Source organism: Toxorhynchites rutilus, chromosome 2 (genome assembly GCF_029784135.1).
Source record: "Toxorhynchites rutilus septentrionalis strain SRP chromosome 2, ASM2978413v1, whole genome shotgun sequence".
Taxonomy (NCBI): Eukaryota; Metazoa; Arthropoda; class Insecta; order Diptera; family Culicidae; genus Toxorhynchites; species Toxorhynchites rutilus.
In genome coordinates, this window is record NC_073745.1 from 169476165 (window position 1) to 169620343 (window position 144179).

Genomic DNA, 144179 nt, shown 5'->3' on the forward strand with positions numbered 1-144179 from the left:
TTGTAACTCAGCACAGCGAAAATTGCGTCTTCATAAAACGCCTGACACTAAGCGTGATTTCAAGCGCGCTAGTGCTACTTATTGTAGGCTAAATAGTGCTTTGTATAAATCTCACGTACTCAGAGTTCAGCGGAATTTGCGGAGCCACCCTCGAAGCTTCTGGGGATTTATCAACAGCGAAAGGAAAAACTCGAGCATTCCGTCCAACGTGATTCTTGATGGGAAAGAGTCAGTATCCCCTGACGATGCGTGTGAAATGTTTGCGACACATTTTGCGTCAGTCTTCGAACAAAGAACAACTTGTGATGTTGATGCGACATCTGCTGCAACTGATACTCCGGCTGACTTCTTGGATCTGTCCACATTCACAGTAACTCCAGCTATGGTTCATTCAGCAACGAGAAAACTGAAGAACTCGCTTACTCCTGGTCCGGATGGAATCCCGGCGGTGGTGTTCTGTCGGTGTTCAGCTGCTTTAGCTGAGCCTGTTGCAGCCATTTTCAATGCATCTTTTGAGCAAGGTAAATTCCCAACATTATGGAAGGAGTCATTTATGTTTCCTGTCTTCAAGGCGGGGGACAAGCGGGATGTAAGAAACTATCGTGGTATCACCAGTCTTTCGGCGGCGTCCAAGTTGTTCGAGATTATTTTGAGTGAAGTAGTCTTGAATCGCTCGAAACGGTACATATCAACTGACCAGCATGGATTTATTCCTGGGCGATCGGTAACTACCAACCTTTTATACTTCACTAGTACTTGCATCAACGCTCTGGAGGAAAGAGTGCAAGAGGACGTAATATATACGGATCTGAAAGCTGCATTCGATAAGATCGACCACAAAATCCTGCTCTGCAAACTTTCGCGACTTGGAGTATCCGAGCATCTAATAACGTGGTTGAAATCGTACTTGACGGGAAGAACTCTTCGGGTGCGACTTGGCTCGTGTATCTCTTCCGCGTTCAGTAGCACTTCCGGCGTACCGCAGGGAAGCAACCTGGGACCACTTCTGTTCACATTGTTCTTCAACGATGTGGCAGCTCTGCTGGGAGTCAGATGCAAACTGATTTATGCTGATGACCTTAAACTGTATGCTGTTGTTTACTCGATTGAGGATTGCCATCGTCTTCAGACTTTGCTGAATACTTTCGTTGACTGGTGCCATCGCAATAAACTCAAAATCAGCGTTCCAAAATGTGCGGTGATGACGTTTCACCGCTCTATGAACCCAATCCTCTACGATTCCTCTGTTGAAAATGTTACGCTGCGCAGAGTAGATCGTGTAACAGACCTTGGTGTTCTATTGGACCCGAAGTTGGATTTCAATCTTCACTACTCTTCTATCATCTGTAGAGCAAATCGACAACTGGGATTTATATCCAAAATAGCTCGTGACTTTAAAGACCCGCAATGTCTGAAAGCGCTGTATTGCTCGTTAGTGCGACCTATCCTCGAGAATGCATCTATCGTCTGGTCTCCATATGATTTAATTTGGAAACATCGGATCGAGTGTGTCCAAAAAAGGTTCGTGAGAATCGCATTGCGCAACCTACCGTGGCGTGAACCGTTCAATTTGCCACCCTATTCACATCGATGCATGTTACTAGCCTTGGACACGCTGGAAGACAGAAGGAAACTGCACCGGCAGGTATTCGTAGCGAAACTCCTGAACGGTGAAGTGGACTGCCCTCAGTTACTTGCACAACTTGACTTCCATGTTCCCCGAAGGACTTTGCGGCAATCATCCCTGCTACAGCCAAGTTTCCATCGAACTCTATACGGATATCATGAACCGATGCCAGCGATGATTCGTGAATTTTCTTTGGTGGAATCTGCGTTTGAGTTTGGAGAACCGTCAAACCGATTTAGGAATAGATTGAGGAGAGCATGACTGTTTTTATCTGTGTATTTATATGGATTTTCATGTATGTAAACTAGTCTAAGTTTTTATTCATTAACACAAACAGAATGTCGGATGAATTATACAATATACAATACAATACAATACAAACCGGAGAAATTATACATGCGGATATATTTATATATGATCAAAACAATATGTTCCTCACAACCATTGATAAATTTTCTAAATATTTGAAGTATAGGTCTATCGAATCAAAATCACTATTACACATAGAAGAAGCCCTACTTGACCTTGTTCATGAATGGAATATTCCCAAAATAATTGTTTTGGACAATGAAAGTTCATTTAACTAAGACTAAGAAGTTTAAATATTGAAATTTTCAAAACTCCAATTCATAGATCTGAAACCAACGGACAAATTGAAAGAAGTCATTCCACTTTACGAGAAATTTCAAGATGCATAAAGAAAGAAAATCCAGATGTAAACATTCCCCAGTTAATAAGATCAACTGTTTATAGATATAATAACTCCATACACACCTTTGCCAAAAACACATTGTGTGGGGTGTTTATATTGGAGAAACAAACAAAAATTTAAGTATGGATCAAATAACAGAAAGAAAAAGAAAAAGTCATGAAAAAATTATAACATTATACAACAAAAAGAATGATAGTATTGAAGATAAGCAATATCCAACTTTCGAACCAGGATCTTTTGTCTTTGAAAAAACAAATGAAATCTCTAAACGAAAAAGTAAATATAAAAAAATACAAGGTAAAGAGGATTTCGATACCTATATTATAGATATGAATAATAGAAAAATTCATAAAATGAATTTAAGAAAACAATGATTTCTGTTAAACTTTATTTTTTAAATTTCAGGTTCGCTTTGTGTATCATCCCAACAATTCAAGAAAAAAATCAAATCCACGATTTAAATAAAAACCCCATAGCAATCATATCTTTGGGTAAAGCAAAAATAAAAATGGGATATGTAAGAATTATACAACCAGTGGACATACTCCATATACATAATATAATTGTCAACTTTGATAATATAGTAAAGAACAACAATAACAATCAACTTTATAGATTATTAGCTAACAAAAATAATTTGTTATATCAAACATATTCAAAGCTTATACCACACGAACACCGTACCAAACGATTGCCTGCCCAGATTGCCGTAAACGATACACATGTGATATACATGTTAAAAATACCGCAAATTTCAAAAGAAATTTATGACTACGAATATATAAATCCGTTAATTAAAAACCAAAGGAGGATTTATATTGAATCGAATTATTTCATCGCTAATAAATCTCACATTTTTGAGATTACAAATCAATGCACAGAGGACCTTAATTATTATTTGTGCGACTCAGATTCCATCAAATCAACGAATTCATGCATCAATAAATTGATCCAACTGCAACACGCAAACTGCACTTACGAAAAAGTACATACTTCAGGAATAATAAAAAAAATAAATGACGCCACTATACTTCTGGATCATGTCAATCTCATATTGAAAACCAACTGCAAAATAATACGCAGATTTTGGAAGGTTCATATTTAATACAGTTTGAACAATGTGAACTGGATTTGGGCAACCACCATTTCTCAAATTATATTATGAAACTAAACAACAAATCATATTGCCCAACAACTGGAGTACTAGCGCTCGAAAAGGATATCATCGAAAAACCTACCCAAGAATATCTCAGTAATTTAACATTAAAACCCAGGCAATTGATTCAACATGTTTACCTAGAGAATAATTCTCTAAAATGGAAAATAACAATATTTGGAACCATCAGCATTAGCACAATAATTATTGTAGCAATCATAATTTTGATCTATATCATTTTAGTAAGGAGAAACAACGGAACAACGATTGAAATCAGTCTTCCAACAAACGCATCAGCACCTCAGGAATATCAAATAACAGAAAAAATACCTAAATCATCATACCCAGATATTTCAGATGAAAGATTTCAAGAACTTGTCAACTATCTCAATACACCAACTTCTGCTCGACCAATTTGACTTTGAGGACAAAGTCATTTAAGACGGGAGGAGTTACCACTAAGCCAACCAGTACCAGCTTCCCATCAACGATATCATCAATCCATCCAGCACCTGCTCTCCACCAGAACCAAAAACAAGGGATCACAACATTTCATCGAGGACAGCATTGGCACATTCCATTCCCACGGCCACGGTTGTTCGTATAATGAGCGATTCACATAGCACGTTACGGAGAAGAACGTCTACGTTCCGTCAACGTCTCCACCAATTCACACATGCAGTCAATGCTTCCACCAGCACCGTCACGTCAAATGCCAAACGAATGATTTATTTAATTTTATTCATGGTGTCGCCACCTACAACATTTTTAAATTGCAATGCCCTCTTCCAAATCAGCATGCCTAGAATCAGTTCTAAATTTTTTAAAATTCATTGAATTCAATTATTTAAATGCTTAAACCCCGTAGTCCGACCCTTATGAAACAATAATAATAAATAGAATAATTCTTTCAACTAGTCGCGAATGATTTTCACTCCGAAATTTGGAGCTAAGAGATATGTTGGCATAAAAAGTACAGTAAGTTACTTATAAAGCGATATGCTGAGGCACCACTCAGTGTCGCATTGGAGTCGGTTTTGACCAGTAATTGGACATTTGCGACTGGTGGCGACTTTCAATGTGGCGCCATAATTTGGGCCTCGAACTCAATGTTTACAAAAATGTACAACTAGAGGTAAAAATGTCTAATTAAACGTGTTGCATCACAGATCTGTTCAATTAGCTTAATGTCGATGTAGATGTAAATTACTGTACAACCAAATCAAAACAAAAGCCGAGACACAAAGCCCAGACAAAAACCAAACGAGCCGTCCGTCTCCATCAATTATTCTTTTCTACAAACCCTGCCGGTTGTTTTCGTTGAACGTATGCTGACGGGTCGTTACGTTGCTGGTGTATGTGAATGTTTTCATGAGAATTGCATGGTAGAATCATTGACGTATCGTGACGTGACGGGACGTGAACGTGACGTGTATGTTGTATGTGAATCGCACTTAAATCAGAACCCAAACACCATATGGTCATATGGTAATCAATGTCATAACCCAAACACCATATGGTGATCAATAAATAATTTCTTGCTATAAAAGCTAGAGGGATAAGCTAATTAATAGCAAATTCGTTTTTGTTCAGTTTCAACCCCAGTGCCGCACTAACTGCTGTCAAAACGTTTTTTTATTCACTCAGTTTCGCACTCAGTGTCGCACTAGGTTCGCCCGAAAGCTGTTAGTTTCGCACTGAGATATTTCACGGGTTGGCACTCGGGTTCACCAACACAACTATACTGAACTGTCAAGTTCCGAGTATTGTTTTGGAAAATCTAGAATAAAGACTATGAAAATGGAAAACATGCTGCTTTTGCTTTTGTATTATTGGAATCGTAATCCAAATCGGATTCTGATTTTGAAGAGTATATTCGAGTAGACGGCATTAAGCTACGTGTGCTTTCATTGGGAGGCGAAAATAACGATGGATATTCAGGTGGAATAAACCTGCTCTCAAAATCAAAATTATAAATGAAAATTTACTTTAACGTATTAAATATTTATTTTATGTGATGAAATAAGAGGGTTTTTCCGATATCGCCGAAACATATTGAACGAAAACTGTGTTTAATGATGATTTTATATTATAATAGTAATTATTTGTGGAACAAACAGGAAATGCATCGACAAATGGTTAAGTGAGTGTCAGAACTACATGTGTTAGGCAATCAAACAATATGAAGTAAAAATTTTCATTCAAACTTTTATATTTTTACACTGCACTTGGCCCTTCTGATCTGATAGAGAATAATTTACCTCCCAAGCACTAATATCGCCACCAGACGTCGACACTGTACATTTGTCGTCGCAAATATAAACAAATCAGACTATTAGCGAATTCGTTTTTAAAACTGAGTCAGTGCCACACTGACTCTGTAATAAAAAAACGTTTTCAGTTTCACGAATGCGGTGGTTTGTTGGTGTGCGTAGTATAGTCTGATTTGTTTATATTTGCGACGACAAATGTACAGTGTCGACGTCTGGTGGAGATATTAGTGCTTGGGAGGTAAAGTATTCTCTATAAGATCAGAAGGGCCAAGTGCAGTGTAAAAATATAAAAGTTTGAATGAAAATTTTTACTTCATATTGTTTGATTACCTAACACATGTAGTCCTGACACTCACTTAACCATTTGTCGATGCATTTCCTGTTTGTTCCACAAATAATTACTATTATAATATAAAATCATCATTAGACACAGTTTTCGTTCAATGTTTCTGCGATATCGGAAAAAACCCTCTTATTTCATCACATAAAATAAATATTCGATACGTTAAAGTAAATTTTCATTCCTAATTTTGATTTTGAGAGCATGTTTATTCCTCCTGAATATCCATAATAATTTTCGCCTCCCAATGAAAGCACACGGAGCTTAATGCCGTCTACTCGAATATACTCTTCAAAATCAGAATCCGAATTGGATTACGATTCAAATAATACAAAAGCAAGAGCAGCATGTTTTCCATTTTCATAGTCTTTATTCTTAGATTTTCCAAAACAATACTCGGAACTTGACAGTTCAGTATAGTTGTATTGGTGAACCCGAGTGCCAACCCGTGAAACATCTCAGTGCGAAACTAACAGCTTTCGGGGCGAACTAGTGCGACACTGAGAGAATAAAAAAACGTTTTGACAGCAGTTAGTGCGGCACTGGGGTTGAAACTGAACAAAAACGAATTCGCTATATATATAACGCACACCAACAAACCACCGCATTCGTGAAACTGAAAACGTTTTTTTTTATTACAGAGTAAGTTTGGCACTGACTCAGTTTTAAAAACGAATTCGCTATAAGTTAGTTCTAGTTCAGATTGTATAAGTGACAGTAATGTAAAGTGTAGGATTAGAAGCATAATAAATATTTTTTTATGTGAAAATAGTAATAAAATCGTTAATTGAGGGTCCTGAGTTTTGAATTCACGATCATGATGGCTTAGTAAGCGAACGCGCCATCAAAGTGGCTACGAAAACCCCCCATCGCGCGTCTCTTAAAAAGCTCTATTCTGTCACACTTTCATAGTCCTGTCGTGAAAAGTAGTAGGTTTATGTTCATTAGGGCAAATGTTGTAAAAATAAAATGAAATAAAATAAAAAATGTAAAATATCAATCTCAGAGAACTTCAGGGAGAATAACAAAACAAATTTGCACTTATCAATATTTTATTACTAGAACAATTTCAGTCATTTTTTCTGTATATAAAAAGTAGAACTTACAAAAATTTGTAAACTATTTGACTTAGTTTTTTCATATGTTTTTCTATATCTATGATTCGTATTATTGGATTTTTATACAGTGCAACGTATATACTAAACGTTAAAATTAAGTATGCATCACAATAATTTTTACATTTTAATCAAATTGGATGTTCCATGGATCATTTTTTCAAGAATACGATGCGAATATCACAATGAGCCATGTACAATTTGCTTAAAATCATTACTAGGCTGTCAACGATGTCACTACTAGCCAGAATTCGTTTTCTGATAGATTTAAGTATGAAAAGTGATTAAAATTTGTTTCATGGGTTTGCATAGCACTTAAACGTATAATACATACAATGAATTAGACCAGATTATAATGTGGATATATTCTTTAAACTTGCGAGTGAGCATTATATTGAACTACTTTCCATTGATGAGGATAACACGAAGAGAAAAAAAAACTTTTTGAGTCGAAAGTCTAGCTTAGGAGCTATGGTCTGATTATTTTTTATGTAAAATGCAAATTTTCGTAATTGTAATTGGTAATTTCACTAGATATGTTAGAAAGCTAACATTGTATAATTTTCTTAAGAATTCATCGTTTCTTTTTGATGACTGAATGATTGAAAACAATCATTGAATGATATTCAAAATACGTACATTCCTATGGATTCAAGTGCATCATCTCCATCATAAGCGTCCCTGAAGATACATTTATTTTAGATTCGGGTTCGTATTGTTTTTTCACATGTAATGAGTTTCCAACCTATATCATTTACACAATTTCAGCGAAAATGAAATAAGATTATGTGCGTGATTAATGCTTGCAAAATGTACGTATTGATGACTCATCCGTTCGCATTTCAAACTAGGCGTAATACTGATATTCTGACGTGATCCAATGGAAAGGCAAAAACAAACAATTCAAATGGGAGATAGGAATCAAAAATATCTGATATGTTCAAAATTTATAAAACGTTAAATTTATATAGTAATAACTATTATAGCTGCCTCCTCCTTATCTCTTTTTAGTGTTTACTATGGCAGATTCCAATTTTTTTCATATAATCGCTATCAGTCAAATTAATATGTACAGATTTCCAATAGTTTGATAACGTTAAAAATCCCAAATATAGACAAATATCCAATTTGCACCAACTAGGAGAATATCTGGAATTGGGTTTACCTTCCTCTTATATTTTCATTCCTTCTATACATTAAGAACTGGCCTTCAACGAGCTTCCTAATTGTAAGAATTAAGAATAACTAACATAAAGCGAGAAAACATATCCGAGATCCTTTGCAATGGGGAAATCGAAGCAAGCGAGGCTCGTTTCACAAATACTTTTGTCACATGCATACTTTGATTCGCCGGAAAGCTGGTTCTAAAAATTAATTCTTTTTTATTAATTCAAATTCGTACTTAAATTCATTAGTCGCTTTATACAATGAATACAACAAGCCAAAAAGATGAATAAATTATTAAAACTATAGTCTCTGGCGTACACTTGGAATCTGAATAGATTGAATAATTCATCATTTGCGTTGTTCGAAATTTGCCATCTCATGAAATATGACCTATTGAAAATAATTTAAATTTGGATTATTTCATAAATACGATTTAGACATATTTCATCGGCAGAAAGGAGATCACTTACAAAAATAATATTAAACATTAAAAGAATATCAACCCTAAACGTGCGGTGGACTACATGGCCCGACAATTTGTCGGTTATGAGAAGCAGTACTCCATCGAGTATTGCATATACTAACATCGGAAAGAACAGATATCCGCTTATCTAAAATTTGCTCTTTAGATGTTTGTGCCATAGTTGATGAGGTAGCTGGAGCAGAAGTTACCGCTGACCCCGCTGATGATTGTGATAAAGTTTGACCTCCTCCAGTGATCATCTGTGAAGCTCGATGCATTACCACAGGATCGGTGTTGAGCTGCTTTTGAGATTTGGCACGTTGTAAGGTGGTAGGAATAGCATTTGCCTGATAGCATTGCTCATTACCTGCGGGATTAGTTTCACTGTATCCACCAGGTATCCCACCATATAAACTACTATTCATCAAACATCCTTCGTCCATACTCACTGATGTGGACATGTTGTTCACACTTTTGTCCCACGTATTTTTAATCATATGGTGAGAGGTATCTAAATTTGTTAACGCGCTATTGCTGCTTCTTTTCGAAGAGGACACCGAATTGATATGATGTTGTGTCATGTGTGAAGCATTTTGTTCATTTTGCTTACGCGCCTCTGCATCATCTTTTTCTTGTTCTCTTCGACGTTTACGTTTCATGCAAATCACAACAGCTGTGGCAATAAATGCAGCCAACGGCGTCGCAACCGAAAATATAGCTATCAATACAATTTGACCATTGCTTAGTCCATCGCTTCTTCCACTATGTGCGTCGTGGAATCCTCCTGCTATATGCGCTGAGATGCTTCCTGTAGCGGAATCCCATGTGGTCGACAATGCTTCTTCTTCGCATGTAGATCCTCTGAAACCACCTGCGCAAACGCATTGGAAACTGTTAACGCGATTCACACAGGTGCCACTATTTTTGCAAGGTGATGAACTACATTCATCAACATCAATACTGCAATCTTTCCCCGTGAAACCTGGTTTGCATTCACAGCTGTAGTCGTTGTTGAGATTCGTGCACATACCACCGTTTGCACATGGTTTCGTTAAACATAAGTCAACTTTATTTTCACACAATGATCCAATGAATCCTGGAACGCACTGGCATCTGAATTGATTAACCATGTCGATGCAAGATCCACCATTTTCGCAAGGATTGCCTTTGCAATCATCTATATTGATTTCGCATTTGTTACCGCTGTATCCACTAAGGCACCGACATTGAAATGTATCCGTATTGCTGGAGCATATACCACCATTTTCACATGGATCCGGTTTACATTCGTCAATTTGCGTCTCACATGTTGTGCCACTGTAACGGGTGGGACATTCGCATTTGAATCCTAAGTTGGTATCAATGCAGGTTCCATGCACACACGGCTTCTCGGCACATGTGATTGTCTCTTTTTCACAATGAGTTCCAATCCATCCTTTCTGGCACTCACATCTATACCCGCCATGAACGCCTTTTTCATCGTGACATATACCTCCATTATAACAAGGTGTAGCAGCACAATCGCTGATACGAGTTTCGCAATCTGTACCAGTATAACCAGGAGGACATTCGCACGTGTATGAGCCCTGGCCGGTATTGAAACATATTCCTTCGTTATGACATGGTTTGTGATTAGTGCAGAAGTTTAAGTCTTGGTTGCAAAACAGGCCGCCCCATCCCTCATTACAAAGACATTCCCAGGGCTTCTTGCAGGTTCCATGCATACAACCTGGATATGGCTCGCACTCGTTACATAAAGATCCTTTCCATCCTGATTGACATCTGAAACATAGAGGAAAAAATCAATTAACAAGAGCAGCGATAAAAATAATCAATTTTCGAACTAATTTTTATATATTCTTATTTTAATCTATCATTTGTTTTGTTCTTCCATCATACACTCAGTTGTTATATAGAGAACAAATCCACGCAATTGATTTCTTTTTAAACTTTGTAAATATGGTATACACTCAGCATACAATATTCATTGTTATATGACCAATCTTATCTACGGCCAATCGGGAGTAGATTAATAAAACATACAAGAGTTATACTATACATTCCATTGAATTGTGTGATTAATGGCCATCCTTTACTATTAATCGATTTCACTCTTAATTAGTTGACTTTGAATTTCATGCTTTAATTTTCACTACCACGCGATGATCTTCAATTCACATCGACGGTAATTTCGAAGGCATGAATTAGGCATCTGGATTTCAAATTACGATTATTCTAAAAAAAGGTTCTTCTGTATTCTGGATACATCCTTCTAAGAATCAGTTGACTTTGAATTTCATGCTTTAATTTTCACTACCACGCAATGATCTTCAATTCACATCGACGGCAATTTCGGAGGCATCAATTAGGCATCTGGATTTCAAATTACGATTATTCTAAAAAAAGGTTCTACTGTATTATGGATACATCCTTCTAAGAATAGAATGGCCGATTGGCCAGAAATGGCATACACCCCCAATTATATGGGCAATGGATGACAAGCGGAAAACGAACATAATCTTGTTTCGATTTCTGGTTTTATGATACTGTCTCTAAATGACCAGCAATGATATGAAACCCCTGCGATATGGGTATTGGATGAAAGGGTAGGATGGTGGGTTCAGGTGCATTGAAAATGGCCCTGGAAGACCAAAAATGGAATTAGTGAAGTGGAGTCAGACAAAGAAAGTGTTAGAAACTAAGATCATGTTAGAGCAAAATGGCGGTAGTAAAAGAGTATAGAAAGAGGAAACGGAAACGGACCGTACCTCTCACGCTAAAGGTCACGAGTTCAATTCTCAAACTCGACAGTCTTCCAAGAATGTAATTGACGAACCAACCAAAAAGAGTTGAAAGTCACTATAGTACAGCATAGAAAAAAGAAAAAAGAAACGGAAACGAAACGCTCAACGCCGTTCAACTCTAAACGTCGCTCAATCACTCAACACCCTATAACGATCAACACTCAACGAAAACTAATGTTGCTTTTTCCGTATTCCTGGTCCTTTCTTTTTTCTAAATATGGAAATCAAACACCTTTTCAATAAAAAATCTCTGCAAGTGATGAAGATCAACTTAACGTTCGTGATAATCACCTGAAATTATTGACAGTAATGAAAGAGCCTGAATGCAGGCTTTTCGAAATTCGTTCATGCTGTTTTCGTTCAATATACCAGACAAAGTTCACGCGTCCCAACTCTTGTGTTATACTCATTATGACAGATATGGTGTTGAGTTTCAACAGAAGAGAATTCATCCGATACTGAGAGGAAGTTCATTCCTTCATACGTGAATAAATTTTGATAATTTGTGGCACTGGTTGAAACATGGGTTCAATCTAATGTTCGTACATTTTTCAGTATTAATGCATATCACACGCATAATCGTCTTCGTTTACCTGCCATGTGGTAAGATCCTGGATGTAAGATGCAATCTGCTAGAGGTGTTTGAAAGCTTGAATGATCCTCAAATCGGTCTGGGAGATCAATGAACACCACCACAACTGTGGGATGCAAGCAACGAACGTTAAAAGAACATCATCGCTGATCTTGTCGAATCGTTCGAGCTCTCGGTTCTTAATGACGATACCGACCCTCTTTGTCGAAGTCGTACCAGTTCAGTCATTGACATTTCCGCTGTCAGCCTTCACTTGGTAGGTGAACTGAGAAGGCGATCTACATGGAAGTGACCACCATTCGTTTTCCATCATCCTCAATCCACTAATCTTCCTAATTGTAAGAATTAGGAATAACTAACATAAAGCGAGAAAACATATTCGAGATCCTTTGCAATGGGGAAATCGAAGCAAGCGAGGCTCGTTTCACAAATACTTTTTTCACATGCATACTTTGATTCGCCAAAAAGCTGGTTCTAAAAATGAATTCTTTTTTATTAATTTAAATTCGTACTTAAATACAACAAGCCAAAAAGAAGAATAAATTATTAAAACTATAGTCTCTGGCATACACTTGGAATCTGAATAGATTAAATAATTCATCATTTGCGTTGTCCGAAATTTACCATCTCATGAAATATGTACCTATTGAAAATAATTTAAATTTGGATTATTTAGTTCTTCGACAAAGCTAACGGATTTTTTTACAGGGTTTCATCCAGCCTTCTGATCGCCAGAGACAACCATGCACAACGAACACCATGCAGAAGTTCAACCAAATCATCACCGACTGAATCTGCCATCCTCAAAGCAAAGCCCAACACTGGGAAGAGAGCGCTGAGCTGGTGGTCTAAGGCAACGGTCTTCAGATCCTCTCATCTGCGAATCACTTTTCAAAGCAAAAATGTTTGATGGAGAACGTTATTTTTCTAAACATTGTCGGTATGTTCATATGATGCTGTAGATGAACATCAAAGTGTTTTTCAAATTGGGTTTTCAAGTGGGAACACTCGTGAGAGCTTCGCGGAGTACAATTCGAAAACCTCGGGTCTCGGGCACATAAGGGTGAGGCGTTTAGTGAGACGAGCAAAACTGGATAGTTGGACCGGCTTCCTGAAATCCATCAAAGAAAGCCAGTCCTTTGTGAATCTATGGAGATGTGTCAACGTGCTGAATGGAAAGAGAAGATTTGATAATCCTAGTCTGCAAGCGAATGGCACGGCTTATAGCGGGATTGAGTTCACCCGACGGCAAAAAAACAGACACGAACTCATTCTATTCGTGGTTCCGAACGACCGGGATGAAAAACCGTTCAACAACTACTTCTTCGTCGAAGAACTCACCGTCGCATTGCGCACCACTAATGGTAAGTTCACTGGTCCAGACTGCATCGGTTATCAAATGATAAAGCAGTTGTCCTTGTTAGGCCAAACCTCTCTCCTCGACATCTATAGTGACCTCTGGTTGAAGCATGACCTTCCGGTAGAACGGAAACATAGTATTGTTATTCCCATCCCTATGGCGGTCTGAACAGCTGCTCCGAGAACGGGTATCGGTCAATATACTTGACCTACCCTACGTTCAAGACCCTTGAGAGGACGGCGAACCAGCGGCTCGTCACCTACTTAATCGGAAACAAGAAGTTGAACCACCGGTGATTTGCCTCCCGATTGGGGGGATGGACACGTATTTTTTCATCCCTTGGAAAGGTGGTATTTGAAGCTGAAAAAAAATCAACAAGAGATGGTAGCCTGGACCTGGCTGAGGCGTAAAATCGAACCTGGATTTCACTAGTTATGAAAACATTGGCAGACAGGAGCATAGACGGCAACCTGTAGCACTTTGTAAAAAAACCACGACAAACTGGACCTTCGAGGTAAAAAATGCGAACATCAGTTCAAGCTGATGTACCCCAAGGTTTCGTCTTAGCCGTCACCCTTTTCCTGATAGCAATGAACAGCCTGATCTAGGTACTACCGAAAGAAATGTTCGTATTCTTTTCGGTGGGGCACACGCTTACAATGACCGCATCCCCCGCCATAGAACATTGAAGATCATGGGAATAGTGGCAAAGGCTGTCTCGAATTTGTGTACCTGATTAGAGATAAAATCCTAAAAACTACATCTCCGATTTACAACAACACACTGCGGATTATCTCTGGTCTTCTATCATCCACACCAGCAGCCTCGTTGTGCGCTGATGTAGGGAAACATCCGCTTGACATCCTCGTGGACGTGGCAATAGTCTCCAGAACTGTGAGCTTTCTCGCTAAGATCAGCGGAGGTGAGGATACGCACCTGACTGTATTAACTAAGATTTTTTTGCAACGGGTGACACACTCCAACCTTCCACCGATAGATAGATAGTTTTGGAGGACGCCGACGGTCCGAATAAATACAATCACGAACAATTCCCGAGCCTGCTGGGTCGAGCTCAGCAGACCTGAAGCAAAACCCTGTCGAATTTGTCTCAGGGAAATACCTTAATTACGATATTTGATACAAAGTTTGTTCCAACAACCTTGCCGACATTCGTCAGCCAGGTGTTCTCGATCGACGGTGCCACTATTTCAACAATCAATCCGATCCTGATAACTACCGACATCGATGTTGTCGGCGCGGCTGGATCTAGGCACCAATGAATACAAGCTATCAGAAGGTCTCTGCTACCGGATAAAATTCCCACGTGGATCCCCAGACATAGTGGCATAGCCAGCAATGAAGCGACCAATGATTTTACCGGAATGTACCACTTTGGACAGCTTCTAACGCGTGAAGCTGCCGCTGAACGACTCCAGATTATGGATTAACAACACTTTCCGAATATTTTAGGCGGAAAATGTTCCGTTAAGGCGAAGCTGTTTCTCCGAAAAATCAAAGCCTGTTAAAATGTCCACAATTCGGTCTAACACATCGTTTGTGTTTGCCAGGAATACGAGAACCTCCAGAATTTCCACAGAATTAACCTTCCAATAACTGCTGCATTGCTCTGATTTCTAAATAATGCCAAATTGTATTTTAAAATTTCGTTAAGAAATTGTGATCCCAATAGAAAACCTTGTTTCTTCCCCATCACGATAGAAGAAACATCTTCGAACGACGCTGATTCTCCACCATACGAGGGCGGTCCGATAAGTACTTAGCTTCATCGCCCGATGGTGTCAGTATCGCAAAAGAGATAACTTATCGTGTAGCCTATTGTACCTGTTTGTTAACGAAAAAGTGGAACACAGAAGGCTGATGAACACCATGCAACGCTCAGACGGAGCCAATTGTCTGTACTGTAATGCAGCGGAAAAAACGATTGCTCACAAGTACAGCAAATGCCCGCGTGTTGTAGCGGCGTGGACTTTTGTACAAAACAAATTAAAAACGATACTCGGCGGGTGGCAAAACCCATCTTTTGAGGATGCAAGGCGACCAATACTACTTAATACCGAACATACTACACGGAAAAAGTTCTTGAAAACAGTAGTAACCTACATTGAATTTGTAAATAGTATTAACAGCAATGTTGATGTAAATGCGTTGGAATTTGTGTTAAGTTTAGATGAATAACATTTTGCGATATATGTAAAAAAATACTATGAAATAAACAAAATTTTGACAACCTAAAAAAAATTGAAGGTGCGCGAGATAGCTTATACATCTTAAAAGACCGCGTGGGTCATATCATACATGAAATTTTGGGCATGAGAAAGCTGTCAGCGTGATGGGTGCGGCGTTTGCTCACTCCGGGCAACAAGCGTCACCAGACCCCTTCAGAGCAGTGTTTGACGCTGTTTAAGCGCAATCCGAAGGAGTTTCTGCGTCGTTTCGTGACCGTCGACGAAACATGGATCCACTGGTACACACCAGAGACCAAGGAACAGTCGAAACAGTGGACTTTACCCGGCGAACGTGCTCCGAAGAAGGCGAAGACTGTCCTATCGGCCGGAAAGGTGATGGTCACTGTTTTCTGGGATTCACAAGGTGTGATCTACATTGACTACCTGGAGAAGGACAAAACGGTCACAGGGCTCTACTATGCCGAATTATTGGGTCGATTCGACGCCGAATTGCATTCTTCCACCATGACAACGCATCGGCTCACCTCCGCCGTCGCCACGGCCAAATTGGTCGAATTGTACTACGAACTGCTGCCCCATTCAAGTCACTCGCCGGGTAGAAATTTGAGTCGAATGAGGAGGTCATCGCCGCCACGGAAGCCTACTTTGCAGACATCGAGATGGATTAAAGAAGTTGGAGCATCACTGGGTCAAGTGTATAAGGCTGATAGGAGACTATGTTGAGAAATAAATCGCCACTTTTCCAAAATTTTTATTTTTTTTTGTAGGTTAAGTACTTATCGGACTGCCCTCGTATATGGGTTCTTATATTTTAGTTTAATTATTTTTTTCAGACAATGTCTTATTTCTTGAATCTATTTTCATATTTATTCTATTCTATTTTCTCATCCGTTTACATTGTTCAAATTATTGGATGAGATGGTTCGTTTTTCGCAACATAAATTGATTGTCAAAACCGAATTGTGCAATCCGCGAGTTCAGCATTTTCCCATGACATGAACTCGAAATACTAAAGATTGTTACCACGGTTTGATTCTGACAAAAAATCAATTTTGGGCGTGCTGCCACAATTGAGTGGGTAGTGTACTTACGAGATTATTCGAGAAATAAGATAGCTTCAAATATTGCGGGATGGTACATTCAGAATCCTTTTTTTTTTGTTTTGTTGGTTGTATATGTTTAAAAAAACACTTGAAATGTTTACAGACACATACAGTAGAGCGATACTAAATAGAAGAAAAATGAAATATTACTAAGTGCAACACGTGCTTTCAGGATGACCAAGAGAACGCCAATGACGAATCTCACTTTGAACGTTCTAGCAAGTCACCAATAACTGTAGCTTTCAAGAACAATTTATATAGTTGGAAACATTGGAACAAAACAAAAATATAAGATATGAACTTATAAAAATGACCTTTTTTCGAAGACTAACATTATTTTCACTATAAAAAATGGCTATGGGCCTGATCACGAACGTCACATCACGGTGAAGACGGAGTGAACTGTATACAACGTTATTATGGCTGCCACCGTGTGTGTAGAATCCGGAAGAGTTCATCCGTCGTGACAACTTTGATGAACTCAGTGTTATTATGAATACCACGATATTGTCATGTCACGGAGAAAAGAAAGTATATTTGTCACTTGTGTTTTAGATGGTGTCACTGTGTGAAAGCTAGTCACGCGGAATGGAGTAAAAATTAATTTCGTATTTATTTAGGTTTTTTGCTTACTTTTTGAATCTTGTCTTGTCTTGTTTAAGAAACAAAAGATAAACAAACGGCAATTTACCCTCCTGCTGGCATTTTTAGAATGAATACTGACGTATTCAGAAGACGTACAGTTGTTTATTTAGTATCGGCGAATGCGCTATGGGATGTAATTAAGGATTAAAAATGTAGCTCCCGTAGGCCCATTGAAACATGGCAAAAGGTCCACTTCCGACTGCCCTAAGTGAATAGATTTTTTTATTTCTATTTTTAGGATTAGATTAACAAAAAGTTGCAAAAACGATCAACGATGATTATGTATAATATCGATTTGTTGATATTTCGAATATAAAATAATAACTGTAAAGTTTTTTCATTATTGCAGATCTGGTTTTTGTAATTGAAACATTCGCAATTGGTGAACAAGACCTGAATCAGGACGATAGTTATAACGAATAAGGCTATTATTAATTTTATCTTTTTAGGTAATAGATATTTTCAACGGTATTGTTTTGAAGACATACTTTGAATGAAAGAATATTAAAATAGTGGTAATAAGTTTCAAACAAGAAAAAAATGAGTTTATCATTGCCAATCATTCACAAGATACTGTTTTTAAATTCTTGTCTAGTTCTTTTTTGCATAATTTTGATGTTCGTCTAAAGAAAATCTGAATTACTTTCTGCTTTCGGCAAATACCTTTAAACCCATCGGATGTTTTATATGAAGTTTATGCTTCTGACCGATGCTGTTAACCAGTTTCTGTCAAAATAAATAAATCAAACCTCGTGTCCCGAATATCAAATTACACGAGAATAGGAAGGATAAAAGGATTGGAATTACTACCTATCTAGCTTCTATCAGATGTTCCACATTTCAATAAAATCGAATAGGGTCGCGACAAAATTTGCAGTATTTCGGCTGGTTTGGCGTGGAATTGCTCTAGATTTAAATTCTAAAGCCATTCTTTTGATTTCATTGATTTCATCAACAGAAAGAAAGGTTCTACTTACATGCATTCGTTTGGTTTGTTGCAGTGGCCATGTAATTCATCGCATCCCGGAGTGCATCGAGCTGATAAAATTAAAAAAAAATATTTTCAAGGAATATTCGAAAAAAACATTTGTGTGGTACTTACGAGTCGTACAATAATCCCCCTGCCAGCCGGATAGACAGACACGCTCACCGGTTGGTGAACAGGTATAGTGGCCAAATTGGTCGTCACGTTTCCGACAAAGATTAGCACAGCCCGCTCCGTAGTACGACGCATCACATGTTACTCGAAATGCGTACTGCAACATCGTGTGTGATGAGTTGTAGCTGTCTTCGGCCCATTCTGTAGACACTTCCAAAACTCGTTGAATTGAGAGGCGCGATATTAATACACCTGAAAAAAAGATACAATATAATTGAAACATATTTATTTAGGACAATGTAATTACACCAGATAGACCCATGGGTGTTTTTTCCTTTTTTTATTTCGAGATGAGATGTGTAAAACATTTCTCTTGAAACATTGTTCACCGATGATGAATTTAATCATCATCGCACTTGCAGCTTTATTTGTCTTAAGCCTTGCATTCAATCAATTGGATTCATTGGTTAACATTGTGTTGAAATTTTCTTTCTTCCAGGTCGAACCAAACCAATGTTCCATTAGAGTGGAACAATTTGATAAATGACAAATGCATATCGAGCAGACTCATATACACTTTGCCTTTCTAGAAATCCAGAAGATTAGTTTTTGGCAAGTGATAATCAAAAACATTCGATACAATGTACCTGGTAGACATAAAACTTGTTTGATAGAGCGAAACGTGTTTTGTAGCAACGTGCAAGCGAAGAATCGAGAGGTTAAAGGGATCGTGTGCAGCGAGAAAAAGAAGAGAGTATCTCAAATCCAGAAATAAAACACCTGCCGCTTACTTTGCTGTTATGCTCAGCAAGCACACGTTTCTAGGGTACCAGCATCAGCGAAACTTCAACCATGCCAACCAGTCAACCAGTTGGTGAACACCACTACTCATTACAGTAAGTTATTACTGAGATCAGCGAAGCAGCATTTACAAGTCGAAGTTATGTGAGAAAGACAGTTCTCCTTTGCCAACAAAGTGACACACATACACACATATGTCACATATGCAATAGCGAAGGTGTTTCGAACGTGGCGGGCATGCATATGTTGCACCCTATATCGAAGCCTTCTGTTTATTCTCATTCATAAATTCAAAATTAGTTCAAATAATGTTCAATGTGCACTTCTATATGGTTCATTTTAATTTGATGGTATAGCATAATAGTTGAACATTGATGAAACCAGTTTGGAATAGTACTTGGTGTACGCATTTGGACCTTCATAATGACCTGACAAAATTTAGGAAGCAAGGCAACATCGTTGGGGGAAACTTTTTTTATACGGTCCCTATCTACCGCACAAAAAAAGTTTTTTTCAAAATGTGTACCGAACACGATTTTTTAAAGCTACTAGTGAAGTTTGAAGGTCGAAAAATGATGAATTTTCGTGATTTTTTTCGGATGTTAGGAATAATGAGAAGTGTTCGGGTATTCTGTTTTTTGTTTGAGGTATTTTTGAAGATGTTTTTTTTCATTTTTCGAGAGCACGAATAATGGTAATAATCAGCTGATGACAGTTGGATGCGTAGACGTTGTCTGAAAATCGGTGCCTTACTGATGGTATCGGTTCTGATGCAACGGGGTATCACAGAACGAAAGTTTCCAAACCGGAGTCCCCCCTTAAAAACTATTTGGAATCATACAACGTTGCAAATGAAACTGAAGAGATGCGGTACAATTGTTCTTTTTTTTTCTCATACAACGAACTGAGTGCTTTATTTCTGTTTGCAAAGGAATACGAAGTAAACTTAACCTTCATACGGGCTATCGTTCACTCAGTTTGTATGACAGCGAATCATGTTCAACAATTGAAAAGGATTGAATATTTTTAATGGATATTGTTTTTAATATGCCGTGAGTGATAAATTGTTTTGATATAATTTCTATTTCATAAATACTTTTTCATTCTACCATACTTTTATTCTTTTGTTATAACTTTTTATTCAATTGATTATTATAATTTTGATTAAATTGGATCCTAGATAAAATTAAAATATTTTAAAAAATATAGTTATCGCTTTTCTCACTAAAACGACGATACGCGCAGTTTTGCGAAGCTTTGGACAGAGTTCAATTGAAAGCTTAACCGCTGCAAACTGCGGCAACAAAACTTTTCAACTGATTTTCTACAAAAAAACACAGTTTTTCATGATTTTGTTTGGTCAGTCAGAGATTTGTTTTGCATAGTTTTTCGAACAACTTTTCCTTTGACGCTAAAAAAATCCAAGCTATCAAAGCGTTTCCCCATGAACATTTACTTCATCAGCGAAGCAGTCAAAATCCAAAACTGGATATATCTGCAAAAGTAGTTGGACGTAGAATGTTTAATGAAAAATAATTTTAAGACGTCAAACCCCGTGGCGGTCCCTAGGGGCTAACGTTGAACATTTCGTTGAAAAACGTTGATCACTGAGACAGACAATTACAAAATGAAATACTATAAAAAAAAATTCGGATAGTTCACGACATGTGAAAATCCTCTAGATATGAAAATCATCTAAATGGGAAGCACAATTCGGAGCTCAACGTGTTAATTGTTAATTGTCTGTATTGGTAGGATGCATTGATCTGAGTAGAAAAATTTCAACGCAAACAGAATATATTTTCACACACTCATAGGATAGGGAGCTGAGGATGAGATTTGTTAAATAAAAAAATGCATTAAAATCGCTCCCACTCTGTATGGAAATATCTACCAAATCCAGCTTGACTGAAGTTTTCCATGATTTCTCGTGATAATACTGCAACAAAAATGATCACGAGGGCAGCATTTCGAAGCAGCCACTTCGTTTCACGTTTCCGGTTTATAATAGTTTTATGTCCCGATGCCTTTTTTTCATCCAACGAACAATAGCAATATGTCGATTTGAATGCATCGTACACATTCTAAGTACGAAGAGCGAATGTAAATCAAACAATGCTCTCTATATCAAATTCTTCATGCCCCAATCGTGTGCGGAGGGATAATATGGTCACATTTTGAGCACCGAGAAAAGATGCTATGCGATGAACGGAAGTAAAGCAGGACGAAAATGGAAAGTGGAAGTTATCTAGTTCTGCTTTGTTGCTACGTGCCCGAAAAAAAACCCATGGTACATGATCCGTGGAAAACATACGTGATGTAACAGACATTGATGGAGGATGTTCGTTTTACCTCGTTTGTCTCCGTTGTTTGCGTTTTTAGGGGAATGCTTCCAACAATACCGACATAAGGATGTAGACAAAGTCGTACGGAATTCACCCGGTTTCATTTCACTGTGAGCTTGTAATCTGATATTATTTGATAAAAAAAACAACTAATAATTGCACAGGCTCCTTCACATTTGCTAAGCGTGTTTAACGAATTTTGGAAAATACCAGATTATTCAGCAACATGGTTTCAACAGGTTTGATTATTTTTCATTCTATCTTACAATATCTTTATGTTATAAGTACATATCGGTATTATATTGTGTATTAAAAGAAAAGGTGCATTGCTTAACTAAATTTTGGGTTATTTTTTATAATGTGGTTGTTCGCTAACTAGGCTGACATGTCAAACGGAAAATAAAACTGAGGGGAACCTTCAATGATTGATTGGCACTGACAAAACTTGTTCACTTGTGAACGTTCCAATTTGGCCATAAAGGTAATTGTCTGTACATTGTAACGTTTCTGAATGCATTTTCTCAGCGCTAAATATCTTGAAGTTGGATATACAAAAGGTTTCCACTAAAATTCCATGCAATTTCATCAAGTGTTTTTGTCATGCGAAGATAGTGTTAATGTTTATAGCAACTCACATTATATTCTAATGCCCCTCATATATTTTGACAGTAAAACTACGAATTGAATATGACATCCATTATTGACTGGATTTTACTGGACTGCAGCCCAATTAACGCAACCTTAGTTAAAGATCATTCTAGGTCAGGTACATCCAGTTATCGAAAGACTACTGTACATTGTACATATAAGATTAATAGCTTCCCAAAGAATGATGCAATAGCATTAAATCATATTGGACTACAGGGAAACTTCGATATAATGTATCCTCGTTATAACGTACCCTCGATATAACGTCACTCGATACAACGTACATTTTACCTCGATATAACGTACACATTTCCAAAGTGTAAAGGAAAATTTTTTTCAATATTTTTATTTCTGATAGAACAATGAGTTATCTGTATTGTGATGCTAAAACAAATGTTGTACTTTCAATCAATCCCGAAATACAGCTGTTTTTGTGATTCCGGATTCTAAATGAATCAAGCTTTAATCAACAGTACGAAGGAAAACATCATGAGAAAGGCTGGCTTCGTTTTCTGATTGAAGTTATTCATTAACTTTACTAAAACAGCAACACAATAATGTATTATAGACTACGTCTGAGTACTTTATTATGCTTCGATATAACGTACAATTCGATACAACGTACAATTTTGAAAGTGAAATGTACGTTATATCGAAGTTTACCTGTATATTGTAACAAATTCATATTGAAGCGCCATAATTGTTCTCTAAAATGTGTCGATTCGTCAACATGTTAACAAACGTTCCATGTTCTGAAGCTGTGCGATTGCTGTTTGAAGAACATGGAGCACATAGACTAGTCAGTCAGCATACAAGTCTGTATGCTTATAAAGATAATGGTATGTTTTTTAGCATTTCATAGAATTAAGTTTTTTTTTGCACGACTCATACCGAGGGTAAGACGATTTGCCATAAAAGATATCATTCGAATGCACTCAATTAACCAAATTATTGAGAATATCACATTTCGGAGTCTCCTCAAGACGCACGCATGATAAGTTTGATATTTTTTTAGATGTCACAAACAATAAGTTTTAATTATGATAATTTTACAAAGGTTGCTCACGTTCAGCAAGTTATAAGTAACTCAGGGAAAATAACTCCTCCTAGTTCGATATTTTATGTGACCGTCTTACCCCTTTTTACCCGGCACGATTTTACTAACACCATTTGGATACCTGTATTGATTGATCATGTCGGATCGTGGAATAAAAAGTAAACATTCTGAAAATCAATGCAATTGCGGGAAGTGTCCTCAAGATCGATACATTGTGTTTGATTGTACTCATTGGTCAGCAGCAGGATATTGCAAGCGAGTATATATCTCAATGGTGGGATAAATCACCGCACAATCGACGGAAGCTTTTCGGGTACGACTTTACCATACATGGACCCCGGCGGTAATCACGGAGAACTGATCATGCTACGAATTATTGACAGGGACAACGACGGCAAATATAAGGCGCTCCCTACCTCACCGTTCCTGATTCGTAAGTCAATAGAGGACTGGGCTGGAAAAATTGAAGGTGCATTTCCCGAAGGAGGCAGTGCGGTATACGCGCTGAAGGTACGTGACAAGAAATAGACAGAGAGACTTCTGGAATTGACCAATCTAACGGACGGAACAAAAGTGAGGGTTACGTATCACCAATACTCCAATTTTTCTAAGTGCGTCGTAAGTTGCGGGTAGACAGTCAACATGTTCGAGGAGCAAATTGTGAGCTACCTCCAGGTTCAAAAGCTTACAGCGGCAGGAGAATAAAGCGACGAACCGGCCCGACCACTTCCGAGAATACTCCGACGATAATACTGACTGTAAACGGTACCCAAACTCCCGAATTCAATGATTTTGGATATCTGCGTGTCAAAACGAGACCCTACTATCCGTCGCCCATGCAATGCTTCAAATGCTGGGCGTTCGGTCATACCAAACTCAAATGCAGGCAAGACACGCCAACATGAGAGAATTGTTCAGAAAAACACGCGATTTCGGCGGAGGGTCCCAAATGCGAACGGCTATTATTCTGTATAAAGTGCTGATCTAGTAAATGATCTAGTAAAAATAATAGCGGAGAAGGACCTCGCTAACATCGCTATCATCGCTAACATGGCCGCTTCAATTAAATCGCAGCGCACCGAGGCTGCCCAAAATGCAGCCACCACTAAGTCGTTGGCTGAAAGAGTAGACCAGATGGCCAACATTTTAGCGGCCATGGAATAGCGATCGATCCTGAGAGAGGGAGCAAACGCATCTCAACAAAAAGAGATTATTGTAGCTAGATCATTGTTGACCCGCACCAGTACCACGAATGCATGCGGAGCAACACGGCCCGGCCTTCGATGAATACACCGATCCCCTCTTCACCGACCAAAACACATTCGACTAGTACTCCCCGATTTTTGAAATTAATTGTTCATCAGCTAATCAAATAGTTTTCAGTAGTTTTCATTCGATACGATTAATCGCCCCAAATAATCGATTAATCGATTAATCGTCACACTGAGAGAAATAATTAGTTAGACTAATAGTTCTCATTTTCTAGAAAGCCATATGGAATTAAAAAAGTATTCAATCCGCCTGAAAATCAATTATTATCATTTACGCTCCTCTCAAGTCGTGAAGCATCGTTTACGAACTTAGGGGAGCATCAAAGTTAATGATTGATTTTCAGGATAAAACTGCAGCGGCCGTACGTATTTTTCTCTCTGGGTTTGGATCGATTAATCGACGTAAATTATTCGTTCGCTTCGATTGTTGGTTGTGCAGTATTCGTTCGACAATTAATCGATTTCTGTAGGAGGTATTCGATTAATCGAACGATTATCGGGGATCACTACATTCGACAAATGAAACGGTCTCGGAAGAAGTTCGATAATTAATCGGGGATCACTACATTCGACAAATGAAACGGTCTCGGAAGAAGCAGAAAATGCAACTGCTAATAACGATTTCATCTATTATCGATTCGATTCAGACACCGATTCCGACGATCAAATCGCCCACGCGAGTTTACCGTACTACTCAACCAAAAAATAACGTAGTCGCACCCGCCACGCCTTCAAAAAAAAAGAAAACCGAACTCCCAGCTCACTCAACCGCCAAAGGACATCCACAAAAGACAGTTGGCCACAGACAAGCAGCCTACGTCGCCGCCAGACACCAGTCGGTCGAACCAGCGACCAGCTACCCCCTGGCACCCGACAGAAGCGAATAATTAAAAATGTATCCCACAATGCCTTACCTGAATCAACACACATCCACACAGGTCGCTCCACTTCACACTATCAGTCAGCTCTCCGGAAGGGACAGTCGGGGCCCCACAGATGCGGAATCGTCGGACAACTTCCGGCATCCCTTGACGCGACCTGAGGATGATTCGAGTAGCAGCACTTTGGGCATGCCAGGCCCCCAGTGGTGCGGACGTTACACCCCCACCGGAACTACTGGACCACCTCTGCAGCTCAATGACGAAGAACCAGATAAACGATGCAGATAATCGGAACTCCGCGATAGCGATACTGGCGGATAACCACCGGCGCCGGGGGAAAGTGGCTTCCGTTGTACAAGAAATCGGGAAACACAAGGGCAGAAATGCTCGTTCCTCGATGGGCTACGCGGAAGTAGAACGAGATCTCGGGACGCACAAGAGCGGAAACGCCCTAGAAAAACCGAGCTACTTTTTCCTTTCTTACTTTTTCGGGTCATGCGGGCGGCTTTCGAACAAAACCATTCATCCGGCCGCTGTCTCCCTCTGTCTCGTTCGGTATCACCATCCACAACAGACTCCGCCAAGGGCCAAACCGCCGTCGGGTCTGGGGGGCGGTCACTGGCAGATATCCGTCCTTATCCCTCTTGTTCGGCAACTCGAAGCGCGGGTGTTCCGTCCATGCCCGTCGAAGAACAATCCAACGCTGCCATCTACAACAGACTTGACTTGCGACCATCAGACAAAGACTTGGAGACTTTCTACCAGCTATAGCCGGACCCCTGTCAACCACGTCATCTTCATCCCCGTTGAGTTTCAGGGTATTTCAGACCACTCAGGGTGATCTGCCAACAGTTTGATTTCACCGACCAACCACCACGTCATCAACCGCCTGCATTGGTGGTCTGAGTACATCAAAAAAGAAATCAAGAAACGGAGGAAGTTTCTGCGTGCGGCAAAAAAAAACCGGCACGATGGCCCGGAGAAAGAAACGGCTATGAACAGATACCGAGCGCAGCACATAAGGGTGAGGCGAGACAGGCCAAACTAGACAGTTGGACCGGCTTCCTGGATTCCATCAACGAAAGCCAGTCCTCTGTGGACCTATGGAGACTTGATAACGCGCTGAATGGGAAAGAAGATTCCAAACCCCTATCCTGCAAGCGAATGGACCGGCCTACAGCGATCCAGTCGACCGCGAACATGCTAGGGGAATATTTCGCTGAACTGTCCTCGATTCCGAGTTCATCCGACGACAAAAAGTGGACACGAACTCAGTCGATCGATTCGTGGTTCCGAACGATCGGGTTGGAAAACCGTTTGGTAACTGCACTTCGTTAAAAACTTCGCGACAAACCGGACCTTTGAGGTAAAAGTTGGGAACACCAGCTCCAGGCGCCTTCATGAAGAAACTGTTGTATATCAAGGTTCCGTCTTAGCCGTCACCTGATAGCGATGAACAGCCTGTTCCGGGCTATACCGAATGGAGTATCCGTATTCACGTATGCAGACGACATCCTATGGTAGTGGTGGGGAACACGCACAGGGCACCACGCATCAAGATCCAGGCAGCTACCAATGCTATCGGTAAATGGGCTGTCGAACGAGGCTTTCGACTTTCGGCGTAAAAAAGTGGTCACATGGTAGTATGCAGTCACAAACACCAATGTTGCAATTCGGGAATAACAATCTACAACGACCGCATTCCCCGCCGTAGAACGTTGAGAATCCTGGGAGTGGTGGTCGACTGCAACCTGAACTTCCAGCACCATTTCTACGAGGTGAAGAAAAGCTGTGCCACCCGGTCAAACCTCTTAAAAACCATCTCCAAACCTCACCGAAGTTACAACCGAACGATCCGTTTAGGGATGGCCAAAGCCATCATCAACAGCCGCCTCACCTACGGTCTCGAAGTGACATGTCTGGCCAGATATAAACTCCTAAAACTCTTTCACAACAGTCGGCATCTTCGAGTGGCGCAGATTTCCCATCTGTGGCCTGGGGCCATGGCAAGCATAGTCAAACGACCAGGGGAAATACGTGGAAACTCTCGTGACGAAATTTGTTTTTTGTTTATTGTTTTAGTTTTAATTGCTTGTCCGTATGTGCATGTAAAATGCATTATAGTATGCTGAGACGAATCAGCCCAGGAGGCTGAAAGTCTCAAAAAATAAGGAATGAAAAAAATCGATTGTACTCTATGCTTAGGGTGGCCGTCTTTTCACCTTACCAACGTCGCCTCACCGAAGTCAATCGGACAAATATTATGAATTCCATGTTGTAAAGTTGTTGTTAAGCGAATATTTAAAAAAAAATATATATAGAGGTAAAAAACTTCAAGTTGGCAATATTTTTCTATACATACGTGCATTATTTTGACAGCTGTGATTTGTTTTGTATTTAGTTTAGTTTTATGAATGCCTGCAAATTGGGCACATTTTTTACCGAAAGCCATAGTTCAACCATTAAAATATTGGAAGAAACTTTCGGCGAATAAATAATTTTGCGTAATGGCCTCCAAATCAAGCGATTTTGCACTATTTAGGATTATTTTTGTAGAGCCATGTGAAGTACCTATTTTTCGCCGATAAGTCGCAGATGATTTGAAGGGAACGTTCAAGTAAACTGATAATGAATGATCTCTCAAAGTTATGTTTCTGAAAAAAAACACACACTTAGAATGGCAATTTTCAATTTGCGACAGTTCAAATTAAATTTAAGTAATCAATTTTTGTTCAGTATTCTGTAATCATCACTAATAATATAAAGACAGTGATATAAAATACTCACCGGGTGATCTCGATATCGTTTCATTAGTATCAAGCCATGCTTCGACGATTAGTGTGAATGTACCCTGAAAAAAGCAAATGTTTGAGAATAAGTTTTTCACGGTTTTGAAAATTGCATTTATCTTTTATGCGAACACTACAAAACAACCTATATGTTGAATAACAAGGGAAAACGGTCCTAGATCAACCATCTAAATTGTAGAGTCAATGGAGTTCCTTGAAAATTATTTTTGATGACTTCAGCAATGAATTGTATAGAAAGACTCTTTAAAGTGGGCTACACATACAACGTCATTGTCACCGTCCCATCATCTATTCTCTTGGACTTATTTTGCCGACATCAAAGTTGCCGGTGATGGTGTATGTGAATGCTACCATACGATTTCCATGAGAGAATATTTTGCATTTCATTCCTTTACGTTGACTTCCCGGTGACGGGACGTTTTATGTGTAGCGCGCTTTAACTCTTAATGTCTTCTATCAGTTGGCGAGGTTTATCAATGTAGAAAAATTGAAATGCAAATACCAAATGGCCTACTCTGATTGATGAATAATGAATAAATCAGAAGAAATCGGTTCATAGCAGTGGCGTAGTGTACGGGAGGCGAGGGTGACGGTCCGCCCTGGGTATAACCCCTCTAAGAGCCGCGTTTAAATAGGGAGAGAAAGATGGAGTCCATTAATCGTTCCCATCGGGGATTACAAGAGCGATCCAAATTGTTAAAATATTAGCTTAAATTTTTGGAACAATGTTGTTTGAGGCACATGTTATCATCTGACAGCGAACTGAAAATGTTTCTACGTAGATTTTATTCATAGATACCTAGGACGAGCTTATACTATAGCTTCCAAAATTCGGTAGACATTTGAAGGTTGCTGAAATCAGCCTGGACATTGGACTGCATTGGATATGTGGATTGATTTACAAAAATCGTTGATAAATCTTACACTGAGTTTGAAGCTGTTACTAAACGTTTGCGTTTCTATGGTATTTTGTGAAAGAAGCTTTTCAAAGTTGTAATCAATTTAAAACATATATGCTCTCGTCGATGGGACAGGCACGCTCATTGTAGTGGATTGGATTTGAAGTCAATTGAAAGTGAATGAGCCAATAGAGTTAGGCTTTGACTATGTGACTAGACATTAAATAAATAAGTTACTTGTTTCGGTTAATTCGATTTTTCATGGAATTACGAAAACATAGACTTTATAACAAATAGGGCCTGATCACGAACGTCACCTCATGGTGAAAACGAAATGAAGTGTATATAACCTTGCATACGAATCATTTCGCCCTCACCGCGAAGTGACATTCGTGATCAGGCCCATATTGATTAGTGGGCTGTCAGGCTACGCACTGGTTCATAGCATACGATTCATTTATCTCTGATTGTTCAGCTGCTCTTGGTGGTGATATTGTTAATCAAAAATTCACAAATACTAGTAACATGTACATTCGCACATTTTTGACGTAGAACAACGTCTTTCATTTCTAAACTGGGATGTAAGTTCAATGTTTCGAAAACGAGAACGTTACATTGGAGAAACAAGATTTTGTGCGTTAATACCTCTTTGCCGGCTGAACGAAACGCGTGACCGGAGTAAATCGCTCCAAAAAACAACTGCAACAGAAACGACCGCTCAGAAAACGTGTAGTAGGCTAGAAATATTGTGGCGCGGAAAAACATGATGGGTAGAAATGCCTCACAGAAAAAAAGCGTAATTTCCATTATAAATTAATTTTTCGTTTTTCGGATTTTTTTGAGGTCAATGTAATGAGAGCGCAGTCCCCATTGAACGAGGATGAGGAATCAAGGCGACCCAAGCCGCGAAGATGACGCGATCCGAGTCTACTGCCATCCCGCCGACCCGCCGACCCGTCGACCCGCCGTCGCAAGCAGCGATGTCTCGCGCTCAAACCTTGCCTGATGAGTTCGTCCACATTCTCGCGCACGGTATCACAGGTCGTCTTCTACCCATGATGCTTTTCCCGCGCCATAATATTTCTAGCCTACTATACTTTTTCTTAGCGATTGATAGCGATTGCAGTTGTTTGTTGGTGCGATTTATTCCGGGAACCAACGGGTATGATAACCATTATTATGTATCAACCAACTTCAATTGCTTTTACAACGTTTTCAGGACCACCAATCAGTTCAAAAGAGTCGAATTTTATGTATTTCCCTTTATTTATTATAATTCGATATATACTCAGAACGTTCAACAATTTTTCAAAATATCCATTGTGAATTTTTTACTAAGCCAACGGTAGTCCTACGTACACCTTGCGGTTGTATCACATATTTAACCCATCACTAGTATTTTCTATCCGCAATCATTGCTATAACGTTTCATGAAATTTTCGATGTCAAGAGGCGTTCAATATAATATTCAAATTGGCTCTCGAAGCGCTTTCGAGGAGGCATAACTACAGTTTAAAAAAAATGTTTTGATAAACGGAAATAATTGTGAATCAGAAGTGATTGAGTTTCGATTCGTTCGAGAGCTCGCGAGCTGATCGGACAAGTTTGAGAATCTATCCGATAACGGTGTTTTTTTTCACGCAGATTTATATTGTGCTTTTTTCATCAGCGCTGGCGAGTCAAGCGAGCTCAATAAAAAGTGGTGCACGATCGAGACGCTGAGGATCCAGTTCAGATCAACACACATTCATCACACGCTACACAGCAGCGGCAAGTAGAAGTTTATTATTCTATTGTTCCATTTATCATTCCTTCAACATCCTGTGTACGATTTACACCATTGTCCAACATTGTATTTACCAAATCGGCAAGCTTTGGCATTAGGGGTGTACATTTTTCTTACATTACCGTTGAACTTTTGTTGAAACTTTTTTTCATTTTTGAATTTTATACAATAAAAAATTGAAATAAATATAATATATATATACCTTGAATACAAATATAATTTATTTACTCATTTATTTATTTTTATTTTTTTTATTATTATTATATACTGTTCACATCGAACAGGTGACTAATTTATTATTATGGCTGAGGGCGGGGAGGATCACCCATCCACGTCATTGAATGTTTCTGATGCTGACCCACCTCCTAAAGAGCAGGAGGATGAAGCAGACGTTGAGGAGGAAAATTCTGTGTATGAAGTAGAAAGTTCTGAAGATGAGGAAATTGATGAAAAACATAATTTTCGTCTAATAGAATACCCGGAGGGATTCAAAGGTCCATTCATTGTATACTTTAGACGAAAATCAAAACCTCTTAATGTCATTCGCATCTCAAAAGAACTAACGCAGAAATTTTCCAAAGTTACTGAATTACTCGGATGGGGCCAGACAAATTACGACTTGTCTCTTGCAGGACCCAAGCGAATGCAATAACGCGCTGTGATCTATTTGCGATTGAGTATCGCGTATACATACCCTGTTGCAACGTTGAAATAGACGGTGTAATAAACGAAAAGGGTTTGACTCGAAAAGAGATACTCGATGGTGTCGGTCGCTTCAAGAACTCCTCACATAAAAGTGCGAAGATTCTTGAATGCGATCGACTGAAATCTGTGTCACTTAAAAATGACAAACGAGTTCTCAATCGGACAAACTCTTTTCGTGTGACATTTGAGGGTTCCGCTCTTCCAAACTACGTTGCAATAGGTGCACTTCGTTTACCTGTTCGGTTGTTTGTACCCCGGGTAATGAAATGCAACAAATGTATGCAACTCGGTCACACGGCCGCCTATTGTTGCAATAAACAACTTTGCGCAGACATGCTTTAAATATAAATGACCCTCTTAAAAGCATAGTATTATGTTTGCTTCCGATTGTGAGAACATTTTTGAAAGAAAAATGTGGTTTTTTAGCAGCGTTCATTTCCCTCGATGCTTGATTCAGTGCAAGAGGTCAAGGGTTTGACCACTGTAATACAGTGGAATTGCAGAAGCATCATCCCTAAACTAGATCAATTTAAATTTTTAGTTCATAGTTCTAACTGTGATGTATTTTCCCTCTGTGAAACATGGCTTTCTTCAGCCGACAAACTGAATTTCCACGATTTCAACATTATTCGCCTCGATCGAAATGACTCGTTTGGTGGCGTACTATTGGGGATCAAAAAATGTCACTCCTTCTATAGAGTCACTCTCCCATCGATGACAGGCATTGAAGTTGTCGCTTGCCAGACACAAATCAATGGCAAAGACCTCTGCATTGCCTCGATATATATTCCTCCAAGAACTATGGTTGGCCGCCATCAGTTTTTTTTATATCATCGAGGCACTGCCGGAGCCGTGGCTAATCTTAGGTGACCTCAACTCCCATGGAACAGCATGGGGTTCACTCTACGATGACAACCGTGCCACTTTGATTTATGATCTGTGCGACAACATCAAATTGACAGTTTTGAATACTCGGGAAGCAACTAGAATAGCCAACCCTCCTGCACGGGCAAGCATGCTAGACTTTGCTTTTCTTAATTATCCCTGGATTGCACGTGGAAGGTAATCCAAGATCCCCACGGTAGTGATCACCTTCCAATAATTTTATCGATCGCCAATGAATCAGGTTTTCGTGAGTCAGTCGATATTGCGTATGACCTCACGAAAAATATTGACTGGAAAAAATTTGCAGAAATAATATATGAAGTACCTGTTTCAATGCATGAACTTCCTCCACACGAAGAGTATAATTTATATCGAGTTTGATTTACGAAAGCGCACTTCAAGCTCAAAAAAACCTGTTCCTGCTACCACTTTCCGACGTCGTCCTCCATCACTTTGGTGGGACAAGGAGTGTTCAAAGGTCTACCTTGAAAAATCATCCGCTTTCAAAAACTTCCGGAAAACTGGACTAGTGGAATGGTTTCGAAAGTACCAAGCTCTAGAAGCCAAACTAAAAGGTCTGATTAAAGCAAAAAAGCGTGGATATTGGCGGAAGTTCGTCAATGGTTTGTCAAGGGAGACCGCTATGAGCACTCTTTGAAATACGGCTAGGAGAATGCGTGGCTGGAACCATACAAATGAAAGTAAGGAATTCTGTGACCGTTGGATTTTCAAATTTGCAAGAAAGGTTTGTCCCGATTCCGTTCCTGCACAAAGCGTCGTACGCGACATTCCGCTCCAATGCGACTATGAGAATTTTTCGATGGTAGAATTCTCAATTGCCCTCCTCTCATGTAACAATTCAGCTCCGGGGTCGAACAAGATTAAATTCAACTTGTTGAAGAATCTTCCTGACTTGGCGAAACAGCGTTTGCTGAACTTGTTCAACAAGTTTCTGGAGCTGAATATTGTCCCACATGACTGGAGGCAAGTGAGAGTGATAGCCATACGATAACCCAACAAGCCGGCTTGCAATCACAATTCGTATAGGCCGATTGCAATGTTATCCTGTATTCGTAAATTGTTAGAGAAAATGATTCTACTTCGTTTGGACAAGTGGATTGAAACGAACAATTTGCTGTCAAATACACAGTTTGGCTTCCGCCGAGGTAAAGGGACGAACGATTGTCTCGCGCTGCTATCTTCTGAAATCCATATCGCATTTGCTCGCAAAGAACAAATGGCTTCCGTTTTGCTCGATATCAAAGGGGCATTTGATTCAGTTTCCATGGAAATTCTCTCAGAGAAACTTCATAATCGTGGACTTTCACCAATTCTGAATAATTTCCTGTACAATTTACTGTCAGAAAAGCACATGTTTTTCAATCATGGCAGCTTGAAATCTTCTCGATACAGCTTTATGGGCCTACCACAAGGCTCCTGCCTAAGCCCCCTCTTGTACAGTTCTTACGTTAATGATATACAGTCGAATTTCACTCGTTGCACTAAGCTCTTAGCCCAATTTGTGAAAGACTTTCACTCGTTGGGCTGAACTGTCAAAGTCGAAAATCGATCGAGGGTCACACCGATTGTTTGTTGTTATGGGAAACGCAGAAAAGTTGTCACACCACTGACGTTTATTTCATTCGTGGTTGAGTTTCGTTCTAGGTTGGATTAATTGGTAAGTTCTTAAAGAAAGTTCGATATTAAAATTAGCGTAGATTTAATATACGTTCATTTCGATCGCCAGGCTCAAAATGGATGGTTTGCAAGGATCCAGTACGAACGTTAACCGGAAACGGAGGAGCAATTTCCTGAGAATTTGACAATCGCGACGGTTGTTTAAATTTGTTCGTTAAAGTAGAAGTTGTTGCTGTTGTTATCGATTAATCGTGGGGCCAATATTCGATTCATTCGAACAATTGTCTTTCAGTATTCGATTAATCGAACGAGTATTTATTTCTTGTAGTTAGAATGAACAGACATTTATAATAAAAAATATTATGGTGTCATAATTTAAAAAATCACATTAAATATAATTTTAAAATAAACATGGTGCAGCATAATGGTTTTTGAATGAAATGGTATTTAAGTATATTGATAAAATTATCATTTCATGATTATATGCGGATCATGAAAACTATCCGGTTGAAAACCGACAAGGCGTGTTCTTTTTATTTAGAGTTAATCATTACCAGAACTATTGAAGTTTAGTTAATAAACGTGAGATGAACACACAAATTAAAAATTCAACTCGATGTGGTAATTACTGCTGATGGTCCTGATTTCCACCTTCCGGTTCGCGGGCGTTGTGAAGTTTATTATATCATTGCGTAGCCGTTTCGCGCCCGATTGGTAGTTTCCGCAGCAGACACATGATGCGAGTTTTCTTACTGGCCTGGAAGGACCGTAGAACATGTGGGAAGTCTCCCTGGGAGCAAAGATTAATCAGATGCGTAACTTGCGTTTTGTGGCAGTCCAGTTTGGACAGCTGGCGCGGTCGGTAGCGGTCAACCCAGAGAGACATAGTACACAAAACTATTTGATGTATAATGTATACAAAAATACTTGGTGACTTGTCATTTTCGTGTTGGCCTTTGTCAGAGTAAATGTCATCATCTCCAGAGATGCCAGATGATTTTTTGTGAAAGCCTTCGACAAAAAACTGAAATGTTGATGTGTATAAATGGCAGATATTTTTGTAACCGCGAGAATAGCAAAGTAATGTATGAAAAAAGGGGTTGTTAGCGCAGGGAATCAAGTCATAAAGAGTAGAAATACCATATCCCTGCAGTCTGCAACTGAAAATATAAGTCTGCAACAGAATAGACAGGACACTAAATATCAGTAAAATTGCGAACATGTCTGCTGATTTAGTATCCTTGCAATGATGAGAAACAAATTTGGTAAAAAAATCGAAGTCGAACGGGTTACAAAATGCATCATTTTGCTAATTTCAAACCCGATCGGGAGCCGGAATAGAGGGTATACACAAGGCGTGTTATTCCACAAACTAAGTACTAATACAAATGACACGTGTATTACTACGTATAGTCGGCGAAGTGCCGCTAAAAACGTTAAGGCCGTCTGAAAAGTTGAAAAGAAAATACATGCCTGAAAACACAATATTCTTCAAATTGTATTTAAAATGAAACTGTATATTCACATCTGGCATCCCTAGTCACGAAGAACGAACACAAAGAGGCGAATGTTGTGAATATCGCCAAACACCAAACCATCAGCTAGACTTTTGAGTGTCGCACTATTCTGACATTTCAGCGACAGGACACTCACCAAGGAGCTCGGATTTCTACTGTCAAGTAGAAGCTCACCATGTGTTAGTGTTGTGATAATACTCTTCTCACACTATTGGACTGGCTTTGGGATGGTCACCAAAGATAATCGTAGCACAAAATTTGTTGATTATCTTTGTGTGAGTACCATCACTTGATTCTCACGACAAATCGCAGCTCTGCGTAGGATCTTCTACGGTCACGAGAATAATCCAATAGAAAGAAGCAATTCGTGAGGCGGTGGACAAGTTCAAGGAATATGGTGTAAATAATCGAAAAACATTGAAAGAGCAGACGTTCCCTTTGCTAGAATAAGCTCTTTACATCTGGATTTTACAGCAGCGGCAGTCCAACCTTTTTGCTGACAGTGGATATTCTTAAAGCAAAGGCGGAGCTGCTGTTCAAGATGTTCCAGGACCGGGGGCTCATCAAGCTCCTAGCCACACGCTCTGTCGTTACCTGTGATGAGACCGTGGCAAGCGGACGGAAGCAAAACAAGACAAGGTATACGTTTATGCCTTGCTCCAACATAGATGGTTCCCTAAAGCTTCCGTTGTATTTCATTTGCACTGCTGCAAAACCACGAGGAATCAACATCGAAGAACTTCCCGTTTCATATAATCATTCCAAAAAGGCTTGGATGACCAGACTGTTGTTCCGTCAATGGTTCCACGAAGAGTTTGTCCCCGCTGTTCGAAAATTTTCAGCCGAGAGAGGATTGGAGCCAAAGGCATTGCTGGTTCTTGATAATTGCACCAGTCATTATGACGTTGACGAATCTCTACAGAGTGACGATGGACTGATTCAAGTGATCTACCTCCCACCAAATGTAACTGCTGAATGCCAGCCGATGGACCAAGCGGTCAAATGCAATCAAGCGAAAGTATAAAAAAAACTGATGCTCGCATTAATTCTGGAAAACGAACACTTAAGGTAAATTTCCAAATATTAAACATTAAATTTTTGTAATTAATTCCAAATATGAACACAAAACTATGCGCACGATAGGTTTTCGTCTGTGCTTTTTCAAAATTTAAATTCAAATTCTAATTGAGGTTTTATTTATGTACTTTCCTCTTTAGTTTCGAAGAACGATTGAAGAAGATTAATCTTCAACAGTGTATTTCGTGGTTGGCAACCTACGTAATTCGTGGAAGAAATTGATCGATGGTTTGCTGGAGGATGCTGTTAATGTAGACTCGAAAGCGGCCGATGATGACTTCAAAGCGCTTGTGTCCAGGATTGACAGTTTGGCAGGAACAAAAACATCTGAGCAAGATATTGATCTGTGGATCAAAGATCAGGTGTATGATGCTGATCATAATCCAGATTGGGTAACCAGTGAAGTGTTCTCTGATGACGAGATTTTGTCATCAGTTCTCAAGAATGATTAACCTGAAATGCAAGAAGAATGGTTGGTAGACACAGAAGATGGAAGTAATTCGTTTGATACTTTCATTACTAGTACCGGAGATCCTGATTTTGGCGATGCAATCAAGTCAATTGATTGCCTAGTTCGCTATATGAAGCATGATGTTGCAGAAGTATGCCGTAACGCGCTACGTTCGAAAATCACTGAAGTTGAATGGCTAAAACGAGCATGTTGAAGAACTCTACCATTTTGTTGAAAATGAATTTACGTTGTTTGTTTAATTTTGTTTGAAACGTTTAAAATAAATATTGTTTTTGTTGAATAATATTCGATTTTATTTATTTAAATGATTCATTTAAAATTTATTTTAAACCTAAAAACACCATCCACGGGCTAGATTATTGTCTAACTAGAGATTGCACGTTGAGACAACTTGCAGACGATGGAGTTATTTCCATCTCGGGTACTAATCAAAAATCCTTGCAAGATACCCTGAACAACCTGTTCACGTGGGCTCTCAAGCTGGGTATCGAATTCTGTACGGAGAAAACCAGAATGGCCCTTTTTTCTAGGAAGCACGAACCCGCCCAATTCCAGCTTCACCTATCCGGCAAAACGATCAAGCACTCGATGTTTTTCAAATACCTTGGAGTATATTTTGACTCTAAATGTACCTGGGGAATACACATTGCGTGTTTGAAACAGAAATGCCAGCAAAGAATCAATTTTCTCCAAACAATAACCGGAACATAGTGGGGTGCCCATCCAGGAGACCTCATTCAGTTATACAAAACAACGATATTATCAGTGTTAGAATATGGCAGTTTTTGCTTCCGATCAGCTGCCAGGATTCATATTCTCAAGCTGGAGAGAATACAATATCGTTGCTTGCGTATAGCCATGGGGTGTTTGCATTCGACACATACGATGAGTCTCGAAGTTTTGGCAGGAGTACCCCCGCTTACTCTTCGGTTCACAGAATTATCCTACAGATTTCTCATCCGTTGCAAGATCATGAATCCATTGGTGATTGATAACTTCGAAAATCTACTCCAACTGACTCCTCAGTCAAGTTTTATGTCTTTATACCATGAGTACCTTACCCACGACGTGCACCCTTCACCAGGCATCTCCAACCAAGTTTGCTTCCCATACTTTTGCAATTCCTCTGTCATTTTTTATCTGTCCATGCGACAAAAAATCCATGGAACTTCAGATCATCTACGCTCCAATGTTATTCCGTCGATATTTTCGGAAAAATATGGGAAAGTTAGATCTGATAAAATGTTCTTTACTGACGGTTCATACATAATGTTGTCTGGTCGTGTATCCGGTTCCATACTGCTCGCTTTCAGCTCTCTAGAGCACTGAGAGCACAAGGCAGACAATCGGATATCCCCGTCTGGGATATCTTAGATAGCCGTGATCCTGATCTTCTGCTTCATCTATACCTGTTCCTCAGAAACGTCGATGTCAACGTTTAATGATGTTTCCTTCGTTGTGTCCCCGTTTCATATCCCTCCTATCCGATCGATAAACTTTTATTTAGTCGCGGCAATACATACACACACTCTTTACAGATACACGGGCCAAAGGTTGTGCAGTCCACTGATCATTCAACAAGAGCCAAAGGTTGTACCGCTCATGACAACTCTACACGAACTGATGATTGCGCCGGCTAGTGACCATTCTATCCTGGATTCCTCGAGTCGAGAAAGACGCACCACGCTAGATATGGGGTACAGACTAGGGGGGCGTTGCTGATTAACGGTCAGCTGCATTCTAATAGGAAGTATCCCGTGTCGGGCACACGTACAGAGCATTGGAGACAGCAAAATCCCAATTACGAAAACACTTGTAATACTAACCTCGAGCCAACCGCGAGTAATCGGTTACATATTACTAACATAGATAATAAGAAAAATTGTCAAAGTATTGAACTCCCGGCCCCGTGTGGCTAACGCCATATGAGACTTGATAAAATTATATATTTTGGAAAAAAAAGAAGGCACAGAATGATTACAGCTACAGCACTGAAACAATGAACCTGATGATCAGCAACCAATACCAACTGCAAGAAAATCAACTTAGGCCAATTGACAGAAAAATCAAGACAATAGACCAACAAAAACGATAATATTCTATTTTGAGAAGCACCTAGAGCTCAATAGGAAATTCAGAGATAACGAGAAAACCTTTTATGAAATAATTAACTTAATTTGGATGTTTGCCAGATACGAGCGACATAACTTACTTCTAGAAATCAGGAAATTGGATGTCTGGAATCTGGGACGTTATCACTGGGAAGAGTGATTCTAATTAACACTACAAAAGGAAAACTCTAATGCATCAAGAGCATCAAGAGGCAATATTCCAGACTGCAGGTTTTGTCAACAAGGCCACCACACATTTGAAGTCGAAAATCATCGCATCAGAAATCAAATCAATCTCTCTCACAGTGGAGTTTCTTTTTTTGAGAATTTTTTCAACACAGAAGCACGCGACAAAAACCAGACGATTAAAAGAATTTATTTTTAAACCCAATCGCACATTCTTGAAGGCGATGAGTTATGCCGATCATTTGAGAGATGGTATTAGTACGACTACACAGCACACTGGAGTTAGGTTTGATACATTGATCGCATGAAATCGAATAAAATGTGTGAAAGGACAGGTAAACGAAAAAATCAAGAAATTATTTTTTCCTAAAATGAAACACTTAATTTGGAATGAAATCTCTTTTTAAATTAAAATCGTTACAACTGCTTTAAAATGATATACGGCATGCGTGTACGGCTTGTGACCTGTTCAAGGGCACATTAAATATCCGAGGAACACGAGGCAAAACTTACACATCAAGCGCTGTTCTGCTTCTGCATTGCTAAACCTGAATAGCAGATGTTTTCTTCCAACAAGATGCGGCTGTCCAAATATGATTATATACACATTTAGCACATGGTACAACCCCCAACGGTGATCCTGTTTCATTAATAAGATGTGCTGAATATGCTATATACTAGTGTGCTTACACATGTTGTTTGTTACGACGATACGACTCCTTGCTATGCTTCGTAAATGCAAGCTTTATGGACGCGGCTAATAAGAGGGGGGGGGGGGCACCAACGGAAATATTGTTTATCGGTCGTGCGTGCTGGCACGCCAATTCAAAATAGTATTCGTTCTGACATTTTATATCGCTTGTGACAAATGTTTATTCCGTGATGAATAATAATATATAGTGTATTACTTACCGGCCAACCAAATCCAAATGGAAACCGTATCGGATTTTCGAATCCTTCTTGTATACTTTTTTCGGTTAAATTAAGTGAGTTTCCTTCCAGAACCGATGTTATAACATCCCCGAACGTGCATGGCGAAGAAGTATCAATTTTGGCTTGGTAATGTTTCAAGCACGCACGAAATCTTGTTCTACACGCCCCAATACAGTTACCTTCTGAATCGGAACGGCCAGTACAGCAAGCTCCCTCGTTGTCCACCCCTCGTTCGTTTTTGAAGTATTTCAGCTTTAGCTCAAACAGTCCAGAGCATTCAATCTGCATAAATGAATGAAACAAAAAATTGCGATAAGTGATAATTAAAGCAAAAAAGATCATTAAACAGTGTTGATGAGATTTGGAAACTACGACTGAATATTATGTGCAGTGAACTTACTAGATGATATCGTAAATTGGTCAGAGAATCAAAAAATTAAAATACAAATTTATTAATTGAAACTCATATTGTATCTCTAAAAACGCTCGTCACGTAACATGTTCAATATGAAAAAAATGGAGTAATTTCGGATGGCGATGTAAGAGAAACTACGGAAGATATTTCAATGGAACAACTTTTCTTTGATTCCTACGTAATCACTTATAAAAATGCTTAGACGCACTGCTGAGTTGTCTTGCGGTAGTTGACTAGAAATATATCCAAGGCCAATAAAAAAACAGAATAATCTTCAGTTCTTCGAACAGCTGCTCTTCCGTTTTGGTCACGAAATCATTGGAGTATATCCTCCGTTTGAGGGTCGTTCATAAATTTTACATCGGTTGCAGCTTAGGAACGATGATAGGGTTGTCAGTATTCGGTACAACGTGTTTCTTTAGCTAATCCATCTCTTTCAGCGATCTCTTGACATACAGGGCCGAGGCCAGGTTATCGCAAGCCCAAAAAAAAAATAACAGCGGATTGAGCATTTCCTTCTCATTTTTCGTCAGCCACAGAAGGACCTTCTTCGGGAACTTGGTGTAAGAGATATAGTTGAGGCCATCGCTTACTCCCATGGTGAAAGACGTAAAGTACCCGATCCTCTGCCATCCGTTATGACCACAACGTCACGCTTCGTCGATCTTCTTCACCAGCCGCTGGGTGATCGCCAGTCCAGAAGGGAGAGGATGCTGTAAATGCCGGATCGGATACATCCGGCATAGGCGAAGAGCCTCACAATGTTCAACTTCTTCGCATCGAGAAGACATTTGATTGATTTCGCTATGGCCGCTGCAAATCAACAGGTAAAGGCAAACATTTTTTAAAAGGCTTAATAAACGCAGGATTCAAAAAAAATCATTTCATGGAATTATCTTTTGTCATTTTTGTTTCCATCGCAATCCGAAATTAGCCATTAATTTTAATGCAGACGTTGCTACAAAGCATTCATGCCAATTTAATAAATATAGAGAGTGGTTGGTGTCCTCGACACGACCGCATTGTTAACGTAGAACTGCGAAACTCGAAATCATCCGGGCATACAAAATAAAAAAATCGCATCGACACAAAATACAGAAGCAAACAGTTAGGACATCAAACCCAGCAGTCTCAAAAATAATTTAAAAATTCTAAAGTAATCTTTTAAGACGAGATCTAACTGAGGAAGCTTTAAAACGACGTGTAATTTGCGGTCCTTATAGACGCAAGCAGACACAATTTTTACTAAATCATTAAACTACATAAAATACAGAACATTTTATTCTATTGGGTGTGCAATTTAATTCGTTCCGTTCCCACGGCGACAGCTGATTTTTGTTGAATCGTGAAGTGTCGACATCTGTCACCCAAATATTGTTTACAAGTCCTTGAGTTTTGCACAACAAGTCCAATTTCTACTGCGTTGAAAAAAAGGCGAGTTTCGTTTTAAATAAACACAATTTTCCTGAAGTTTTGATTCTATGCTTCCATTGAAAGAAAAGTGCAGCTGAAGCGCATCAAATGCTTGTGGAAGTTTATGGTGACTGTGCATCATCGGTTTTGGACGATTTAAAAGCGATGGTTTTAGTATTAACCTCTTGCGGTACGATTAAATTTCCAACAGCACGGCCCAAACCATGAGCACATCGATCCTTTCCACTACTCTGCTGAGCATGTGTATCTAACAAGGGCGCCCTATGATGAGCAAATACCTGTTGTGGCACAGTCTCATCGCCACGACTGTGGTTCGACGGTATACGTGAAAAGGTTAAAAACAAAAATTTTCCGATTCCATCGAAAATTTTTGAAGACGATGTATTAAAGACATTACTCGATCGAGATTCGTATGAAACGCAAACAGAGTTTGCAGAATCATTAGGAGTAACTCGATAAGCTATTTCAAAACGATTCAAAGCCGCAGGAAACATCTAATAGCAAGGAAATTATATTCCATACGAATTGAAAGCGGGAGATGTCGAGCTGCGATTTTGCATGTCCGAAATATTGCTGGAACGGCACAACAGGAAGTCTTTTTTGCATCGAATCGTTACGGTGCTCCTATGAGTAATCGATAACGGTACTCAGTATCAAACAAAGTAGTCACCCACACAAGACAACGCACAGTGTGTTGAATGCATGGGAATGTGGGACAAAAATCATAACAGCAGAATTTAGCCATTGTAACACTTTGGTGTGATGGAAAAAATTGTTTATAAGTATCAGAACTACTGTTTGCATAAATGTCTCATGTTATCTGAATAATCGCATAAGTGTCTCAAGTGACAAAATCTCTTTTATATGAAAACATCACATTAAAATACATTGTTATGTTAATACATCTCTATATATATAAATGTTCTGGTCGTTTGTTTACGCGTCAAAAACACGAAAAGTACGGAACCGATTGAGCTCAAAGTTGGCCACAATATACAATACACTTTAAGGAATGTTGTTACGGCATAAAAAAATTGGAAAATTGAAAGAAAAATTATATATAAATGACCTGAGTGCGTTTCTGAAATTTAGCTTCTAATGAAAATCGATCATTCAGCAAATACTATGTGTTCTATGTGATGGAAACATCTTTTTTCCACGTGTTTGACAAAATTATGATCTGAAATTGTGTGATTTAAAATTTATCGATTTCACTCATCTATCTTTATATATAAAAATGTTCTGTTCGTTTGTGTATGCGTCAAACTCGAAAAGTACGGAACCGATTGAGCTCAAACTATGATACAATGTACAAAACAACCAACCACATCTAGGATTGTTGTTACAACATAAAAAATGAAAAATTCAACTGAACCATGCAACCACAATGTGCCACAGTACAGCTAGTATACATATAATTCACAAAAAAAATTAAAAAATGTTTATTTTTCATAATCTTGCATGTATCATTGCTTTTTCAAGGAAAAATAATTCCGACCACTACGACATCCACACCCAAATTTAATACGACCGCAAAGGGTTAAAGCCCTGCGAATCCAGACCTTCAAAAAGCCGAATCCGAATATTCGCAGTGCTAAAGTAATAGTTTGTATTTGGTGGGATCAAAAAGGTGTGATCCACTATAAGCTGCTAAAACGAGGTCAAACACACTCAATGAAGACTCCTACAGGCGACAATTGATCCATTCAAAGCGAGCTATTGGCGAAAAACGACCAGATTATGCGACCACACTTGAGTCGATAATATTTAATCATTACAACACTCAATTTCACGTTGATATTTGAATTAAAAACTATTTGGAAAATAGCGGATGGGAAATTTTAGGTCACTCACCTTATATTCTAGACCTTACCCCTTCCGACTACCATTTGTTTCAGTCGATGCAGAACGCTTTGAGTGGAATACACTTCATTTCTGAAAAGGTTACCATAAATTGGAAGGATACATTTTCGATTTCGAATCCGTAAATTGCCATAAAGTTGGGAAAAATTAGCAGCTAGCGATGGTCAATACTTTGAATAATGTATTAATTTATTTTCTTATCCAAAAAAGTTTTGAGCCCCTCGATTGGCTGTTAAAGTTTCTGAACCCATAACACCATTCACAGTTTTAGCCACCAGATTTGTATTTTCGCCTTAATCGAATGATCGTACCGTCAACCGGGGGCAAATAGATCACGGGGGTAAAATTGATTGAAAATACTAATGAAAACAAACTGAATTTTTCGAAGGTTTTATTTCATTAAATTTAAAACTTTTCTATATGACACGTTCAATAATTTGTAGGTTCTTTTCGCCAGTGGTTCTCACTTATCACTTATTAAATTACATAAGGATTTCTTTTTTTCTGAATAGCGTTTTCGTTTCCATTTTTAAACATGGTAGAGAAACATATTTTCATCGCATCAAAACGATACGAATAAACGTTAAACATGTTAATTCACACTTACAAATTACGATTTTCATTGCGAAATGTTAACTGATTATTTCTTTCTAAAAATTGATGGAATCGATGGCGATAGATGTTCTTTTTCAACATAGGTAATGGCGAACTATGGTTACTATAGATTTTATTACGCGGGCAGTTCCACGATCTTAGGATAACCCGTAACCTGATTCCGAGACTTTTCGGATCTATGCATGAGCATGTTGCGCACATGAGCATTCTTACCATTCCAACGGAAATGGTGCATTGAGTATACGTCAATGCAAAAAAGTCGCGCTGGTCATTTGAATGACATTTTGCTTTAATCATAAATGGTATAATATTGTTTATCGAATATAGTCAAAATTTCTGTTCTTTTTGGTGAATTTTCTGTGATTGGGAACTGTACAACAAGCAATGCATGCTGTTTTACATTGTCTTTTTTAACTGACCTCTAATAAAAATAAACAAATTAACAAAACGCGATGGAAAAAAACCACACAATCCATAGCTGTTTTGAAGTACCGTTTTGTCTCAAATTCCGAACACTTAAGCTAGGTTGGCCATTAAACAGTGTCTCAATACACAAGATGGTACTTTTTCGAAAAATTATTGTGGTTTTTGGGTACAATAAAGCCTTTTCTTTCATTTGGCTACCATAAAATCAATTTACAAATTCATATTCACGTTGAAAAACTAAAAATATGTTCTCGAATTCCGAACACCTAAAATGCAAAAAAATCATTACTTCTGAGCTACTAGACCGATTTAGGTGATCGATATATCAAATTGAAGGGAATTAGCTAATCTTCTTCGAAAAAATATGACACACCAGGATTTGGACTTTGTGCTACGAGGCTTGATTCAAATTCCGAATTTGCCTACGCAAACATTTCATCGCTGGTTTTGACAGTCACTTTTCTGCAAATGCTTAGTATTATAAGTTTTAGGCAGTATCGATACCTGTGAATGATGTTAAAATAAAGCCTGTACCACAAAGAATGTTAGGGTTTTTATTAATCAATTATTTAAAATATTAAAGTTCAATAACTTTATATTTAAAAATTAAGTGCTCCGAATTTGAGACAAAACGGTAAAGGATACATGTCAATTGTATACAACCATGACCCTTCACATGCTTCCGCTACTAATACTCATTATCTCATAGGCTATATTAACATCAGTTACCGAACTCAGAATTTTCCTGCATATTGTCTCCAAGATATCGTACTAAAATTAGCTTCACAGACATATATATGAGATACATTCATGGTACAAAAAAAGTAACAAAATGTGGCGATTATGATTCGAAAGCAGCACTTGTCGACGAAAAGTTAAAACTTCTATCATTTGGAGTGAAGCACAACTCTGATATACTAGGCTGAAGAGGGAGAAGCGCTGGATAATATGCAAAGTATATTAAATTGAATTAATTCGTGCGTTTAAAACAAAATTTATACTTCACAGCAACATACCGCTGTAGTCACCGGTTTACGTTGCTGCTTGCCTCTCTCGCCTATATTCTTCTTTTTACTTGACTCGCTAAGCTTATTGCACAGCCCTGCGCTGACCGGCGAATCGTGTGCCGTGGGAAAACAATTCGTTCCTTCCATTCTTTTTTAAGCTCGCCATACCTCCACCTTTTTACTTCGTTTACACTGTACACCGAACTCTGCTATATTCCAGCAGGCTGCAACACAAGTAATCTAACAATAACAACAACAGCATCAGTAATGATCAAGCGGATGGCTGAGGCGCTCCATTGCACCAGTATCGAATACATGAACAGTCGTAAATGGAAGAGAGGAGCGGGGGGCAAATATAAATATGTGAATAACAAAGAGAAAGATATACAGAATGAGCCTGAGAAAGAGGGAGTATGAAAATGTACAGATAATCTTCTTCCAGTGCCAGGGGTGTTACGATCTTAGTTAAGCTAATAATTAAATCGAAAAAAGCATAATCAAACATCGTGTATTTCAATGTTCATCATTAAATTACTTTTAAAACAAATTAATGATATTCCTATTAGCAAAACTATGAATTGAGAATAGTAATTGCGAACGATAACATAATCTATAATAATTATGGTTCTGCATAATCCGAAAATGAAATTTGTGGCCTTCAACTCTTTGTAAAATCAAACCTTCAAGCAAAACTTTTCCCTTTGATTCTTTTCAGTATGGACAAATCTATATTGTATAAACAATACAATGATATGCACGACCTTCGGTTTTTTGAAAAATTATAATAAAATCCTTACATGCTCAAATCATCGTTAGATTACATATACGAAATTGCTAAATTGAACTATTCGAATGACTGGAATAAAAGCTGGAGTTGGTTGACCAAATAGATTAATCGTGGGGACAACATTGCAATCGTATTAATTTTTTGGAATGTTCTGTAATAAGCTAGTTTACAAACAAAGCTACTGTTCCTTTTTAATTTAAAGGTGAGGTTTAAAATTATTCATGTTTACACATTATTTTTGGAAATTTGAATCCAATCAAAATATCCCGATTCCTACTATATTTATAGAAAAATAGTTAAACAACTGAGAACATTAATAAAATTAAATTAGCGTTCTTAATAATGCACACATTGGACCGTAGTTTTGCAAGTTGAAATCGACGATAAAATTAAAAAGGTTTATTCTATTAATTGTTAAATTGATTTTATCCCACAAAGGGAATCCCCTTGAACTGGATCGAAAGACTTTTAAGTGTGTTCGTAAACTCTCTATAGGTTCTCATGCCTCGCCTTCCAACTATCACAGTGTCAGTTGAACTTATGTTTTATATTACCCAACGTGTTAACGATAGTATAAACGTGAAGGAAATATTCATCATCAATGCCAGGTACACCACACACACAGAAATGTATTAAGTTAAAAAAAACTATAAGGTAAGGTGGGTAGGTTTTGTCAGACGAATATGTGCAAAAGGAAACAAGAAATAATAAATGGAATGAAGAAGCACCCCAATTGCCAGTTTGCCTTTCTCTTCTGTCTGAAACACAGCAGCTGTACATAGGTGGCCTGCAAAATACCGTGAGATTTCCTCTCTGACCTGTTATGAAAAATAGCTCTGCGGATTCGTTGGCTGCGCAGCCACGATTAGAGTTAACGAATGAAGGAATATGTGAAAAAAGCGTCTTGATCCTATATAGGTTTAGCTGCAACTAATTCCAAGAAATGCAATATTGTGCTCGAAATGTAGCATGTATTCTTCCTACTAGCAGAAGATCAAAAACTGAAGAAACCATTGTTATTGCAAAGTTAATTAGTGGTTACTTACCTCTTTTATTAAAATCATTGAAGCTAAGCATACGACAGAAAAAAAGTAAATCCTGTTCATTATGCTTTTGTATTGATGATACTGCTGAGTAATATGATAACTGAATAGTCAGTTTGGTAGTCAGTGGCAGATTATGCTTAAAACTGTTGAAGGGTACCAAAAAATGGCAGCCTTGGTTTTCTCATTTGTAGGAAAACGAACTTGAAACGTTCATCTGTACTTTCTTTTGATTTTCGGTAACATTGCTTGTTGCACAATTCACGATTTGCTAAACACTAAAATACCGCTTCACTTTTATTGGGTCATGATAAAAAAATTGTTATATTTCATTTTGCTTCAACAAAAACTGGCCTTTCGTCTGTATAATTTTGTGCCAGTATTCCCGACGTATATTCACAATTATTCACTATTATTATCACTGCTTGTTGCTTCCTTGCCGGCTTCGCGGTGACCGGTTAATGCATTCCGCATGCAAATTATTATTGAATCACAGTATCCTTTCATTTGCTTATAAACAACAGCATAGCATTCGTGTTCCGTGGGAGTTTTTCCATCCACTGAGAAGGTCATGTACATTCACTGATTCACTGATTTTTGTCTCAGCACTATACAAACAAGAAAAAGTAAATCCTCACCGCGCAACGTGTTCTTCAAGACTAATGCGAGAAGCCGCTGACACAGTGTGTTCCGTCTGCTCCGGTAGCTTTCTTTCCAGCATAATTTACTACTTCATCCACATGCTTTCTCTGTCGCTCTCTACGCGTCATTTTGTTTCATTGCAGCTGCCGATTATACTTCGTGGTGATATGGAAAGAAGCAAATGAAGATAAAGAATGAGGTAAAATATACGATTGAAGCGCTAATGCGGAGGATACCAAAACTACAGTATCGATCGCAACATTTGAAAACGGCTTATTTTACATGGTATGTGGACAGTCCCTAGATAAATATGAGCAATTCCAGGATCCCAGACACCCCTCTCCCCCTCCGTGAACAAGCGTGAATATTATGTATACAGTTGAATTTCACTCGTTGGGCTATCTTTAGTTGGGCTTCGATTTAGTTGGGCTCCCGTTCGTTGGGCTATAGCCCAACTAAATCGAAGACAAACGTCAATTCTGACAACGTAAAATTTTTTTCGAGGGGCTCGTGGATGGTGTTTTTAGGTTTAAAATAAATTTTAAATGAATCATTTAAATAAATAAAATCGAATATTATTCAACAAAAACAATATTTATTTTAAACGTTTCAAACAAAATTAAACAAACCACGTAAATTCATTTTCAACAAAATGGTAGAGTTCTTCAACATGCTCGTTTTAGCCATTCAACTTCAGTGATTTTCGAACGTAGCGCGTTCAAACGGCATACTTCTGCAACATCATGCTTCATATAGCGAACTAGGCAATCAATTGACTTCATTGCATCGCCAAAATCAGGATCTCCGGTACTAGTAATGGAAGTATCAAACGAATTACTTCCATCTTCTGTGTCTACCAACCATTCTTCTTGCATTTCAGGTTGATCATTCTTGAGAACTGATGACAAAATCTCGTCATCAGAGAACGCTTCACTGGTTACCCAATCTGGATTATGATCAGCATCATACACCTGATCTTTGATCCACAGATCAATATCTTGCTCAGATGTTTTTGTTCCTGCCAAACTGTCAATCCTGGACACAAGCGCTTTGAAGTCATCATCGGCCGCTTTCGAGTCTCCGGCAAACCATCGATCAATTTCTTCCACGAATTACGTATAGTTTTGTCAGATATCTCCTCCCAAGAGGTTGCCAACCACGAAATACACTGTTGAAGATTAATCTTCTTCAATCGTTCTTCGAAACTAAAGAGGAAAGTACATAAATAAAACCTCAAATAGAATTTGAATTTAAATTTTGAAAAAGCACAGACGAAAAACTATCGTGCGCATAGTTTTGTGTTTATATTTGGAATTAATTACAAAAAAATAATGTTTAATATTTGGAAATTTACCTTAAGTGTTCGTTTTCCAGAATTAATGCGAGCATCAGTTTTCTTTTATACTTTCGCTTGATTGCATTGATGACCGCTTGGTCCATCGGCTGGCATTCAGCAGTTACATTTGGTGGGAAGTAGATCACTTGAATCAGTCCATCGTCACTCTGTAGAGATTCGTCAACGTCATAATGACTGGTGCAATTATCAAGAACCAGCAATGCCTTTGGCTCCAATCCTCTCTCGGCCGAAAATTTTCGAACAGCGGGGACAAACTCTTCGTGGAACCATTGACGGAACAACAGTCTGGTCATCCAAGCCTTTTTGGAATGATTATATGAAACGGGAAGTTCTTCGATGTTGATTCCTCGTGGTTTTGCAGCAGTGCAAATGAAATACAACGGAAGCTTTAGGGAACCATCTATGTTGGAGCAAGGCATAAACGTATACCTTGTCTTGTTTTGCTTCCGTCCGCTTGCCACGGTCTCATCACAGGTAACGACAGAGCGTGTGGCTAGGAGCTTGATGAACAAGGCAGATTCATCTGCATTAAAGACTTGGGATAGTGATAGCTGCATTTCCTGAATCTTCTTCTGTAGAACCTTCTTGAAATTTAGGTACGCTTCAACGTTTACCGATGCCTTTTCTCCTGTTACGGCTTTCACGCGCAATCCAAACCGCTGCTTAAAACGATGCATCCAGCCATCCGAAGCAGAAAAACCGTGCACCGCATAGAGCCCCCGGTCCTGGAACATCTTAAACAGCAGCTCCGCCTTTGCTTTAAGAATATCCACTGTCAACAAAATGTTGGACTGCCGCTGCTTTAAAATCCAGATGTAAAGAGCTTCTTCCAGCAAAGGGAACGTCTGCTCTTTCAATGTTTTTCGATTATTTTCACCATATTCCTTGAACTTGTCCACCGCCTCACGAATTGTTCTTTCTTTTGGATTATTCTCGTGACCGTAGAAGATCCTACGCCGTACTTCTTCCCAAGAAAGTCATGCGTACCACCTCCTGCTTCAAAATCTTCAATTATGCGAACCTTCTCCACCAGCGTCAGGAAATTGCTCCTCCGTTTCAGGTTAACGTTCGTACTGGATCCTTGCAAACCATCCATTTTGAGCCTGGCGATCGAAATGTACGTATATTAAATCTACGCTAATTTTAATATCAAACTTCATTAAGAACTTACCAATTAATCCAACCTAGAACGAAACTCAACCACGAATGAAATAAACGTCAGTGGTGTGAAAACTTTTCTGCGTTTCCCATAACAACAAACAATCGGTGTGACCCTCGATCGATTTTCGACTTTGACAGTTCAGCCCAACGAGTGAAAGTCTTTCACAAATTGGGCTAAGAGCTTAGTGCAACGAGTGAAATTCGACTGTACCCCTCTCCACGTGGACATTTCTTAATTTTTTGGAAAAAAAGACGGGTGGGTAATGTCGGGGACATAACCGGAGTGACGTAGGACTATACAAAGGGGACAGCTTTTGTTAAATATATATTTTAAATATATTGTTTTCTTTTCTTCTCCTACGTGAATACCTACATATCTACCTGAAAATTGGATTAGTTTACTGATTACTCTTTATGAACATGTTGATGGTTCTGAAAAGAACCTTTGGTGTTGTGTTTTTGTTATCACTCGAGATTCCTATCTTGTTCGGTTAAACCTTCCTGTTTAGCTATTGCGTTTGCCACTCGCCACAGTTTTCACAGTTGGAAAATTTCTTCCCATCCAGCTTGTGACATGTTGTTCAGTAAATTACATTTAACGTGCCGGAGAAACACTTTGCCACTCAATGAAACTAATTGTTGCCTTGATGAGCGCCGAACCGAAGCTGCTCTGTTCTTGATGCGGGTTTTCTGATTGTCGTGAGCAGCTTTGCAAGCCAACTCGAGCACTCCGACGGCCGAAACTCTATAATCGCTTTTAGGTATACTGGTGCTCCGGCACCAATCCGTTCGGCCTAGTTACCCTTGCGGAGCAATCAGTGAATGCGACCAACAGGGAACTGGAGACCTGTACGGTTCGAGTGAGACTTTGCCTTTCCCTTAACTTTTCCTCCTTTGTTACGTCCACGATGCCGATGCCGTACAACCACACGGGTTTACGGTTTGAAAGAAAATAAGATATTTTTTTGGGGTCCGCGTGTTTTATACTCTAGCGGTACACACTCACAGGATAGAACCAAAACGGCAGACTCAGCCAGAGGGGCGAGTCCAACGAGACGAACGAATGAGCGTTAAAAGGGAGCGATGGCAATAAATACATTCATTACGATTTGTTCGCTCGTTGGATTCACATGCAGGCTAAAAAGGGTCCTTTTCAGGATCACAAAATTATCTTCAATCTAAAGAGTTTATTGTTTTGTTATCACTCGATGTCCCCATCTTGTTCGGCTAAACCTTTCTGTTTAGCGATTGCATTTGCCACTCGCCACAGCTTTCACAGTTGGAAAATTTCTTCCCATCCAGCTAGTGACATATTGTACAGTAAATTACATTCAATGGCACGTCGCATTATCACTACTCAGTGTCGGATTGGAGGTAATTTTAACCTGTAATTGAACATTTGTGATGACAGTGGTACAGTGTCGACTTTCAATGTGGGGTCGTAATTTGGACCCCGAACTCTATGTTTACAAATATGTCTAGATTGCTAGCACATTGGTGGTCATATCTTCTTGATTCTGCGAAGCCAGTTATTGTTTACGTTGAGTTGTTTGTTGCATGATTTTTGCGTGTTTTACGTGTGTTGTGCCGCATCTAATTGAGCGTGCGGTGTTCGATGTGAAGGCTGTTGCCTCTGAGAACATTAATTTAGTGAAATTCTTGTGATAAAGCTTAGTGACTTTTGTTGTGATAATAGTGTTGTGCTTTGCTGTTTTGTTTTGTTCCTCTCGATCAACTATCGCACACGTCCCATCGTTCACTTTTGTGGCAACAGCGCCATCTGTTAACTAGTAGCAGAAACAACTTGCACTCAAGCTTGCATCCACTGTATATTGGTCAAACCACAGACAAGAGAACATTACACATCACAATGGCTTGTGCACAGTGCCAGAAAGTTGTTTCTAACTCTGACCGGATTTTTTGTCAAGGATACTGCGGTAAACCATTCCACATGATTTGTGCCAAAGTCGACATCCCGCTTTTGGATCAGCTGGGGCTTTATGCAAACAATGTGTTTTGGATGTGCAATTGTTGCGCCGAACTATTCAAAAACAGCAGCTTCAGAAACATGATCGACAATGGAACAAGCGGTTGTTCTGAACCGAAGGAAATTGTCTCGCTGAAGGACGATATTGCCAAGCTTAGCCAAGTTGTAGAGGGTTTGGCCGCAAAAGTCGATGCGAAAACACTGGCTCCTAACAAGTCGACAGCGTGGGTAAACGCGAAACGGTCTGCTATGGAATCAAACACCCCTAAACGCAGGCGCGGTGACACCGGCAGTCCTATTTCCAGCCCTACGATGCCCAGGACCTGTGGAACCAAGCCAATGAGCGGTAAAATCAAAACAGTGCCGCTTGAAGACGATATTCTCTGGATCTATCTCTCAGCTTTCGACCCCCAAACGACTGAAGCTGAAATAGCATCTCTGGTTCGTGAATGTTTGGATTTGGGCTCTTGCACTGAGCCTAAAGTTATAAAACTGGTTCCTAAGGGCAAGGAGCTCAGCGCAATGAACTTCGTGTCTTTCAAGATTGGGATCAGTTCAAAATTAAGATGCTCTGCGTTGTCACGAGACTCATGGCCGGAAAATGTCATATTTCGTGAATTCGAGGATCGTTCAAAAAACCAGCTCAGAATTACCAGGATCAATCGAATTCTACCAGTGGAACCACAACCATCAGAAGGAGATCCAGTTGTACAGATGGACGCTTAATACCCGGCATATCACCGCTACCTCCATCGCTTCATTCTTTAGGAATACTGTGCACCGCATCTTCAGGTCAGATACCGGGATGCAAACTTGCCGCACGCACAGTGGAAGCCCCTAATCTGCCCATCACAGTCGAGCCTCTCCATCCAGTGACCTGCAGCCGTCCCGGTCCTGTGTTTGGGATCGGAGAAGGGGTCTTCCAAAAAGAAATGGCAGGCAAGTATCCAGTTTCCTCAAGATCTCCGTACCGTGATACTTCTCCTAGTTGCAGCAGTCAATGTCCACAACAACCCGAACTTACCCCTACGTACCGAACACTGGGATGCAGCCAGATACTGGGACGCAATTCTGCCACAAGCACCATGGGAGCTCCTAATCCGCCCATCACAGTCGAGTCCTTTCAACCAGTAACCAGCAGTCGTCCCGGTCCTGTGTATGGGATCGGAGAAGGGGTCTTCCACCGTGCCTCTCCAGGCAAGTACCATCGTATTAGCAACTATTCACTCCCTGAAATATCCCATAATCCCAGTTACGACACGCTGCCACCGGAGAATAATCACGACCGCGCAGTAAGACTTCACGTCATCGAAGGGCATCAGCAACGCAACGTCCCCCGACATGTAACACGTGACTCTAACCGGCTACTGATTTACTATCAGAACGTTCGGGGGCTGCGCACCAAAATCGACGACTTCTTCGCAGCTGTATCAGAATCATATTATGACATTATCATTCTTACGGAGACCTGGCTAGACGACCGTATTTTCTCTCCGCAACTGTTTGGAAACACGTTCACCGTTTATCGTAACGATCGTAATTCACGTAACAGCTCCAAATCACGCGGCGGTGGTGTTTTGATAGCCGTCTCATCCATGTTAGGCGGTTTCATTGATCCTACTCCAGTGTGTGATACTCTCGAACAGCTTTGGGTCAAAATCCGGATAGAAGGTTTGGTCGTTAGTATCGGTGTTATTTATTTACCACCCGATAAGAGAGGTGATCTCAGACGTATTGAGAAGCATATTGATTCCATCGGAGCCATCATTTCTCAGCTTGAAGCACAGGATGTTGCATTTGCGTTCGGCGACTACAATCAGTCTGGTTTAGTGTGGAATATCCCGTCGAATGCTCCACCTTCTGTTGACTGCTCACGATCACGTTTTTCGACTGCTTTCTCGGCCTTACTCGATGGATTCTGTTTCCATGGTCTAACGCAGATCAATCCAGTGCCGAACAGGAATGGCCGCTTGCTCGATCTAGTGCGACATTCTCTAATCCTTCGGGAGTGCCTCAAGGAAGCAACCTAGGTCCATTGTTGTTCTCACTATACATCAACGAAGTATCCTTGATACTTCCAACTGGGTGCCGCTTATTCTATGCTGATGATGTGAAAATTTATATGGCAATCAGGAACGCACTAGATTGCCATAGGCTTCAGGATCTGGTCAACCGCTTTGAAGAATGGTGCTTGAGGAATATGATGTCGCTCAGTATCTCGAAATGCAGCACTATTTCGTTTCACCGGAAGCTCAAGCCAATAGTGTTTAACTACTCCATTTTTGGTCAAGTTCTGTCGCGAGTGAGCCACATCCGTGACCTTGGAGTGACCCTTGATAATGCGCTCAGTTTCCGACTGCACTTCAACGAAATTATTGCTAAAGCCAACCGGCAGTTGGGATTCGTTCATAAAATTACAAGTGAATTTCGTGATCCACACTGTCTTCGATCTCTATACTGCTCGCTAGTTCGATCTACACTGGAGTTTAGTGCAGTTGTCTGGTGCCCGTTTCAAACTAACTGGATTTGTAGGATTGAGTCTATTCAGCGGAAATTTGTGCGACATGCTCTCCGGAATCTTCCGTGGCGGGATCCACTAAACTTGCCACCGTACGAGGCTCGTTGCCAACTCTTGGGACTGGAGACGCTGGAAAGGAGACGTTTCAACGCTCAGGCTATGTTTGTCGCCAAACTTTTGACCGGAGAAATCGACTGCCCTGCACTGTTGGAGCAAATTAATATGTATGCGCCTGAACGTATTCTTCGTACCAGAAACTTTTTGTATCTTGAGAGACGCAGTGTGAACTATGCGTTGCACAATCCTGTTCGTTTTATGTCAGTCCGTTTCAATGATGTGTTCGACTTATTTGACTTTAATATCTCTTCGGACACCTTTTACAGACGACTCACTCGTAGATGAAATCTTTGTATTGTTTTATTTTGTTGGACCATTGTATTTTGATTTAGTAGTGTCGTTTAGTTTTAAGAAAATCATTAAGACCAAGTGTGAGTCAGATGGTTTAAAGAAAAGAAATAAAGAAATAAAGAAATAAAATGTCCAACTAAATATGTCGCATTACAGGTCCGTCCAATTAGCTAAATGTCGAGATAAGTGTAAATTACTGTACTTTCAATCTAGAAGCAATTTAAGAATTGGTGAAAATCAATAAGCTCAGAACAACTGCCAAATTCACATACTCATCACATCCTGGCAAACAAATTATGAACAAATCAATTTGTGTTTTATTATTATTTTGGATATTGTTTTAGAAAGCATTGAACTGTATTTCCTAAACTGTTTTTTGGAAGGTTTAATGGCCCTGAAAAGCGCCTTGTTTTATGGAATGGTTCCAATTCAGAAAACTTAGTACTCGTGGTTTTGAAAAAAACCATTTCGAACGCCCTCGATGCCGCCTTGTTCTGGATTTGCCACCAAAGCAGTTTGTATAAAGAACAAACTTTTTTCTTCTGCTACTTGATGCCGTTTTGCGATTGCGTTTGCCACTCGCCACTCGCTGCATCTGCCTGTTGTTGTCTTGATGTGTTCTGTTTTGAATTCGGTTTTTCTTATCGTCGCGAGCAGCTTTACCAGCCAACTCGTTCACTTCGGCAGCCGAAACTATATAACGCCGGCTAGGTGGACTGGTGCACTGGTACTAACGCGCTCGGCCTAGCTACCCTTGCGGAGCAATTGGCGGATACACCTACGAAGAACTGCACACGTGCACGGTTCGAGTGGGACTTTGACTTTCCCTTAACTTGTCCTCCTTTGTTACGTCCACGATGCCGTACAACCACACGGGTTTACGGTTTGAAAGAAAATAAAATATTTTTTTGGGGTCCGCGTGTTTTATACTCTAGCGGTACACACTCACAGGATAGAGACAAATCGGCAGACTCAGCCAGAGGGGCGAGTCCAACGAGACGAACGAATGAGCATTAAAAGGGAGATGGCAAAAAAATACATTCATTACGATTTGTTCGCTCGTTGGATTCACATGCAAGCTAAAAAGGGTCCTTTTCAGGATCACAAAATTATTTTCTATCTAAAGAGTTTATTGTTTTGTTATCACTCGATATCCACATCTTGTTCGGCTAAACCTTTCTGTTTAGCGATTGCGTTTGCCACTCGCCACAGCTTTCACAGTTGGAAAATTTCTTCCCATCCAGCTTTGTGACATGTTGTACAGTAAATTACATTCAATGCGACGTGCCGAAACGCCACTCAGTGTCGCATTGGAGGCGATTTTAACCTGTAATTGAACATTTGTGATGACAGTGGTACAGTGTCGACTTTCAATGTGGGGTCATAATTTGGATCTCTATGTTTACAAAAATGTCCAACTAAATAAGTCGCATTACATGTCCGTCCAATTAGCTAAATGTCGAACTAATAGTGAATTACTGTACTTTCAATCTGGAAACAATTTAAGAATTGGTGAAAATTGAATAATCTGGAAAGTCCTCAACTATCAATAAGCTCAGAACAACTGCCAAATTCACATACTCATCAGATCCTGGCAAACAAATTATGAAAAAATCTATTTGTGTTTTATTATTATTTTGGATAATGTTTTAGAAAGCATTGAACTGTATTTCCTATACTCTTTTTTGGAAGGTTTAATGGCCCTGAAAAGCGCCTTGTTTTATGGAATGGTTCCAATTTAGAAAACTTAGTACTCGTGGTTTTGAAAAAAACCATTTCGAACGCCCTTGATGCCGCCTTGTTGTTGATTTGCCACCAAAGCACTTTTTTTTCTGCTACCTGATGCCGTTTTGTGATTGCGTATGCCACTCGCCACTCGCTGCAACTGCCTGTTGTCTTGATGTCCACCGAACCGAATGTGTTCTGTTCCGAATGCGGGCTTTCTTATCGTCGCGAGCAGCTTTGCCAGCCAACTCGATCACTTCGGCGGCCGAAACTATATAACGCCGGCTAGGTGGACTGGTGCACTGGTACTAACGCGCTCGGCCTAGCTACCCTTGCGGGGAACTTCAGATCAACACTGTTCGAGTGGGATTTTGCCTTTCCCTTCACTTTTCCTCCTTTGCCATGTCCAACCATGGCTGCTTGTGTTGGTTTGTTGATGTGATGTGATGCGAAACGATGTGGTGTACGGAAGGAAGGAAGGTGTTGAATTATAGAGACTTTAAACTTTTGCAGTTCATTCGTCTCTAGCCTTGAGAAAGGCCCTTTGAAAACTCTGCTCTACTCTATTACTCTACTCCAGCGCTACCACCTCCGCCCTCTTGCCTTGAGAAAGGCACTCGATCCCTCGCCGTCCAGCCCGTCCAGCAACGATGTTGTCCAGTCGGTGTCCACACAAAGAATGATCGTTACGGCAGCGGGGCGGGGATTTTTAAGCTGACTGGCTGGCTCGAGAATTACGCATGTGTGAGACTGCGACCAATGTTTCGTTCATTTTTTCTTTTTCCTTTCCAATCGTGCTTCATTCTATTTCGCTGCTGCTCTGGTTGCCCGTTTTGGTCGGTACGATTTGAGGAGCACAAAATGGACCAATCAAAAATGGGCACATAGTGCATTTGGACAATGCTTGATATTTCACAATTATTCAATTATTTATCTCAAGAAAAAGGAAATGTTATTCGTAATGATAGATGCGTAGATATATTTCCTATCTGTTCAATTCCACCCAGAATCCTTCCAATTAAGCCGTATTCCAACGGGCGGTGGGTGGACGAACACTCGTATTGGGTGTGCGATAAATCACACAATTCAAACGTTCAATAAATACCACGCACTTGAATTAGCACAAAACAACATATATTTTCATTTACAGGACTATTTACATTTATTTTACAGCAAAATCAAATTTGAATTATCGACGAACTACACTCAACAGACTATTCTACGGTACTATACATCTATTCTTCTACTCTACAATCTATCTCTCCTTTCTTCCTATTTTATCCACTTGACGAAAACCAAAACAAAACACCACACACATTTACGGCACTCACTGCCGTTCTCGATCGAGTGCACTCTCGTTGTTGTATTGCTGTTGTTTCCATATCGTTGTAGCTCTTTTCTGTTGTTCTCTGAGCGGTTATGGTTTCATCAATCCAGGGATGTAGTGTTGGGTGGATGATAACTCTCCAACATTCTCACCCACCCTGAAATTTCCGAAATTTCTGAAATAAAAAACCTCTTCGACAGGAAAGGGAGTGGGGTGCAATGGGATTCGAAGCTATGGGTTTAATTATCACGATCCTCAATTGGTAACATACACAGTTTTTCCACCGGACGCTTCATTATACCTGAAGAAGTTTTGAGCGTCACAACACGCACAACTCCATCGTCCCCCGGGTGAACCTCAACAATCCTCCCCATTTTCCAACGCATAGGGGGCTGGTTGTCATCCTGAATGATCACCAGCTTGCCAACTGCGATATACACAGGTGGTTTCCATCGCTTCATTCTCCCTTGCAGCTGTGCCAAATAGTCTCTGCGCCATCTCTTCCAGAAATCCTGTAGACGTTTTTGAATCAACTGCCATTTGTTCAAACGATTACTGGGAACTGCTTCTATATTTTCTTCCGGGATCGCCTACAGAGAAGTTCCGATCAAGAAGTGGGCAGGCGTCAATGGCTCTAAGTCGTTTGGATCCTCAGACATCTGTGTCAATGGCAATGGCGGAATAAATAACCGTGCATATTCCTCTTCTTGAAATGAATCTCCGTAATGCCTGTAGAAATCGGTCGGTAGATAGGTCACTTACAAGCTCTAAGTGTACCGCCTTCGTACACATGCAAACGAAGATTGCTACATAGGCCTTCACTGCTGGTCGTCGTGGGGCTACCCTTAGGTAAAGTGGTCCAAAGTAGTCAACGCCCGTTCGTGAGAACGGACGAGATACGGTGTCCTGTGCTGATGGCAGCTCTCCCATAAATTGTTGTATTGCAGACGGCTTTGCTCGGAAACACCTCTGGCAGTGATGCACAATGTAGCGAGCGAGATTCCTTCCGCCCAATGGCCAATAGCGGAGTCTTATAGCTCCTAATAGTAGTTGCGGTCCTGCATGAAGCAGCTTCTCGTGGTAGTACCTTATAATGATTCGCGTAAAATGATGCCTAGCTGGCAAAACAACTGGGTGCTTCGTTTCTTCGGATTCCGCTGAATGCTTCAGTCGTCCTCCATCTCTTATCAACCCGTCCTCGGATATATATGGGTTGTACCATCGAAGCGGAGATTTTCGGGGAACCCTTTAGACAATGAAATCCATTCTAGATGAAAACATTCCTGTTGCACCCTTGAAATTAGCAGCCTTTCTGCCTCTTTCAACTCGATTGCGGAAAGAAATCTCGTGTCCTTACGAGTATTTCTTGGTTCACGAAGCAGTTTCATCAACCTCAGCCAATAAGCTGTACACCGGATTAATGCAATGAACGATCCAAACTTCCCAAAATACCAATCGTTGAATTCCACCATTCCAGAAGCAATGTTGGTTACTACTGTACGACGCTTCTCTTCCTCACCTTCTTCAACCGTAGAATTCTCTGGAAATGTTGGCCAATAATCGGGACCCTTCTCCAACCAAGCTGGTCCATGTCACCAAACCTTGTTCTCAACGATGTCCTCAGGAGATATACCCCTGGAAATGAGGTCCGCAGGATTCTCAGCTCCTGACACGTGTCTCCACTGACAGCCAATGGATATCGTTTGGATTTTCGAAACCCTGTTAGCGACAAAAACATTCCAAGTGGATGGGGAAGCTGCTATCCAATGAAGGACACACGTTGAATCCGTCCAGAAAAACGTTTGCGCTGCTATTCTCGTCGAATCACGAATCTTCTCGTACAGTAAAACCGCAAGAAGTGCCCCACAAAGCTCTAATCTCGGGATGGATTGGGTTTTCATCGGAGCTATCCTTGATTTGGACGACAGTAATCTGACCCTAATAGTTCCACTCGAATCCATGCTCTTTATGTAGACACATGCTCCATATGCCTTCTCGGACGCATCTGAGAAACAATGTATCTCGACGAGGATCGCATCGGGTATGATCACGCAGCGTTCAATGCGTATTTCGTTCAATAGCGGTAGTTGTCGGTGATAACATCGCCAGGTCTCACCCACCGTCGAAGGGACTGGGTGATCCCAGTTCAAATTTTCGTCGTTCTCATCCTTTAACATCCACAATAATTGCATTATAATCTTGGCTCTGGTTATGACAGCACCCAAGAGACCAAGAGGGTCGAAAAGCGTGGCAATGACTGATAGAATTTTTCGCTTGGAAAGTCCTGTGCTGGTGTCCAGTATCGGAATGTTGAACTGGAACCTGAAAGTGTCGGTGTTCGTCATCCATGTTAGGCCAAGTGTCTTCACTGACGGATCGGGCTCCACGTCTCGAATCGCTAAGGAATCTTCTGCGATTCCCTCCAAAACCATCGGATGATTTGACGCCCACTTCCGGAGGTGAAAGCCACCGGAATTCATCATATTGTCGAGTTGAATCCTCAGCTCGATTGCTGACACTACTTCATCTGTACCGGTGATGATGTCGTCCATGTATACATCCTCGCACACCGCCCTTGCTGCTAATGGAAAACGACTGCCTTCATCCATGGCTAACTGCTTGAGAGTACGAGTAGCGAGAAATGGTGCTGGCTTAGTACCGTACGTTACTGTGCCCAACTCGTAGGTCTCCGGCTCATCGTCGGGAGAAAAATGCCACAAAATAGATTGCAGGGATTTATCCTTTGGACAGACGTTGATTTGCCGGAACATCTTTTCCACATCGGCAACGAGCATGATCTGTTTCGTGCGGCACCGAATGATGATCGATCGTAAGTCTTCTTGGATCACTGGCCCCACCAGCAATCCATCATTCAACGATACTCCTGTTGAGGTTTTACACGAAGCATCGAAGACCACCCGTAGTTTTGTGGTAGTACTGGCTTCCTTGACTACCGGGTGATGAGGCAAATAACACCGTTGAACCTCACCAGAAACTTTTTCAACCTTACGCATATGACCGAGTCGAAGATATTCCTGCATGAAAGCCAAATACTGATCCCGTAAGTTGGAATCGCGTGATAATCTTCTTTCCGTTCCCTGAAGTCGACGTAGTGCGATTTCCTCGGATTTCCCTAGTCTGCTCAGAACGCCATCGTCCTTGGGCAAAGCCACTGTATATCGACCTCCATTTCACGCTTTACCGTTTGCTTAAAATGTTCCTCACATTGAACTTCCTCCGGTGAATAATGATTTGTTGATCCAATCTCTTCACATTCCCAAAATCTAGCAATCAAGGACTCCAAACTTCCCGAAGCGGATATGTTGCAGTTGACCTGAATGGATTGACTTGGTACCGACAAGCCTCCACATACTACCCAGCCGAAGACTGACTCATTCAGTGCGGGCAGTCTCTCACCCAACGAAATCTTTCCACCAGTTCCAAAAAATTCGAAGAAAGCTTCTATACCCAAAACGATATCCACACCCTTGGATTGGAAGAATGCAGGATCGGCCAGTTCAATGCCCTTTGGAATCGACCACCCCTTTGTATTCACCGTCAAGGTCGGAAGATTCACCGTGACTTTCGACAAAACTAGGAAATCCATGTCTCGGCAGTATTCAGAAACTCGTGACTGTACCATCGCTCGAATTCGGTGTTTGACTTGAGTCGCTGCTTGTCCTATTCCAAGAACCGATATGTCCACCCTTTCTCGGTTGACATTCATCCGCTGACTCAACCGTTCGGAAACAAAATTACTTTCGGACCCTGAGTCCAATAATGCTCGGGCGGGGAACCTCTGACCGCTATCATCCACCAATATGACAACAGCCGTAGCCAGTAACACCTGGGATGAGTACTGCTGCGCAGAACAAACCGCTTTAGTTGACACGTTTGCTGTTTGTGTTGAACTTGATGCCGATGACCTTGTTTCCTTGCTATGTTGCTGATGGTTGCCCCTTGCGACCACCGTAACTTTCGTGGAACCTTCTCTATCGATCTTGAAGCAGACCAACGACCCTTGCAAGTCCGACAGGAAAACCTTGATTTGCAATCCTTCGCCTGATGTCCTACCCTGAAGCAATTGCGGCAGAGCGAATGGGTTCTCAATAATGCGTCTCTTTCCGCTACCTCTTGACGTTGAAACACTGGACACTGATACAACGGATGATCTCCTTTACATGCCACACAACGTGCTTCGGAACCTTGCACGCTGCTGTAACTTGCCTTTGTAGACGCCGGTCTTAGTTTCGAATACTGTTGTGGTCCTCTGGAATCCACCGATTTACTGGGAAGAGATTCGAGTACTTGAACACGCCGCCGAATGAAATCCGTTAAATCAGACAGCGTGTCTTGTTCCTTAGTCGACGAGAATTCCTCCCAGCCCCTACGTGTTACTGGGTCGAGTCGTGCTGTGAGTATATGAACCAGCAATAGATCTTTGTAGTCCTCTGGTTCTACCACTTGATCCAAATTTTTCACGACCCTCTCGAATCCCTCTAGTAGTGTGTGAAGTTCGCTGACCGATTCCCTAGTCAATGTTGGAAGATGAAACAGTGCTTGAACTTGACGCTTCCGCAACTGTTTACTATTGTCAAACCGCTTCAACAACATTTCCCAGGCGATCTGATAGTTGGCCGTCGTAATTTTCAGCGGGTCTATCAGGCTCTTCGGTTCCCCCTGAAGACATCCCTTGAGGTAGTGGAACTTTTCCACTGCTGGCAACTCAGTTTTATAATGGATGAGCGAAGTGAAGAGGTCACGGAAACTCAGCCACTCATCTATATCCCCATTGAACGACGGTAGACTTATTTGAGGAAGACGCACACGATCAGCACCAAAAACAACTGACTCGTTTGTTCGGACGGACTGCTCTAGTACCAATGGACCCTGCAACCTTTTGGATTTGTCTACGAGGAATGATTTGGCTCGATAATATCTATCACTGAACTCCTGTCGTTCCTTATCGTATGATTCCTCATCCGCGAGATAATCCTCATGTGCCCTAATCTCAACTAAAGTGTCACAAAACTTCTCCCACAGTTCATCAATTTTCTCTAAACGGATGTCAACATCCGTAACCGTTGACGTTTCCTCATAGTCCTCCACGAAACGCCAGATGTCGTTGAAGGAAGCCTGGACATCGTTCAACCTCACTATGAGCAGCTTCAGCGAAGGAGCCTTCTTGGCAGCGGTTATCATTGGCGGCATGTTGATCTCACGTTATCGGTACCGTTAGTGAAAAGGGATGAAATGTGTTGGTAGTAATCGATCGAAGTCCTAGCTCCGCTAGGCATATACCAGTGTAGTTTACCTTAAAACGTAAACGTGTGCACCAAAATAATTATGGTATGCAACAGCGCAACATTGAATCCTTGATCGTCACAAGAAATAATGATCTTCACGCTCCGACAGGACCAAGGGTTGGGAGAAGAGGAGAGGTATGCTATGTAGTTTTCCGTAAACTAACTTCGGCGGACATATACCGTTCCAACTCACCCACAGAACCAATAGTCGTACCAATTCCAAAAGATAAGTTGATTATGCTCCACAGCAGCGAATATATCAATCCAATATCAATATTCTCACAGGGATCAGTGTATAGGAATGAGTCGAAGAGGATATATTTATTTAAAATTGTGTATTAATCTTGCCTAGCTTCGGCACATATACTGCTCTATGCACTCACCCAGGCAAAAGTATTGTTGCACTTCCTCTTCTAATCTCTCCTATCGTCTTATACTACTGTCCTCCTCAAATTAGACGTAGTGGGTGGCAGGTGTTGTTGATTTATTTTATGCTCCTCTCCAACAGCAGGTATCCACAGTCGATCAATCTTCGGTGTATCGGCTCGTACAATTCAATTCTCCAAGCTGACAGCCCTCGTCAGCGCGATCCAATTCCGTATAAAATAATGTTGGCGGGTCCAAAGTACCGAGAATAATTCGGTGTTAGTATCCAATAGTGCGCTAGCTTCGACTGGACATATATTTATTTGTTCTCACTAACCTGAGCAAAAAATAATGTTGCTAATGTCCAGCGTATTGTTCTCCTCCGATATATTGCCTTGTGTAGCTGATTCCAATGGCCGCAGTGCTATTCGATTCCTTTCCACAATATCGATGATGATGGAAACGATCGATTCGGTGACTTCCACTAGTCAGTGCTCCAGACGGTTCCAGATCCGGTTCGAAGGATCCGGAATGTTCAATTCCACCCAGAATCCTTCCAATTAAGCCGTATTCCAACGGGCGGTGGGTGGACGAACACTCGTATTGGGTGTGCGATAAATCACACAATTCAAACGTTCAATAAATACCACGCACTTGAATTAGCACAAAACAACATATATTTTCATTTACAGGACTATTTACATTTATTTTACAGCAAAATCAAATTTGAATTATCGACAAACTACACTCAACAGACTATTCTACGGTACTATACATCTATTCTTCTACTCTATAATCTATCTCTCCTTTCTTCATATTTTATCCACTTGACGAAAACCAAAACAAAACACCACACACATTTACGGCACTCACTGCCGTTCTCGATCGAGCGCACTCTCGTAGTTGTATTGCTGTTGTTTCCATATCGTTGTAGCTCTTATGTTTTCTGTTGTTCTCTGAGCGGTTTCATCAATCCAGGGATGTAGTGTTGGGTGGATGATAACTCTCCAACACTATCAATTGATGCAAACACCTTTGCGATCTATTGAGAAATGCTCGAGTTATAAGCGTTCCAAATCTTGCATTTTTTCCTACTTGTTCAGTGCCTAGATTTCCATTTCACCCCCTATATCTTCCGGTTAGACGTAGTCCTACGTCAAAAATCGAGGAAATAATTAAATTATGTTTTGCCATTTGCCACCAAAACCATTTTAAGTTAGTTTCTATTTTCCATTCTATAGTTTTACATTGAAAGAAATATTAGCTTCTTTAATAGCGGTTTGTTCTCATTTTTTGATTTGTTATCCAACATGTCTCGTGAAGTTATTCGTAGAGTTTCTTCCAAATTCCATTTAAGTTTTTATTACGTTATAGATGTTATCTTTATATTATTGTTTATTTTTTTAAGACTTTCAGCTCTCCTCTCTTCTTCTGAGACTAATGGGCTAGTTCGCCTCCGCAAATGATCTCAAAAGGTGCCATGAGGTGTATTTAAAATTAACTTTTTACCAACATTAATAGATCTGATATACAGAAATGGATAAACAATTTAAATTTTTTGTATCACTAGAATTTCAAAACATTTACACGTTGAGTTCTTTCGCCTGGCTGGTGGTTTGGCGAGAATGTACGATTGGCATGACTCCAAACCAATGATGGGGAATCCGAGCCGTTCGAAGATGCCGACTGTTCTTGTTCCGCTTATCGCGAAGGAGAAGAAACAAGGGTTGATTTCTTATTCAAATTTTGAAATACAAGTAGGCATTTTTCAGAAAACAAAGCTGTGCAGCTGTTCATATATGCTTCCGTTGATACCGTTAAAATTCCAGGGGTTCTTGTATTTCAGGAAAACACAAACGATGTGTTCGATCAAATTGCGAACAAATCGCACAAATCACAAAAAAAAAACAGCCAGCGGACCATTTTTCGCCGTTTAATTACCGGCTATGCCTCTATATTCGATGACCCACATGAGGACTGCATCCGGTAGCAGATATCCCCTGATGGCATGTATCCATGGTTGACTAGACCCAGCCGCACCGTAACCATCGATGACGCTAGCCTAGTCGGTAATTATCAGGATAGGTTTGGTTGGTTGATAGTGGCAGCTGCAAAAATTACGGATGCTTCGGCCGAGAATGCCTGGCGGATGTCGGCGAGTTTAGAGTTTGGAGAGTAATTGTTAGCGCTTACCATGAATCCAACTCCTTGCATCCCTATGGATCCGTCCGTGTATCGAATCTCACATTTGTTTCATTTTCCTGAGACAAGTTCGGGAAAGGTTTGCTTCAGGTCCACTTAGCTCATCCCAGCTCTGAAGTTGTTTCAGATGGTATTTTCCACTCACCTCCGCTGCTTTAGGCGTGGAAGTTCTGGAGACTATTGTTGCGTTCACGAAGATATCAAACGGAGGTTGCTCAGTGCATGTGCGTTACTCTCATAATACATAATACATAATACATACATAATACATAAGATACATAATACATAAGATATGAAAGAAAATATGGATGTTCAATCGGGAAGCACTATTAGACAACTCAACTCTTTTATTGAGAAATACGACTTTATTTATTATTTAACGTGTCCACGTGGAAATCATCTAAGCCCCTTTCCACCTCATCGTGGACAAGCGTGGAAGTCTAAGCCTAATAATGATTACCTTATGATTCTCATCTGGCTTCACCACTTCAGCTTTTGCGTCACCACTCCCCTGTCTATATACAGCTTCGCTGAATCGTGGAGTCTTTCCGGGTGTGTGGAAGCACTATTTTGTGTTTCCCATCTTCAAAAAAGGAGACAAGTGTAACGTAAGCAACTATCGCGGGATAACGAACTTACGCAGGAACTCATGGCAACGTACTCTGCTTCAGTAGAAGACATCGCTACTGTAGGCTGTTTCTTTGATGACCAGGCAACAATGTTCCCGTGAACCTTCAGCAAAAATCCGGAAACACACTTGCGGTCTGATTCATCACTAGCAAAGTCTGCATCAACGTAGGCAGATACTGTCGCTTCCTTTGGCTTCCTTCGGTAAACTAATCCCAATTGCTTCGTTGCTTGTAGATATCGTAGGACTCGTTTTGCATGTTTCCAATGCTCATCACCAGCAGCGTCCTGGAACCTTGCCAAGTATCCAACGATGAAAAATATGTCCGGTCGTGAACCCATCATGATATACATTAAGCTACCGATGAGCTCACGGTAAGGGTGTGCACATTTTTTATCTTCCCGCTTCAACTGCAGTCTTGATTCGACAGGCGTATCAACAGGATTGCAGTTCTTCATGCCGAAACGCGAAAGTATTTTATCGATCTGTCCTGTCTGAGACAGCCTCGTCATTCCACGATCCAGATCCCTGTTGATCTTTATTCCAAGAAAGTGGTGTAGCTGCTTCATATCTGTCATCTCAAATTCTCGCATCAGCTTGTTATTCACACGTTCTATATCGTCTTCATTCCCAGCAGCAATCAGAAGGTCATCTATATATACCACGATGTATATCTTACTATCTCCACGAGCTTGAACATACAATCAATAATCATGCTTTAATCGCGTAAATCCAAAGGTAATCAGGAACTCGTTGAAACGGCTGTTCCAACACCTGGGTGATTTCAGACCGTAAAGCGATCGATGCAGCAAGCAAACTTCGTCAGAACGCTGCTCTACCCCCTCTGGACACCGCATGTATACCATCTCTGTGAGAATACCATTCAGAAAAGCCGTCTTGACATCTAGCTGGTGAATCATCATTTTGTTCGTCGTTTCCTCGAAATCAACGTGTCTCTTTTGTGCGTAACCCTTCGCTATCAACCTAGCCTTGTAGCGTATAGGCCGACCAACAGCATCTGTCTTCACGTTGAACACCCATTTGCACGGTACGGGTTGAACGTCAGCAGGGCGTTTAACCACGGTCCAAGTTTGGTCTTTGCATATCGCCATCAGTTCGTCTGGGATTGCTTGCCTCCTTTCACGCTCGTTCGGATGATCTTTAACATCAGAGTAACATTCCGGAACCTGTAGGGAATTCACACCAGCAGAAAGGGCTCTAAATTGAATATAATCGGAAAACCAACCTGGTCTCTTGCACTCTCGACCACTAGACCTCGGAACATCAGCACTAGGTTCGTTCCTTCCTGATTGTAGCGAGAGTGCTGTTGTGCCTTCCTTGTCGACTTCTTCCTTTTCAGCATTGGAGCCGCCGGATTCTCGAACATCATTAGCGTTCACAGTCGATTTTACAATTCTCTGCTGTCTTTCCACTTCCCCCTCTTGCTCGGGAATTAGTGATACCTCCTCCGGAATAATCAATCCAGAATCGACGCCTTCGCCTTTGAATGGAAACGCTGCTTCGTTGCACCGAACATCGCGAGCCACAAACATTTTTCGCGATTCCTGATCCCAGAGACGATATCCTGTTGGTGCGTATCCGAGCATAACACACTTTCGTCCGGTTGGATCCAGTTTACCTCTTTTCTGCTTGGGTATCCAGGAAAACGTTTGACATCCGAACACTCTCAGCTTATTGACATCCGGCTTCTCTCCATGCCACCGTTCCGTAGGCGTTTGGTTACCACTAATCGCTTCAGTTGGGCTTCGATTGGTAATATACACTGCATTCAGGACCGCTTCTCCCCAGAGATATTTTGGTGCATTCGACTCCAACAGCATTGCTCTCATATTTTCGACCATGGTGCGGTTGAAACGGTCCGCCATACCATTTTGTTGAGGTGAGTATCCCACCGTTGACTCTACTTGAATTCCCTTCTTCTCGTAGTAGCTGCTCCTTTGAGAAATACTCGCGTCCAAGATCACACCGCAGGTTTGCTATTTTCGTTCCGAATTTAGCCGTCACCATCGCTTCGTAAACCTTGAAATAATCGTATACCTGATCCTTTTTCTTTAGTAGATAAACAACTCCGAAATGCGTGTAATCGATAACCATCTGTTGTTGCTGGGGTGATTTGCCCACACACATCCGAGTGTACACGCTCCAGTGGAGTCCCGTGCCGTTGAACGATTGCCTCACCATATTGGCTTCAACACATGCATTACAAAATTCGGAATCGCCTTGGACATCGCCCAGTACACCATTTTGGAATTCTTCAGCTTGAGCAAATTCCTGTAGCTGATGCCCATACCGCTTATGCCAAAGCTGCAACTCTGCGTTGCTATCGGCCGCTAACGCCGATCCATTGGATAAACGATTCATCCGCAAATAAAAGAGATTACCCTTCAACGTCGCAACACCGATGGTTTCGTCATCTTTTGTCAATAAAGGGTGTGTCACATCAAATTGCATCACGGAAAAAACGCTGTAGAAATTCGCCCAGAAGACCGATCCTTTTGAAAATTTTAGACAGTAAAATAAAAACTATTAAACAACTTTTGGCATTTTCTTTTTACTCATACTTCGAGCCCAAGCCCGTATGCTCGCACCTTCCTCTTTACCCCGTCCATAAGGTTCTGTACAACGTCAGGTTGTAGTTTTTTTTTGAACAGAAATCCATTTTCTCTTGAAGTCCGCCTCCGATTTGACAACTTTTGGGTTCTTCCGGAGGGCTTGCTTCATAATCGCCCAATATTTCTCTATTGGGCGAAGCTCCGGAGCGTTGGGCGGGTTCATTTCCTTTGGCACGAAGGTGACCCCGTTGGCTTCGTACCACTCCAACACGTCCTTTGAATAGTGGTACGAGGCGAGATCCGGCCAGAAGATGGTCGGGCCCTCGTGCTGCTTCAATAGTGGTAGTAAGCGCTTCTGTAGGCACTCCTTAAGGTAAACCTGCCCGTTTACCGTGCCGGTCATCACGAAGGGGGCGCTCCGCTTTCCACAAGAGCAGATCGCTTGCATCACCATGTACTTTTTAGCAAACTTGGATAGTTTCTACTTGCAAATCTCCTCCGGAACGCTGAATTTGTCCTCTGCGGAGAAGAACAACAGGCCCGGCAGCTGACGAAAGTCCGATTTGACGTAGGTTTCGTCGTCCATTACCAGGCAATGCGGCTTCGTCAGCATTTCGGTGTACAGCTTCCGGGCTCGCGTCTTCCCCACCATGTTTTGCCTTTCGTTGCGGTTAGGAGCCTTCTGAACCTTGTATGTACGCATGCCCTCCCGCTGCTTGGTCCGCTGGACGAATGAACTTGACAAATTCAGCTTATTGGCGACATCCCGGACCGAACTTCTCGGATCACGTCTAAACTGCTTAACTACGCACTTGTGATCTTTTTCACTGACGGAGCATCCATTTTTGCCGTTCTTCACCTTCCGGTCGATGGTTAGGTTCTCGAAGTATCGTTTTAGTACTCTGCTGACCGTGGATTGGACGATTCCCAGCATCTTACCGATGTCCCGATGTGACAACTCCGGATTCTCGAAATGAGTGCACAGGATTAATTCACGACGCTCTTTTTCGTTCGACGACATTTTTCCAAATTTACGAAAAATTGACAGTGAAGCATGGCCAACGTGATCTATACACTCTTATTTGATTATAAGCGAAAGCTGAAGATATAATTCCTAAAAATTAAATTTCTACAGCGTTTTTTCCGTGATGCAATTTGATGTGACACACCCTTTATTGCACGGTTAGGCTTGAATTCGACGTGCACTCCCGCTTTCATAAGTTTCACCAGCGATAGCAGATTGTACTTCAGCTTTCTTTCGAACCATACATTTCCGAATGACAACGTATATCGATTTCCTCCGACATTCAACCTGCCCTTCACAGTGCCTTCCTTATTGGCTACCAGCACCTCACCGACCTTCGCACTGTCGATGTGAATCGGCACGTTTAGTTCGTGGATCTCCTGGAAATATTCATCGTTGCTGATCATATGACAGCTTGCACCCGAATCCAGCACCCACTCGATTTCCTGCTGGTCATTTGACACCTTTGCACCGGAAACAAGAGCCTTTGTCAACTGGAGTTCTTGCTACTTGAGCTTTAACGGAACAATTTTTCATCTTGAGACAGGTAAACTTTTTATGCCCAACCTCTCCACAAAAGTAACATTTACCGGGGAATTTCACTGATTTTTCACCACGCTTGTTTCTGGATTTGGCCGCCAACACTATTCCATCAGAGCCGTTTGCAGCACTCGAACTAGATTCTCTTCCAGAACGCTTTTGTTCCTCCGCTAGAAGGCGTGCTTTGACGGTCTCAAACTTGAGTTGTTGATCGTTCAAAATTTGCCGTGGTAAACAATTGGCTCATCATGTCGAGTTCCATTACCGTAGCGCCTGCGTCTTTCAGCTTTCTTCCCAGCTCGTCGAATCGTCGGAAATGATCAGCCAGAGACGTTCCCTCCTCCATTCGCAACAAAACCATCGACCGCTGGATGTACGTCTGGGCAGCAAAACCTCTCTTCGCAAAGGTATTTTCCAATGACGTCTACATCTCTCTCACTGTCTTCTTGTCGCGAATATACTCCAAATGACTGTCCGCAATATACACTACCAGAAGTGCTTTTGCTTTTCCAGAAACGCCACTTTCGCTCCCTGCTCCTCAGGGGGGTCATTCGCGATGGCTTCTTTCACATCGTGCGCTGAAAGTTGAGTCTCCACTCGGAACTTCCACGTATCGTAGTCTTTACCGGCAAATTGCACGATTCCTGCTTTCCTCGCACTGGACATTCTGGAACGACTGTTGCACTTTTCACTTGGTGTGACTGGGCCTATAACTGCTGGTATAAAAGCGTTATACATTGGTGGATTTATTCAGCAATACTGATGCTTAACCTATTGACAACGGTTCTTTTTATACTCTAGTGGTCTGCTATGGTTTTCAACAAAAGATAAGCTACGAATTAGAAACTTATTGTCATTCATATGAAATCGGCTTTTACTTTGTAAAGGAGTGGGCGGTTTTCCATCTGGTTGTATAGTTAACCCTCCTGTACTCGCGTGCAAAATCATAACACGTATACTCGCGCACGGTGTCACAGACCGAAAATTGAACTTCTCTGTAATGTTGCCATTGTGTATTTTTCAGGCTTTATTGGCATATATTTGAAGAAGAGGGTATGATTGAATGAAAAAACTCCATCTAATTCAGCCTTCTCAAAATAGAGTAATTTTTGATACTCCAACACAAATAACTAAATTCGAATTTTTCACTGTTATTAATTAAAAGTAAGCAACTGAATATAATTCATGGAAGTATAAAGAGCTATAAAATAACATAAAAACGGATTGTGTTTTTATTGGAGTAAGAATCAGAACATAGCATAACTGCATGCTCGAAACAAACATATTATTTACATTTCATGCACTTGTTGCGTGTTTTGCGGGTTTTTCTTTTATCAAAGAGAAGAATGTACATATAACGACCTTCTAGATAATTACCAGATGATAAAGGTTCTGGAATATAAAATTTACATATTTCTAATATTCTTTGTCTCTGTTTTCTTGGTAAACTAAGAACTAATGCCTTTTTTAGATGGGGCATAAAAAGAAGATATAAAAGAATTTCTAGAAACTTCCTTTTCTTTTTCTTGTTTTCTTGTCGATATTGTCCATTATAACAAAAAATCCCCGAAACTGTAACTGATAAAAATTACCATAAGTTACCGATTAGTTTATAGTTTACTGTTTACAATATTCTAGAATATGAAAAAAGGCATTTGTCCAAAAAAGTTACTCATATACTCGCGTCGGTGTGTCAGACCGAAAGTGTTAAAAAAGTGACACACGTCCCATTTGTACCAACACATGCGATACGCTAAACGACGACGAACGACGAATAACGAAGCTAGAGAGAATCGCGAAGTCATAGTGTTGATATTTTCTGAGAAATCAACGAATTATTGATTTGTCGGTCTGAAAGACCAATGCGCGAGTATAGGAGTGTTAAGAAAAACTGGAATTTCTGTTTTTTGAATGTTTAAAAAAAAAATGTTTTGCGCCTGAACACAACAATAAAGTTCAAATGGCCAGTCTTTTGAATGAAGATAGTTGTTATATCCTACACTGTATACTTCAATTCAACCGACTTCTTACATATCTATGGAAACTCAGGAAAATGAGTGGTTCTATAGTTGTGAAACGTAGTGTATTATATTTAAAGATCATTTGAGAAGCGGCAAGAATTTTTAGGTTGGAATGACAGCAGAAGAAATCATCAGAACAATTCATAGTGATCAGATCATTTTCAGATTCATAGTGAGCAGATCATTTTGAGTGTATTTGTCGCAGTCTTTCAGGGAGCTGATCAAGCATAGAGAAAGAATTCAGTTTTGATGATCCGACGCTCAAGGCTGCGGCAATATTAAAAGATGAAATTACAGTTTCAGAAAACGAACATGTGCAGGATTGGTGGACCAAAATTGGATGCCCGAAAAGAATTGACGGTTCGCTCGCATTTTCAGAGCTTCGATGCCTTGTTTGTAACGTTCTCACTATGCCTCACTCCTCGACAACTGTCGAGCGATTATTTCCGAATACAATCAGAACATAATACAATGAACGCTATTTTGGTATCAAATGATTTGATCAAATATCGTGGTGGCTCGAAAATGTCAATAAATGATAGTATGCAATCTAGATTCAGTATAAGCATCATCAAACCCACGAATGACTCGCTTTTTTCATGCTAATAAGTGCTAATAAAATTGAATATTTTCGATAGTACAGATTTTTGGAAGAGAAAGTACAGATGAGAAAGATTTTCAACCTCTCTGGTACAGATGAAAATGTGGCAACACTGCCCGGCTGATTATCACTTGTTCAAGTTTATGCACAATCGTTTGAGGAATAGAGCATTTAATTCTGAGCAGGAACTGAGGAACAAAAGTAAATGAAAGATGCGGGATGGTAAAAGTAGAATAGAAAAGAAAGAAACAAAAGAGGCCTTCTTAATCAAGAAATAAGCATCTTGAATTGGTGGCTTCTTTTTCTTAACAATTCATTCTGTGCCTCAATGTATGCAGCACAGCATTACATTCGAGACAATTGAAACAAATCAACACCCGCTTCGGAAGAGAGCTACCCAGTACCCAGTGTGTGGAGCCATCGGCGATCATACCCCCGCACTGGTATTGAGCCCAGTGAATGGAAGCAATCTCGGAAGGTCCAGAAAAACGAGAATGTGTGGAGTCATCTCCATCGATGAATGAGTGACTTCACTTTTTGGTTATTCCTCTGCACCTGGTAGTATGTAGCACAGCATTACACGACTCTTGAAAAAAAAATCCAACCAACCAAATCCATTGGTCTCGAACATCATCTTTATCTACCGTATGTGGTTGTTTCGCCACGATGCCTTGCTTCTCTGTCTCTGGGTCTCCGGTGCTCGGTCTAGATGACAAGATGACAATCTATGGGGCATAATGATGGGTCTATGCGGAGCATTCAATCAGTGGTGGAAGTAATGCGGAGTACCGTCTCGTCGGTATACGTATGAGTAAGCGATAGAACGCTGATGGACGAAGTTTTTTTTTTATCCGAAATATATATTTTTATTAAGGCTCATATGGCATCAACCTAACGGGGCCGGGATTTTAATAGTTCGACAATGTTTGCCTTATAACTATGTTAGTAATATGTAACCGATTACTCGCGGTTGGCTCGAGGTTAGTATTACAAGTGTTTTCGTAGTTGTGATGCTCTGTACCTGTGCCCGACACGGGATACTTCCTATTGGGATGCAGCTGACCATTAATCAGCAATGCCTCCATAGTCTGTACCCCATATCTAGCGTGGTGCGTCTTTTCGACTCGAGGAATCCAGGATAGAATGGTCACTAGCCGGCGCAAACATCAGCTGTAGCTGTGTAGAGTTGTCATGAGCGGTACAACCTTTGGAACTTGTTGAATGATCAGTGGACTGCACAACCTTTGGCCCGTGTATCTGTAAAGAGAGTTTGTATGTATTGCCGCGACTAAGTAAAAGTTTATAGATCGGATAGGAGGGATATGAAACAGGGACACAACGAAGGAAACATCATTAAACGTTGACATCGGCGATTCTGAGGAACAGGTATAGATGAAGCAGTAGATCAGGATCACGGCTACCTAAGATATCCCGGACGGGGATATCCGATTGTCTGCCTTTTGCTCTCAGTGCTCAAGAGAGCTGAGAGCGAGCAGCATGGAATCGTATACACGACCAGACAATATGCTCGATGTCGTGGTAGCCATCGCCACAATCACATAGATTGTTTGCTGCGAGCCCAATGCGATAGAGATGCTCGTTTAGGTTGTAGTGATTGGACATAAGCCGAGATATCCCGCGAATGAAATTACGACCGACATTCAATCCCTTAAACCAAGCTTTCGTCGAGACCTTAGGGATAATCGTGTGTAACCAGCGACCGAACTCATCTTCACTCCACATGCGCTGCCAACTAACGAGTGTGTCCTGACGAGGAATGTGAAAAAAATCGTTATAAGCAATTTGCCTTTCAAAAAGTGTGCCTTCTGAAGCGCCCACCTTAGCTAGCGAGTCCGCTTTCTCATTCCCCGTAATCGAGCAATGAGAGGGAACCCATGCTAAGGTAATCTTGAATAATTTTTCGACCAAAACACTCAATAGATGTCTTATTCTTGTTAGGAAATAAGATGAGCGTTTATCAACTTTCATTGAGCGGATTGCCTCTATTGAGCTAAGACTGTCTGAAAAAATAAAATAATGGTCGATGGCAGTGTTTCAATGATCCCTAGAGCATAGTATATCGCACCCATTTCAGCGACATACACGAAACAAGGATCTTTGAGTTTGAAAGAGGCACTGGAATTTTCATTGAAGATGCCGAAGCCAGTGGACCCGTTTATGCATGAACCGTCAGTAAAGAACATTTTATCAGATCTAACATTCCCATATTCTGCCGAAAATATCGGCGGAATATAATCTGAGCGTAGATGATCTGGAATTCCATGGATCTTTCGTCGCATGGACAGATCAAAATTGACAGAGGAACTGCAAAAGTATGGGAAACAAACTTGGTTGGAGATGCTCGGATGCTTCATGGGTAAGGAAATCATGGTGTAAAGACATAAAACTTGACTGAGGAGTCAGTTGGAGTAGATTTTCGAAGTTATTAATCACCAATGGATTCATGATCTTGCAACGGATGAGAAATCTGTAGGATAATTCTGTGAACCGAAGAGTAAGCGGGGGTACTCCTGCTAAGACTTCGAGACTCATCGTATGTGTCGAATGCAAACACCCCATTGCTATACGCAAGCAACGATATTGTATTCTCTCCAGCTTGAGAATATGAATCCTGGCAGTTGATCGGAAGCAAAAATTGCCATATTCTAACACTGATAATATCGTTGTTTTGTACAACTGAATTAGGTCTCCTGGATGGGCGCCCCACCATGTTCCGGTTATTGTTTGGAGAAAATTGATTCTTTGCTGGCATTTCTGTTTCAAATACGCAATGTGTATTCCCCAGGTACATTTAGAGTCAAAATATACTCCAAGGTATTTGAAAAACATCGAGTGCCTGATCGCTTTGCCGGATAGATGAAGCTGGAATTGGGCGGGTTCGTGCTTCCTAGAAAAAACGACCATTTCAGTTTTCTCCGTAGAGAATTCGATACCCAGAAATGGACGAAGTTGTTCCGCGTGAGTATATGAACGACACAGTGGATGTCAAGTATAGCAAACTACGTATAATGAGGGATCTCTTCTGTGTGTGTGTGCTATTCAACATGGTGCAAAACACTTAAGAGACGATCATTGAGGGTAAGAACTTTCGAAATGACCTGAAACGAGTTACAAATACCAGTACAACATCGTGACGGGCAAATGTGGCTAATACGGAAGGAGGAGATTTGTGGTGACATTGGAGAGATGCGGTACCTGAGGAACTGGGCAGCACCGGGCCTCGATGGTGTTCACAGCCATAGCTTCTGACACAAGAAGCTGACCGTCGCACATCCAAACATAGCTGAGTGCTTCAACAAGGTGCTACGTGACCCTTACAACCTTCCTGAATTCGCTACCCGTGGAATACCCTTCCTCCTCCCTAAAGACAGTAACCCATTAAACTCATCAAAGTACATACCGATGACGTGCCTATCAAGTCTGTACAAGATTTTAAGCAGCATCATATTCGCCAAAGTTTTTACCAACTGCGAACAACATCACATCATCGCAAACGAGCTGAAAGGATGAAAGAAAAACACGCATTGCTGCAAAAACCAGGCCATCATCGACGCAGCCGGACAAGCGGAACCTATGTATGGCCTATATCGACTATAGGAAGACTTATGACTCCATACCTCACTCGGTTCTCGTCCGTGTATTTGAGATCTATAAAATTGATCTCACCGTCGTTAGGTTCCTGCATCATGCGATGAGACAGTGAGTTGCTGTCTAGAACGCTGCAGATAACAGAAAGGACAGATCACCGAATTCGGAGGCTACGATGTCTATGATGGCTAGTTGATAGAAAATATGGTTAGTGTCGAATCCTATAAATATCTCGGATTCCGACAGCTCACTTGGATTTGCCACTCCAACATCAAGACGGAGCTGCGAGACAAGTTCTTGAGTCGAGGAAACTGTGTTCTAAGGACTTTCCTCAACGAGGGGAACAAGGTACGCGCGATCAACATATTCGGTGTTGATCTTCAGTTATGAAGTAGTCAAGCGGAGCAAAACTGACCGAGAAGATCTTGAGAGGAGGACGAGCAAAGCTTTCAAAGAGGTCGGAATACACCATCCTCAATCCACTGGAGAGAGTATTACTACCACGCAAAGAAGGGGAACTTGGAATCGTAGACATATGGTCGGGGTTCTGCCAAAACGAACCAAGCGTCAAAAACATTATTTTGAGATATTTCAATTTGAAGTTTGGGCTCCCACTAATTGAGTGTCGGAACAAATCTATCATTTTATCGCTCACGTGTTACAAACAGGATGTCAAACATAATACTCCGTTTCATGCTGTAAGCACACATTTTCGTCAATTTCTGATTCAGAACCTTTAGAAATATGACATAAACAAAATTATATTTCTGCTATTCACGCAAAACTTCGTTTTCTTTGCAGCCAGAGCGAACCAAGTCCATGCTAGCTATTATAACACATTAGTATCTTGGAACGGATCTTGAATTATTTAATGAATGGTATATATATTGACTCACTTTTGCTGTTTATGACAAAATAATATCGTAATAAATGATAATAAACTGATTTAAGAATCATTACACTTGATTCGCTGTGGTTGAACGGAATTTTGGAAAATGCAGATCAGCGCTTCTATACTTAATTGCAGCCCGTAGGCTGTCTTACTTACCAGATTCCGACGACATTTGATTCCAAGAGCTGTCCAAAGCACAAAAATCTGTTGAAGATTCGGATCTGCCTTCTTGGAGGAAATGATCAATATCATCCAATGCCATATTGTGGGTTCATGGTTCGCTTTGGTTGAATGAAATTCCTTTTTTTTTAGAGTCTGCTACACAGAATTTTTGTTTTGGAGCTGTTGTCAATTATCCGAATGACATGGTCATTTTACAGTCTATAGATTATTATTTTCTGCATCCAATGATGTAAGTAACCCAATTTTGAAAAAAATGGCGCTTGGTTCTTTTTGGCAGAACCCCGACCATATCTGCACTGTGTGTTGTCCACGTACGAAAACTGCGCGAGTACTTCGCAGAACGCGCCAACCAAAACGCGCTATACCGGGATATCTGCGCCGCTGACAGAGGATACAGCGCTCTGCACTAGGCGCAAGCGGAGTACCAACTAAACTGTAATCTGCAGACAGTGGAGGAAAAGATTTCAGGTGCTCATCCTCATCAACTGGACCGTGCCATTAACCTGGTTAAAACATAGAGCACATTATGGGAGGCTGTCCCGTTTTTGGCCAACGCAGCCTACATCGAGCACCACAACAACGTGTCGCGTCGATGTCGCTATTCCACTGAACCAAAATCTGGAAGAGATCAACGGTCGCAACATTTGTAAGTACCTACCATTGGCCGTGGAGCTGTGGGGGTCCGAAGAATTATTCCAGTTGTTCTCCCTGGAACTGGAATCGTCCTGAGTTCGAAATTTTCTCGTTACAGTTTTATGGGCTTACCGCAAGGCTCTTGACTAACCCTTCTCTTGTATAGTTTATACGTCAATGAGATGGACGATTTTCTAACTAGAGATTGCAAATTGAGACATCTTGCAGACGATATAGTTATTTCTATCACGGATACTGGTGAGAATGCTCGTTTTGACGTAGAACTACGTCTTTCATTAAGGGTGCTAAATCAGAAAACAGGTCACGTTTTTATGGAATAAAGTTAACGTTAATAACTATTTTTGCCGTGAACGGATTTTGCCGATTTACATACTAAACGAATCGGAAATTCCGTAAGATTTGTTTAATATGCTATACATTAGAACCCTCTGATTTGTAAATGGTTAAAATTCATGAAAACTTTCAGCGTTTCCATTTTCCCATACATTTGTTCTATCCATTTGTGTGCTTTCCCGAACAGAGCTGTCAATAACGAGCAACTTATCGACGACCAACGGAGGGGAAATCGTAGATTTTTAAATCTCCGTGAACAAAGCAAAAGTAGAAGAATGAAGGGGAATACTTGGCTAGAGTATAACCAGTGGATCTCGCTGAAGACGCGTCCACATTACGCCAATCGGCCTTGGCCGCCCGGTAAACCCGACTAAATGTGGACATACCGCCCGGGCTTGCCGACGTGCCGAAAACCGAATTGAATCAAACCGAACCCAACCCGAAACAAGTGGGTCTGGTTCGAGAAAGTCGAACCAAAATAAAACGAAGTAAATTAGCGTTGACGACATTGTGCTTCGTGTGTTCGTGACGGCTTCGTGCACCCGATGGGACTTCGGCTTCGTGTACCCGATAAGGCGTCCACATTACATAACGAACCGAATATGCCGCCTGGTACAGGTCGATCGGCATCATTCGGCATAATGTGGACGCGCCTTGAGGCAAACTTTCATTCGGCATCGGACTGTTGAGGAATCCAGTTCACTTTGCTTTCGCTGCGCTTCGATCTAAGATTGGACCCCACCAGTGGTAATCCAACTTGGATATCGTCATTTGGTTTTTCTGTTCGTTTTTCGCGTTATTCGTATCGTGTGTTTTTTTTCCGCGTCATTAATTGGACGCTTTGCGTAGTGTGTGATGAGCAAGTAAAAGAGGAAGGCATTCTCGAGCTCTGCAGAAAACGAACGCATTGCCGAGGCAATAAAATCGAGACAAGCGTCCTTTAATGATGCACGCGTTGTTAGTGCAGTGAAAAGCGCTCGCACTGAACCGAGCCTTCGCGAGTGTGACACCGCATCGAACAACAGCGAAGTAGGCGATTTCGGCGCGTCGATCGAAAATGTAAACGCCGTTACCCAGGCAGCAACCAAAATCAAGCTCCCCCCGCTGGTGGTGAAGGTGGTCGCTCTTGACAAACTCGTCATCGAATTTGCATCGATGGGTGTTATAGCAGAGTACAAGCTGTGTGGCCTAATTCAGTCTTTTCAAATCAGTTAACATTGTTTGTATTCCGTCATCAGAAGGGCTTCGTTGGTGCCCTTGAGAATGCATCAATGCATTAAAGTGACGTTATGGCGAAGCAGGCGTGTTAAGGTTATGCGCCAAAAAAATATTTGGGGAATACCAAGCATCTTGAATGTCTTACTGGAATGTTATAATTGGATTCGCGTGCCAGTCGCAAAACTGCCTTCAACTAGGATTGCATTTGCGCTAATATTGATCATAATGAAACATTGCTACTGTTTTCGAGGTTGTTATTACCAAAAAAAAGTTATTTCGCTTGTTTAGTCACCAAGAAAGTAAATGTCATTCTGGAATTTTGTATGTGATTAGGTTTCGCTTACCAATAGCAAAACTTCCTCCACTAAGGGTGACAGCTGCGCTTCTCTCGAGCATGAGAAAGTAATGCAACTTTTTTCAAGGCCAGTTTCTTCGAGAATAGCGCAACATGATGAGAAGTGTTTATATTCCTAGTAGTTTCAAGCCACCAATGTAATGGCTTTGTATGCATGCTATGGTGAACGCTCGTTTGGCGCTTTGTTTACGTTGTACGAACGATGCGTAGAGGTGCGATTCCACTGTGGCAATACTAAATAACATGTAGCATGATATTTGATACTTGCAAGTATTGTCATTGTTGTTGTTTCCATGCGGTGCAAAAGATATATTGATGTAGTTATGAGATGTGGAATAATGGTGCTGGTGCAACATGTATATAATCGACTGTAGCCGAGTCTATGTCAATTGCGAAAAAGACCACCGGAATAGCGTTCGAAGTAAATTTTCAATGCATTGACATGAAATAAATTGCGACATACGATCCGCTAGTGTATTGTTTTGCGAGGGCAAGAATGAATCATCAATCAATTATCGTCAACTGATTGTGCAATGAAAAAACCGTTTCAGAGATTCTTCTTCTAATTTCACAGCATTATAGAATAATATCCGAAGGTATAAACAAACGACTTATATAAAATAACAGCATAGTTCTACGTCAACAACGCGGTCGTATCTTGGACACAACATCCTATAATTTTTTTCTAAGAAGCACGAACCTGCCTGATTCCAGCTTCACCCATTCGGCAAAACGATCATGTACTCTATTATTTTCAAATACCTGGGTATATATTTTGATTGCACTTGAAGACACATTGCGTATCTGAAACAGAAATGCCAGCAAAGAATCAACTTTCTCCAAACAATAACTGGAACATGGCGGAGTGCCCATCTGGGAGACTTCATCAGGCCGTACAAACGATATTATCAGTATTAGAATATGGTAGTTTTTGCTTCCGATCAATTGCCAGGTTTCATATTCCCAAGCTGGAGAGGATACAATATCGTTATTTGCGATGTGGGGTGTTAGCATTCGACACATACGATGAGTCTCGAAGTCTCGGTTGGGGTGCCCCCGCTTACTCCTAGGATCTCAGAATTTTCTTACATAGTTATAATCCGTTACTAGATCACGAATCCATTGGCCATTGATAACTTCGAAATATACTTAAACGGATTCCTCAGGCATGTTTTATGTCTATTATGCGTACCATACCCACGAAATGCACCCTTCGCCAGGTACATCCAACCAAGTTTGCTTCCTGTGATTTTGCTTTTTCTATGTCATTTTTTATCTGTCCATGCGTCAGAAAATTCACGGAATCCCAGATCGCCTACGCCCCGATGTAATCCCACAGATCTTTTCCGTGAAATATCGTGACATTATCTGATAGAATATTCTTCACTGATGGTTCATTCATAAACGGGTCCACTGATTTCAGCATCTTCCGTTAAAATTTCAGTGCCCCTTTTAAACTTATATATCCTTGTTCCGTGTATGTCGCGGAGATTCCCGGAATAAAGCGCAGGAGAAAACGACTGCAACAGAAACCACCACTCATAAAAAGTGTAGTAGGCTATAAATATTGTGGCGCGGTATTGAATTTCAAAACAAGAATTAACCGGGCAAACGTATCGCCCCAGGCAAACGTAACGCCCCGGGCAGACGTATACCGTCCGACGCTCGCTAGAGCTCGGTCGGACATTGCTAAAGGATCGTATCCTATGTTTCAAACTAACCGGGCAATCAGTGGATCTCAGGTTTGCGGGTCGGCGGTGTACTCAGATCACGTTATCTTGGCGGCTTGGGCCGCCTCGATTCCTTATCCTCGCCAAATGGGGACTTCGTCCCCATTACATTGTCCTCAGAATAAATTTCGAAAAACGAGAACAAGAGAATAAATTTATAATAGAAATGTGAGGCATTTATACACATGATGTTTTTCCCGCGCCAAATATTTCTAGCTTACTGCACGGTTGTTTCTGTTGCAGTTGTTTATTGTGGCGATTTATTCCGGTCACGGTTGCGGAGATAGGTGCGATATATTATGCTCTACGGATCATTAAAAATTGCCCGTCGATTACCATTTTATTTTTCGGACAGCTCAACAGAGGCTATCCGGTCAATTAAGCTTGACAAGTGCTCATCTCATTTCCTAACAAGAACAAAACAACTATTGAGAAAATGGACACTGTGGGGGTCTCCGTAGCCACATTGGTTGCGCGTTCGCTTATTAGTCGATCGATCGTGAGTTCAAAACTCAGGGCCCTCATAGACCATCTTTGTGTTGTTACAGAATAACTACGTCCACGCAACAATCACCAGCGATGGAGATCGATCCACGGTCGAAATAAGATCGATTCATCCATACAACTGCTCTGCTCTGCAAGACACATCGGGCTGCTGTTCTATAAATAACTCAACAATGATCAATCAACTGTCTCCGCTGTCCGGTCTAACTGGATAATGGAAGAACAGATAGAAAACTCTTACGCCTAAATGGCTACTGTGTAGATGTATCATATGCAATGGTATAGAAGGAATACTGGCAAATGGCAACTGTGTAATGTACTAATTATAGATAATGATAACCATGTGACATGTACACGATTAAAAAATTCGGCTCTGTTTCAGATAAAATGATAATGAGCCTAAAATAAATATATGGGATAAAAAAATAAAAAAATGGACACTCTAACTAAGGTAGGCGCTTCAGAAGGCACATTGTTTGAAAAGGTAAATTGCATATGATGCTTTTTGTCGCATTTCCCATCAGCACTCGTATGTAGGCAGCGTATGTGGAGTAAAGATGAGTTTGGTCGTTAGTTACATACGAATGTTCCTAAGGTCTCGACAAGTGCATGGTTTGATGAATTGAATGTAGGTCGTGATTTTATTCGCCTGATATCGAATTGGACTCGGAGCAAGCAATCTATATGATTGTGGCAATTGTTTGTCATTCTTTCTGGGGTCAATATCTTAGTCCTACTCAAAGTTATCGATGTTTTTTTACCCAAAAACTCATGGTTTCAATTTTAATTTACTTAAACACAAAAAATAACATAGTTTCACATATTATATAGAGTGATTTTTTTTCTTTCAGATTCCGTCAACAAACATTTTTTATTTTGCCCCAGAAAGAATGTTAAATAAATGAAAAGAGCGTGTTTTTGGGGAAAAATATCAAGCACTTTGAGCGAAGTTGATATATTGACAAGTTCTGCATCGCAAAATCTTTGTATTAGTGAGTTCTAAAAATCTTCCGAAGACAGTTTGTATGTAGAATTTGAAATACAAAAGTTAGAGCAAAAAACAATTTTTTTCATTGTGACCCTAACGTTAATAAAAAAAGGCACTATCGGTTATTTCAAGAGATAGAAAAAAACTTTGTTCTACAAAGATATCTCAAATAAGTGGGACTACAACATTGTCGAACTATGATTACCTCTATCTATAAAGATAAGAAAGTTAGGTTTTTTATTTCATCGACAATTTTGGTAACCCTATTTTTGATAACATAAAAATGAGCGCTCTATCTCCTGATATTTATGAATCACACGCAGCTGCTGTTCAAGAGATTTGCGACATGTCCTCCGCAAACGACGTCATTGTTGTACTTGGCGACTATAATCTCCTACATCTATCATGGTGTTTCGACGACGACTGCAACAGGTACCTGCCAAGCAACGCCTCTACCGAATCTGAAATTGCATTTGCAGAATCCATCCTCACATCCGGACTTCACCAAATCAACTCAGTTCGTAACGCAAACGGACGTCTTCTTGACTTGGCGTTTGTGAGTTAATCTACCTATGTAGAGCTCATTGATCCACCATCTTCGCTTTTAAAAATTGACCCTCACCATAACCCGTTTGTTCTCCGGCTTGAAATCGTGACTGGAAATCAAAACCCTATCGGCGTAAGTGATGTTGATGATTTCGATTTCAAACGATGTGAGTTCGTAGCGCTTAATGACCTGCTTGCGGCGGTTGACTGGGATGCTATACTCGGCGACGCATCCACAGACCAGACAGCTGCACTGTTCTATGAAAAGGTTTTTGGCATACTCGACGATCAAGTTCCACGAAAACACAGGAGTTCCGCAGTTCACTCAAAACTCCCTTGGTGGACACCAGAACTACGACACCTTCGTAATATCGTTCGGAAATCACGTAAACGTTTTTTCCGCGAATGATCTTCGTGCAACAGGGATAGATTAAAACACCTTGAAACGCTTTACAATGAATGTCAAGAAAACGCGTTTCGAAGTTACAACAACCGCACCGAATCAAATTTGAAACGTGATCCAGCATCTTTCTGGTCCTACATTAGGAACCTGAAAAATACTAATCTAATTTCCTTAGGAATGACGCATAATGGAGCTACTGCGGACTCGCCCGAGAATATAGCTGATCGTAGGTTTCCAGAAGTGTGGAAGATGGCATCGATCACTCCAATTCACAAGTTTGGTAGTGTTCATGAGGAATCTAGGAATCTCGATACTATGCTGCATTGCTAAAATTTTTGAAGAACTCGTCCAACGGAGTCTCTTTAATGCGGTTCGTTCGTTCATAACTGATGCTCAACATGGTTTTGTGAAGAAAAGTTCAACCGTTTCAAATCTGATGAGTTACATGAGCGTTCTGTCAGAAACTGTAGAAAGTCGCAGTCAGGTAAAGGGTGTGTCACATCAAATTGCATCACGGAAAAAACGCTGTAGAAATTCGCCCAGTAGACCGATCCTTTTGAAAATTTTAGACAGTAAAATAAAAACTATTAAACAACTTTTGGCATTTTCTTTTTATTCATACTTCGAGCCCAAGCCCGCACCTTCCTCTTTACCCCGTCCATAAGGTTCTGTACAACGTCAGGTTGTGGTTTTTTTTTAACAGAAATCCATTTTCTCTTAAAGTCCGCCCCCGATTTGACAACTTTTGGGTTCTTCCGGAGGGCCTGCTTCAAAATCGCCCAATATTTCTCTATTAGGTGAAGCTCCGGCGCGTTGGGCGGGTTCATTTCCTTTGGCACGAAAGTGACCCCGTTGGCTTCGTACCACTCCAACACGTCCTTTGAATAGTGGCACGAAGCGAGATCCGGCCAGAAGATGGTCGGGCCCTCGTGCTGCTTCAATAGTGGTAGTAAGCGCTTCTGTAGGCACTCCTTAAGGTAAACCTGCCCGTTTACCGTGCCGGTCATCACGAAGGGGGCGCTCTGCTTTCTGCAAGAGCAGATCGCTTGCCACACCATGTACTTTTTGGCAAACTTGGATAGTTTCTACTTGCGAATCTCCTCCGGAACGCTGAATTTGTCCTCTGCGGAGAAGAACAACAGGCCCGGCAGCTGACGAAAGTCCGCATTGACGTAGGTTTCGTCGTCCATTACCAGGCAATGCGGCTTCGTCAGCATTTCGGTGTACAGCTTCCGGGCTCGCGTCTTCCCCACCATGTTTTGCCTTTCGTCGCGGTTAGGAGCCTTCTGAACCTTGTATGTACGCATGCCCTCCCGCTGCTTGGTCCGCTGGACGAATGAACTTGACAAATTCAGCTTATTGGCGACATCCCGGACCGAACTTCTCGGATCACGTCTAAACTGCCTAACTACGCGCTTGTGATCTTTTTCACTGACGGAGCATCCATTTTTGCCGTTCTTCACCTTCCGGTCGATGGTTAGGTTCTCGAAGTATCGTTTTAGTACTCTGCTGACCGTGGATTAGACGATTCCCAGCATCTTACCGATGTCCCGATGTGACAACTCCGGATTCTCGAAATGAGTGTACAGGATTAATTCACGACGCTCTTTTTCGTTCGACGACATTTTTCCAAATTTACGAAAAATTGACAGTGAAGCATGGCCAACGTGATCTATACACTCTTATCTGATTATAAGCGAAAGCTGAAGATATAATTCCTAAAAATTTAATTTCTACAGCGTTTTTTCCGTGATGCAATTTGATGTGACACACCCTTTAGATGCTATATATTTTGATTTCTCGAAAGCTTTTGATAAAGTCCCCCACGAACTGGCTATCGCGAAACTCAAACATATTGGACTTCCTGAATGGATAACTAAGTGGCTCAGACCGTATCTAACCGATAGAAAACCTTTCGTGAGAGTTGGAAGTGCTCGTTCCCGTACATATCATATTTCATCCGGCGTCCCTCAAAGGAACGTTCTTGGGCCCTTGATTTTCATTCTCTTCGTCAATGATCTCGCCAGCCGGCTGAGGTCTGGTAAGCTTTTCTACGCTGATGACCTAAAAATATTTAGAAAAATCTCTTCCATATTGGATTGCTGTGCTCTACAAGCTGACGTGAATGAATTGGTTGCATGGTGTGCTGATAATGGCATGGAGTTGAACATCAGCAAGTACAAGACAATCACATTTACAAGGCGCCAATCGTTTCTGTCTCATGACATCATCGGCTGTAATCGATCGCGTTAACTCCATTCGAGATCTCGGGGTAATTCTCGATATCAAACTAAAGTTTACCGAACACATCAACAACGTCATCGCAAAAGGATACGCTGTTCTAGGGTTTATCCGGCGGAACACGCAGTCCTTCCGTGACCCGTACACGCTGAAGGCTCTGTGCAGCTCAATGGTTCGAAGTGTCCTTGAATACGCAGCATGCGTGTGGGCCCCTTACCATACAACGCACATCATCAGGATCGAAAAAGTGCAACGCTGTTTTATTCGCTACGCCTTAAGGGGGTATTCTAGTGTAGAGACACGAATTTCGGACGTTTTTTCGAACTCCGTAAAAATAAAACAAAGAATATTTTTACTATCCATTATATCATTATTCGTTTATCTATCTTTCAACAATAAAACAAAAATAGGACGAAAAAAAAATATTCATAATTAGAATAGTTACATGCTGGTGAAGTGAGGGTGTTCAAAAAAAAGTTGTACCATGGCGTACACGATTCCAGTCCTTCTGGTTATCTGAAACAAAAAAATCGAACAGATTCTGAATCAGTAAAGATGTCGCTATGGCATGAACCTCGGACAAGTCAAAAACATGGGTTTTAACAAAATGGCGGCCGTTTAAAAACAAAAATGCTGTTTAAAACGTTTTTTTTGCGTTTACCGATTATTTAAAAATAGTAAAATTAAAAAGTTATAATTTTTTATTGGTTCATGCGATAGAGAGATGTATGCAGATTATTTTCATATAAATTTGACATAAATCGGTTCAGTAGAACTTGAGATATCGTGTACGCCAGTTAGAAAAAAAACTAGTTCCGAGAGAAACGCGTTTGAAGTTCATTGTGATGACCGTAACAGGTTAGATACCACATCACTAAGATGGCTCTAACTAGGTAAATAATAGGATTTTCGATAAGTCCTTTCTAGAGTATATTCTTGAATGCCTAAACTACAGAAATATGGTAAAAAAAAATTTCGATTTTTTCAGATTTCTAGACTAGAATACCCCCTTAAGACAACTGCCATGAAATGATCCCGCTCATCTTCCTACACTGGAGAAAAACTTTAGTAAATGCAGCTACCAAATCTTTAGTAGTTGAAACATTGGTAAAATGTACACATTTTTTGTACATATTACCAATCTTCGGTAAAACTGATGTCAGATGCAAAGTACATTCCTACCAAAGATTCGTATATTTTACTACATAGCATTTGTAACCTTGTGTGTTTTCATGCCTAGCAAATGTGTGTGCAGTCGCCTTTTTTCTACTAGAATCGAAGCGATTTGGAGGTAAACGTTTTGTTTTTGCTCTGATTCACTATATCTAAATATCTTTTTTCAGCTTCTAAGCGTAGATAACAATTTATTTACATATTATATGGCACGTTGGAGCAGCGTAACAGTAACGAAAATCAACGAGTGGAAAAACTAAAATTAATCAACAAAAATAAAGTCCGTGCTCCGCTTGTTCGTAAGGATTTCACCAACAGCACTTCCTCGCGATCGAATGTTTCAGGTAAACAGGTTCATGATACAATTATAAACAAGCCTCTTTTGCTAAAATCCGCCACTTCTTCATTTCTACAGAAGTACTCTAGCGAAAACACCACACAAGGGAGTACCGAAAGACAAAATTCTTTCACTATTTTAACCCCTCAGGAAGCGGCGTACAGCTGGGATGGAGAAATCTGACTCCGAGGAGATTTGCTAGACAACAGCTGGACAACAGTATAATTGCTTATGTGCAATTTGGAATTCGGAGGTAAGTATTTTGTTTTCATTAAATATAAATTTGAATCCGTGGACCAATAAATCTGTCATTATTAAATCGACGAATCGCTTTTGTTCGACCAATATTGATCCAATATCGGTATAACAAATCGTAATTTTTGCTTGACATATTTGCCTACCAATTGTTTTTCGTAAAATGTACCAATGATTAGTAGGGTCGAAAATCACTAAAGAATTGGTAACATGTACCAAAAAATTGGTCATATTTACTAAAGATTTCTCTCAGTGTGATAACGAGAGTCGCTGCATGCTTATTGACATAGAAACGCTTTCGGCGAGGCGGAAGAAAATTCAACGCCTGTTTGTCTTTGATTTACCGTCCGGAAACATCGACTGTGCGGAGTTAATCAGCGAGATACGGTTGGGTGACAACTATTGTTTATTCTGAATACCGTTATGTATTATTCAAAGGAGCACCGTTTGGATTCGTGAACAAATTCACTAGACATCCAAATTTTTTCATAAAAAAGTGTGGACTGGTATATTGCTGCATAAAGTACAAAATTAGTATACTTTCTTGCTGTGCTAGCTGAGAGCAGACAAACGACCCCAAAGTTTATAGTATGTATAACATAAGTTACTTTATCAATACAGAAATCATTAAGGGGGGGGACCCCGGTCTAGAAAATCATAAAAATCGAATTTTAGTTTTTTGCATTTTTGGAAAGCTTATGGCCTCAGAAATGATGTCCTAGGAGGATTTTCCGATATTTGATTTCGCTGAAAAGTTACAACCAAAAATAAATTACACGACATTGATTGGCGAAAATAATGTTAGAATTTTACACAATTGGAACGAATCCAATTATGTACTCTCTCACCGCCTGAAACCAAAATCGTTAGATTTTTTTATGCTACTCGATCCTCCAATTACCTATCGTGTGTTATAGCTGCGCGCCAATTGGGACTATCTACTGTGTCTTCTCGGAAAAAGCTCAGTAGCAAGAGACCCCTCGAACCGGGTCTCAGGGTCGGCTTACTACTGGGTAATTGGAGGGGCTTCGCGATCAAAATAAAAAGAACTATTCTCACCTTCTTCTTAAATAATTTTGGTTTATTACTGACGATTTGTTCCACGGTGGCGAGAGAGGAAGGCGGATGCGTCGTCGGATGGTTCTTTTGTTGTGATCCTTTACGGTTAGGCGTAGTGGTAGTCCACTAAGCCGAACGGTGTGCCGGTCAACCGGGAATTCACCGATGGATCTTTGTCCAGACTTTTCGATCGAACTCTTGGACAAACGTCCGTCACACCCCACGCCTGAATCCAAAAATCCCCGTTTTTGATGGTGGATTCTTCCTCGAGCCTTCTCATTGCATTTTTCGTGGTACAGCGTCCATTTTATGCAACTTATCGCTGACTCTCTCTCGCAATCTAAGCTGTGTTCTGCTATATCGACACGTCATCGTTTTCGCCCGGTTTTACAAACAAATTACAAACAAATTACATAATTGCAATTACTTCCCTACTTAACAAAATATAGAGGGTAGTAAGCGATCGATCGTGAGTTCAAAACTCAGGGCCCTCATTGATCATCTTTGTGTTATTACCAGGGCACGGCATAGTCATAGTCAACTGAGGATAGTCAGCTGACTAACCGGCTGACTCTATCCGTAGTCAGTTAGTAATGGCTTTTGGCTTCTTCGCGCAGTTTATCCGCCAAAACGACTGAACAGTCAGTCGGGCGTTTAGTCGCTATCTCCCTCTACCGACTCGACTATATCATTTCATTCTTCCCAGTCAAATTGTCCTCATTGCATTTTGAAGTGACTTCCCCCAAAACGAATTCGTTCTTCTCTCTCTTTCCCATGTATCTTTATGCATGCATCGATGTTTGAGTTCACCGTGGTCACGATACAGGTGAGCTAGATTTTTTTGTATCGTACACGAAAATTACTCACATGTATAAAATAGCGTGCTGTGTGTGAGCTATTTTGCACGCCTAATACTAACTAATACTAACGCGAGGACCTTTATAGCATACTTGATAAATGTCTAAGTTCGTTGGTTTGAGTTCACGATGGGTAGAAAATAAACCGTCCATTGATGGGGTAACTTCTTTTGACGTAGGACTACGTCTAACCGGAAGATATAGGGTGTGAATTGAAAATCAAGGCACTGAACAAGTAGGAAAAAATGCAAGATTCGGATCGCTTATAACTCGAGCATTTCTCAATAGATCGCAAAGGTTTTTGCATCAATTGATAGGAAATATATCTACGCATCTATCATAACGAATAAAATTTCATTTTTCTTGAGATAAATAATTGAATGATTGTGAAATAACAAGCATTGTCCAAATGCACTATGTGCCCATTTTTGATTGGTCCATTTTGTGCTCCTCAAATCGTACCGACCAAAACGGGCAACCAGAGCAGCAGCGAAATACAATGAAGCACGATTGGAAAGGAAAAAGAAAAAATATGAACGAAACATTGGTCGCAGTCTCACACATGCGTAATTCTCGAGCCAGCCAGTCAGCTTAGAAATCCCCGCTCCGCTGCCGTAACGATCATTCTTTGTGTGGACACCGACTGGACAACATCGTTGCTGGACGAGCTGGACGGCGAGGGATCGAGTGCCTTTCTCGAGGCTAGAGGGTGGAGGTGGCAGCGCTGGAGTAGAGTAGAGTAGAGTTTTCAAAGGGCCTTTCTCAAGGCTAGAGACGAATGAACTGAAAAAGTTTAAAGTCTCTATAATACAATTATCCCTAAGGTCTCGACGAGTGCATGGTTCAAGGGATTGAATGTAGGTCGTGATTCCATTCGCGTGATATCTCGGCTTATGTCCAATCACTACAACCTAAACGCGCATCTCTATCGCATTGGGCTCGCAGCAAACAATCTTTGTGATTGTGGCGATGGCTACCACGACATCGAGCATGTTGTCTGGTCGTGTATCCGGTTCCATGCTGCTCGCTCTCAGCTCTCTAGAGCACTGAGAGCACAAGGCAGAAAATCGGATATCCCCGTCCGGGATATCTTAGGTAGCCGGGATCCTGATCTTCTGCTTCATCTATACCTGTTCCTCAGAAACGCCGATGTCAACGTTTAATGATGTTTCCTTCGTTGTGTCCCCGTTTCATATCCCTCCTATCCGATCGATAAACTTTTACATAGTCGCGGCAATACATACACACACTCTTTACAGATGCACGGGCCGAAGGTTGTGCAGTCCACTGATCATTCAACAAGAGCCAAAGGTTGTACCGCTCATGACAACTCTACACGAACTGATGATTGCGCCGGCTAGTGACCATTCTATCCTGGATTCCTCGAGTCGAGAAAGACGCACCACGCTAGATATGGGGTACAGACTAGGGAGCGTTGCTGATTAATGGTCAGCTGCATCCCAATAGGAAGTAGCCCGTGTCGGGCACACGTATAGAGCATCGAAGACTGCAACATACCAATTATGAGAACACTTGTAATACTAACCTCGAGCCAACCGCGAGTAATCGGTTACATATTACTAACATAGTTGTAAGACAAAAATTGTCAAAATATTGGACTCCCGGCCCCGTCAGGCTAACGCCACATGTGCCTTAATAAAAAATATATTTTGGAAAAAAAAAATACCTTCCTTCCTTCCGTAACGATCATTCTCATCCAAACCGTACACCACATCGTTTCGCATCACATCACATCAACAAACCAACACAAGCAGCCATTTCTGGACATGGCAAAGGAGGAAAAGTGAAGGGAAATGCAAAATCCCGCTCGAACTGTGTTGGTTTCCAGTTCCCCGTATGTGTATCCGCCAATTGCTCCGCAAGGATAGCTAGGCCGAGCGCGTTAGTACCAGTGCACCAGTCCACCTAGCCGGCGTTATATAGTTTCGACCGCCGAAGTGATCGAGTTGGCTGGCAAAGCTGCTCGCGACGATAAGAAAACCCGCATTAGGAACAGACCACATTCGGTTCGGTGGACATCAAGACAACAGCAGGCAGTTGCAGCGAGTGGCGAGTGGCAAACGCAATCACAAAAACGGCAGCAGGTAGCAGAAGAAAAAAGTTTGTTCTTTATACAAACTGCTCTGGTGGCAAATCCAGAACAAGGCGGCATCGAGGGCGTTCGAAATGTTTTTTTTTCAAAACCACGAGTACTAAGTTTTCTAAATTGGAACCATTCCATAAAACACGGCGCTTATCAGGGCCATTAAACCTTTCAAAAAAGAGTTTACGAAACACAGTTCAATGCATTCTAAAATATTATCCAAAATAATAATAAAACACACATTGATTTTTTCATAATTTGTTTGCCAGAATATGATGAGTTTGAGAATTTGGCAGTTGTGCTGAGCTTATTGATGGTTGGAGACTTTCTCGATTATTCAATTTTCACCAATTCTTAAATTGCTTCCAGATTGAAAGTACATTAATTTACATTTAGTTCGACATTTAGCTAATTGGACGGACATGTAATGCGACATATTTAGGTGGACATTTTTGTAAACATGGAGTTCAGAGTCCAAGTTATGTCCCATGCTGGATGAGAAGAAATTTTCCAACTGTGAAAGCTGTACCACTGTCATCGCAAATGTTCAATCACATGTAAAAATCGCCTCCAATACGACACTGAGTGGTGCTTCGGCATATCACATTAAATGTAATTTACAGTACAACATGTCCCAAGCTGGATGGGAAGAAAATTTCCAACTGTGAATCCTGTGGCGAGTGGCAAACGCAATCGTTAAACAGGAAGGTTTAGCCGAACAAGATGGGTATATCGAGTGATAACAAAACAATAAACTCTTTAGATTAAAGATGATTTTGTGGTCCTGAAAAGGACCCTTTTTAGTGTTTGCTTCCGAGTCAGCAGTCGGAAAACGCTCTTTATTTGGAGCTGGTATATTTCTTCTCCGCTTTGGTACCTTCGGAAACCGCATGCAAGTTCACCGGGCAGCAACAGACTGATTGCGATCTGAATTTCTCACGGCGTAATGGTTGACCGCTTATTGTAGTGGGTCAGACCCGGGGCTCCCGCTACGATACGCTCCAAGATGCATTGACGAAGCTCATTTTTTTTCCAAAATATATATTTTTATCAAGGCTCATATGGCGTTAGCCTGACGGGGCCGGAGTTCAATATTTTGACAGTTTTTCTTATTATCTATGTTAGTAATATGTAACCGATTACTCGCGGTCGGCTCGAGGTTAGTATTACAAGTGTTCTTGTAATTGGGATGTTGCTGTCTCCAATGCTCTGTACGTGTGCCCGACACGGGATACTTCCTATTGGGATGCAGCTGACCATTAATCAGCAACGCCCCCCTAGTATGTACCCCATATCTAGCGTGGTGCGTCTTCTCGACTCGAGGAATCCAGGATAGAATGGTCACTAGCCGGCGCAATCATCAGCTCGTGTAGAGTTGTCATGAGCGGTGCAACCTTTGGCTCTTGTTGAATCATCAGTGGACTGCACAACCTTTAGCCCGTGTATCTGTAAAGAGTGTGTGTATGTATTGCCGCGACTAAGTAAAAGTTTATAGATCGGATAGGAGGGATATGAAACAGGGACACAGTAGTAGGAAACATCATTAAACGTTGACATCGGCGTTTATGAGGAACAGGTATAGATGAAGCAGAAGATCAGGATCACGGCTACCTAAAATATCCCGGACGGGGATCTCCGATTGTCTGCCTTGTGCTCTCAGTGCTCTAGAGAGCTGAGAGCGAGCAGCATGGAACCGGATACACGACCAGACAACATGCTCGATGTCGTGGTAGCCATCGCCACAATCACAAAGATTGTTTGCTGCGAGCCCAATGCAATAGAGATGCGCGTTTAGGTTGTAGTGATTGGATATGAGCCGAGATATCACGCGAATGAAATCACGACCTACATTCAATCCATTAAACCAAGCACTCGTCGAAACCTTAGGGATAATCGTGTGTAGCCAACGACCGAACTCATCTTCACTCCACATGCGCTGCCAACTAACGAGTGTGTCCTGACGAGGAATGTGAAAAAATTCATTATAGGCAATTTGCCTTTCAAAAAGTGTGCCTTCTGAAGCGCCCACCTTAGCTAACGAGTTCGCTTTCTCATTCCCCGGAATCGAGCAATGAGAGGGAACCCATGCTAAGGTAATCTTGAATAATTTTTCGACCAAAACACTCAATAGATGTCTTATTCTTGTTAGGAAATAAGATGAGCGTTTATCAACTTTCATTGAGCGGATTGCCTCTATTGAGCTGAGACTGTCTGAAAAAATAAAATAGTGGTCGATGGACAATGTTTCAATGATCCCTAATGCGTAATATATCGCACCCAGTTCAGCGACATACACGGAACAAGGATCTTTGAGTTTGAAAGAGGCACTGGAATTTTCATTGAAGATGCCGAAGCCAGTGGACCCGTTTATGAATGAACCGTCAGTAAAGAACATTTTATCAGATCTAACTATGCCCCCATATTCTGCCGAAAAAATCGGCGGAATAGAATCTGAGCGTAGATGATCTGGGATTCCATGGATTTTTTGTCGCATGGACAGATCAAAAATGACAGAGGAATTGCAAAAGTATGGGAAGCAAACTTTGTTGGAGATGCCTGGTGAAAGGTGCACGTCGTGGGTAAGGTACTCATGGTATAAAGACATAAAACTTGACTGAGGAGTCAGTTGTAGTAGATTTTCGAAGTTATCAATCACCAATGGATTCATGATCTTGCAACGGATGAGAAATCTGTAGGATAATTCTGTGAACCGAAGAGTAAGCGGGGGTACTCCTGCCAAAACTTCGAGACTCATCGTATGTGTCGAATGTAAACACCCCATGGCTATACGCAAGCAACGATATTGTATCCTCTCCAGCTTGAGAATATGAATCCTGGCAGCTGATCGGAAGCGAAAACTGCCATATTCTAACATTGACAATATCGTTGTTTTGTACAACTGAATGAGGTCTCCTGGATGGGCACCCCACCATGTTCCGGTTATTGTTTGGAGAAAATTGATTCTTTGCTGGCATTTCTGTTTCAAATACGCAATGTGTCTCCCCCAGGTACATTTAGAATCAAAATATACACCCAGGTATTTGAAAAACATAGAGTGTTGGATCGTTTTGCCCGATAGGTAAAGCTGGAATTGGGCGGGTTCGTGCTTCCTAGAAAAAACGACCATTTCAGTTTTCTCCGTAGAGAATTCGATACCCAGCTTGAGGGCCCACGTGAACAGATTGTTCATGGTATCTTGCAACGACTTTTGCAGAGCGACGGGATTAGTACCCGTGATGGAAATAACTCCATCGTCTGCAAATTGTCTCAGCGTGCAGTCTCTAGTTAGACAATCATCCATATCATTGACGTAAAAACTGTACAAGAGGGGGCTTAGGCAGGAGCCTTACGGTAGGCCCATAAAACTGTAACGAGAAGATTTTGAGTTGCCATGAGAGAAATTCATGTGCTTTTCTGACAGTAAATTGTACAGGAAATTATTCAGAATTGGTGAAAGTCCACGATTATGAAGTTTCTCCGAGAGAATTTCCATGGAAACTGAACCAAATGCCCCTTTGATATCGAGAAAAACGGAAGCCATTTGTTCTTTGCGAGCAAATGCGATTTGGATTTCAGAAGATAGCAGCGCGAGACAATCATTCGTCCCTTTACCTCGGCGGAAGCCAAACTGCGTATTTGACAGCAAATTGTTCGTTTCGACCCACTTGTCCAAACGAAGTAGAATCATTTTCTCTAACAATTTACGAATACAGGATAACATTGCAATCGGCCTATACGAGTTGTGATCGCAAGCCGGCTTGTTGGGTTTTCGTATGGCTATCACTCTCACTTGCCTCCAGTCATGTGGGACAATATTAAGCTCCAGAAACTTGTTGAGCAAGTTCAGCAAACGCTGTTTCGCCAAGTCAGGAAGATTCTTCAACAAGTTGAATTTAATCTTGTTCGACCCCGGAGCTGAATTGTTACATGAGAGGAGGGCAATTGAGAATTCTACCATCGAAAAATTCTCATAGTCGCATTGGAGCGGAATGTCGCGTACGACGCTTTGTGCAGGAACGGAATCGGGACAAACCTTTCTTGCAAATTTGAAAATCCAACGGTCAGAGTATTCCTCACTTTCATTGGTATGGTTCCAGCCACGCATTCTCCTAGCCGTATTCCAAAGAGTACTCATAGCGGTCTCCCTTGACAAACCATTGACGAATTTCCGCCAATATCCACGCTTTTTTGCTTTAATCAGACCTTTTAGTTTGGCTTCTAGAGCTTGGTGCTTTCGAAACCATTCCACTAATCCAGTTTTCCTGAATTTTTTGAAAGCGGATGATTTTTCAAGGTAGACCTTTGACACACGTTTTTGGTACACGTTTCTTTTGAGCTTGAAGTGCGCTATCGTAAATCAAACTTTATATAAACTTATACTCTTCAAGGGGAGGAAGTTCATGCATCGAAATGATTGCTCCAAATATTAATTCTGCAAATTTTCTCCAGTCAACATTCTCCGTGAGGTCATACGCAATATCGACTGACTCACTAAATTTTGATTCATTGGCGATCGATAAAATTATTGGTAGGTGATCACTACCGTGGGGATCTTGGATTACCTTCCATGTGCAATCCAGGGATAATGAAGAAGAGCAGAGAGATATGTCTAGCATGCTTGCCCGTGCAGGAGGGTTGGCTATCCTAGTTGCTTCCCCAGTATTTAAAACTGTCATGTTGAAGTTGTCGCACAGATCATAAATCAACGTGGCACGGTTGTCATCGTAGAGTGACCCCCATGCTGTTCCATGGGAGTTGAAGTCACCTAAGATTAACCGCGGCTCCGGCAATGCCTCGATAATATCAAAGAACTGATGGCGGCCTACCGTAGTCCTGGGAGGAATATATATCGAAGCAATGCAGAGTTCTTTGCCATTGATTTGTATCTGGCAAGCGACAACTTCAATGCCTGTAATCGATGGGATAGTGACTCTATAGAAGGAGTGACGGTTTTTGATCCCCAATAGTACGCCACCAAACGAGCCATGTTTCACAGAGAGAAAATACATCACAGTTAGAACTGTGAACTAAAAATTTAAATTGGTCTAGTTTAGGGATGATGCTTCTGCAATTCCACTGTATGACAGTGGTCAAATCCTTGACCTCTTGCGCTGAATTAGGCATCGAGGGAAATGAACGCTGCTAAAAAGCCACATTTTTCTTTCAAAAATGTTCTCACAACCGGAAGCAAACATAATACTATGCTTTTAAGAGGATCATTTATATTTAAAGCATTTAAAATGTTATCCACAAGGTCTGAAAGCGCAAGCAGGCCAGGTAGTGGCTGTTGCTTCGACCGCGAAAATGGAACAGACGTGTTCGTTGTTGTTCCGGGAAGTGCTGAGGACCCCTGGTTGGTAGCATGACCATGAAACCGGGAGGTACTTGCTTCGGCCTATTCTCAGCACGTTCAGTTCGAGGCTTCATTCCAACTTGTGAAGTTTCGGTATTCTTTCTGGGGAGTGATGGAAAAGAAGTAATTTTTCTTTTCCTGATGACACCCTGCGATGTACCGGAACATCCGGCATTGGGAGCGTCAGCAACAGGTTCGTCGTTCTGCAGAATGGAGTAGGGATTGTCCTGTGTCGATTGTGCTCATGACGTCCATCGCCTTCGATGAGAAACCGGTGTCGGAATGATCCTGATTCAGCACCTTATGATGTAGATAGCATATGATTCCTTCTCCTCCCTCTTGTCAGTTTCCGAGATATTCTTCTGCGCCGTGCCGAACTTTTTCGCGGCTTTTCCATTATTCCACTAGCCTTCGGTACCTTCGTGTTTGTTAGAAACAACTGCATGTGAATCCAACGAGCGAACAAATCGTAATGAATGTATTTTTTTGCCATCGCTGCCTTTTAACGCTCATTCGTTCGTCTCGTTGGACTCGCCCCTTTGACTGAGTCTGCCGATTTGTCTCTATCCTGTGGGCGTGTACCGCTAAAGTACAAAACGCGCGGATCCGCTGAAAAATATATCATTCTCTTTCAAACCGTAAATCAATGTGGTTGTATGGCATCGTTTCACATCACATCGCATCAACGGATTGGTGCCGGAGCACCAGTATACCTAATAGCGGTTATAGAATTTCGGCCGCCGGAGTGCTCGAGTTGACTTGCAAAGCTGCTCACGACAAAAAGAAAACCCGCCTAATGAACAGAGCACATTCGGTTCGGTGGCAACAACTAGTTTCAGCGAGCGGCAAACGCAATCGCAAAACGGCAGCAGGTAGAAGAAGGAAAAAGTTTGTTTATACAGATTGCTTTGGTGGCAAAACCAGCCACCGTAAAACATGGCGCTTTTCAGGGCCATTAAGTTTTTCACAATACATTTCACAATGCATTCTAAAGTGACATAATATGACATATAAGATAAACCGATTTATTTTGTTTATGCTTGTTCTTGAGCTTATTGGTGGCTGAGGTCTTTTAAATTGATCATTCAGTTTTCACAAACCCATACATGGTTTCCGAATTAAAAGTGGCTTCAAATTACAACACATTGTATGCAGGATGGCATTAACGAAATTTCTCGGTAGCAAGAACTGCTTTCTTTGGTTGATAACTGATGTTGAAAATTGACGGACGTAACATCTGCATTGTATAGAAAAATAACTAAGGAGCAACATGATGAGCTATGTATTTCCTGCTGCTCTGTTCTTATTTTAAAGGACTTTAATCCGAAGATCATCCGTCCCTGTATTTACTGTTGGTTTTTCAGAACGCTTATAGCTCGTTTATTTCTCGACAGATCGTAGAGTTCGTCTCCAAAACCTCAGTTCTGTTTAATTTTTATTTATTTTGTTTGCGGAGGCTACAAATCTTACAATTCATTCGTCTCCGAAACCACAGTTTAAGGTACGATAATATTTGAAATATATATTTAGCAAAAGCTGTCTCCTTTGTATAGTCCTACGTCACTCCGGTTATGTCTCCGACATTACCCACCCGTCTTTTTTTGCATCAGGAATCATGTTTTCGTTCCTCTTTATATGGACGTACAATAAGATTGCATACGGTGGTGGCAAAATTAGTGTCAGGGGGAAATGGAAATGTTGATTGGAGTCAGTTGAATGAAGAGGCAGATTTGTATTCATTAGTCGAGTCAGTTAAAATAACCACTGACTGGACTAGTTCACCAGTCATCCTCACTAGTCAACGCTAGTCAATTCATTTTCTAGTCAAGTCATTTTTTTGTTGGCGGTGACTGCCGAAGCAGCTCGAAGCGGAGCTACTGGGAGTAGAGTCGGTTTTCATTTTTCACCGTCGAAGATTTCGGGCCCTGGTTATTACAAAATAACTACGTCCACGCAACAATCATCAGCGATGGAGATCGATCCACGGTCGAAATAAGATCGATTCATCCATACTGCTCTGCTCTGCAAGACATATCGGGCTGCTGTTCTATAAATAACTCAACAATGATCAATCAACTGTCTCCGCTGTCCGGTCTAATTGGATAATGAAAGAACAGAAGGAAAACTCTTATACGCCTAAATGGCTACTCTATAAATGTGTACCATATACAATGGTATAGAAAGGAATACTCTAACGCCGAAAAATGGCAACTGTGTAATGTACTAATTATAGATATCATAACATGTGACATGTACACGATTAAAATTCGGCTCTGTTACAGCTAAAATGCTAATGAGCCTAAAATAAACAAAAGGGATAAAAAAATAAAATATATTCCCTACTCAAAAAAAGGCTACAAAAAGGTGACAATACTTTCAAAACAACAATAATTTACGAAATTGTAACAAACGGTTACAACACCTTGAAAGCACCAATTAGCAGCACAGCAGAGACCGTCATCGGATATGAACAACGAGGACTACGGAACGAATGGTTTGACGACGAGTGCTGAGCGCTCCCGAGCGAGAAGGATGCAGCACGCGCAGCCATGCTGCAACGAGCGACTCGATAAAACGTGGAACGATACAGAGTGAAGCGAAGGAAGCAAATACATCTCTTTCGGGAAAAAAGGGCCGCTTGGAAGAGAAAGAGTGTGAGAAGATAGAGCTGATTCATCGTTCTCGAGAGTCGCGGATGTTCTTCAGATACTAAACACCTCGCACAAAGGCTTTGTGCCGAAATGTGCAGGAACAAGGAGGGAGGCATCTTGACGAACGAACGCGAGGTGATCGAAAAGTGGAGGTAGCACTACGATGAACACCTGAACAGCGCGCAGACAGGAGACCAATACGGCGTTGAGGAGGACTACACCGGTGCAGTGAACAACGATGACGTACCACCCCCGACAATGGGAGTTAAGGAGGCCATTAATCAGCTAAAGAACCACGAAGCAGCTGGTAAGGATGGTCTCGTAGCGGAGCTCTTCAAAGGAGATCCGAGAAAACTTGTAGAGTGTATGCACCGGTTGATAGTCAGGATCTGGGACACAGAACAGCTACCGGAGGAGTGGAAGGACGGGGTAATCTGCCTGATCTATAAAAAAGGTGACAAGCTAGATTGTGGGAAATATCGTGCCATGACAATCCTGAATGGTGTCTAAAAAAATCTCGGTAACATATTACTAACATAGTCTAAGCAAACATTGTCAAAATATTGAACTCCCGGCCCCGTTAGGCTGACGCCATATGAGCCTTAATAAAATATATATTTTGGATAAAAAAAAAGAGTTCTTCTTGGTAGTAGTGTTGTGATCGACGGCAATGAGCTCGAGATGATAGAAGAATTTAGCTACCTTGGTTCGTTGATAACAACTAACAACAAAAAAGCCATGAAATTCGCATAGTCAATGGAAGTCGTGCCTACTATGGGCTCCGCAAATCCTTGATGTCCTACAAACTCCGACCCGGAAGAAGTGTACCATGTACAAATCCCTAATCCGACCGGTTGTTCTCTATGGGCACGAAGCATGGACGATGTTTGAAGAGGACTCACAAGCGCTTGGTATTTTTGATCGCTGAGTGCTCAAGACAATATACGGTGATGTACAGGAAAACGGAGTATGGAGAAGCAGGATCTGGGGTAACACTACGGCGAACCCAGCATCCAGAAAGTCGCCAAGGCTGGACTGGTGCGATAGGCAGGGCATGTTGCAAGATTGCCGGACAGCAGCCTTGCAAAGATAATGTTCGCTCGAATCCGGTAGAAACGAAGGAGTGAAGCCCAGCGAGCGAAGTGGTTGGACCAGGTGAAGCAGGACTTGGCAAGAATTGATGCAGCCGAGAGTTCGAGAACTGTAGCCACGGATCTGGTTTATTGGCGAGAAGTAGTGAATCAGATCTAATCACAATGGGATGTAGAATCATGGTTTATTCTGAATACCGTTATGTATTATTCAAAGGAGCATCGTTTGGATTCGTGAACAAATTCGCTAGACATTACATTTTATTCATAAAAAGTGTGGACTGGTATATTGCTGCATAAAGTACAAAATTAGTATACTTTCTTGCTGTGGTGGATGAGAGCAGACAAATGACCGCAGAATTTATAGTATATATAACACAGATTATCTACGGAAATCATTAAGGGGGTGGATTATCTGAAGCGTTACATAGCCGTTTTTTGATATATAATTTTTTCGATTTTTCATGAGCGTTTAAATTTTTTTAACAAAAATGGTCGCCGTTTTGATAATTTTTCGAATTTTCAAAAACTCGCAAAAACGCTGTAGTTATTGTCCTGAAGTTTCAAAATATTCATTGGAATTCGTTCTACGACACCCCGTTGCTTCAGAACCGATACCACCAGCAAAGTACCGATTTTCAAACAGCATCTACGCATCGAGCTGTCAACAACGCAATAATCATTATTCGAGCATTGAATACCTATGATATAACCTCAAGGTTGACGTAGGACTGCCGTTGGCTGTGTTGGGAAAACACATTCCGGTTTGCAAAAATGCAAGCGAGTACAAAAGTACTCGCAGCTTGCATCTCATTTACAATGCTAATTTCCCACGCTCCATGGTTTTGAAATCCGTGTTAGGGATATATTCCGATTTGCAGAAACACTACCTTAAACAATAACCAAAATACCTGAACACTTCACTTTATTCGTAACAACCGAAACAAATTCACGAAAACTCATTAGTTTCCGACAAGGGTCCCCCCCAATGAGGTACATATGAGGTGGAGTAGCAAGCAAAGTATATTTGCATTGATAGACAAAATATGGTGTCGTCATTATTTGCATTCAATATGGAATGTATATGGAAGAAACAAAACAATATTTAAATAACTCACAATTTGATGATGTCATGAGCCAACATGCTCATGAAATCTTGTAACTGATTGTTTTTTAACAGATGATAATTGTATTGTGACCTACTTGCATCATTTGAGGAGCAAAAACGTCCAGAGAACAGTCGTATTGTTAGTCCTCTAAAATAGCAGAATTTTCAATGAAATGTGGCTTAATTGTTAACTATTTTTCTCAAATCACATACACCGGTACTGGGAGCCTTTAAAATATCTTAATATCATCGAGAAAATAACGAAAATTTGTTTGTTCCTATGGAGGTGAGAGAGTGAAAATGATACACAAAAATATCACTTTTATTCATCTTTTCCGAGATCATTTTACAAATGTCCACTGCACGCCGTCACAAAAAGATCTGTTTTTAATTGATAAGAAATTTTCCGGAAAAAAATTGTTTTCACATGGATGCGGAAGGCAATTGAATCTAAACACAAATATTAACGCACACTACGCTCGTAAATTCTGCCATCTGCTCCACCTAATAATCCTGCTCATGGGGTCCCCCCTACATGTGTACACCAGTGGTTAGATATTGCGAAAAGTATGTCCAAAACAAAAGAGCAAAATCCTACCACTCTATGACGAATTTCGGGAAAGACTATAGAATTACTATCGATCTCGCGTCGCGGATAATCGAGGTTCTACTGTACACACTGAGAAAAAACATCAAAATTATGTTTGTTGGGTTGTTATAAAATTTTAATCTTAGTTAGATTTAATTATTGTTGAAACGACGAACTCGACGACGGCTTCGCCCGCGAACATTCAACCAGAAAAATGGATTGAATTCGTTCCTGTGAAGTAAAATCATATCAACATTAATTATTGATTATTTAGCATTCTATCGAGCGACTTTGAAAAATAACGAACAGCGAATATGTTCATTGTTGTGCTCCCGTGGCCGAGTGGTTAGCGTCATAACTAACATGCCGGGTGTTCGGGTTCGATTCCCGTTCTGGTCGGGGGAATTTTTCGTCAAAGAAATTTCCTCCGACTTGCACTGTGATCACGCGTATTCTAGAGCTTGCCATTCAGTATGCATTCAAGGCGTGTTATTTGGCATAGAAATCTCAACTAAGTACTAATAAAAATGACGCAAGTAATACTACGTTGAAACGGCGAAGTTCCTCTAGGAACGTTAGTGCCATTGAAGAAGAAGAAGTATATGTTCATTGAAATGAATGATGTATGGTGTATGATCTGGGATTTTCTAAATATTCCATGATATTCTAATATACTTATTTTTTATTAGAGACTGAAAAGAGAAGCATATGCATGCTGTTGTTTTGTCATTGCTTTATTCGAAATCTAGCGTATGTTTCAGTATCCTTCGTGTTCATTCAGTGGAAACAAAAAAAAAATATAGAAAAAGAAGGATGGAAAGATTAAGCTAGCAGCAGTGGAACCGAGGTTCAAAAAACGAACGGACAAAATAAAGCTGAGAAAATACGTTCTTCAGACATCTGCGCTTTTTTAACCATTCTGAAATTCTACACTTCTAGTTGTAAGTTTTTCGAATGGTAAAGGCCTACATGTTTTTTATTCAGAGCAGATGCGTCTTTTCTGATCATTCGATTTGTTGCTTCTGAAAAGCATATGCCGAAGGGAAGATACATCTTAAGCATTTCATGCTCCTTGACGGGAGTTGCATATGTGGGAGTTTTACCACTCCTGGAAAAGGAATATCCTGAATATAAACGTTTCAGTTACTTCCGTTTCCGTTCTACTTCCTATTTGGAAGATGGCATTAATTGATAAAGTGTTTATATTGATGTAATATAACTGGTTTTGTCTATGTTGTTTTTTCGGAAAGTTGTTTTTGTTAATTATTGATTTTAAATTATTTTATCAAGTTAGGATAATACCGACAACTATAAATACAGACATGTTTTTGTGATATATTTACATTTTGAGTGTTATTCCAGAGATGTTGTACCTTCAATCTACAATTAATGTGAATCAGCCTAATTTGAATAGTAAGCAAGATTCCACTTAATCTCAATCTACATTCATTCATGATATACAGTTGGTGATATAGAAATAAGCTAAACTGTTTCATGTTTGATCCGTTTTTCGTTTCATTACAAATAAGTCCACAACAATGTTTATTGATGACGTTTATGCGATTGTCGCGGTATCCAAGAGAAAACTTTGGAGATTCAGAGTTGCAGCGTGTTTAATTTTCTTTATCATCTGCATTTTGTTTTTCAATCAACAGTCTGTACAGTGATTCTGATACAGCTGCAATCGCGATCGACATAATGCGATGAGCGGATGGTCGCAAGAAGTCAACAGGTGGCAACAAGTAAATTACATCTCATACATAATAGTGACTCCCGCGGCCGTGTGATTGGCGTCATTATGCCGGGAGTTTCGGGTTCGATTTCCATTCAAGTTGGTTTTTTTTGTCAAAATTCAAAAACTCAAGGCAAGTAAGGTTATTCTAATAACGTAAAAAATATTACATTGAGAGGGCTAAGTATTTCAAGGAACGTAAATGGTTTTGAGAAAGTAGATGCATGCAATCAAATATTGATGATTACGTTACTTATTTTCATGATGATAAATTTATGCACGCAAATCTAATACATCTGACAATGTCTGACGAGGTAATACCGATATTTTACACGTAATTCAATCAAGTCATAAGTCATAATGATATCCTTCAAATGGCGTCCAGAGTATTAACCGATAGTCGAACTTCGAATGTTAATGTATGAGCTCTGGGTCTGAAAACTTCCTTTCCTTGCTTTTCCTTTCCACCAGGAATCAGATATCCATTTTATATAGCCAATACAGCGTAGAGACAACCGCCTGTTGATTTTGTGCAGACTGGATTCGAAGAAGCAACAGTTTACCTTCTGCTTGCATTTTATGATTGTTTCACTCACCCAGTATGTGTATATACGGTGGAGAGAAAGGAACAGTGAATAAAAGGACTGAGAGAAACTGACAAACTTGCAGAAGAAAAAGTATCAACGAGAAAAAGAAATGCAACATGCTGTCTGTAATGCACCTGGTGCTTTATATCTCCGCACGTGGCGCGTGCTGGCAACTAGTAAATAAATGTCTTATGAGAACTGATTCCTTCATTTTCCTAATATGACCAGAAACTATGCCAACATAACGAAAAGCATTTGGCAAACGTGTGAGTATCACGGGGGTTTAAAAAAATATTGCATAGAACATCTGTACGCAGCAATTCTTACAATTACTACATTGTCCAACAAAAAATCAAGGCGCACGATCATCGCAATAACATATGTTGTTTGATGACTTATATATATATATATATGAATTTATGACGTATTTACATTGAGTTGATAATGTTTTGCTATCAAGCTGCATAAATACCAGGTGGAGTAAGAGGGTCTAACAAATGATGCAATCGATTTATAACAGTGTATCTATTTATTTATGTGTTCTCTTATCAAGTATCCCTTTCGCCAGAGTTAGCATAGTCATTTTTCTTGCTTACACTCAGATTGTGAATAAACGTAAGCTTTTAAAACATTTTTTTAATTGATAATCTCTGAACTGATCCTTTTCGATAATCAACAGTTCGATAAAAAATACCAGTATTATCAGGTAACTCACGCTGTTGGAAGTTTAAGACTTGTCTTAAACTTCTGATGTCACATTGAAAGAATATGAACACTATTAAAAGATAATTAGATGGCGAATAAAAAAAAGACATCATTAATCATGAAATAGTACGCTATAAATGCTTGGTTTCTTCTGTACTTCACACTGTATACACAGTCTCGTGAACAACTGTCGCTCAGCAAATGGCTTGAGTTTCAATCTTTCCCTTTCACTCGGAATACACAATTAGACAACGAGCAATTTCCCAACGCTAGTATTTATACATTATCACCAATTATCTCTACTTGTGAACCATGACGAATTCGTTACCTCGCTCAACAATTTTTTGAGTCGAAATAATGCACCACTTTAAAGCTTCCCAACTCAGTTTTGGCGTTATTGTTCTTTTGAAAAGCCTCTTTTTCCGTGAAAGCTGCCAAGCTCAATTACCTGTTGCATTAAGCCATGCTTCTCTTTTCGCTGAGGTTTCAGAATCGAAAATTCAATATTCGATTAAAATATATAATCTTATTAGTATATAATATAGAAAAATAGTTCGACGAATTTTAGATCCACAGTCTTTGCTCACACTACGATTATCGATGAGTGCCCGGACCAGAAAATTACACGACCATTGACCACGTCATTCGGATCATGCAATGTAATAATTAACGTTCGCTTTAATTAAGGCCAATTTCGCCATTTTTTGAAAAATTTTTACTTCTGAATTTCTGGATCGATGTTTCTGGAGTTTCTGGATCTCTTACCAGAAAACTAATAGGAGTACCGGTAAGTTTCTTCGTTTTTTTTGCAAAAATTAAACCCTTATTCTGCATAAATGGTTACAAATTTAATATTCAAAGTATTGCCCATCGCTAGCGTTGGCGATGGTGCTGGTCAACCAGGCCATGTTACATCGATCGAAAAAGGTAGTAATCGATCGAAGCAATATCTGGAGAACATGGCGGATGGGACAGGACCTCCTAATTCAGCATTTCCAAGTTTGTTTTGAACGGTTTCGCGATATGCGGCCGAGCATTGTCGTGTTGCAAAATAACTTTATCGTGTCTTTGCTCGTATGGTGGCCGTCTTTCTTCAGTGCACGGCTGAAACGCAACTTTTTTCTTCATATTCAAGTAATGAAAACAAAAACACTCTCGTTGGTACGGAATTCGACATATTCGAAGTGGCAAAAAACTATGTTGTTTACGCTTCAACTTTTTGACATGTACTGAAAAAGACGCGCAATGACAGTAGCTTTTCAAAGAATGTCTGGAAATTTGATTCACTGGTATAATAATCAAGTTACACCATCTGTTGTAAAACCGAAGAATCTTACCAGTACACCTAATAGATTGTTCACTAGAATCAATGTAGTATACTTGAGAACATTAATTATTTATTGTGTTGTGTTTTTCATTAGGGTTCTTCGTAGCCACTTGATTGCGCGTTCGCTTACTAAGCGATCGATCGTGTGTTCCAACTCAGGACCCTCAACTGATTATCTTTGTGTTGGTATAGAGCAATTCCATCCCAATTCTGCCGGCTGCTGACCTGACCCTCTCAGATTTTTTTGAAACTTGGTACTCATTATGGAAACTACCTAAAATCACAATTTTCATTATCATATTAGGAGTTTTTTACGACTAATTTTATTAAAGGGCGTATGCAAAATCATTGATCTTTCTTTAAAAAATCGTAAATAGAAATTCAGATGTCTAATTAAAATATGATGTATGATAAAGTTGTTGGAGAATAAATGAATCATTTAGGAAAAATAACTAATTTTAAATTTACTGTTAAACAATTTTACTCAAAAATTGAATTTAATATTTGTAACTGTTGGTGTAAGTGCAGGGGTGAGATGCACAAAACTAACGCGTCTTGTTCCGTCTTTTTTCTAATTTATAACGGGAAATACCTGAGCGTGGATGAACGTGGGATTTCACCGTTTCATGCCACACTCACAACGACGAAATGACGCTACACTCTCCATGCGCTACCCGAAGACCAGAACACCTGCCATTAGGTGGCACTATTATTATGAACGATGGCGAAAACCACAGTACCTGAGTACGGGCCCGGAGGGTATTCGCGAGAAGCTAAGGTGAATACCCAAAACACAAGACAAGGACTTCTAAAGAAACCCTTGTACCGGACGGTTGGATATGACCAAGTGTCGCGCGAAGACAAAGGATCGCGGATAGCCGCGATATTAAAAGGCATTTTCGAAAAAGGAAGTTCGGGGGTGCGGTTTCGCGTGTGCTTGCGAATAAAGCGATAGTTCGCGAGTTTTACTGAAGAAGATCCTCGAAATCAAGGCTCTGGGAGAGCCGCTGTGAGTCGCCATACAAATGGAGATGTCCCATTTGTTGTCGCAGTACCATGCGATGAACACTGCTCATTTGACGGTTGATGAGCTAGACCATGAACTGAAAGTTTGAAAAATGAAGGAAAATGGTCCTCGCTATCAGCTCGAGAGATCTTTGCGAAGTCATCTGAAAGAAGAGAAAGGTCAATCGAATATTGTACATCATTTTGAACATTGTTCAATTTTAGAAGAATTGTAGGTGTGCAGTGATAAGCTTAGTGCTATCCGAAGAAAGCACATGAACAAACGTTCAATACCAGACTGATTGACACAATTTTCCGAATGGAAAGGCTTAGAAGCCAAGTAGAGGAGGAAGGGGATGTGAACAGTTTAGCTATGATTGCCGGGAATGTATGAAAATGATCAACACATATTTTTCCATTTCTTCACACTTGCCAGAAATAACTTACTACACCACTGATAAGTGAATCAAAGATACAGATCCCAAAGACATCAACTCCTCCACCAAATATAATACGCGAAGATAGGACCAATCGTGGACATGAAACTGATCGCCGTCTCGACACTTTGAATGCAGATACAACATCGTTGCAGCCGCACATCATCAGTTCCCAATACTCACAAACCTCGAAAGCACTCTCAGTTGCCCCCGCTTCCTCACGCCCTGTTACTACATCGTATGAATGTTACACAGGAAATGTATAGACAGGGCCCAATCCCGAGAGAAATTCACCTGTGCCGGTAACACCAATTATTCTCACAGGTAATGTTCAGTCAAGTATATGTACGGCCGAAGTCGGTCTACATACTACACCTCTGATAAGTGAATCAATAGTACAGATTTCAACAATATCGACTAATCCACCAATGACAACACATGAAGATAGGACTTATAGGCTTCTTGTTTAAGCTTCTTGTTACAGAGATGTCCATCTCCTAGCTATCTAGCTATCTCCTTGGGACTGAGGAAGGGATGAAAATCTGCTCACTTTTCGAATTCTGAAGAAGAAAGTTGCAATAGAGAAAGGAAACGCTAATAATAAAAATCAAAACAATAAAGGAAAACTAAACATATATATTCATATTTGAAAGTGTATGGATTTGAGAAAAACATAAATTAAAGAAATAGCATCAATATTACGAGTAGCCAGAACGTCGCGAATCGGAAAATTAGGTGGCATTCCCTTATTGCGAAAATTTTCTATTAAAGATAACCTGTCATTTTGAAACTCAGAACAAAACCACACAATATGGTCAATATCCTGATATCCTATACCACACACGCATAGGTTACTATCACTGATGTTAATTCGAAAAAGTTGTGCATTCAAAGAATAATGGATAGACATGAGTCTGCACACTACCCGTATAAAATCACGAGAAAAATTATACCATTTAAACCATGGTTTGAGAGAAACCCTAGGAATGATAGAATGTAACCATCGGCCTTTATTACTACTATTCCAACTTGACTGCCAAGATACAAGTGCCCGTTCACGAGGAAAATGAAGATATTCATCGAAAGTAATAGGCCTATAGAATAAGTATCCTTCCATAGCGCCCTTCTTATCAAGAAAGTCTGCTTTCTCATTTCCTGGTATCGAACAATGAGACGGAATCCATCCAAAAGTGATATTGAATGAACTAGTTATCAGAGCACTTAAAAGTTGATGGATTTCAGATAAGAAATACGACGCATATCTAGTTCTCACTGAACGGAGTACCTCTAAAGAGCTGAGACTATCAGAAAAAATGAAAAAGTGATCTGGGGTCAAGGTCTGAATATGGAGTAAGGCCATGTATATTGCAGCCAATTCTGCAACAAACATCGAACAAGGTAAACTAAGCCATAAATTCATGATATAGAGACATTCGCCTAGATCGAAAGCCTGAGTTCAACATTTTTTCAAAGTTTGCTATCACCTTCGGATTAAGTGTTTCACACCGTATTAAAAAACGGAATGATAACTCGAAAAAACGTACGGAAAGAGGAAGTATGCCAGCTAGAATTTCTAGGCTCATTGTATGTGTTGACTGCATACAACCTAGAGCAATACGCAAACAGCGATATTGAATCCTTTCCAGATGCAAAATATGGGTACAGGCAGCGGACCTGAATCAAAAACTACCATACTCCATAACAGATAAAATGGTTGTTTTATACAACCTAATCAAATCCTCAGGATGAGCTCCCCACCAAGTTCCTGTTATGGATCGAAGAAAATTTATTCTTTTCTGACATTTTTGTTTCAAGTAGCCTATGTGTTTACCCCATGTTCCTTTGGAGTCAAACACAACACCTAAATACTTTAATGACATCGAGTGACGAATAGGTCTATCCAAAAGTTTAAGCTGTATTCGTGCAGGATTATGTTTTCTTGAGAATACAACCATCTCTGTCTTCTCAGTAGAAAATTCAATACCCAATCTACAGGCCCAATCAACCAAATTGTTAAGAGAATCTTGCAAAGGATTATGAAGACCGGTGCTGTCTTTGCCCATTACCGATACTACACAATCATTTGCAAACTGTCTCAAAGTACAATTTCCCGATAAACAAACATCAATATCATTTACATAGAAGTTGTAAAGAATTGGACTAAGACATGAGCCCATGTAGCTAATGCGTAAAACTGACGAAGAACCATGAGAAAAACTCATATGTTTTTCACGCATTAGGTTAAACAGAAAACTATTTAATTTCTGGGAAAACCCATTTCGACGAAGTTTTTGAAAAAGAACTTCAATGGAAACTGAATCAAACGCACCTTTGATATCTAGGAACACTGATGCCATTTGATGCTTACTACACAAGGCAAAGTCAACCTCTGATGAAAGAAGCGCAAGACAATCATGGGTTCCTTTGCCTCTACGAAACCCGAACTGCGAAGGCGAGAGAAGAATATTAGATTCAACCCAGCTGTCTAAACTATGGAGAATCATTTGTTCTAGTAATTTGCGAATGCAAGATAACATTGCAATTGGTCTATAAGAATTATAATCAGACGCAGGTTTACCAGGTTTCAGAATAGCTATAACTTTAATTGGTCGCCACTCATGCGGAACAATATTCTGCTCAAGGAAAGCATTGAACAGTTTCAAAAAAACGGCATTATCAGGTAGATTTTTCAACAAATTAAATTTGATCCTATCTGAGTTGCAGATCCGTGTTGTTGCAAGAAAGAAGAGCAAGAGAAAAATCAGTCATTCTGAACGGAGGCTCAACATCATCAGATGTCTCTAAGAAGGGAAAAGGTGCGGGAGCTAAGTCTGGACATATCTTCTTGGCAAAGTCAAAAATCCACCTTTCTGAATATTCAACTTCTTCATTTGAATGAGATGAATTTCTCATTTGTCTGGCAACTCTCCAAAGAGTGCTCAAGGAAGTCTCTCGTGAAAGCCCATTTACAAAATGACGCCAATAGCCTCTCTTTTTAGCTATAATGAAACTTTTGAATTTACGCTCCAGATAAATGTAGTTATCATAACGTTCACGGGTGCCCAAATTTCGCCAATCCTTGAACGCATTCGATTTATCTTTATAGAGATTTGTACATTCTTGGTCCCACCATAGATTAGGAGGACGTCTACGAAACGAATTACCAGGAAAGCGCTTCGTCTGAGCATCAATAGCACTGTCAAGAATTAAACCAGTTAGAAAATTATATTCTTCCAGCGGGGGTAACTCATGAACTAATGCCACCGATTCTGAAATAATTGAAGAAAATCTCTTCCAATCAATGTTTCTAGATAAATCATGCTGAATATTTGTTTTTTTTTATCCAAGATCCCCACGGTAGTAACCACCTGCCAATAATTTTAGCGATCGCCAATGAATCAGGTTCTCGTGAGTCAGTCGATATTGCGTATGACCTCACAAAAAATATTGACTGGAGAAAATTTGCAGAAATAATATCTGAAGCACTTGTTTCAATGCATGAACTTCCTCCACTCGAAGAGTATAACTTTATATCGAGTTTGATTTACGAAAGCGCACTTCAAGCTCAAAAGAAACGTGTTCCTGCTACCACTTTACGACGTCGTCCTCCATCACTTTGGTGGGACAAGGAGTGTTCAAAGGTCTACCTTGAAAAATCATCCGCTTTCAAAAAATTCCGGAAAACTGGACTAGTGGAATGGTTTCGAAAGCACCAAGCTCTAGAAGCCAAACTAAAAGGTCTGATTAAAGCAAAAAAGCGTGGATATTGGCGAAGGTTCGTCAATGGTTTGTCAAGGGAGACCGCTATGAGCACTCTTTGGAATACGGCTAGGAGAATGCGTGGCTGGAACCATACGAATGAAAGTGAGGAATACTCTGACCGTTGGATTTTCAAATTTGCAAGAAAGGTTTGTCCCGATTCCGTTCCTGCACAAAGCGTCGTACGCGACATTCCGCTCCAATGCGACTATGAGATTTTTTCGATGATGGAATTCTCAATTGCCCTCCTCTCATGTAACAATTCAGCTCCGGGGTCGGACAAGATTAAATTCAACTTGTTGAAGAATCTTCCCGACTTGGCAAAACAGCGTTTGCTGAACTTGTTCAACAAGTTTCTGGAGCTTAATATTGTCCCGCATGACTGGAGACAAGTGAGAGTGATAGCCATACGGAAACCCAACAAGCCGGCTTGCGATCACAACTCGTATAGGCCGATTGCAATGTTATCCTGCATTCGTAAATTGTTAGAGAAAATGATTCTACTTCGTTTGGACAAGTGGGTTGAAGCGAACAATTTGCTGTCAAATACGCAGTTTGGCTTCCGCCGAGGTAAAGGGACAAATGATTGTCTCGCGCTGCTATCTTCTGAAATCCGAATCGCATTTGCTCGCAAAGAACAAATGGCTTCCGTTTTTCTCGATATCAAGGGCATTTGATTCAGTTTCCATGGAAATTTTCTCAGAGAAACTTCATAATCGTGGACTTTCACCAATTCTGAATAATTTCCTGTACAATTTACTGTCAGAAAAGCACATGTTTTTCAATCATGGCAGCTTGAAATCTTCTCGATACAGTTTTATGGGCCTACCACAAGGCTCCTGCCTAAGCCCCCTCTTGTACAGTTTTTACGTCAATGATATGGATGATTGTCTAACTAGAGACTGCACGCTGAGACAACTTGCAGACGATGGAGTTATTTCCATCACGGGTACTAATCCCGCCGTTCTGCAAAAATCCTTGCAAGATACCCTGAACAACCTGTTCACGTGGGCTCTCAAGCTGGGTATCGAATTCTCTACGGAGCAACCCGAAATGGTCGTTTTTTTCTAGGAAGCACGAACCCGCCCAATTCCAGCTTCACCTATCCGGCAAAACGATCAAGCACTCGATGTTTTTCAAATACATTGGAGTATATTTTGACTCTAAATGTACCCGGGGAATACACATTGCGTATTTGAAACAGAAATGCCAGCAAAGAATCAATTTTCTCCAAACAATAACCGGAACATGGTGGGGTGCCCATCCAGCAGACCTCATTCAGTTATACAAAACAACGATATTATCAGTGTTAGAATATGGCAGTTTTTGCTTCCGATCAGCTGCCAGGATTCATATTCTCAAGCTGGAGAGAATACAATATCGTTGCTTGCGTATAGCAATGGGGTGTTTGCATTCGACACATACGATGAGTCTCGAAGTTTTGGCAGGAGTACCCCCGCTTACTCTTCGGTTCACAGAATTACCCTACAGATTTCTCATCCGTTGCAAGATCATGAATCCATTGGTGATTTTTTTTTATTAATTCGTTTATTTTTACAGGCTCAGTTACTTAAGTTTAAAGGAGCCGAATTCTTAAATATAATTTTAAAACTATATATATATATATATATATATATATATATATATATATATAAACAATTTTCTTACATCTATGGTTAGTAAGGTGGAAAACCGATTACTCGCGGTGTACTCGAGTTTAGGAGGGTGACATACTTTTAGGAGAAGGATGGGATATAAGGAAATTGTAACAATGTTGATGAACGCTCATTTCATAAATCTATTCGTATATCTATAGTGTATTTACATTTCAACTTATTCTACTATTTATAGCAAGGGGACGAATTACCCGCAAAGGAAGGAAAGGAGGGTATAAGGATTTAGGGACAATCACACACGAAGATCTATAGCTTTAAGGAAAACATATATATGGGACATGTAATCAAGGTCTAACCGAGCCAACACATCTCTCACCGGCACATTGGGCTGTCTTCCTCGGGCCCGAAGGGAGTTTTCTAAATTCGATCTGGCGACCAGATACACCTCGCACGACCAAACAATGTGCTCGATGTCGTGATAACCTTGGCCACAAACGCAGAGATTGCTGCTGGCAAGATTGAAACGAAAGAGTAGTGCATCTAACGAACAGTGATTGGACATGAGTCGGGAGAAGGTGCGGATAAAGTCCCGACTCAAGTCTAGACTTTTGAACCACGGTTTGAGGCTAACCTTAGGGATAATCGAGTGAAACCACCGGCCCAATTCATCTTCATTCCACTTGCGTTGCCAGTTAGCGATGGTATTTTTGCGGACTAAAGAATAAAATTCATTGAAGGCGATTTGACGCTGATAAATATCGCCTTCAATTGCACCTACCTTTGCTAATGAGTCAGCCCTCTCATTACCCGGAATGGAGCAATGTGAAGGGACCCAGATAAAGGTAATGACATAACAGCGTCTGGATAAAGCACTCAAAATTTCTCGTATTCTCTCAAGGAAGTACGGCGAGTGCTTTTCCGGCCTCACTGAACGGATAGCTTCGAAAGAGCTAAGACTAAGTTTAATGAGGTGTGTTTTGGCAGCTGATTGAAAACAGAAACTGCCATACTCCATCACTGAGAGAATAGCTGTTCGATACAACATTATAAGATCTTCTGGGTGGGCTCCCCACCAGGTGCCGGTAATTGTACGGAGAAAGTTTATTCTTTGTTGGCATTTTTTACTCAGATACCTAATATGCCTCCCCAAGTACATTTGGAGTCGAACCAGACCCCAAGATACTTGAATGACATAGCATGAGTGATCGGTTTACCCAAAAGTTGAAGCTTTGGTTTTGCTGGTCTATGCTTCCTAGAAAAAACCACCATCTCTGTTTTCTCCGTGGAGAATTCGATCCCTAGCCCAATGGCCCAGGTTGAAAAATTGTTCAAAGTATCTTGTAAGGGTCCTTGCAGGTCGGATTCGTTTGATCCTACGACAGACACCACTCCATCATCTGCAAGTTGTCTTAGGCTGCAATTTTGTGTAAGGCAATTGTCGATGTCGCTTACATAGAAGTTGTACAAAAGGGGGCTTAAACATGAGCCCTGGGGGAGGCCCATGTAAGAGACCCGACTTACTGCCGAATCTCCGTGAGAAAAGTTCAAATGTTTCTCACAAAGCAAGTTATATAACATATTATTCAATAGAGGCGGCAGACCCCGAGAGTGTAATTTGTCCGACAAAACCTCTATTGAAACAGAATCGAAGGCCCCCTTTATGTCCAAGAATACTGAAGCCATTTGTTTTTTTTCGGCGTAAGCCATTTGAATTTCTGAAGAAAGCAACGCAAGACAATCATTCGTCCCCTTGCCCCTGCGGAACCCATATTGTGTATCTGAGAGTAGGCCATTCGTTTCAACCCATCGATCAAGGCGAAACAAACATTTTCTCCAACAATTTCCGTATACAAAACAGCATTGCTATTGGGCGGTACGAATTGAAGTCGGACGCGGGTTTTCCGGGTTTTTGAATAGCTATAACTCGTACTTGTCTCCAATCATCTGGAACAATATTATTCTCCAGAAACCGATTGAATAAATTCAACAAGCGATGTTTCGCCACATCAGGGAGATTTTTCAGCAAGTTGAACTTAATTCTATCCGATCCCGGAGCAGAATTGTTACATGAAAGCAGAGCAAGAGAGAATTCTACCATCGAAAACTCGGAATCAAGATCGCATCACCTTGTGGTATATCTCGAACAATTTTTTGCACAGGACAAACCTTCCGTGCAAAATTCAAAATCCATCGATGTGAATATTCTTCGCTTTCATTCGTTGAAGAGCGATTTCTCATGTTTCGAGCCACTTTCCATAATTTTTTCATTGACGTTTCTCGTGACAAACCTCCCACGAAATTTCGCCAATAAGCACGTTTTTGACGTAGGATTACGTCTTTCGGGAACATATGGGGGTACAAATTGAAAATCGAAAATCGAGCACATTGTGAAAATTGTCCAATTTCAAATGCTTATTGCTCAGTAATTTCATGATGGATTGATGAGATTTTTGCGTCAATCAATTTCGGCACTTCATAACATTTTTTTACATTGAGTAAAATAATATATTTCATTAAACTAACTATCGAACAATTGAAAAATCTCAACCCCTATCCTAACGGAAAAACCCACTTCTGATTGGTCGAAAATTGACGACACATGCGGCGGCTCATGTACTTACAATTATTGTTTAGTTATTTCTTGATGGATTCACGAGATATTTTCATCAATCGATCTGAGCATTCCATAACAATTCATCACAATGGATAAAATAACATATCATATGAAACTAATTATCAAACAATCGAAAAATCTTCAAACGGAAATACCTCGTTCTGATTGGTCGAAATTGAAGATACGGAGAAATTGGCATTGCAAATACATCAATGTAAAGGGAACTTTTGTTCCCACCGAAGTGTGTTCCCTAACAGAGATATCGAAACCAAGCTGCCTGGGCGAAATCGGCATTGCAAGTACATGAAAGCAGGGGAAGCTTTAGTTTCCATCGACATGTATTCCCTAACCGAGATTTTTAATTCAATGTACCTGGGGGAAAATCAGCAAATAAATACCCTCGTGGTCGATAGTTTAACGAACGACGCGCACAAATGGATAGTGCTCATTGTGACTAGCATGGGCATTGCTGATTGCATACATGTTGGCGAATAAGTTGGCAGCGATGAACGAGTTTTTTTTCTTCTTATTTTCGTTCCAATAAGAATCGATGGATTGATTGAATAATTATGTTTTAATTTGGAACTTTAATGTTGGTTGCTTCGTGAAATTTCATATCAATAACCGATCATGCATTATAAAACTTTTAGCACAAGTGTAAGTGTAAAATTGTATATGGTAGCGGTTGTGTTGACTTGACTTGAAATATGAAACAATTTTTTCTCTTTTTTTTTCTCTCCCAAGAAAAGTTCATACGACGAGAAAAACTGGAAAAATGAAGGAGTTCCGTGTTCCGTTGGATTGAATTGAATAAATGGATTGAATAAACACTCAGAAAGTAAAAATTATAAATGAATAAATGGGGAAGGTAATCCCCATTTCAAATATATTTTCTCTATAATAAAGTAAATCTTTTTTCTGGTGAGAACAATTGATAATTTTGTTCGATAATTATAATTATCTTATATTACATTGATGATGATGTTTTTTTTCATTTCATCCAAACATAACACAGGAGCCATCTCGTTCAGGGCAACAGAGGGCGGCTTTCATCATAACCCATTCCATTTTGCCATCTTCTATCGTGATACGCACCAATCACCATCCTTCTATCATCATCACTCATCACGAGCGAACAAGCAATACCTAACAACCAGACAAAACGGCCCTTTTCCGGGCCACCAAATCATTATCGAAGAGTTTAACAATGTAATTCTTCAAACATATCCAAAACAACTGATAGCCTAACGGAATCCTACGTCAGCTATGCGGTCGTGTCTCGGACACAACCCTCCTGTGACTTTTTCCCTTTGATTAAGTTTTTAAATTGATCTTCAAGGGCTAAATACGTTTGAAAATTTTCAGGGGTTCCACGTTTCCGAAAAGCTTTAAATGCATTCGATTTTTCTACATAAAGCTTGGAACATTGGCTATCCCACCATAGGTTTCGTTTGAGCGCGAACCACGCTGTCATAGATCAAACGAGAAAGGAAGTTATACTCCTCCAATGGAGGTAAACCATCTCTGGAATTGATGGCTAGAGCAATCGCGTCCGCATATTTTTTCCAGTCAATGTGTCTTGTGAGGTCATATGCCATGTTTATAGATTCAGAAGAATTCGACCCAATGGTGATGGAAATTTTGATTGGCAAGTGATCACTACCGTTGGGGTTCTGGATTACATTCCACTTGCAATCTAACGATAGTGAATTCGAGCAAAGCGAGAGGTCAAGAGCACTTGGGTTAGCAGGAGGTTTAGGTACACGTGTTGTTTCCCCAGTGTTCAAAACGGTCATATTGAAGCTGTTACAAAGGTCATATATCAACAATGAACGATTGTCGTCGTACTGTTCCCCCCAGGCAGTTCCGTGAGAGTTGAAGTCTCCCAAGATCAATCGTGGCTCATGAAGGAGTGAGCACATGTCATCAAGTTGTTTGCGGCTAACCGCAGCTCTCGGAGGCCAATACAAGCTGACAATACAGAGGTCTTTGCCTCTGATGTTTGCATGACAAGCAACAGCTTCGATCCCTCCAATAGGTGGAAGGTTAATTCTAAAAAATGAGTGGCACTTATTGATCCTCAAAAGCACCCCTCCGTATCTATCATCACGGTCCAAGCGTATAATATTAAAATCGTGGAAAGAGATATCATCTCGCGAAGAAAGCCAAGTTTCGGACAGAGCAAAAACATCACAATTGAAGTTATGAATTAAAAATTTGAATTTATCCAATTTAGGGATAAGACTACGACAATTCCACTGTAAAACAGTGATATCTCCGACCTCTCTATTTAAATTAGACATCAAGAGAGATAATCATTGCAAGGAGGGGCCATGTTTGCATCAATTGTTGCAAAATTGTCTTTAATACTGGAAGCATTGAGATGACAATGGTACTGATGGAGTCGGAAACATTAAAACACTTGAAGATTTGATCCAAAAGGTCAGACAACTTTATAAATCCCGATTGGGAAGTTGAACTGGACGGAAAAATAGGGACAGTTGGGGTTTTTGATGTCCCCTCGAGTGCTGGGTCGTTCGAAGATGAAATATTCCCACGGAAGCCAGGAGGAACCTGGTTTTGCTTGTCCGCTGCACTCGATTTTTTAGGCAAGCTAACAGAGGATATAACCGTGGGGACTTGTTCTTGAATTTTGGGAGTGGTCACATTTTTGCGCCGGGGATTCCCTTTGAAAATAAAAGGTGTGCCCCCGCTAGCTGTGTCCGCTTCCATTTCATCAACTGGCAACGTGGAAAAGGTATTGTGTGTTGAGATTGGTTGTTCTTGTTGTTGGGTCAGTGGCGAAGCGCCCTTTAAAATTTCCGCAAATGTGCGCTTCGAGCGTTCCTTTAAAGAGCGCTTCTGTTTCTCCCAGCGACTCTTGTAAGTTTCACAAACTGAGAGCTCGTGTGGGGATCCCCCGCAATATGGACATTTATGCTCAGTCGCACTGCAGGATTTCCCCTCATGTTGCTCTCCGCAAGTGGCACAGCGCTCCTTGTTGGCACAATAATCCGAAGTGTGACCAACTGACTTGCATTTGTTGCAAGTCATGGGCTTTGGCACGAAGAGTCGCACAGGTAGTCTCAATTTGTCCACCATAACGTAGTCAGGGAGGGCGGCACCAGCAAAGGTGACTCGAAACGAGTCGGACGGCGTAAATTTAGTTTGGTCCCCATCATGGGAAAGTTTCCCGAGTTGGCGACAGTCCAAGATTTTCACTTCCATTGAGGGGAGCTTCTTGAACTTGCCCTTTCCTTCTGTTTTTATTGGTTTGCTCGTCAGACCCGTTTCAGTTATCACCCCCTCAATTTCCACGATATGGGAGGGTATAAATGTTCGATATTCGAGAGTGAAATGTTGATCAGCAACAATCTCGTTTGCGTGTTTCCGGTCATTCACGACAACTCGCAATTTGTTCGGTCTAACCCTGCGAATTTCAGATACAGAAGTGTATCTGGCCAGATCTTTCATGATCTGAATCACGTTAAGGTTTTTTCCTTTCGGTTTTGGCCGGAGGAAAACAACCCACGGGCCAGTTCCAGGTGCATCTTCTGGATAAACTCTGACACGTGGAGCGGAGACAACAGAGGGGGAAGACGAGGACAAGAACGAGGATGAGAATGAGGACGAGGACGAGGATTGGGTTGGATCGGAAGCATCAGAAGGGGGAAGCGAAATCGATGATGGGAGAGGGGGAGTGGAAGTAACAGTGGGTTGAGAAGGGAGGCTTGCAATTTTCTTAGAGGGGGGCTTGGTAGGATGAGCGGATTCGTCCCCAGAAGAATTATCTTCCTTATGAGGGACTCGTTTATGTTTTTTCCCAGATCTTGTATGAGATTCATTATCGGAGATCTCCATCTCTGGAGATCCTCCACTATACTCCATTTTACAAAGATTTCTGTCTTATTTCTAATATATTATTGATTTTAACAATAATCTCAAAAAAAATAGCAAAAAAAATGTGATAATAATTGATAATAATATTAAACAATGAACAAATGAATTAAATAATAATCGTGATTTCATTCGCGTGATATCTCGGCTTATGTCCAATCACTACAACCTAAACGCGCATCTCTATCGCATTGGGCTCTCAGCAAACAATCTTTGTGATTGTGGCGATGGCTACCACGACATCGAGCATGTTGTCTGGTCGTGTATCCGGTTCCATACTGCTCGCTCTCAGCTCTCTAGAGCACTGAGAGCACAAGGCAGACAATCGGATATCCCCGTCCGGGATATTTTAGGTAGCCGTGATCCTGATCTTCTGCTTCATCTATACCTGTTCCTCAGAAACGCCGATGTCAACGTTTAATGATGTTTCCTTCGTTGTGTCCCCGTTCCATATCCCTCCTATCCGATCGATAAATTTTACTTAGTCGCGGCAATACATACAAACACTCTTTACAGATACACGGGCCAAAGGTTGTTTATTCATTACTATCAACAGGCCTGAACATGAGTGCCCTAATGATACCTAATAAATTAATAACATAAAATACTTAATCTACTTAAAACTATGCCTAACTGGAAAGAGCGGTCAAGAATGCCTTTCTTAAACTGGCGCGAGATAAGTGAAAGTCATAAGATAAGTAACAGCGGTTAAATACACGAGACATACTCGATACGGGTTCGTTGTAACCGTAGTTTGTGCGAGAGTGAGGAAGGCAGAGAAATGTATGTGAACGCAGGATACGAGGGCGTATATTAAAATCGATCGACTGAAGAAGATCAGCACAATCGATTTTCGAGGAAATTAGATCGGATATAAAAGTTGCCTTCGCTACATCTCTACGTACGCTCAACAAATCGAGTCCGATCAATTTACAACGATCCTCATAGCTGGGTAAGTTCGAAGGATCGCTCCAGGGCAAGTTGCGTAGGGCGAAACGGACGAATTTCCGCTGGATCACCTCAATTCGCTGGACACTATTTTGATAGTAGGGAGACCATACTATGCACGCATATTCAAGATGAGAGCGCACTAAAGCACAATAAAGAGCTTTGATACAATGTGGGTCTTTGAATTGCTTTGTGATGCGAAAAATGAAACCTAACATCCTAGATGCCTTGGTGGGGATGTATGAGATATGGTCGTTGAACGTTAGCTTTGAGTCTAAGACGATACCAAGATCCTTGATAGTTACAACACGTTTCAAAGAGATATTGCGTATTTTATACGAAAATGTTACAGGCGATCGTTTCCGCGTGAACGATATGACTGAACAATTTGCTGGATTTAAAACCATTCTATTGGTTTCGCACCAATCAGAGAAAATATCGAGTTGTTGCTGTAGGAATATCGCATCATCGACACTATTCACAGTGTAGAACAATTTAAAATCGTCCGCATATGCAAGTTTGGGACACTTTAGACAAAGATTAATATCATTGAGGTAAAGCAGGAATATATAAGGACCGAGATGACTTCCTTGAGGTACGCCCGATGTCACCCGAAAAGGAGATGAAACGGTATCGCCGATTTTCACTGACATCACACGATCAGTCAAATATGAGTGTAACCAGTTCAAAAGAAAACTATGGAAACCTAGACGCTGGAGTTTGGCGACAACGATATCGTGATTGATTTTGTCGAACGCGGCCGAAAAATCTGTATAAACAGCATCGATCTGGTTACGAGACTGCAGAGAGCGGGCGATGAACGATGTGTACAGCACCAGATTTGTAGAAGTAGACCTTCTGGGCACGAAACCGTGTTGTTGGTCGGAGATGTAACTACTGCAGGCGTGTGAGATGAAATCCAAAACTATTATCTCAAATAGTTTGGAGATAGAACAAAGGCAAGTGATACCTCTATAATTTTTGACGTCCTTTTTGCTGCCTTTTTTAAAAACGGGGTAAACGAATGAATTTTTCCATGCCTTCGGGAAAACTCCACAGCGTAGTGAGCGACTGAACAATAGACTTAGCGGTGAAGAGAGTATGCTTGAACACTTTTTCAATACGATAGAAGGGATGCCATCTGGCCCAGGATTCGAAGATCTCTTAAGATCCAAACACGCAAGTTGTATTTTGCTGGAACTTATAGCAGGATTAATACAGATATCAGGTAGGCAAGGTACACTACTGGCGGATTCATAAATTTGCTCATTGTGAAGTCTTTCGCTAACGAAAACGCTACTGAATTGTTCTCGGAATAGCTCACATATGCTTATTTTGTTTGAAGCATCAATAATTGTTGCGTGTCATTATGGTTGGTAGTCCTGACTCCTTCCTCTGTACATCAACAAATCTCCAAAATTCTTGTGGGTTCTTTTTCAGATTACTCTGAACACGGTTCAGATGAGCTCCAAATAGCGCTCTGTTAAATTTTTTATAGTCTTTGTTGATTTCTGAGTAACGGGCTTTCCAAAAAGCACAACGGAGATTGGAAAATTTCCTCAAAGTAGAACGTTTTACCCTCTTCAAACGTTTCAAAAGATGATTAGACCATGGCGGATAACGGGAGTTGCAGGCTGTTTTCTTGGGGACAAATCGATCAATCGCATAGAGGATAACATTAGATAAAGACTGCGTGGCTACCTCTATATCGCTGTCAATCAGAATGTCGTCCCAGTTGATACTTGTGAAGAAACGATTCATTGATGAAAAATTCGCTTTACGATAATTGTAGTAAGTAGATTCGATGGTTTCAATAAAGACGAGTGGTGACGTTTCGATCAACGAAACAAGAAGCGGAGGATGATGACGACATATTTTAACTAAAGCGGAAGGAGCTTTGATCACCGTTGTGTTGTGAACCATTTCTGAATTGGTGAAACATAGGTCGAGCATATGATTATTATCGTTGAGGATTCCGTTCATTTGACATAAACCGGCAACACTAAAACTGTCTAGTAAACGTTCGGTTAAACAGTTCATAGATGAGCGTGAAGAATATAGATACAAGTGTTTACTTGTACTCTGAGTCCACCTAATACCGGACAAATTGAAATCACCAAGTAATAGAATGTTGTCAGTCAGTGACATTCGATTTGTTATCCAATTGAGCGAGGAGATGTGCGAATCTATTACAGTTGAGTCGTTTATGCGATCTGGAGGTTTGTATGCAATGCCAATATAAGTGGTGTGGCTATAGAACGACACGGCAACCTAAATTTGCTCAACAGTACAGCCGTCAGGAGGAAGCAACTCTCGTGATATGAATTTCGAATTTATGGCCAGTAAAACTCCGCCACCTCCGCCACCTACGGATCGATCTGAACGATATACTGTGTACGGGAAACCGAACAATTGTTGCGACAACGTATTACTATTGAGCCACGTTTCGGTGAAAGCATAGACATCATATGACGCATCAGAACATGCTAGATAATATTCGTTGATCGAAGTGTTCATTCTGCCAACATTTTGGTAGTATATAATTATGTCGTGGCTCGAGTCACAGTGGGTGAGGGAGCTTTGTATAAAAAAGCGGCTTGTGTTGCGGCTTGGGAACTGCTTTGATGATCAACTGACTCAAGTTGTAGGTCATCAGGTGGCAGCAGCTGAACTGCCTCTGTTGATGGTTTTCGATTAGAGAATGGAGATATAGACACACCTTCAGGCCAAAAATCATTGGATAAAATCAGTCTAACGATTGTCTCGGGAACACTTATTTTGAATGAAATAAATAGTAAAGGCGGCTCCCCTTCTCGATTTTGACGTAACAACTTGTGACATCGAATATTTGACGAGTCACAGTTGCATCTCTTCGAAATATAATGAGTTATATTCTCTGTTGTTTCTGTTGGCATGAACCTCGTTAACTAAAACCAACCAGAACGGCGTACAACAGGAGCGACAGAGAGTGTAGGAAGTGTAGGCGTGCGGCTTACATTACCTACAGTAGACCTACTACTAGCATTGCCTGCGTTAGTTGGTAGACGCATGTTTGTTGCGATGTTTAGTGAATTGGTTCCGGATCTCGGATGACGAGTGTTGGTACTGGTTGTGGGTTTCCGTTGTCCATTTTGATTGGTAGCTGGTATCAATGAAGATTGAATCAGTGGCGTAGTATCATAACCAGCTTCGGCTGGACATATACCGATGTGTAAATTACCTGTGAGAACTGATGACGTGGCTGGTACAGGTGAACAATTTATGGCATTGCTGGTATAGCGATCCTCGGTGTCATTGGGCTTTCGTGCGGTAGGTTTCCCTTGTTTCCCTTGCTTCCGTGTTGATGACACTGGTGCAGCGAGGCTGGTCGAAGCCACTAAGTGCTGAATACCACTGATATGCGGTCTTGATGACACATATGTAGTAGCAAGAGTGCACGCGTGATGATCGACCGTTGTAGTTTGCGGGTGCCTCATGTTGGAGTTATCTGACGACAATGGAGAATTTGACAGAGGCGTAGCATCTTCCCCAGCAGCGGCTGGGCATATACTAGTATAAATATTACCTGTGACAGTAGAAGAAGTCGCTGGTACAGGCGGAGGAAGCTGAGGATAGTCCGTGTTACACAAAGTTTCAGGATTGCCCAAACTAATTGGCGAGGATTCATTCGCGATATACATGATCGGCAGAACTGAGCAGTTGTTGTTTTCATTTATTGGAATTACGCTGTGATTCATGCTCGAAGCAAAGTTGACTGGAACCGAGCGAGAAAGGCTCTTACAAGGTGCAGTATCATCAACCCTAGTGGCTGGACATATACCATGTTCAGCATTACCTGATAAAACTGCCAGATCAGATGTATCCACCGACGCATCTACTCTGATTCGTTTTCCTATTCGGGAAGATGTTAAACGTGATGAGGACAAGCTGCTAGTTCGGTTCCTTTTGTTCAAGTTAACTTCCGCAGGGTGATCGTTGTCAGCAAAGAATGAGTTGAAAACTTTGCTAAATTCGAACTGCATATTATTGATCTCATCTTCGAAGTTTCGTAAGTTTTCTGGCGCAGTAGCTTGGGGAGCGTGTCCACAACAGCTCGGGCGTGGTAAATTTCGGCCGTAAGCACGGCACAAAGAGCGAGTCACATTTATTTGGGCTCCGATGAGCCGAACGATGGACGAGAGGCGATCGTAGATTAAGTTCAACACTGGAAGTTGTTGGTTGGCACTTTCTTTAGTGTTGATACAAAGTGCGCATAACCATTCAGCACCGGAGCAATCACGAATGACTTTGTGCTGGTTGCCCGAAATGCCGGCGCACTTGAGGTGGTACATTTTCTCACACTTCCAGCAGGCGATTCTGCCGCTGCGAGCTGATGTCGTGTAGCAAGGGTTTGCTTCGCACCTTTTAGCCATTCTAGCGTTGAAAGATATGTGTTGTTCGGAGAGGCTTTGCTTCAATAGAAAGCAACAATGGCACCGTTTATCGCTTGTGGCGATGTAAACAGAGTCCGAAAATCAGAATTTATGATGATTTTGGCACGCATATTACACTGTATGGTATTGCACACACGTTATCGGGAATCGCGTACTGCTTATTGCGGAATATTTATACGATGCGAAAAGATTTACACGGTTAAAACCGAATTTTTCGAATAGCGTTTAGAAAAGGTTTGTTTATGCGGCAGATGTCACAGAATCGTGTAATATGTAACCGATTACTCGCGGTTGGCTCGAGGTTAGTATTACAAGTGTTTTCGTAATTGTGATGTTGCTGTCTCCAATGATCTGTACCTGTGCCCGACACGGGATACTTCCTATTGGGATGCAGCTGACCATTAATCAGCAACGCCCCCCTAGTCTGTACCCCATATCTAGCGTGGTGCATCTTCTCGACTCGAGGAATCCAGGATAGAATGGTCACTAGCCGGCGCAAACATCAGCTCGTGTAGAGTTGTCATGAGCGGTACAACTTTTGGCTCTTGTTGAATGATCAGTGGACTGCACAACCTTTGGCCCGTGTATCTGTAAAGAGAGTTTGTATGTATTGCCGCGACTAAGTAAAAGTTTATAGATCGGATAGGAGGTTCATATCCCTACGGGGACACAACGAAGGAAACATCATTAAACGTTGACATCGTTGATTTGTTGTTTCAGACAATTTTGAATTATTTGAAATGGAAATAGTGATTGGCAAATGATCACTTCCATGTGGATCTTGGATGACATTCCAATAACAATCTAAAGAAAAAGAGGAAGAACACAGGGACAAATCTAAGCAACTAGTGCGGCCTGAAGATGGAGCAATTCTTGTTACATCACCTGTATTCAAAATTGCCATGTTGAAGTCCTCGCAAATATCATAAATCAAATTGGCCCTTCGATCATCAAAAGACTCACCCCATCCAATTCCATGGGAGTTGAAATCTCCCAAAATAAGATTAGGTTGCGGTAAAAGTTCAACAATATTCACAAGATTTCTATAATTAAGCATAGTTCTTGGTGGAATATAAATAGAAGCAATGCATAAATCTTTACCCTTGATACGTGTCTGACACGCAAGAATATCAATTCCTGTGACTAAAGGCAGGGGAATCCTGTAAAATGGGTAGCATTTTCTAATACCTATGAGAACTCCTCCATAGGAATCATCGCGGTCTAAACGGATAATATTGAAATCATGGATGTTTAACACATTGTCCGAACGAAGCCATGTCTCAGAAAGAGCAAACGCATCACAATTCAAAAAATGGAGCATTTGCTTGAAAGAATCAAGTTTAGGAAGAATACTTCTACAATTCCACTGCAAAATAGAGGATTTCTTTGACTCATCCAATAAATGAGACATCGAAATTAATGAACGAGAGGAGGGGCCACTTTGGAGTCATTTGTTTAGCTATCTGGCTGATTGAAGGAAGTCAAGCAAAAATGATACCTTTCATTGAATCTGATATTCCGAAAAAATCAAGAATCCATTGAACAATTGATGAAAAGGAAATACCTCCTGAAAAAGATGAGGATTCAGGAACCGATTGAGAAGTAAACTAAGAATGGCTTGATAATTCAGGGAAATGAACGTCATAATTTGAAGATCTCCAACCAGGAGGGTTATTTTTGGGTAGAGTAGAATCATTAGAAGATTCTGGATTGTTAGAGATCAATCCTCTTTTTTTAGATGGCTTAGAGGAAGAAAAATGTTTCTCTTCCTGACTCTTCCTGTGATTACTGGATCAAATTGAGAATCCGAATCATCATCCTCTGATAAAACAGAGAAAGGATTTTCTGAAGCCTCGGGTACCTGAGGTGAAGCTGCCTTGAGCATATCAGCGAAGGATCGATTAGAACGATCCTCAAGTGATTGCTTGAGTTTCATCGAACGTAATTTGTATTTCGGACAATCCTTAATTGTATGAGGAACATCTCCGCAAAAAATACATTTATCAACATCTTTATTACAAGTGACTTCGTCATGGTCGTCTCCACATTTTGAGCATTTCGTTTTATTACAACAGTAGGATTTAGTGTGACCTAACTGAATGCAATTTAAGCAAGTCATTATTTGGGATATATAACCGAACTGGAAGACGAAGTTTGTCAATAAGCACATAATTTGGAAGTACTGTGCCTTTGAAGGAAATTCTAAAAGAGCCAGAAGGATAATACTTTTTTTCTGTACCCTCAGATTTCAAAGAGTTCATAGATCTCACCTCCAAAACTTTAATATGTGGAATGTTTGCATTGTGGAAGATACCCTTAGCTTTTACAAAATCTTGAAGTTGAACAGATTTTTCCGTAACTACACCATCGATTTCAACAATGTGAGCCGGAATATAAACTCTATATTCATTAGTGAACAAAGAGTTTTTCACTATCGCGTTAGCGTCTTTGTAATTTGAGAGCACAACACGAAGTTTATCTTTATTGACTTTCCTCATTTCTAAGACACCTGAGTAGTTAGACGTCAGGTCTTTGCAAATTTGAGATACTCTTAGAGGTTTCCCTTTCGGACGGAAGAATACCACCCAACGGTTTTTCGATGATGCCGGGGCGTTCTGGTATTGTCTAATACGTGGAAGTTGAGCAGAATTAGGCAGAGATTGTGTCGAAGAGCGAAGAACAGAGTCACTATTTGGTACAGACGAAGAGTTTGACTGCGATTGTTTTTGTTTTTTTCCTGAAGAAACCGTAAAACCATCTGGAGGAGGGTCCAAGACCCTCATTTCAGCATCGGAGGGTTCATTACCCTCCATTTTCAAAAAAAAAAAAAAAAAAAGAGTCGAAAGAGTCGTAAAAATGAGAGAAGATTCTTTAGAACACGTAAATATTAAATGATAAAATAAAAAAAATTTAATAAAATGAAATATGTGTATGTATATGTATATGAATACGTATGCGTGAAAGAAAAATAAAACGAAAACTTATCTTAAATGTATCTAGATGAATGTTAGAGAACTTCTAAAATCCTTGAAGCGGGTCCAATGGCAACTTCACACTCCAAAAACACTTGAAAAATAATTCCGACTTCAAGAAAAATCCTTTCTTCTCAGTTCCCCCCCCCCCCCCCCCAAGGAAGCCCCTTAACTGGTTTTATTTAACCCTCTTCATCGAAGAACTACATCTCCTCCGCTGCAACACACCTTGCCGGGGAGAGTGGCACCGATTCTCGTGTAAAAAAGAAGTTAGTTTTATATTATCAGAACGTCGGTGGGATGAAAACTCGCATCAATGAGTATCATCTCGCTTGTTCCGATACATGCTATGATGCATACGCATTCACCGAAACATGGCTCAACGAGAATACTTTATCCCAACAAATTTTCGGACCTTCCTACAATGTATTTCGGCATGACAGATCGCTAACAAATAGCAACAAGCGTTCAGGTGGCGGTGTTCTTATAGCCATTCGTTCCAATTTACAATCACGTGAACTGCACCCGCCAAATTGGTCAACATTAGAGCAATTGTGGGTGGAAGTCGCATTTGCTGATCATACTGTTTTCGTTTGTATTATTTACATTCCACCGGATCTGGTAAATGATCGCAGTATTATCGACAGTCATATCGTTTCTCTCTTCTGGATAACCTCGCGCATGAAACCGAAAGACCACGTTATCATACTCGGTGATTTTAATATGCCCGGTGTCAGTTGGACTGGAAGCACACAAACTTATTTGTTCCCCGATTCGTCGCGCTCTTCTATTAGCACAACCTCAATGAAATTGCTAGATGAATACAGTAACGCTGGATTATGTCAAATGAATGACACTTCTAATAAAAATAACCGTATTCGTATTCTATGTTACGTAAGTCATGAATTAGCACTCTGCACTATCATAACCGGAGCCCCTTCCGTCCTTGTAAAACGGTGTCAATACCATTCTCCACTACTTGTGACCATTACCCAGCTCACGAGAGAAAGCTTTACAAATACCGCTGACTCAATTTATTATAATTATCGGTTTGCGGACTTTGCATCAATGAGTCGCTTCCTCGAACCCTAGATTGCGTCGATTGAAGACTATTAAACGAGGTTTACTGAGGAAATTCTCGAACCATCGCAACGACTTTTGGAAATCTCGTTATGCAATTGCACGAAAAATTATAAAAATTTGAATAAGAAGCTTTTTGGTAAATAACAAATTTGTGTTCAGCGCAAATTGAAGTTCAACCCGAGAAGTTTTTGGAGACATGTTGATACACAGAGGAACGAATCTGGTTTACCATCTGTCATGACTGACGAACAAGACGGAGCCTCTACGATACCTGACATAGCTGACTTATTCCGTCAACATTTTAGTCATGTTTTCGAAACTGAAACGATTAGTAACAACCTCATTCAAAAAGCAATTGTGAATACACCAATTCTACCTGAGATTGGTCCTCATCCTGTGATTGACGCTGTAACTGTACACAACGCCTGCTCGAAGCTGAAAGTATCGTCTTGCCCTGGTCCTGATGGAATTCCATCCATTGTTTTAAACGCTGCGCTGATAGTTTATCTTCACCGTTATCAACATTGTTCAACCGCTCTATGCAATGCGGAGTTTTCCCCAAAGCATGGAAACAGTCCTATGTTTTTCCTGTGTTTTAGAAAGGGAGCAAGAAACTTGTCAAAAATTACCGTGGAATTGCTTGCTTATGTGCCATTTCCAAACTCTTCGAAGTAATTGTCCTCGATTTCATCCAACAAGCATGTAAAAGCTACATAGTCGAAGAACAACATGGATTTTCCCTAAACGCTCAACTTCAACAAATACGATGCTATATACGTCATTAATATATAAAGCACTTAAATCTAAATATCAAGTCGACGCAATATACACTGATTTTTCATCGGCCTTCGATAAACTCAACCATCAGATCACGATTGCCAAATTGCATCGAATCGGCTTTAATGGATCATTGCTGCTCTGGCTGCAGTCTTATTTGACCGGTCGTACAATGTGTGTGAAAATAAGTGACTTTGTATCACCCCCATTCGAAGTAACATCGGGCGTTCCACAGGGAAGCCACCTAGGACCTTTAATTTTTGTACTGTACCTCAACGATGTCAATCTAATATTAGAATGCAAGAAGCTTCCTTATGCGGATGACTTTAAACATTTTATGCGCGTGGAGAACTACGAAGATGCTGTGTTTTTACAAGGACAATTAACATTTTTTGCCGGTTGGTGTGAAGCCAATCGTATGTCGCTCAACGCTTCAAAGTGCTCTGTCATCTCCTTCTCTCGGAAACGATCAACGATACGATTCGATTATGAGCTTCAAGGATCGACGTTGAATAGAACTACAAACATTAAGGACCTAGGAATTGTAACGTTCGTCTGGGAATTCGGATGTGTATCTCCAAGTAACGTGTACCCGTGATCGCGGTCAAAATAGAACTGAGCTCTCATCCTTTATTCAAGATGTATGTCATAGGTAGTCTAATCGTTATAAAAAAAAAAAATTTAAAAAAAATTTAAAAAAAATTAAATTCTCAAATGGGGATCAACACTAGGGTAGGAGCCTACCTGTTGGTCTCAAATGTTCCTATCTCACGCCTCCACGAAGATTATATGACGACATTTTTAGATCGGGCGTGAACTGGAAACACACACCTGGTCTTGGCTCCGAGAACGGGTGTCAAAAGTGGCTAGGTGAGGGGGTGCGAGCGAGTCAGAGCGCTATATCTCTCCCGGGGAAGGCCTCCCGGGTCATGGAAGCCTTGCCAACCCGCTGTCTCCCGGGCAAAGGAGATACACCCAGACAATGGAGCTAAGGTCAAGACGAATACTACGAATGCGATCACCCGAGGAGGATCCCCGAACTGGAGCTGGTCCTGGAACGGGCGTAAGAGCGAGCGGCCAGCGGCTGGAGGGCGATGTGCAAGAGCGGGCCACCAGCCGGGTTCAACCCGAAGAGCTACCGCCACACGGAAACAGCAGCCATCGACATCACCAACGAAACGCTGCGCCTACGAGGCGTGTTGCGACTGTCAGACGACAGTCGTCCACACTTGTGGGTACTACTAGGCGACGGATCATGTGGACACACGAAATGAATGAATTCGTGATCCGCGCCTATTACATCTGCACTGCTTTGGAGACGGACATGAGCGGTCGCCCTCGAATACTCGCAATGTTCGAGGAAGCGTATCCAGAGTTCGTCGGGAGGCTTGACCAAAACGCGATGAACGCGAGGCGTAGAGCGATTGTACGCAACAATATGCTCTCCCAAACGCAAGTCGACGAGATCAAGCAGCAGGTGCAGAGAGAACTAAGCTCCAGAACAAGCAGAGCAAGCGATGTGTCGAGACGAAGTTCAGTACGGCTGAGCAATTCATTCGCGAGTGGGGCACGCGAATCAGCACCAGTGGAGGCCACAGTACAACAACCCCCTGAGCCGGAAGATCCACAGCCAGATCAACAACTACTACGCGATCTGGTCTTCCATTACGACGAGGCGATCTCACAGTTCCGCGACACGGACCCTTTGTCGCGCCCCAGGATCCCGAAGTTGCAGCATTCCCGCAGGCTGACAAGTGCAGTAAAGCTCATGAACGAGCACGTTCTTCCGCTGCACTTGGTTGATGCTGAGAACATGGAGGAGCTGCAACTGAAAGTTTACTGTGCTGCTGTGGCGACCACCAAAAGTTTAGGATACCGTATTAGGCCAAGAGGCGGACTGCTCCAACATCTCCGTGAAAGGCGTGAGCCTCCATGGCGAAGGAGATTGGAGCAACGGATCCTAAACAAGCGCGCCGCAATTGGAAGACTGATGGCGTACAAAAGAGGCAGCAGATCGGTGAAATTATGTCGCCAAGTTGCTGTGATCGTGCGGCCTACTGAACTTCGCCATCTGGGAGCTCACCAGCTGACGGAAAAACTCGACACACTGGTACAGCAATTGAGCGTCCTAACTAAACGGCTGAAACGTTACTCTGACTCTGCAAAGCGCCAGAAACAAAATCGGATGTTCAGAGATAACGAAAAAGCGTTCTACGACCACATTAGCGACGAGAAGCCCGACTACCGCGAAGGTTTGCCAGATATTAGCGATGTGACGAACTTCTGGGCTGGTATTTGGGAAACCCCAGTACAACATCGCGACGGGCAAATGTGGTTAAGACGGGAGGAGGAGAGTTGTGGTGAAATTGGAGAGATGCCAGCTATCATCGTCGGAGAGAACGATGTCCGCGAAGCCTCGCGGTACCTGAGGAACTGGGCAGCACCGGGCCCCGATGGTGTCCAGAACTTTTGGCACAAGAAGCTGACCGTCGCACATCCAAAGATAGCTGAGTGCTTCAACAAGGTGCTACGTGACCCACACAACCTTCCTGAATTCGCCACCCGTGGCGTCACCTTCCTCCTCCCGAAAGACAGCAACACATTGAACCCATCAAAGTACAGACCGATAACGTGCCTATCGAGTCTGTACAAAATACTGAGCAGCATAATTACCGCCAAAGTTTCTGCTCACTGCGAACAGCATCACATCATCGCAGAAGAGCAGAAAGGATGCAGGAAAAATACGCATGGCTGCAAAGACCAGGCCATCATCGACGCAGCCATAGTCGGCCAGGCGGTATATAACCAGCGGAACCTAAGTATGGCCTACATCGATTACAGGAAGGCTTATGACTCCATACCTCACTCGTTTCTCGTCCGGGTATTGGAGCTCTACAAAATTGATCCCGTCGTCGTTAGGTTCCTGCAGCATGCGATGAGGCAGTGGAGCACGTCTCTGCACCTCAGTGATGGGGTAAGTGTGTTGCAGTCTAGAACGCTGCAGATAAAGAGGGGGATATTCCAAGGCGACTCTTTCAGCCCGCTTTGGTTTTGTCTGGCACTGAACCCCCTCAGTAGGACGCTCAAGAGAAACGGTCATGGCTATAAAATAAGGTATGGCGACGGCGCCCACGAAGAAGTGACCCATACCTTCTACATGGATGATCTCAAGGTCTACGCTGATGCACGTCAGCGTCTAGGTGTAGCTATCCGGGTTGTCGAAGAAATAAGCAGGGACATCTGTATGGAGTTCGGCCTCGACAAGTGCCGCTGTGTCCATCTGTTGAAAGGGCAGTTTACCGAATCCGGAGGCTACGAGGTCTATGACGGCGAGTTTATAAGAGACATGGTTCGTGGCGAATCCTATAAATATCTTGGATTCCGACAGCTCACCGGGATTCGCCACTCCGACATCAAGACGGAGCTGCGAGACAAGTTCTTGAGTCGAGTGAACTGTGCCCTGAGGACTTTCCTCAACGCGGGGAACAAGGTACGCGCGATTAACACATTCGCGGTTCCCTTGCTGACCTTCAGTTTTGGTGTAGTCAAATGGAGCAAAACTGACCTAGAGGACCTTGAGAGGAGGATGAGGAAAGCATTCAAAGAGGCCGGAATGCACCATCCTCAATCGGCACTGGAGAGAGTTTCACTACCACGCAAAGAAGGGGGACTTGGAATAGTCGACATATCTGCACTGTGTGTTGCCCAGGTACGACAACTGCGCGAGTACTTCGCAGAACGCGCCAACCAAAACGCGCTATACCGGGCTGTCTGCGCCGCCGACAGAGGATACAGCGCTCTGCACTTGGCGCAAGCGGAGTACCAACTCAACTGCAATCTGCAGACAGTGGAAGAGAAGATTGCAGCTTGGAAGCAGAAGGCAGTGCATGGTGCCCACCCCCATCAACTGGACCGGCCACACGTCGACAAGGCCGCATCTAATCTGTGGCTAACGCGTGGTGAACTCTCTTCAGTAGTAGAAGCCGACATGATAGCCATCCAGGACAGGATAATGCCGACGAGAAACTGCAGGCGGTACGTCTGGCATCAAGACGATGATGACATTTGCCGTCCCGTTTTGGCCAACGCAGCCTACACCGAGCGCCACAACAACGTGGCCCGTATTGTTCATCGACAACTGGCGCTCCAATGTGCTCTGCTGGAAGACAACGTACCAAACTACCGGTACCTGCCTGCACCTGTCCTGGAAAATGACCGTTTCAAGCTGTACTGGGATCGCACTGTTCTGACCGACCTCTCGATCCACCACAACCGCCCAGATATAATGGTTTACGACAAGAGCGACCGCAAAGTCACCATCATCGATGTCGCTATTCCACTGAACCAGAATCTGGAGGAGACCCACGGTCGCAAAATCTGCAAGTACCGACCATTGGCCGTGGAGCTCAAGGAACTGTGGGGGCTAAGGGAGGTCCCAAGAATTGTTCCAGTCGTTCTCTCTGGAACTGGAATTATCCCGAAGACACTTCTGGAAGCGCTAAAGGTGTTGAACATCGAGAAGGAATTGGCCGGCATCCAAAAGTCGGTCATCCTTAGCACCTGCGCGATTGTCCGACAATTTCTCGGTCAGGACTGAAACAGCACGAGCATGCAGATACGTGCATTCCGCAGAGCCTAGTTCCCCTTTGGCATTCAGAAGCCCGGGGTCAGGTGAAAATTCTGGCTAGGTTCGCCTAGTTAAGAAGTGAGATAAGTCTGCCTATAAAATATATATATATATATATATATATATATATATATATATATATATATATATATATACATATATATATATATATATATATATATATATATATATATATATATATATATATATATATATATATATATATATAAGTTACATAACTTACGTTCGGGAGGTGATATATTTAAAATAAAAGAGATGTTGTTCTCTTGAAGCTAAAATACCAACTGATTTTTATTCATCATTACATTTTACTCCTAACTTCCTATTTCTACCTGTTTGTTCTATATTATATTTCCCTATCGATCCTTCGATCCTTTTTATTGCTGCTAGCTGCTATTATCGGCATTGTGTTGTGTTTTCCTGAATGTGAGATACTGCTAATGATCTAAATCGTTTATTGCTATTTCGGTCCTTATTGTTCGTTGCTTATCTTTACTGTCTAACTACGGTGTGGCAAACATTGTCATTGTTTATTTAGGTTCGTTTCCTTATTTTCTAAAAGTTCGAGAGCAACTGCTTGTTGTTGTTGTATCTGTTGTAGGGCTCTGAGTTGTTCGAGCGGGCACTGCTTATCTTCAGATAAATTTGGAGTCGTGTTCATCCCAGGGTTGACACTTCGGAGGTTAAGGTTGGTCTCGTTGTTAACTACTCCCCCTTCGAGTGAGGAACGTCCGGTTTCGATATCTGATGCTTTTGAATAAGTTCTTGTGGGTGACAACTTGTTGTAAAGAATGAAACTGATTACAATGAGGCATGCAATTTGCATGAGAGAAAATCCGCCGAAAAGACTCCAGAGCTTAAGATTAATGTGAACTTGCTTGAGGTAAACATGCTCCAGTTTATTTCTGTTGCTGATAGTTTCATTGTTGATTTTTTCTAATTCGTAGTTTTTATGGTGTTTCCAGTTGATTTTGAGATTGTGAAACGGTCTTTGGATGACGTTTGCTTCGCTTATTATCTCGGCATTCTTGACACGTTGATTGTTAAACAATATCGAGCAGTTTCCAAATGAAATGAGGAAGTTTCCATTCAGGGTTCTATTATCTGGTCCACATGTCGTTTGTAGGATTTGGTTTTTTGCGTTAGAAATCAGGATCGAATTTTCCGTGATAAGTTTCTGGGTCGTCTTGTTTTGCATTACATAGCTACATGTAGCCTGTCTTCCGTGAATCAACGAAGCTACGCATTCATCGCGTAACTCGTTCAGGAATGATGATTTCTGGACAAAATCTTCGGGTCTTGTTGTTGTGTAAAGATTGATGTTCTTGGATTCTGGTGTAAGATACGGTTGTTGGTTACCAATGGGTAAATTCTAATTGTTACGGAGACGTTCACGATTCGGACTCTCAAAAGCAAACTCGTGTATTTGTTTTAGTAAGCTTTAAGCTGAAATTAATTTTATTATACATAAATTCATAATTGCATTTCATAGTTTCTCACATTTTTAGTCTTCCCGGTGACTTTCCGTATTGCATGTAATAATAGTAAATATCAGATGGAAAAACAATAGATTGAATTTAGGAATCCACAACGAGTTCAGTGCGAGTATTCACAAATAAATATTGTTGTACAATCTGACAGTTTAGTCAATCTGACAGTTTGCATGACAGCATGACGCTACGATGTGTAACGGGTTTCTCACGAGGGAGTCTCGTAGGTAGATGGATTCACCTCCCGTTACTTGCTGACCAGTTGCCGTTCGTAACATTCCCCGACCCGTATTGCTCAGAGTGCTCTCTAGCTATACCACCAACCTCCAGGACCGCCAACTTTGCTACCGGTCTTTGCAACACTCCTGTAGCGATCTTCACCTCTGCGCTTCGTACTCGCCCGTCACGACCCGGAAATACGCGTAGCACTCGACCCCTGATCCATCCATTGCGTAAACGATCTTCCACCACAACTACTAGGTCACCAGACTCGATCGGTTTGCAGTCAGTAAACCATTTGGATCGCTTTGTGATTGTTGGGAGGTATTCACGAACCCAACGACACCAGAACTGGTCCAATAGCTGTTGATACAAGTTCCAGTTCGAATTCAATATTACCCTTTCGTCGACTAGCATCTTAGGAGGTTGATTCACTCCACTGGTGCTTAGCATCAGGAGCAGTTCGGAGTCAACGCCTCGTGACCCTCGGACTCAATCGGCATGTAGGTGAGTGGTCTCGAGTTCACCATTGATTCGGCCTCGATCAGCAGAGTGTTGAAGGTCTCCTCGTTTGGCTTCCGAATGGTGGAGAGTGAAGCCAACGCACACTTTACAGACCGAACCATGCGTTCCCAAGACCCCCCCCATGTGCGGTGCAGATGGCGGATTGAAATACCACTGAGTTTCCGCGTTGGTGAATGTAGCTGCCAATCCCTGATCGATTTTCTGTAGCTCTTGCTCCAGTTCACGGCTAGCACCTACGAAATTGGTTCCCCGATCGCTGTATATTGCAGCTGGAGCGCCCCTTCTTGCAATAAACCGTCGAAAAGCCATCTTGCAGGATTCCGTTGACATGCTCGCCACTACCTCTAGATGCACGGCACGAATCGTCAGACAGGTGAAAAGGGCGACCCAACGCTTCACCTCACTGCGACCTTGCCTGATCAACACAGGTCCGAAATAATCCACACCAACGTAGCTGAATGGGCGGATATGGGTGACAGTTCTTGCTGGAGGAAGTGGAGCCATCCTTGGAACCACTGGAGTCGCCTTGTAGATCCTACACCACTGACACACTTTCTTAGCCTTCCTGAACGCAGAACGCATCTCTGACACATAGAACTTCTGACGCATCTCGTTCACCGCTGTTTCGTGTTGATGTGCTTGCTTTGACGATGATACCAGTCAACGAGCAGCTGTGTCCCGTAATGACCTTTGGGAAGAATTATCGGGAACTTGAAATCTGTGGAGAATTGCTGTGCATTGGTGATACGACTATCCATACGCAAAACACCTTGGTCGTCCAACACAGGGGTTAGTTTAACGATTTTACTAGTCTTCTCGAGCTTTAGCCGCTGGTCCACTGGAAGATGCTGGTTTCTATTAAAGGTCACAATCTCATCTCCGTATGCTTCGTGCTGAATGAGCTTGAAGATAGTCCATTCCGCTTTCTGCAACTCGTTCTGGTTCAACCACCCAGATCGTTCCGTTGAGTAATTCTCGATTTTACGGCGACAGTTGTCTATAAACCTGTACACATACGCTATCGCACGCACTAATCGCTCCCACTTCGAATATCTTTCGAAATCTATAAGTTGCTGCCTGATGAGATGACAATGAAGGTGTGTTGTACGAAGCTCCTCCGTTATTTCAACCACACATGGACCTTGCTGTGGCCAGGTATCTGGCTCTTGATACAGGAATGCTGGTGCTTGAAACCAACGACTGCTGCTACTTATGTTAGGGCCCTTGCCCCATTTGGTTGCTTCATCGGCTACATTCCAGCGTGAAGGAACCCACCGCCACTCTTCCACCTGCGTAAGCTCGAGAATTTCCGTCACACGAAATGCAACGTATTGCGTATTGACCTTAACCAGGAAAGTACGGTGCTAGAGTCGGTCCAGAACACTCTGCGAACTATCGGCAGTGTATGATAGTCTTCTACCGATTTTGACAGTTTTGCACCAAGAACAGCCGCCTGCAACTCTAATCTAGGGATTGAGAGCGGTTTCAGAGGAGCCACTTTTGTCTTCGCCGAGACAAGTGAGCAGCGCACTCCAGAGCTATCCACGATGCGAAAATAAGCCAGGGCAGCGTACGCTTCCTCACTTGCATCTACAAAAATATGCAACTCCAAGGAATGATAACTTCTATCGGAATATCCAGGAAAATAACAGCGGGAAATTTGGACCTGCTCAAGTTGCTTCAACAGTTTAGTCCATCGTCTCCATGCATCGAGTAATTCGTCTGGTATGGAATGGTCGCAATCTGTCTTGCACCGCCAGATGTTTTGTAGCAATATTTTACCGTGGACTACAACTACAGCCACCAATCCCAAGGGGTCGAATATACTCATGACGACTCTTAGAGTTTGTCTTTTCGTCGGAATAACAGTGTCGCCTAGCAGTGATCGGATCTCTTCGCTGAATAGTCCTTGGAACACAAAAACATCAGGATCTGGCTTCCAAACTAGACCAAGAACTCGTTCTTGGGTGGCCGTTTTTGCTACCTCGAAATATTTGGACAACTCCATGCCTGGAACCCCGACCCGTGAGATCACTTCGGGGGAATTGGACAACCAGTTGCGTATGGTGAATCCTGCTCTAGAATGTACTTCTTTCACCTGCTGTGCTAGTTCGACTGCTTCATTCACGGTGTTTGTGCTGTATACAAAATCGTCAACATAATGATGCTCCACTATTACTTTTGCTGCTAGTGGATACTGATCAGAGAACTCTTGAGCGTTTAGGTTTTTCACAAACTGAGCTGCCGACGGCGAACAGGAAGCGCCGAATATCGCGACGTCCATAACGAAGACTTCATACGGGTTGGAGGGATCGTCTCGCCACAGAAACAGCTGCGCTGATTTATCTTCCGGTCTAATAAAGAGCTGATGGAACATCTCGAGTATGTCTGCACTGATGGCCACCTCGAACTGTCGGAAAGGACACAAAACTGAAGGAAGCGGTGCGAGCAAATCGGGACCAGCCAACAGAGCGGAGTTCAATGATTGGCCTTGAACTTTTGCCGCAGCATCCCAGACCAACCGTACCTTATGCGGTTTCTTTGGGTTCATGACCACGTTTAAGGGCAGGTACCAGGTTCGTCGAGGGTCAAAGTTACTGAGCTCCTCAGGATCAGCTTTGTGTGCGTATCCTTTAGCTTGATACTGCTGCATTTGATGTTAAACATTATCGTATAAGTCGGGCTTGGATGCCAGACGGCGTTCTAAACATCGCAACCGCCTTTCGGCCATGGGCTTACTGTTCGGGAATTCAATTCAATCGTATTTCCACAATAAGCCGACTTGGAACTTTCCAGAGGCTGTGCGAACGGTTGTATTCTCCAGTATCTTACGCGCACGCTGGTCATCGTCAGATTCCACCACGGATGATTTGGCCGATCCTACGGCTTCTACCTTAAAAAACTCCTTCACTAAATTGTGTAGGTCCTCATCAGACGAATGAGCGCAAATATGGAACTGATGATGAACTGCCGTTTTTGCTTCTGCGTTCAACGTTCCATAAATTGTCCAACCCAACCTTGTTTTGGCCGCCATCGGATCACCTTTTGAACCTTCCCGAAGCTTCAAGGTTGCCTTTAGGAATGAGTTGTCCAGACCTATCAGAATTGTAGGAGACGCTGATTCATAACTGTGCACGGGTAAACCACGAAGATGTGGAAACTGTTTACGCAATGCTGAGTAGTCCAACGATTGAACTGGAAGATTCAAGTTCTTCACAGTGTGCACCTTTTTCAGAACGTGCCGCTTCAAACTCCCCAGGCTCGAGATCTCCATCTTGACTAGTTGTGAGTCATATTCCATGCGCTCAATGTCACTAGTCCATTGCAGACAGAGGGGATGGATATCGCCTGATAGTCCTAGCTTTCGCGCTGTTGCTGATTCTACCAGTGTGGTCGATGAGCCGTCATCAAGGAACGCATACGTTTGAATGTCACTGGAATCAATCGGAAAAGAATTAAAGACTGAAGTTGACGATGGATTGTAACCGTGCTTCTAGTATTCGGGACATCGATCGTCTGCGATGATCCTGGTTTTCCGGGATGGAGGAGTTTGTGGTGTCTGTCCTCGCATCCATTTTCACCACACAACCCTGCTTTACACGGAAATTTTCCATGACCAATCAGACATCGCCGACACAATCGCCGTTCTTGGACTAGTTTCCAACGGTCACCAAGCGTCAAGTTCCGAAAGGTGGTACAGTCCTTGATTTTATGACCTTCTTTCTCACAGGCTGTACAGGGTTTAGGTTGATATTCCTTACGATTCAAGTTGTTTGATCCGCTGGTTGGGTAGTGTGTAGATTTCTCAGTATTGTGTGCGTTCACAAATAATTTTTCTTTTGGTTTTTGTTTATCCTGCTTGCAAGCTCGTTGACCATCTATATCGTGGGTGAAAGTGACATCACTTGCTGCAACCACAATCTCGTCCATGAACGAACCGAAGGTGGAAAGATCAACAATAGGACGAGTCCGTTTGAAGAGAGACCAGTTCAGTTTGATATTGACTGGTAACTTTTCCACAAGCTCCTGCAACAATAAAGGATTTGATAGATGTGAGTGCAGTCCTGCTGCTTGAAGGTGCTGACACAGGTTTTTACACGCTAGACCAAAGCTAATTATAGTTTCTAACCGCTCTGGTTTCGGCGTCGGAGTGGAACGCACTTTAACCAATAGTGAGTTGATGATCAGCTCTGGGCGCCCATACAATGTCTTCAATGTTTGCATAATCAACGGGACCGAAGAAGGCTGCATCAAATAACTCCTAACTGCTTCCAATGCGTTTCCTTTTAGGCATCGCTGCAGACGCATCAAATTTTCGCCTTCCGAGTAACCACACATTTCAGTCGAATTTCGGAAACTGCTCAGGAACAACGGCCACTCGACGGGATCTCCTGAGAAACATGGTAGCTCCCTGGGGACGACATGTCTGACAGCGAGTTGCTGTGAGCTGGGACCGTGAAATGACAATGGTGGGGAAACTGGTACCTCGTGAATGGAAGTCGAATTTGTTG

General features: G+C 41.2%; 5 protein-coding genes across 7 annotated transcripts; 1 reads left to right on the forward strand and 4 right to left on the reverse strand.

Moving 5' to 3' along the window:
- Positions 1-8625: 8625 nt before the first annotated feature.
- LOC129765016 (neurogenic locus protein delta) lies at positions 8626-49009 on the reverse strand. 3 transcript variants are annotated; one of them, XM_055764786.1, is made up of 7 exons: positions 46455-46613; positions 40665-40967; positions 28454-28517; positions 18667-18915; positions 18542-18602; positions 8861-10635; positions 8626-8780 (listed from the first exon to the last, which is right to left on the reverse strand). In XM_055764786.1, exons 1-6 carry the CDS (start codon positions 46590-46592, stop codon positions 8895-8897), a joined length of 2556 nt encoding a protein of 851 aa, XP_055620761.1. In that variant the 5' UTR covers positions 46593-46613; the 3' UTR covers positions 8626-8780; positions 8861-8894. The 3 variants fall into 3 exon arrangements, with proteins under 3 accessions (XP_055620761.1, XP_055620762.1, XP_055620760.1); XM_055764787.1 differs by lacking the exon at positions 46455-46613 and adding an exon at positions 48279-49009 and having other exon boundaries at positions 8626-10635; XM_055764785.1 differs by having other exon boundaries at positions 8626-10635; positions 46455-46612.
- An 845-nt stretch (positions 49010-49854) lies between these two features.
- LOC129766363 (jerky protein homolog-like) lies at positions 49855-51370 on the reverse strand. The gene is made up of 3 exons (XM_055766886.1): positions 51182-51370; positions 50272-51119; positions 49855-50122 (listed from the first exon to the last, which is right to left on the reverse strand). The coding sequence occupies exons 1-3, from the start codon at positions 51368-51370 to the stop codon at positions 49855-49857; spliced, it is 1305 nt and encodes a 434-aa protein (XP_055622861.1).
- A 1935-nt stretch (positions 51371-53305) lies between these two features.
- On the forward strand, positions 53306-54148 carry LOC129766364 (uncharacterized). Its single transcript, XM_055766887.1, has one exon. It carries the CDS (start codon positions 53306-53308, stop codon positions 54146-54148), a length of 843 nt encoding a protein of 280 aa, XP_055622862.1.
- A 5491-nt stretch (positions 54149-59639) lies between these two features.
- LOC129766365 (uncharacterized) lies at positions 59640-64611 on the reverse strand. The gene is made up of 5 exons (XM_055766888.1): positions 63532-64611; positions 62626-63475; positions 61180-62572; positions 61002-61119; positions 59640-59990 (listed from the first exon to the last, which is right to left on the reverse strand). The coding sequence occupies exons 1-5, from the start codon at positions 64609-64611 to the stop codon at positions 59640-59642; spliced, it is 3792 nt and encodes a 1263-aa protein (XP_055622863.1).
- Positions 64612-140282: 75671 nt separating this feature from the next.
- Positions 140283-142321, reverse strand: LOC129766366 (uncharacterized). Its single transcript, XM_055766890.1, has 2 exons — positions 141029-142321; positions 140283-140957 (listed from the first exon to the last, which is right to left on the reverse strand). The coding sequence occupies exons 1-2, from the start codon at positions 142319-142321 to the stop codon at positions 140283-140285; spliced, it is 1968 nt and encodes a 655-aa protein (XP_055622865.1).
- Positions 142322-144179: the final 1858 nt, after the last annotated feature.

Bases quoted from the DNA above. Each gene is read 5' to 3' on its own strand.
- LOC129765016 (XM_055764786.1), bottom strand. From the start codon at position 46,592: ATGGAAGGAACGAATTGTTTTCCCACGGCACACGATTCGCCGGTCAGC. The intron at 18,603-18,666 runs GTAAGTACCACA...TAATTTTATCAG, and splicing joins GGGGGATTATTGTACGACTC to CTCGATGCACTCCGGGATGC. The intron at 10,636-18,541 runs GTAAGTAGAACC...TCTATGTTTCAG, and splicing joins AACAAACCAAACGAATGCAT to ATGTCAATCAGGATGGAAAG.
- LOC129766363 (XM_055766886.1), bottom strand. From the start codon at position 51,370: ATGGATGGTTTGCAAGGATCCAGTACGAACGTTAACCTGAAACGGAGG. The intron at 51,120-51,181 runs GTGAGGCGGTGG...TTGAAAGAGCAG, and splicing joins TCCAAAAGAAAGAACAATTC to ACGTTCCCTTTGCTGGAAGA. The intron at 50,123-50,271 runs GTAAATTTCCAA...TTTCCTCTTTAG, and splicing joins CTGGAAAACGAACACTTAAG to TTTCGAAGAACGATTGAAGA.
- LOC129766364 (XM_055766887.1), top strand. From the start codon at position 53,306: ATGGCTTGTGCACAGTGCCAGAAAGTTGTTTCTAACTCTGACCGGATT.
- LOC129766365 (XM_055766888.1), bottom strand. From the start codon at position 64,611: ATGCCGCCAATGATAACCGCTGCCAAGAAGGCTCCTTCGCTGAAGCTG. The intron at 63,476-63,531 runs GTAGCGGAAAGA...CAATTGCTTCAG, and splicing joins CAGTGTTTCAACGTCAAGAG to GGTAGGACATCAGGCGAAGG. The intron at 61,120-61,179 runs GTGTGTCCTTCA...TGTCGCTAACAG, and splicing joins TTTTTCTGGACGGATTCAAC to GGTTTCGAAAATCCAAACGA.
- LOC129766366 (XM_055766890.1), bottom strand. From the start codon at position 142,321: ATGCAGCAGTATCAAGCTAAAGGATACGCACACAAAGCTGATCCTGAG. The intron at 140,958-141,028 runs GTACTTTCCTGG...GAGCTTACGCAG, and splicing joins TCTGGACCGACTCTAGCACC to GTGGAAGAGTGGCGGTGGGT.